Here is a 115,287-nt window from a genome sequence, read left to right as displayed (position 1 = left end):
GTTCCATAAATATCGAAATGGGGGATAATACCACGTGCCTCATAGTATGGCTGTGAAAACAGGTTCCTACGGAACTTTGGACAGTGTCTAGCACGTAAAAAATGCCAATACACTTCAGCTATTGAGTACCTACTACGTGCCAGGCACGTGCTGGTCACTGAAATGCCACAAAGAGGAAGGGGAGCCTCTTGGGAAGCACACGGGGGCAGGTGGCAGGGGGGAGACAGGCAAGAGCACCCTGTGGGAGGTAACGCAACACGGGAAGAAATAGCAGTTATGGCGGTGTAGACAGAGAGGTACTGATCCCCACTGGGGCAGGAGAGAAGAATGGAGGTCTGGTGGCATCCGTGGCTCCCGCACACCCAGCTGTATCCCTTCCACGTACTCAGGTAGGGCTGATCCCAGATGAGGGCAGGTGACCCAAGTCTGGCCAATCAGAATATCCACATCCTAGATGCCAATCGCCGGGTGGAGGGATGAGCATGTGTGCTCACGGGGACACTCAGAACGCTACTGAGGACTTTCATCAAACCTACTAGAAAAGCGTTCGCTCTCTCTTGGGCTAGGGTCATGAGTTTTACGGAAAATGCATGTCTGGTATCTTTAACTGTATGTGGAGAGATACTACCCCTACGTCAGAGGAAAAGTTGGGAGGGAGGGAGAGAGACAGAGAGAAGAATCATGGCATTCTAAACTCCTGGATCCACGGGGCACCTGGGGGGCTCAGTCGGTTGAGCGTCCAACTTCGGCTCGGGTCACGATCTCGCGGTCCGTGAGTTCGAGCCCCGCGTCGGGCTCCATGCTGACCGCTCGGAACCTGGAGCCTGCTTCGGATTCTGTGTCTCCCTCTCTCTCTGCCCCTCCCCTGCTCATGCTCTGTGTCTCTCTGTCTCAAAAATAAATTAAAAAAAAACATTTAAAAAAATTTTTTAAATAAATAAACTCCTGGATCCAGCTGTGCCTCAAGCCACAACCACGCCCAGCTACATCAGCCAGTAAAGCATTCCTTTGCCTAGACTAGATTATATTGGATTTAAGACATTTCCAGTAACCAGCCTTGGCTAATACAGACGTTTGGGGCTTATTTTAAACACAGGATATTTTAAAGAAGAGGGAACATGCAAGCTGAAATTTGAGGAACATGCAGATTTCATCCGGTAACAAAATAACATTAATCCTTGGGATCCAGGCACAAATCATACTTCCCAGGAATTCTTGGGATGTCCCCAAAATCATATTCTGTATTTGTATGACACTTTTTCTTTTTTTTTTTAATGTTTATTTATTTATTTATTTATTTATTTATTTAATTTTTGAGAGAGAGACTGAGAGACAGCATACGTGCGAGCACAGTGTAGGGGCAGAGAAAGAATCCCAAGCAGGGTCCATGGTGATGGTGCAGAGTCTGACTCGGGGCTCAAACCCATGAACCATGAGATCAAGACCTGAGCCTAAATCAAGGGTTGGACACTTAACCGACTGAACCATCCAAGCGCCTCTTACAATTCTTGTTCTTAAGTGCTAATGACATAAGAACGGACAACGAGTCGTGTTTCTGTGGTAGGGTTATATAGTAGATGTTTCAGAGGCTTCCTGATTTTAAAATAAGGTATAATAACAAATGTACAGTTTATTGTTGTTATGAGGAAATATGTAGTGCTCGTAGGTTATATATTTCTAAAAAAAATTTTTTTTTTTTTTAAATTTTTTTCAACGTTTATTTATTTTTGGGACAGAGAGAGACAGAGCATGAACGGGGGAGGGGCAGAGAGAGAGGGAGACACAGAATCGGAAACAGGCTCCAGGTTCTGAGCTGTCAGCACAGAGCCTGACGCGGGGCTCGAACTCCCGGACCGTGAGATCGTGACCTGGCTGAAGTCGGACGCTTAACCGACTGCGCCACCCAGGCGCCCCTAAAAAAATTTTTTTAACGTTTATTCATTTTTGAGAGACAGAGAGAGACAGAGCGTGAGCAGGGGAGGGGCAGAGAGGGAGGGAGACACAGAATCAGAAGCAGGCTCCAGGCTCCGAGCCGTCAGCACAGACCCCGACGCGGGGCTCGAACTCACGAACCGTGACATCACGACCTGAGCCGAAGTCGCACGCTCAACCGAGTGAACCACCCGGGCGCCCCTTAGATTGTAGATTTCAACAGTGGAAAACAGCTGTCCCTGATGTAGACATTTGAATAAAACACATCAAAAGGACGGAAAATTAATACGAAATACCAAACACGAGCCACTCAAACAGAGAAAAGCACTAATCGCCCTGAAGGATAGACCTCATCTCTCACGACACATATTCCAGAGGAGGAAAAAGACACGGCGTGGGCCACCCAGAGGGCATCCAAATCCACCCTCGAGCCGCATTTCCTCTCTAATGATGAAAGCGTTTTTGTCTCCTTGCCCTGATTTACGTCACGCCTTTGACATCGGTATTGCAGGACCTCAGCCCTGCGCTGCGGGCGGCCCGGTTCCCGGATATAGGTGTCTCCTCTGCCCACTTAAGTAGTGGTTTCACGGGAAACTACATCCAGTACCCGTCACTCCAACACGACCAGATGTGACAGCCCTTCCCTGGTGGCCGCGGAAGTCTTCTAGTATTCCTGCTGCGCACGGTCCAGGTTTATACGGCGTATGTTCTGGCTGGTGGCCATGATTTCATCCTCTACCCGCCCCCCCCTTTTTATTTCAGCAACAATTCTGTGTTTAAATGGATTCAATATCCTCCCCACGTCTTTTGTTTGGCAATGATATCTCCAGTCTTGCGTTCTTCATTCGATTCGTTCCCCTTCAGGTTTGATTTTATAACAAGCAGTGGGTGTTTTGTTTTGTTTTGTTTTGTTTTCAAGAAAGACTTTGGACGCTCAATTCCTTGACCTCTTTGTGAACATCTGCCTTTTGTCTTCCTCCTGAAGCGGCATCTGGTCTGGCTATTATATCCTCGGTCACGCAGGGCTCGAACCCACAGACCGTGAGATCGCGACCTGAGCCAAAGTCGGACACTCAGCCGACTGAGCCCCCCCCCCCAGGGGCCCCTCTTCTCATTTCTAGTTCATACTTTAATTCTATAATGACGTGGCCCTTAATTTATTCGTTCCCTTAAATCTGAAATCTCCCTTCTCTCGTTCCTGTTTTACCGTCTCATCTTTGAGTCCTTGTTCCGCTGGATTCATTGTCTCGTCAAGCTGCAGAACAGGAAGAGATTCCTGTCTTCTGGAACTTTCTTCTGTTGTCTGCGTTCTGACTTCTTCTCATGCGGGCCTGACTTTTGCCTGCTACATTTCCCCCCTCCCTCCGTCTCCTGCTCTCATAGCTGCAATGTTCTCCCCATCCTGCTCCTGCTCTTGGAAGTGCATCCGTTGGTTTTATTTGCTCTGATGGGCTGCGGGTGACTCCTTGACTCTTCCCTCTTGTCACTGTGATTGGTTTGCCTTTCTCTCTCTGCATGTCATTGTGGGGGTCGGGGGATCTGGGGGCGCAGGGAGCTCAGTGGAGGGAGTGTTGGCGGTCGAAAGCCGGGGTTCTGCTCCCTCTGTGAGATCGTGGAGTCAGAATCTCCTCCCCGCCAGGCAGAACACAGAAAGCTTTCATTGTCGCCAGGCTTAGCCGGTTGCCCTGGAACCTTCTCTTTGGTCAGAATCAGTCCTGCTGCCCACTCCCCACATTGTACCCCTTTCTCCCCAGCGGCCCTTTCTTCTACTTCTTAGTGGAGTAAATGCATACGGATACCTACATGCTCACCCTCTCTGGGCTTTGGGGGCATTAGAATCCTCAGGACCGTGTAGATTCTCTCTGCAGTTTCCAGGGGAGCAAGGACCAAGGCTAGGAGTCAACGACCAGCCCTCTCCAGCTTCCCTAATCCACCCGGCATCTTGTTTCTTGTCTCAGTTAACAGCTTTTGAAGTTTATTGTCCTAGCTATCCCTCATTCCTGATATGATTGTTGTTGATGAATTTTTTTGCTTATTCTTTTAAGAAATTTTTAAACTGTTATTATTTTTGAGAGAGAAAGGGAGACAGAGCACAAGTTAGGGAGTGGCAGAAAGAGAGACAGAGAGACAGAGAGACAGAATCCGAAGCAGACTCCAGGCTCTGAGCTGTCAGCACAGAGCCTGACGTGGGGCTCGAACTCACAAACAGCGAGATCATGACCTGAGCCGAAGTCAGATGCTTAACCAACTGAGCCACCCAAGCACCCAGGCACCCTGCATATCCTTTACTTTTTTGAGGCATCAGCAGTACAAGACTCTACAGGAAAGTTCCAATCTACTGTCCCATCCAGAAGTCCTTTATTTGTTGCACGTTATCTGGCTACACCACGAGAATGTAAGTTCCATAAAGGCAGGAATCTTATTTGGTTTATCTGTATCCCTGAGTCCTACAATAGTGCTTGATGTATAGTAGGGGCTCAATAAATATTTGTAGGATAGATGGATGGTTGGATGGATGGATGAATGGACAGATGGTTGGATGGATGGATGGTTGGATGGATGGATGGATGGATGGACGGTTGGATGGGCAGATGGATGGATGGTTGGATGGATGGATGGATGGATGGACGGTTGGATGGGCGGATGGATGGATGGTTGGATGGATGGATGGATGGATAGTTGGATGGATGGATGGATGGATGGACGGATGGATGGGCGGATGGATGGATGGTTGGATGGATGGATGGATGGATGGTTGGATGGACCGATGGTTGGATGGATGGACGGATGGTTGGATGGATGGACGGATGGTTGGATGGACGGATGGATGGACGGACGGATGGATGGAAGGATGGATGGATGGTTGGATGGATGGACGATTGGATGGATAGACGGATGGTTGGATGGATGGATGGATGGATGGATGGACGGTTGGATGGATGGATGGTTGGATGGATGGACGGATGGTTGGATGGACGGATGGTTGGATGGACGGATGGATGGACGGACGGATGGATGGAAGGATGGATGGATGGTTGGATGGATGGATGGTTGGATGGATGGACGGATGGTTGGATGGACGGATCATTGGATGGATGGATGGATGGATGGATGGATGGACGGTTAGATGGACAGATGGTTGGATGGATGGACGGATGGTTGGATGGACGGATGGATGGACAGATGGATGGATGGATGGAGAAACAAGGAAATCAATTAGAAGGCCATCACCATAGCTTCACACAAAGATGCTGTGAGCCTGAACGATGGCAGCAGAAATGGGGAGGAGGGGGTGGATTTGAGAGATACTGAAACTGTAGTAGATACAGGTGGGTGAGGGGCAGTGAATCAGAAGCCCAGGCTGCTCCTCAAGGGAAACTGAAGACCCTAGGGTTTCCAGTTTAGATGAATGCGTGGTGTCGTTAGGTTCTTAATGCAAAGAAGGAACACAAATATTGCAGAAGATGCTGGGTTGTTCACCTTGAACTTTCTGGGTCTGATATCACTGGACTGCCTTGGACATGGGGCTGATGTTCAGGAAAGAATGGGGCTGGACAGAATCTGGGGCATCATCAGCAAGGGTGAAGGTGAAGGCTCTGGGGTTAGACAAGACAGTGGGGCAGAGGAATGAACCACTTACCTGCATTTAAGGTGAGGGAGGGATCAGAGGCAAAGAAATCGGATTCCATCAAGCTCCAGATCCCAGAAAATGTTTCCAGAAATAGAAAAAGCGGCCATGCAGATGAACGTCACGTTTGTGTCCGGTTTGACTTCCTCCAGGTCCACCTCCTTCCTGATTCTGCCATCACCCCCCGCCCCCGTAAGGGTTTCCAAAGTACAAGAAGAAAATGCAGATTTATACAATCTCAAAAATGTGAAACCACCGCCTTTAACAACAGGGATGGTTCGATTCTTTTGCATACTCTCAAGTGCACAGTATGAGTCATCTGAAGTTCTGAAAATTCAGCAGGAACGAGGCATTTCAATACCCTACTTGGTGAAGTGAAGGGAGGTGTCGGTAGATGAGCACCAAGCAGGAAATGCTGAGTGTCAGACAGGGGAAGATCCCGGGAAGGCTTACAATTCAGGCTCTGGAAACAGTGACGTCAGCACAATTTGTGACTCTGAGACCGAGCCAGCTCTCTTGTTGCTGGGGACAGAGACCCAGCGTGGGGACACTTCCCAGAATCTCCCAGCCCCCCGCCCCCCACCCCACTCCCTTTGTCCTACAGCCTGGGACTTATTTCAGGGCTGGATTGACGATTTCATCCTAAATCTGAATCTAGTCTCTGTGAGCTGCCCTCCCCCACCCCGGGGGGGGGGGGGGGCGTGTGACCTTTGCATCCTAGGTGTCATCACGGGAAGGGGACACTGGGGATTCGGGTCCAAGTGGAGTTGGTTGGACCCAAAGGGCCTTTTGGTACCAAATTGCCACGTGCAGATCTGAACCAGAAAGCATTGGATGCGCGTTCCTGCTTTAGGAATCCTTAGCCTTCTCCAGTCAGCTAGCCAAGGCTTCAGAGGAAATTAATTGTCAAGGAAATTACAATTATCATCACCAGGAACAAGGATAGCTAGTTACTGCTAAACTAATACCAAGTTTTCTTTTTTTAAAAAAAGGTTTAATTTTTGAGAGAGAGACACACACACACAGAGCACAAGCAGGGGAGAGGCAGAGAGAGAGGGAGACACAGAATCCGAAGCAGGCTCCGGGCTCCGAGCTGTCAGCACAGAGCCCGACACGGGGCTCGAACCCACGAACCGCGAGATCATGACCTGAGACGAAGTCATTCGCTCAACGGACAGAGCCACCAGGCGTCCCTGTGATAGACTAACTTCTTTCTACATGTGATCTCACCCCCTCTTCATGACAACTCCTGGAGTACACGTTGTTATCATCGGCATTTAATTTCTGAGGAAACACGTCCGCTGTTTATTCCTTGGGTAAAATGTATCTCTTGCTGGCTGCCCATTAAAAATGGTTTGAAAGCCGCTTGTCTAAGGCAGCGGAAAGCGGTAGCGGAGGGGGCGTTTGATTTCAAAATTCGTTTGGTGTTCTAGTGATGTAAGACTTTAACGATGCGGGGTTTACACACAATTTTATGTGTGCACACATCTAAGGAACTTTATACTAAAAAAAAGGCTGTCAGCACTTAGAGGTATTTGAGAACTCTTTTCCCTTAAAAAATGGGATAATGAGCCGGTAAACTTCGGGTTCTAGTCGTAAAATTACTCTTACACCCTGGGGCACCTGGGTGGCTCCGTCGGTGAAGCGTCCGACTTCGGCTCAGGTCACGATCTCCCGGTTCGTGGGTTCGAGCCCTGCGTCGGGCTCTGTGCTGACCGCTTGCTCGGAGCCTGGAGCCTGCCTCGGATTCTGGGTCTCCCTCTCTCTCTGCCCCTCCCCCACTTGCACTCTGTCTTTCTCTCTCAAATTAAAAAAAAAAAAAAAAAGCACTGAAAAGAAAAACCACTTTATCGAGTTGTAATCGACATACAAAAAGCCGACTGGATACGTGCATGGTCGCGGACGCGCGGGCCACAGAGAACATCGGTGGTGATGGCAGGGGGGAGGGGAGGCGGCTGCAGCGGTGGCCACGACCAGCCTCCAGGTCCCAGGCGTGGATGGAACCAGACCGCTTGGGCTCAGGAGCGTCCCCGTGTCCTGCCCCACTTTCTGCTGCCTGCCACCGGGAGCCCCGACCAGTACTGGGCTCTGCGGCTCGGCACTCACCGCCAGGAGCCCCAGCACCCGCGGCACGTGGGGGTGTGCAGGGCCAGCTGGGCAGGGAGCCACGGGACAAGCGACGGGCTCGCCAAAACCTTAGCCTCTCAGCATCTCCCTTGATGGGAGCAGGCCGGTGTCCCCAGAACCCACAGTGGGAAATGTGTCACCTCTGGGTTTTTCGAAGCGTCCCTGCTCTTTGGAGAAGGTGTCTGTTCCTGATGTGATTGTGCATCTGGACATTCAGGCGCCTCCTTCCAACGGGTCTCCGCCCTCCACGTGATGTGAGCCATCCAGGCTGGTGGCGTTTTCACCACAGGGAGACGGACTCTGGACAGGAAGCTCTCGGCCCAAGGGACGACGGAATAAGTGAGAGACGTATGGACGGAGAGTCAAGTCAGGGGTCAGGGAATGACCTCGGGAGGAATTCCCACCTCTGAGTCCGCTGGGTTGGACTTGAGATGTCAACCATGGGGAACGAGGCTTCACGTCCTCCCGGTGCCCAGCACCGTGCGTGAACCGTCGCGTGAACACTGGATCTGGAGGGGACCAGCCTGTTTTTGGGGCCTGGCGGACCTTCTGGAGGAGAGTGTGGCCCCAGAGCCCGGTCCTGGAGTGTCCACACCATGGAGAGGCGGGGGCGTCCTGCTGGTACCACCGAGGCAGCCTTGATGTTGGGTGTGTCTGTGAGAGGCCACACTGAGACTCACGTCAAGTGTCAGATGACAAATCGGTGGGTTTTTTTTTTTTTAAGTTTATTGATTTTGAGAGAGTAAGAATGTGTGAGTCGGGGAGGGGCAGAGAGAGAGGGAGAGAGAGAGAATCCCAAGCAGGCTCCGAGCTGTCAGCCAGAGCCCGACGCAGGGCTCGATCTCATGATGCATAACCGACTGAACCAACAGGCGCCCCGACTCCCTAGCATTTAAAAAAAATTTTTTTTAATGTTTATTCATTTTTGAGAGACAGAGCACGAGCAGGGTAGGGCAGACAGAGGGAGACACAGAATCCAAAGCAGGCTCCAGGCTTCCAGCTGTCAGCCCAGAACCCGACGCGAGGCTCGAACTCACGAACCGCGAGATCATGACCTGAGCCGAAGTCGGACGCTTAACCCACTGAGCCACCCAGACGCCCCTGAACTGTAATCATTCCAAGGCTCGGCTCCCTCCTGAGTCTCAGTTCTCTCCGCTGAACTTGCTACCCCTCTATACTCCTTCATGTCCTCGTCTCCCCCTCCTCCTGCCTGGAAAATGCACAAGTGGCTCGCTGGGTATATGAATGGCATTCCCAGCAGCGGCCAAGGCTGAAACGAGCCAGGCGCGGGTCAGAGGAGGGCTAAGTTGGCTGCGGTGGCAGTGGCGAAGGACAAGCTCCAGAGACACGTGGAGCTTTGACCGAGGGATGTCCGCAAGCACTAGAGATAGAATCTCGTGTCGCTGGTACTGTCCCTTCACTGTGGGGATAAGCAGGGCCCAAGGACTTCCTCTTTCTGCTGGAGATGGCCGCCGATTTTGTGTTAGAACATTACAGGGTGACCTGTCCCGAGACATGGTTCTTCAAGCCCCAGTGTGTAAACTAAACTTCCTCCCTGTTTCTAAAGTATCAATGATGGGACAGGCTTCACTCGAAGACTCTCCAGGGCTCTCCTGGGCTTGCTGATTGTGGCCGCTGATATCCAAACCGCAAAGAAAAAAGAAAATTGTCTTATAAAATTTCATGGCAGGGAGGTGCCCCGCTGGCTCCTTTGGGGGAACGTGTGATTCTTGATCTCAGGGTCGTGAGTTTGAGCTCCACGTTGAGTGTAGAGATTACTTAAAACTAAAATCTATAAAAAATTTTTCTTAATGTATATTTATTTTTTGAGAGAGAGAGAAAGAGAAAGAGAGAGAGGTGAGTGGGGGAGGGACAGAGAGAGAGGGAGACACAGAATCCGCAGCAGGCTCCAGGCTCCGAGCTGTCGGCACAGAGCCCGACGTGGGGCTCGAACTCACCAACCGCGAGATCATGACCTGAGCTGAAGTTGGACGCTTAACCCCCCGGGCGCCCGAAAACTAAAATCTTAAAACAATTATGCAGAGAACTTTCATACCCTGGATGCCTTTTCTCAGCACTGATTTTTGTCACAGGAGCGGAGAGGCTGGGGCACAGACGGGCCCTGTGCGCTGGAGGGGCTCCCTGGAGAGGGGGCGTATGGCCTACAAAACCATAGAGCCAATATCTGAAACCAGCAGCAAATGACTCAGTTTAGATGTAAACGAAGCGCTGACACCACATTTCAACATGAGGGTTTACCTCGGCCAAGTTCACAGGCAGATATGAGAGTCAGGGGTACATCTTTTCAATCTGACTCTTATCAGGACATGGCTGATTCCAGACAGCAAAAAAAATATATATACACATATGTGCAAAAACCACTGGTTCAGATAACGGCCAATCCATGGCTTTTGGGTCTCTGTCCTTGGGTCAGGGCCAGCCCAACCGTGCGGAAATCAGTTACTCGAGTGGTTGAGGAGTCAGTTTGAAAGCAGAGGGTTGTCTCGGGGTCCGCGATGGAGTAGATACCTGGATGGATGTCATGCTCTGCTACGGGAACATTCCCAATCAGCCCGGCTGCCCCTTTCCAGGACCCGGTGTTATAATCCTTCCCATTTTCCGGAGCTCAAAACTGAGGCTCAGAGAGTTTCGGTTCCTTGCCTCGGGACCACACGATGTTCCTGATGGGCACACGGGCCTCGGCTCCTACCCTGGGAGCCCCCACCGGCCTGATGCCCAGTTCACACCCAACAGCCCAGGACATGAAGAAACAAATGAATGGTCTGCTGCATTACCCAGATCAAGGGGAAGGTGAGGGACAAGTGAAGAAGTTTCCAGAAGGCCAGGGCAGAGGTGAAAGGCAGTATGAAGATCCTTCCTTGTTTGCAGCCTTGGCCCGAGCCGGATGGGAGAAGGTGCGGTAACTTCCCTTAGGGACCCAACTCGGCCTCGGCCGTGCCTCGGGCTGTTGGTGTTTGGGGAACTTTGGAAGGAAGATTTATTTCACTCCAGGAGTAGAGGCAAAGGGAAGAATGATGGAGGCCTCATCCAATCCCTCCCCCGCCCGCCCTCCCCAGCCAAGCTCCGCCCTCCTGCTGTCTGGGACATGGGAGGGGGCAGCTTTCCTGGTGGTGCCCAGTCCTCTTTTCTTCCCCGCCAGTGATGAGGTTGTTTGACTCATCCATTGTTTTGATTTAATAAACATGTATAGATAGATATACTGTGTGGGGGGCTAACACCGAAGGCGGGAGAGATCTATAGATCGGGGGGCCCTCTCCTTGAAGAGCTCACTATCCGGTAGGGAACAAAGAAAGGCAGGGAGACTGAAGATTACCACATATGGCATCAAATAATTTTCTAGAGTTAGAGATGGCGGGAAAGCGGAACACAGAGTCATTCCATGAAATATACACGAGTGCCTCACCGAGGAAGGACTTAATATTCTACCCAAAGGGATGTTCGGTGTCGGTCACTGGGCTTTTCCATAGAACGGGGCCCATAACATCGTCATCCATCCACAGCTATTTTTTTATTTATTTAAAAAATTATTCCGGGCCGCCTGGGTGGCTCAGTTGGTTAAACCATCGACTTTGGCTCGGTTTGTGATCTCACGGCTCACGAGTTTGAGCCCCACATTGGGCTCTGTGCTGACAGCTCAGAGCCTGGAGCCTGCTTGGGATTCTGTCTGTCTGTCTCTCTCTCTCTCAAAAATAAATAAACACTTAAAAAAATTTTTTTTGAAGTTTATTTATTTTGAGAGAGAGAGAGAGAGAGAGAGAGAGAGAGACAAAGTGCAAGCAGGAAAGGGGCAGAGAGAGAGGGAGAGACACAGAATGCCAAGCAGGCTCTGTGCTGTCCGTGCAGAGCCCGATGTGGAGCTCAAACTCATGAACCGGGAGATCATGACCTGAGCTGAGATCATGGGTCAGACACTTAACCGACTGAGCCACCCAGGCGCCCTCGTTTTTTCAAACATTTTTTTAAAGTTTATTTACTTATTTAGAGTGAGAGAGCGGGGGAAAAGGAAGAGAGAGAAGGACAGAGAGAAAGAATCCCAAGCAGGATCCTCACTGTCAGCGCAGAGCGTGATATGGGGCTCGAACCCATGAACCAGGAGATCTTGACCTGAGCCGAAATCAAGAGTCGGACGCTTAACCGACTGAGCCACCCAGGCGCCCCAAGGCACCCGTGTTTTTTAAAAACCACATTTATGGACTTATAGTCCGTATGCAGTAAAGTGCACACACTTGACACTTTATACGTTGGTCTGTTTTCACTTGTGAAGTCAGCCCCTCAATCAAGGCGGTGAACAGATCCATCACGTCCCAAAGTGTCCCCGTGCCCTTTTGTCTTCCCTGTCTCCTGCCCCTCCCTACCGCCCTCCGTATTCCGGCAGCCAACAATCAGCTTTCTGTTACAGACTTGCCAGTGTTCTAGAATTTTCTACAAATGGAATTATACAGTGGGTACTCTGCCCTGTCTGGCTTCTTTCACTCGGTATAATCCCGTTGAGAGGCATCTGTGCTGTGTGTTTATCAATAGTTTATTTCTTTTCGTTGATGGGCGATATTCTACTGCCTAGATAGACTGCGATCTCTTTATCCATTCGCGTGTTGAAGGGTATTTGGACTGTCTCTCATTTTGTGGTCAATTCAGATAAAGCTGCTATGCACATTTGTGTACAAATCTTCATACGGACATCTGCTTTCGTTTGTCTTGGGCCAACACCTACGAGTGGAATGGTGTATGTTTAGCTTTTTAAGAAACTGTCAAACTGTTTTCCAAAGTGGTCAGCTCACTGACGTTCCCACTGGCGGTGCGCGAGAGCTGACTCCCGCCACGTCCTCGCCAAGTACGCTTTTAAAATTGTGTTTCACTGTGGTTCAACTCACGTTTCCCTGTGGACTGCTGATGTCGAGAATCTTTTCAATGCGACTTCGCCACTTGCGTGACTCCTTGGATGAGGTGTCAGCCCAGATTTTCGCGGGTTTTTATGGTCTCTGATTATCGAGTTGTGAGAGTTCTTTATGTACTCTAGATACAAGTCTTTTTTTTTTAATTTTTTTTTTTAACATTTATATATTTTTGGGACAGAGAGAGACAGAGCATGAACGGGGCAGGGGCAGAGAGAGAGGGAGACACAGAATCGGAAGCAGGCTCCAAGCTCCGAGCCATCAGCCCAGAGCCCGACGCAGGGCTCGAACTCACGAACCGCGAGATCATGACCTGAGCTGAAGTCGGACGCTTAACCGACTGAGCCACCCAGGCGCCCCTAGATACAAGTCTTTAATCAAATATACACTGTGTGGGGAGCCTGGGTGGCTCAGTCAGTTAAGCGTCCATGACTCTTGATTTCGGCTCAGGTTGTGATCTCACGGTTTGTGAGCTCAGGCCCTACACGGGACTCTGCACTGTCGTCCAGAACCTGCTTGGGATTCTCTCTCCCTCTCTCTTTGCCCCACCCCTGCTCCTGCACAGGCTCTCCCTCTCTCTCTCTCTCTCTCTCTCTCTCCCTCTCTCTCAAAATAAATAAATAAACATTTAAAAATATATACACACTTTACCTACATTGTATCTCAGTCTGTACCTTGTCTTTTCATTTGTTTAAGAAAAGCATTTAATTTTAATGTAGCCCAATTTGTGAATTTTATTTATTTTGCGGATCATGCTTTCGGTGTCATGTCTAACAAATGTTCGCTCAACTGAAGGTCCAAAAGATTTTTTTCTTATGTTTCCTTCTAAAAGTTTTGTGGTTAGGTTTTACACTTAGATGTATGAGTCTTTTCTTTTAAGGTGAGAGAGAGAGACAGAGAGAGAGAGATTGAGATTCTTAAGCAGGCCCCATGCCCAGCACAGAGCCAACACAGGACTTGGTCCCGTGACTCTGGTATCATGACCTGAGCCGAAATCGAGTCAGACGCTTAACCAACTGAGCCACGCAGGCACCCCGGTTCGTGAGTCATTTTGAGTTAATTTTTGTATACGGTACATGATGTGGATTGAAGTTCTTTTTTTTTTTTTTATGAATATCCAATTGTTCCTTTGTTATTTGTCAAAAGAAGTCTTTCCCCACTCTTCTGTGCCGTGTCAAAAATCAGTTGTCTCATACGTACTGGTCTATTTCTGGACTCTATTCCGTCATGATCGTCTATTTGTCTAACTTTATGCCAATACCGTTATGCCTTGGTAGTTATAGCTTTAAAATAAGTCCTGGGGTGCCTGGGGGGCTCAGTCCGTTGAGCATCCGACTTTGGCTCAGGTGACGGTCTCACGGCTCATGAGTTCAAGTCCCGCGTCGGGCTCTGTGCCGACAGCTCGGAGCCTGGAGCCTGCTTCCGATTCTGTGTCTCCCTCTCTCTCTGCCCCTGCCCCGCTCACACTCTGTCTCTCTCTAAAAAATAAAATAAAAAACTTAAACAAAATGTACAATAAGTCCGGAACTCAGAGACTGGTGGTCCTTTTCCTTTGTCCTTTTTTCGAAGCTCTTCCCATGATTCCAGATCCTTTGTATTTCCCTGTGAAGCTTACAATCAGCTTGTCAGTGTCTACAAAAGTAAAAACTTTCTGGGACATCGATCGGGATTGCGGAGACCGGACATCTGAACAATAGTGAGTTTTCCAGTTTGTGCACGCCAAGGATCTTCTGTCCTTGTACCTAGGCCTTCAAATTCCATCAGTAGTGCTCGGAAGTTTCCATGGTATCTATCGTCTTACACACTTTCTGTCACGTCCATTCCTATGTAGTTCATAGTTTGTGATGCTATTAGAAATGATTATTCTTTATTTTATTATTATTTTTTAACGTCTATTTTTGAGAGAGAGAGAGCGTGAGCAGAGGCGGGGCAGAGAGAGAGGGAGACACAGAACCCGAAGCAGGCTCCAGGCTCCGAGCTGTCGGCACAGAGCCTGACGCGGGACTCGAACTCACGAATCGTGGGATCATGACCCGAGCCGAAGTCAGACGCTCAACCGACTGAGCCACCCAGGCACCCCCACAGAGAAAATCATATTGACTGTAAATCTAGTTTTACGTCTTTCTTTCCAATCTGGACACCTTTTATGTATGTTTGTCATCTAACTCCTCTGCCCAGGACTCCCAGTACCGTATCGAGTGGGAGCGGTAAGAGACAGCCTTACCTGCTCCTGACCTAAGGGGGCGGATATTCAGCCCTTCACCAGTAAGTATGAAGTTAGCTGTAGTTTTTCTCATAAATGCCCTTTGTCGAGTTGAGGAAACTCCCTTTCTGTTCTTAGTTTCATAGCTATGATGTTCAAAAATTTTTTTAATGTTTATTTAATTTTGAGACAGAGCAGGAGTGGGGGAGGGGCAGAGAGAGCCGGAGACACAGAATCCGAATCCGGCTCCGGGCTCTGAGCTGTCAGCACAGAGCCCGATGCGGGGCTCGAACCCACCAACCGTGAGATCATGACCTGAGCCGAAGTCGGACGCTCAACCGACGGAGCCACCCAGGCGCCCCAGAAATTTTTTCTTAATGCCCACCCCTGACCAGCTGCTGGCTGCCTTCTGAGCAAAAATTCTTCAGCCTAATTGTCCACTGCAGAAGCCGGAATGCCTCCGTTCTGGGAAAGGCCGGTGATGTCTTTTCATGAGGTGACAGTGAGATTTCCCAGGGACTAGCGAGCGAAATTTCCACGTTCACCGTATGCATTGCTGCGCCTTCCAGTTGCTTTCGCCGTGACATCTGACATGGGTCTTTGCATCTCCTAGAAGAGCCAGAAAGTCCTCAGAATGGGTCGCCCGGGAACGGGCAATTCACCTTTTTCGCCACTAGGGAACCGAATTAGGGTCAAGGATAGGCCTTAGTGACTGCCCAGATCCAGACTCAACACCTCAATAAAGTCTGGGCCCTTTTTATTTAGCCCCATTGTGGGTGGGAGACTGACTAGGCTCAATCCTTTCATGGCATATTTGGAAGAAAAAAAAAAAAATTAGAAAGGACCCAGAGTGTCTGATTCCCAGAAATTCTTAGCTAAAGGATCTCTTGGTTTCAGATTTAACGTGAGCGTCTTCCTGGCGGAGCCAACAGACTGCTCTGTTCACTTGAACAGTATTGTTCCATAAACAAGCAAGAGATGTATTTGCGACAAACAGAGTCAAAATTTCCATCAAAATGGTAGCTAATAGGAATAGGACTGATTCAGGCTTTCAATTTTTAAATCTCCCCAGCCTGGCAGCTGTGTTTTCATTCTTTCTACTAAATGCTGTCGTTTAGGATTTAGGGAATTATGGAAAAAAAAAAAAACCCAACACCAAAACACCAAAAAAACAAAATCTCTTGCAGCACCAGAACTCAAATGGGGTAGGATTCTCCACCGGGGGGTGGGGGGTGGGGGGTGGTGGTGGTATTGACTGTTGCATCCACACTTTTTTTTTTTTTTTTTTTTTGCTGATGGTGGGGGGAAAGGGATCCTGAAAATGATCCAGCTAGGAGAGCCCGAGCAAGGGGGGGGGGTGGTGTCTCAGGTTTCTTCCTTTCAAGACTATCCTTTTTCTTAAAATAACTTTGAGAATGAAGTGCAAAACTATGCCCATGTCACATCTACTGTGACAGATAAGTGTGCAGCGTCCAGGCATGTTTATACAGCCAGCAAGTGCTCTGCAAAACCATGAACAGCTCACAGCCCAACAATCTTCCAAAACACGATGCGATGCATTTAAAAGATCTGCAGCTTTGCAAGGAGGCGCCCACAAAGTACCTTCTTTGAATTTGCATATTTGTGTAGAGAACACACACCGTTGATAGAGGATCTGAGCTAGTTTTAAATGCTCAAAAGGTCCCCCTGAGTTGCTTTGCTTAAATGCACACTCAAAACTTTATTAAAAACATTTTTCAAAAATAAGCAAGACATCAGTAAGGCTCGGTGGAGGGGTGGAAAATGGATCGTATATCTTTAACCCGCAGAAGTTAAAAGGCTTTTATTTTTTTTGTTGTCAGCTAACAATGGAAACTTTTTTTTTTTTTTAAGTGTTTCCCTCCCTCGGTCTTGCCAAGCAATAGAAAAAAAAAAAAAAAAAAAAAGAAGAAAAGAAAAACTTGTTCCGCTGAGTTCAACCCCAGACGGGCTCACAACTTCCTTCCTGCTTTCCTCCCCCAAGCCCCCGCCTTTCTCCCTCCTCCCCCTCCCTCCTCCTCCCTGCCTCCTCCCCACTCCCCCCCCACATTTTTTTTTTTTTTTTAAATCGCACATTGAACAAACACCGAAGTAGCCTAGCAAACACTGACAGGGCTAGTATCTGCACGGCCGAGAAGGGCGTGCGGGGCCGGCCCGGCGGATCCTCCGCGCCATCGCCGGCCCCTGCCCGGGAGCTCTCTCTCCCCGCGCTCGGGCTCCCCGTGTTTGTCTTCCGTAGCCAGCCGCGGACGTCGATCCTCAACTTTTTCACTTTTCGAGCCATCTTGTTCCTACGAGGTCTGCGTCCCTGGGCCATACCGTCCGCACGGGCCCGGGCAGCTGAGGAATCGCAGGTAAGTTTGGCGGCTTTTTCCCGGCTCTCGCCTCCGAGCCCTCTCTCCCCTCCCCTGCCCGGGAGCGAGCGAGCCCGGGCGTTCTGGAAGAAGAGCGCAGAGATGGGCTGCGGGGGGCGCGGACTGGGAGGGCGGCGGGGGCAGGGGCAGGGGCAGGGGCAGGGGCGCGGGCAGGGGAGGCGGGACGGGGTCGGGCCGTGTCTCGCGCTCGCCTTCCGGGCCGCTTGGCCCCTCGCCGCCCTCCCCGCGCGCTCGGGGCGTCCTCGGCACTGGGCGGCCGGGCCGCTGGGCCGGCGCCGGGCGCGGCTGCCCAGGATGCGGACGAGCCCGGCCCTCGGCCGCGCGGCGCGGCGTGGGGAGCGGAGCCGGGGCTCCCTCCGGGCTGCAGGCGCGCGGGCCCCGGGGTTCCTCCGAGTGGGCGCGGGTCCCGGAGCCGCAGAGGTAGCCGCGTCCTGCGGCACAGGGCGTGCGGAGGGCTGCACACACACACACACACACACACACACACACACCCCTCCGCAGGGGGCGACGACAGGGGGCGGCGAGTAGTGGTTCCGGTACAGGGGACCGGCAGCGCCTCGGCCCCGGGCGCGCGCAGGCGCGCCCACACTCACAAAACACACTTGTTTGGGGGACCGGCGACAAGGCCGGTGCTGGAAAATGCCTCGGCTGCGGCCCCGCCGCGCGCCCGGGCTTTCGTAGGCCGAGGGATCCGGCCCCCAGCCCGGGGTCCGGGAGGCGAGCGGCCGGCGCGCGGGAGTTCCCCCCACCCCCACCCCGAGCCCCGAGCAGGTAGCGGCTGGGGAGGCAGGTTCCCTCCCGAGCGGGTCCCCGAGGCCAGAGAGGGTGGAGCGGCGGAGGCTGCAGCCCAGGGGCGGGCTTCCCTTCCACCCGACCTGAGCCGCGTTTGCTGGAGGCGAGGAGCCCCGCGGACGCGGACGGAGCGTCCGCACCCTCGGGGAGATCCGAGCCAGCCGCGCCCCGCTCGCAGCTCACTTGGGGACCCAGTGGCCGCCCGTCCGCGTGGCTCCGGGGAGGAATCCTAGAAGGTGGAATTTGTAGCGACCCCCGAGCGCGTCGCAGCCTGGGGGGGGGGGGGGAGGGGTGGAAGCGCCCTCGGGAGACCCACGCCCGTGGCCGGGCTCTAGTCCGCGCCGCGCCGCGCCGCGCCGCGCCGCGCACTCCCGGGAGCTGACACGTCCGGTGGCACCCCATCCCCGACAGACTGGGCTTCCGCGGTGGCGATCGCGACCCCCCTCCCCATCCCCCGGCCCCTGCCCTCCGGGGTCCTGACTCTCTTCCTTGTGTCTCCACAGCGGCGCGGTCGTGTATGGAGCTCTGGGCGGGGGCTGAGCCCTCGGTGTTGCCCCCCGCCCGCAGCCCGGGCCATGCCCCCGCCTGCGCGCGCCGAGCCGCGGCCGCCGGGCCTGCGGGGCTGAGCCGGGGGCCGCGCGAGGAGGAGGCGCCGGCGGCGGAGCCCGGGCCGGAGCCGCGGCGGCCCCAGTACTATGGCTGTGTACTGCTATGCACTCAACAGCCTGGTGATCATGAATAGCGCCGACCAGGTGAAGAGCGGCGGCCCCGGGCCCAGCAGCAGCGAGACGCCCCCGCCGCCGGGCAGGGCGGCGCTGAGCCCCGGCAGCGTCTTCAGCCCCGGGAGAGGCGCCTCCTTCCTCTTCCCCCCAGCCGAGCCGCTGTCGCCCGAGGAGCCCGGGAGCCCCGGGGGCTGGCGGTGCGGCCGGCGCAGGCTGAGCGGCGGCGGCGGCGGCGGCGGCGGCGGCGTGGGCAGCCCGAGTTGGGCGGGCCGCCCCAGAGGGGACGGGCGGCAGGTGGTGAGCGCCGGCTCCCTCTCCCCTCCCGGGCCGGAGGAGGCCAAGAGGAAGCCGCGAATCCTGCAGCGCGAGTTGCAGAACGTGCAGGTGAACCAGAAAGTGGGCCTGTTCGAGGCGCACATCCAGGCGCAGAGCTCCGCCGGTCAAGCGCCCCGCAGCCCGCGTTTGGGCAGGGCTCGCTCGCCCTCGCCGTGCCCCTTCCGCAGCAGCAGCCAGCCCCCGGGAAGGGTGCCGGCTCAGAGCGAGGAACGGAGGACAAAGTCGTTGGGGGAGCAATGTCCAGAGACGGCGGAGGCCGGCTCCGGCCGGAGAGGAAGGGCGCCGGGCCAGTGCCTCTCCGAGGGCGAGGAGGGGGTGGCGCCCTTCCCCGGCCCGGCCGTCCCCCCAGGATCAGGGGCTCAGGGCCCAGCGGCTTCTGCGGTGGAGAAGGGGATCCCTGCCAGACCCCACTGTGGCTCACCCAGAGCTATGCAAACTGACCAGAGGGTCTCTCCGCCTTTGGGAGCGCGCAGCGGCCAAGTTCCCCCGGCGGGGCTGATCCGCGTGAACGTGGTGACGTCCACAGAAGTGGCAGCGAGAACCACATCCAGTGGGCCCCACCAGCCACACGACCCTGGCCTCACTGAGCCGGCTGAGAGGCCCCGCGAGATTGGGGGTGTGCGCCCCCGGGGGTCTCTGGCCCAATGTCTCGGGCAGCCTCTGAGCGGAGAGAAGAGCCCAGCCCCAGAGAGGGGTGGGCCCTGCAGCCCAGAGCCCCCTGGGAAGGTGGAGGACGGAGATCCGCCCGGTGGCGGCGTGCGGGGCTCCGGGGCGCCTGAACCCCGAAGGCCGGAGGACAGGACTGTGAACGCGCAAAGCTCGGAGCTTTCTGAATCCCCGAGCCGGGTCAAGCCATCTCCAGACCTGGGTTCAGTAGGCCCTGCGGCGACCCAGGGTGGGGCCCCGGTGGTCGGGGAGCCTCGGCGGCGCTCCAGCGGAGTGGATGAAGGGTCTCTGACGCCCGGCCTGCTTGGGTGCAGCCGCTCAGCCCAGCCAGCGACCCGGGAGGAGGAGGCAGGAATTCCCTGTGGCGCGATGCTGGAGCCTTTGCCCTGCTGGACATCCGCGAAAGATCTGAAGAAACCTCAGTGCCTTCCTGGAGACAGGGTGGGTGTGCAGCCTGGGAGCTCCAGGGCTTGGCTGGGCCCCATGGAGGAAGCCCGGGCCTGGACGTGTGGCACAGGAATACAGCCACAGGGGACTTGGGGAAGCCAGCCGCCTGATGGAGATGCCCATCCCAGCCCAGAGCTGCTGTCCCCGGATCCGAAGGACAAGCCCTCCCCGAGAGAGGCCCGCAGCCCCAGCAATATACCTGCCGTCATCATTACCGACATGGGTGCCCAGGAGGACCAGACCGTGGAGGAGGTGCAGGGAAGTCCCCGGGGCACCTTGCCCCTGAGGAAACTGTCCTCTTCGTCTGCCTCCTCCACTGGCTTCTCCTCTTCCTATGAGGACTCGGAGGAGGACATCTCCAGTGACCCTGAGCGCTGCCTGGACCCCAACTCCGCCTTCCTGCATACCCTGGACCAGCAGAAGCCCAGAGTGGTAAGTCTTGTTCAGAGATTTTCCTTTAACTAGTTTTTACCCCCCTGTTTTTCTTCCTTTCTACTGAGTCTCTCTTGGAGACTCTTGATCCATGCCCTGGGGCAGTCACAACTTACAATCCTCTGCAGGTGCATTTGCTGGGGGGGGGGGGGGTGGCGGGGAGTGCTAGGTACTGACTGTGCACTTTGCAGCTTGGACAGTGAATCGAGTCACTTTGATCGCTATTTCCACGTACATGTTAAAAAACAATTTTTTAACGTGCCTCTCTGGTAGGTCGCCATTCACTTCTTGGGGAGATAATATTCATGAGTATTACCAAAAACTTCCTGATTAATCCCCAAAGATCATAAACAGAGCTGCTGACTAGCTTTTTCGTCTGATGAGGTGAAACACTTAATTCTGCGATACCTTTAGGCGGAGGGAGACTGAGCAGGTCATGGAATTAACCCAGCTTCTAGGGACAGACCAAGACAAATGAGCGATGGGATTCTCTGCTGGGGCCCCGAAAGCTGTGGGTGTGCTTGTGACCGGTCTGTTGGGTGCGGAACGACCTAGCCTCAGGTAGTAAAGTCAGGACACTCCAGTGTTTGTGGGACCAGTGTAACTGAGATACAGGTTTGGTGTGTGAATTAAAAACAAAACCATGCTTTGCGCTAAGCAGACAGTTTTTAAAATACCAGAATGCTATGTTCGGTTGAACTGCCCGAGACAGGCACTGGGTGTTACCTCTGGGGTTGATAACTCCTAATAGATGTGCCTGGTGGCTGGTGTAGGTGCATTTCAGATCCGTTTTCAACTGCGTTTCATCATACTGACATCCTGTTCTGGCTGTGGCGGTGGACAGACAGGAGTTTTATTTCTATAACATAGTCAATCTCAGGCCTAGGCTGTTTTCACTCTTAGGATCAGAGCATCTCACGGAAGACGTTAAGAGTCGACGCTAGCACTTCTGAAAAGGTCTGGACTTTCTCTTAGCTTTTCCAGAGTATGGGGAATTTCCTAGGTCTTGTGCAACCCCGGGGTGGGCGGGGGGAAGGAAGTCTGCATTTTCTTGTAGCAGGTAGCTTTCTGATTTCATTTTAAATAGCACGGACCGTTCATTGTACCGCAGTTCACTTCGGCCACAGCCACCGAGAACCGTGGATTTGCACCTCGCGTCTTTCTCTAAGGCATTTTGGACCTTAACGCAGGTTCCTCTGTGACTCCCCCCCTGGAGAAATCACGGTTGTGGGCATTTCTTTTCTTGAAGCTCCGCTTTCTGCTGATGAGGCGGGGGCAAACGTCTGTGCAAAGTCTGGCCCCGATCAGCCTGGCGTTTTGTGGCGGGACGGGGCTGCGGGCACGGGACACGCGCATACCATCTTGGAGGAGGCATGGTGTGCCTGGAAGGAGCAAGACGGGCGGGTGAAGGGACTGCCTCTCACTGTGGGCGCAGTTCACATTTCTCTGCCTTCCTGCCCACAGTCGCAGGCCTGGTGGAGGAGAGACGGTCCTCGGCTCTTTTGCCATTTGCTTTTCAACCCCCCCCCCCACCAACCCCGCGCGGCCAGAGCTGCTTCGACTTCTTCTCCAGCCTTGCATTCGGCCTCTCTCGTGATGGATTAGCGGCTCCTGTTGGCTAGTTCTCAAAACAGCCTCCGTGTCCCAGTGTCTGCGGAGGACTCTCGTCCGGGAAGCGAGTTAAAGGCGAGATGAGGCACGACAGGTGCTGACTCTTTCTGTTCGTTTGCCAACCGAGGGAGCGGACGTTTGAGTGGCGTTGCGGGAGCTCACAGGTCCAGAGGCGGGAGTGAGGCCTGCGGGTGGGTTAGGGTTGGGTGGGCCAGCCTGCCTCCCACCTCTGCAAGGTTTTCGGACACCCACGGAGCGGAGCCAGGGAAAAATCCCCTGCCGGCTTCACTCTGAGTCACGTGAGGCCGACGGGGCGTGCGTGGGGGAGGGGGCAGGGCGGGTAACCAACTGGAAATTATGGGATCCTAGGGACTTTTCAGCTTCTGGTTGAGTGCTTGCGCGCTAAGCCAAGTTTTCTTTCTCTTGTACAGACTTTTGGTGGAGCCTCATCTGGGGCCCCAAAACACCTTCTTGGGTCAAACATCACTTGATTATCCGAGATTGATATTTTGTCCATGGGAGGCCAGACGGCTTGATGGGCTGGGCCTTCAGGCGGGGCCCTCAGGGCTTTGCGGGGAAACCTGGGTGTCGCCGTCTTCTGAGGGGCCAAGGACCGGGGTCCTCTCTCCCCTCCCGGCTCCGCCGCTCCTGTCTGTAGGGCTGCCCTGCCCCACCGGTGCACACACCCTCGCACGTTCACACTCACCCCTGCTCACACCCACGCACGCTCACCCTTGCCCTCTCATGTTCACCCTCACACACACCCTCACACCTGCTCGCTCACACCCACCCGTACACACAGGCTTGAAATTGCACGTTCAGCCTGGCCCTCGGACCCACGCTGAGAATGTTTTATGCTGCTCTGCCTTCTCCCCGGAGTGAAGCCTTTTCTGCCTCGTGCAGCAGGTGCCTTACTCGTGCGGAGGAGTGGGTTTGTGACGCTGTGCGGGCGGTGGCGGGGCGGGGGGGGGGGGGATGCTGAAGCTGGTGACTTTGTTAGCTCCCGCCGGGTCTCCCGCCACCCTGGGGCCAGTGCACGAAATCCACGAGCCCTCCCTGTGGTTCAAAACAAAGCGAAGAGCAGGTTGTTTGGAAACGCGCTCTGAAAGTTGCGTGGCCATTCAGATGACGCACGATGGCAGGGGCCTTTTTACTGGAAGGGAATGTGGGCAGCAGGCCGGTCTCTCCTTTGCTTCCGGGGGTGGGAGCTGCACAGACATCCTCAGAAACGTGCAGAGTGCCTCAGGCCTTTCCTGCAGCGTGGGCTTTGCTTCTGATGAGCCTGACAGGTGCCTGCCCCTGCCCTGGAAGGTTCCAAGGTTTTGCACCTGCCTGTCTGTTCGTGAAAGATCAGAGGCTTGAAATGTGCTCAGAAGTGACAGCATCGCCTGCCTCGTGTTCCGAGGGCTTGCATTCAGGCCCATCCCCACTACTGTTCTCTGCCATCTGAAGGGAAGCGAATTGCACCGGCGAGGATGGTGTCCTTGCGTTTGTCCTGTGAGACGACTACAAATTAATCAGCAGTTCCTTACTTTCCTCTGTCTTTCCATTAAAAGTATCTGGGCCATTGAAACGCCAGGCTTAAAGGGTATGTTAAAATATGCATGCAGCTTGGGGCGCCTGGGTGGCTCAGGCGGTTGAGCATCCAACTTCGGCTCAGGTCATGATCTCGCGGATTGTGGGTTCGAGCCCCGCGTCAGGCTCTGTGCTGACAGCTCGGGCCTGGAGCTTGCTTCTGATTCTGTGTCTCCCTCTCTCTCTGCTCCTCCCCGGCTCACACTCTGTCTCTCTCTCAAAAATCAACAAAGATTTTTTAAAAATTAAAAAAAAAAACATGCACGCGGCTGACTTTAAAAAGTGGATTTCATTGATTTATTCCAAAATTGTATTATCAGTGACGTGTGCCTGAAACAAAACAAAACACTGGCTACGGACCCGGGGAATACATAAAGAAGTATCTTCTAAAATCCTTCCAAAATCCTCGCCTTCTTTGTGCTTACCGTTTTTTAAGGGCCACTGGAAATTTGTTTCTTTTTCTTTTTTAATATTGAGTAGTTCTGTGTTTTTGTTTTTGTTTTAGCGAAAAACTAACTCTGACATGCGGTAAAAATTCAAACGGTTTAAAATGGTTTTATGTGGTTTCGAAAGATGTAAAACCTTTATTTTGGGTAAGTCAAGTTAAAATTTAGAAACGTTTCCAGGGGTACTTAGAAAAAAGTCAATATAATGGTGAGTACTCTTAGAGAGAAAATTCTTTTCTGGATGAGAATACTGAAGGCTCAGATCTGTGGGGCTCGGGGTCCAGCCTGCACGCGCTATTTTCTGGAGATGGGGCCCCCCCTTTTTTCTCTCGGGGAAGATCTTTCTGGTGAGGCCTCAGCACCCCGAGTCATTTATGTAAGGCTCAGGTGTTAGCCTGATCTGTTGAGGGATGAGGAAACTGAGACTCAGAGAGAGAAGGAGGCCCAAGGTCCACCTCCCTGACTCAGTTTCCTCCTTTTGAAATGTACGTATTGTGTGAAGATGCTCTCGTGGAGATACTCGATCTCCGTCTAGGGCTGTCTCTGTGACGATACAATTCTAGACTTTTGCATCAAACCTGGCGTAGGTGAAGAATGCGGATGCCGAGGCCCAAACCTGGCACGTTTAATTTCGTGCTTTTGCTGAAGACCCATCAGTTGATCCGCCCCTCTTCCTCTCTTTACCGGAAGACTGGTTCTTTGTAATATCGCATTGAAAAAGCGTCACACGACGTCAGTACCATACCCAAGATTCTCATTAATAATCAGACTGCTATTTAGAGGCGGTTCTGATCGGAGGCCAGAACGTGAACCTGGAAGTCAAAGAGACATTCTGTTATCTGAGGGCTTTGACTCCCGCAGATATTTAAGTTTGGAAACAGACTTGGACTGCACAGAGCCAGAACATCCCTTCCGACGATCGTGTCACCAGAGGCGACGAGGTATCCAGAAAAAGCGAGCCGAACGGTGAGGCGTTGCAGAAACGCAGCTCAAGCCGTACTTGGCCTTCAGGTTTGACAAGAAAAACGTATTGCACTAGTCAGTTGCTGCTTTTAGAGAAAGGCCTTTCAGGTGTCCCGTGAGTCATTTCCAGAACTTTTGTTCTTTACGCGCTGCCGTCACTTTTCTGATTTTTGTTGGCACACGCCTGCCAAGTGTAGTTACAGATTCGATGTAGTTCTGTGCGAGCTCCTCGGAGGATTGGTAACATTGCCGAGGCTTATTCTATTCTGCCGGGTTGCGACTCACTTACCCGAAGGCAGAATGTGAAAGTACTTAATGGGAAGAATTTTCTATCTTGGTAGAAAAGACTTTCAGGTCCTCCGCCGGTGACTTCGGGATTAATTCGGGACGTCCTGCGTGGTGTCGTCGTCGCATCTCCGGCGTGGAAAGTGCTACGGGTTTTGAGGGGCAACGAAGTTCTGCACTCCAGGCCCTCACATCCATGATTTGCAGTGATATTTTTTTTCTCCTGACCAGGTAGAATTGACAATGGAAAAGATGGCTTTTTCACAAATCCGGGAGCACGCTTTAGGAAATCGAACCAAATGCAAATGTGGACTCTTTCATAATATGAAAAGCCATTTAGAGGGCCAACTGTCATTTTTGTAAAGCATATTTATTTTGAGAGTGAGAGAGAGAGAGAGAGAGTGTGCGTGCGATGGGGGGAGAGGCAGACAGGGGGAGAGAGAGAATCCCAAGCAGGCTCCTCACTGTCGGCGCAGAGCCCCATGCGGGGCCCGAACTCACGAACCGTGAGATCATGACCTGAGCCGAAATCAAGAGTCGGACGCTTCACTGACTGAGCCGCCCAGGCACCTGCCCGACTGCCATTTTAACATGTGGATGTTTGCGATTTTGTATGTCCGATTCTCCCGAGACCGCGCGCCCTTCCTGTGACGGCCGGCATGCTGTGAGCTTCGTGACTCGAGGTCATCGGCGCTATAGGCGGTCTCAACACCTGGAGCAGGAACACCCAGCATTGTGGCGTTCCCTCCGACCGGTGTGTCCAGAGCACCTGGCCGTGGAGGCCACCGTGGAGGTCTGGAGGAACCTGCAGTCCTGGTCCTGTGACCCTGCAGTCACAGTCAGCTTGCGGGGGTTCTGCCACCAGCCTGAGTCTCACTGCGGTCCTGCCAGACATCTGGTGGTTCATTTTTCCAGGAGGGAGCTATTATTGTAAGATGGTGTGGGTCTCCGTGGCTGGAAGGCACCCTAAATGTGTTTGATCTCACGAGGACGTTGAGCCTCTGTTCTTGATATTAAAAAACTAGCAACCACACTGGGGCGCCTGGGTGGCTCCATCGGTTAAGCGTCCGACTCTTGATTGTGGCTCAGGTCATGCTCTCACAGCTCATGAGTTCGAGCCCCGCATCGGGCTCTGTGCTGACAGCTCAGAGCCTGGAGCCTGCTTCGGATTCTGTGTCTCCGGCTCTCTCTGCCCCTCCCCTGCTCGCACTCTGTCTCTCTCTCAAAAATAAACATTAAAAAAAAAATAAGAAGAAGAAGAACTTTACTATAGCGTATGTAGTTAGCATAATATAAATCCTAGAGCTCGATTCCTCCAATACCCACATTTTACCGGTGAGAACAGCAAAGCCGAAGAATATTCAGTACAGTGGCCAGACCCACCTTTACATTCTTCTTTTTGCTTTAAAAACGTGGCTAGTGGATAAGCTCCTTACTCCCCCTGGGAGATCCTCCTTGGCTTTAAATATAGTGCATGTTTTCAAAACCTTTGTGAAGCGGTTGGGGGAATGAATGAATGCATGAGAGACAGTATCTCTGCTGCGTTATCTGCACATGAAGGAAATATAGAATCTTCTAGAAGATGGAGAACGACGAAAGGGGAAAAAGAGCAATGAAGACCAGCTCACTCCTTCTTCTGTGACCTTACGGCCACACGGTTCAGGGTGCCCGACTGGGGTGTAGGCGACTTGGTGAGATCCCAGTGTGCCCCTGGCCCTGCGGAACATGGCGAGAGCAGGGGTGACCCCCCCGGGCTGCTGCGAGCTGAGTGAAGGTGGGTTTGTGAGAGTGCCTAGCGCCGTGCCTGGCTCGCCGGAGAGGCTCCAGCGGGTGTCAGTCGAGGTGGGGTCGAGGTGGGGTCGGGAGACATTCTGAGTATCGGGGCCGCGTCTGGAAAATTCCTTGGGCCCCTGGCAAGAAATGCCCTGTGGCAATCCTGGGATGGCGTTTCCATGCGGTGAATCTCCCTCCGCCACAAGGGCTGGGATGAAATGAATTTCTCAGAGACCACAGTTCGCAGGCCGTGGTGGAAACACAGGCATTTCGTGCAGCGGTGGTCGCGGGACGTCGAGGGCCAGGCCGGCCGGCCCTTCTGTCGCCGTTTTCCTAGAGTGGTTTCCTTTTGTGTGGTCTCGGGGATGGGATTCCGTTGGGACGGGGCGTCCAGGAGACCCTCGGGGCAGAGTGCGTACGGGGCGACCACGCTGGTGTGCTGGCGGGACCTTGCAGGCCTTCTCTGGTGAGGAGTGGCTTGGGCTAAGTCAACACGCCGGCTTTGACTAACTGGTCCGGCGTGTTTCTCAGCAACTGCGTTAAGAATTCCCTGTTAGAAATCAGATCTTTCCCCTCCGTTGAGCTTTACTTGGGCATTTTATTGACTTGTTATCACTTAATGGAAACCCATTCAATGGAAGGTAACTTTGCAGTCAATACTCCCTCCCCACCCCCCCCCCCCCCCAGGAATTTTTACTTCTCTTTTGCACCAAACTGGCTCAGTTTTACAAGTTAACCAAAAAGCAGGAGCTTCATACAGCCGGTAAGCGAGCAGACTGTCTCTGCCGTTCATATTCACGTATAATGTCATTGGGGGGATACGTTTTTACTCCCCACCTTGGAATAAGCAGGAAAAATTCTCACAACACCTTGGGGCGGGGCAGGGGGGTGGTGGTGACTTTTCATCTAAAGAAGATCCTCCCTCATGAAGTTCACGGTTCATCCTGTGAATCCAGCATTTTGCACTTCTGTGGTAACGATTCGATTCGGGTTTGCCTAACTCAGAAGGTGCTGATGCCGGCCGAGGTTCCCCCCCACCAGCCGGCTCTCCCCAAAGGAACCCTTTCTTGGCCCCGGTCACAAAGCGACCCTGCGGGCATCCGAGGGCAGGAATGAGGGACTTTGGCCTTGGGCTTTTGGGGCACTGAGAGCACAGACACCCGGCTCAAGGGGCCTCTGCGTCCCATGCCCCCCCCCCCCCCCCCCCATGTAATCAGAACGAGTAAACTGGACTGTTTTGCAAGAAGAAGCTGTAATAGGTTGTATATTACCAGGCTTGACTCCGCGGGACGGAGGGATTTGGGGACGGGCCATCCACCAGCTCAGTCTGCAATCTCTCTTGGTATGCTGCAAGCTGGCGGGGCCTGGGTGGTTACAGGGGAGGTCACTGCGCCCCCAGGCCGTTTCCAGCACGTGTTTTTCCAATTTCCCTGACATTCTTTCCAGGCTCAGCTCAATTTGTTTTCCTCTTCTCTATGGCAATTGATGACTGGGTCATAAAGTGTATGATTCTGCATAATCTCCTGCGAGGGCTGCTTCCAGAGTTAATATAGGAGCCGGTGTGTGTCTAGTCCCCCACGGTGCAGGGGTGCATACTGCTTTTTACAAGTGAGGGACCTGAAGGGTAGATGCGATACATAATACGGTTCGCCTCTCCACTCCGGGGAGCTCGTACCGGCTGGGGTGTCGAGGCGAACTTGGGAGTGTATCACTTCTGTCATCCTTATCTAACCTGAATCTGGCAGCAGGAAACTGAAAAGGCCTGTGTATGACAATGACATAAACAGTTGAATCTCTTAACAATGTCAAGTGGAAAATCCAGCCGCAGCCAGTAGCGTAAGAAACGGCTGGGACGTTTTGTAGGGGCGGCAAATTCCAGGTTGCTGAGTGTTCAAGCCGGGAGGTTGGGAGACACTGTCTGGGTCTGAGAAAGTGCTGAAAAATCCTTACAGATGCAGAATCGGCTAATGGGGGGGGGGAGCGGGGGGCATTTCACACGCCTTGTAGTGGATACTTGAGTCTAAATGAGGTTCTTGGAAACCTCTTCGCCCTGCCCTGTCGCCTGGCCATCATCACTGTGGCTCCAGCATTAAGGACTCATTAGCACGGAGCATCTTGCTATTTTCAAGTCATTTAGGAGTCCTCTGGGGACTCTGCAGGGCGGACTCCCAGAGTGCAGTGTGCTGGAAAGGCCAGTTCCTCTCGGATCCGCACCTGGCATCTTTGGGCCGTGGGATCCTCATCTGTGAAATGGGTATATTGATAAAGCCTTTCTACTTCGTGTGGTCTTTGTGAGTCTCTAGTGAGATCGCGTCTGTAGAGTCCTTTTGAGAGAGTGTGAGTCTTTCCTGCCTAAACTAGTTTTTTTTTTATTTTTTTAAAACATTTATTTATTATTGAGAGACAGAGAGACACAGAGCGTGAGCAGGGGAGGGGTAGAGAGAGGTAGAATCCGAAGCGGGCTCCAGGCTGTGAGCAATCAGCACAGAGCCCGACGCGGGGCTCGAACTCACAAACTGCGAGATCATGCCGAGTCGAAGTCGGTCACCCAACCAACTGAGCCACCCAGGCGCCCCGCTAGTTTTTTTTTTTTTTTACTGTTTATTTATTTTTGAGGGAGAGAGAGAGCACCAGCACAAAAGCAGGGGAGGGACAGAGAGAGAGAGAGGGAGACAGAGAATCCCAAGGTCTGCTGACAGCAGAGAGCCCGATGTGGGGCTCGAACCCACAAATCGCGAAATCATAACCTGAGCCGGAGTCAGACGCTTAACCCACTGAGCCACCCGGGCACCTGCCTAAACTAGTCTTATTTACGAGCACCGTGACACTGCTTTGAAAGCTTTCCCAAAAGAGGACGGACAAAGACAGTCGCTGTGCTCGTGCAAGGTGGTCCCACGCCTGTGTTGCTGGAAGAGAATGGGCCGAGGACGGTGTCCAAAGCAGCCGTCACACGCACAGCAGAGCAGCTCCTGCTGGGGACATGGCCGCGCGGGCAGGGAGCGGCGGTGAGTAGGCGATTCTGGGGTCCGCATCCTGCTGTCAGTACAGCCGCCCCCTGCCTGAGCCACCCCCTCGGCCTGTGTGGACCGTGGGCGAAGCTTCCTGCCCTGTGCTTTGCTGCCTCTGTGCATAGGTCGGGAAGCAGATGTGATGGACATTCGGGCAGCTGCGAAGGGCGAGGAGGGGGCCACGAGGCAGGGGTCCGGTGTTCCTGGAACAGGCCTGTGGGCTCGGGAATAATTGAGAAGGAGACCGTGCTCCGTCTAGTGTTTGAGGATATCTAATGGGAGCATTGAATTTTCCAATACCACGTCGTGATTTTCTCTCCTGGGTCCCGCACAGTGCAAGAGGAGAATCCAGCAAGGTCTGGAATGTTTAGAGCGGACGTTACATGCAGCAGCTATCAACTGGGCACTTCCTAAGCGTGTCTGGGCCCGGGGCTGGACCCGGAAACCTCGGCACAGAGCTGGACCTCCCGTCTGGTGGCCGCCCACGGTGACGGGCGGACGTCGCGGCCCAGTGGCTGCCCAGACAGCTGGCGTGTACCTGCCGGCCGTGTCTGCAGATACCTGTGCGGAAGACAACGTCTTAACTGATGCCCGTCCTTGGACATCTGCCCTCTGAAGGCAGAGCTGATGCCAACAGACATACTTGAGGTTTGCGAAACTCAAGAACAGGTTGTGTGGCTGTGAGGACAAGCATGCTCCCTAGACGGGAGCTAATAAGTAACGAGTTGGTGGGCGAAACACAGGCAGCCCCAGTGCGTGTTGTGGAACAACAAACAGGGTGACGCGGGGCTGAATTTGGGCACTGGCCCCTGGGAAGGGAGTCTGGGTGAGGCCTTGAGGTTGCTACTTCTGCTAGAGGTGGCCAAGCCAGAGGGACTGTTCTGGATCCGAAGGCTCCAGGAGGCTGGAAAGAAAGGGGACAGCACAGCTCGTCCCCTGGGCCCCCTCCCCTCGCCTTAATGCCACGCACCGGAGATCCCCGGTTGACCAGAGGAACGTGGTCAGGAAAGCTGGGATGGACTTCTGTTCAGTAAGTGTTTGCTGAGTAAGGGCCCGGGGGCAGCGGGGTGGGGGCGGGGGGCGTGGAGAGAGGGAGACGCGGAATACGAAGCAGCCTCTGGGCTCCCAGCTGTCAGCACAGAGCCCGACGCGGGGCTCGAACTCACAGACCGCGAGATCATGAGTCGAAGTCGAAGTCGCGAGATCATGAAGCTCAACCGGCTGAGCCACCCAGGCGCCCTTCCTTCTCCTTTCTGCTCCTCCGTTTCAACATCTGTCAAATGGGACTGATAACTCCGCCTTCAGGTCGTGGGCCTTAGGTGAGGCCTCGTACCGGGTCTGGAGCGGCTCGTGCTCTCGAAATGCACAGCAGACAGTAACCACGTGCCTGGGACGTGGCCGTGGGGTCCCTGGTCATCGTTGTCTGCTTGGGTGAGAAGCGGGTTCCCGAGGGACCCTTCTTCCCCTGGAAGGAGGCACAGGGGCTTTGGAGGAGGGGCTGTGCTGCTCCCGGGGAGCACGGAAGTCAGACGGGCGCTGGAGAGTGGGGGCTCAGGCCTTCGGGCCCGAATTTGCACCCACATTCTGTCCCGGAGTCTGTCCCTTGCAGGGACTTCACTCCTCTGTGCCTCGGTTTCCTCGTCTCGCCCTCCTGGGCCGTTGGGGAGACGAAGTGGGCCGTGCAGCCCAGGACGGGCGTGGGGAGAGGTCCCCATGCCAAGTGCAGCTCGTGGCCCAGGATGACAAACCAGGGGAGGACTGACTTTCTCAAAGAGGTTTCTCTGTTGCAGGAGAGGGCCTCACTCTGGTACCAGGGCACAGCCCTGAAGTGTCAAAAACAATGCGCTGTATTCAGCTGCCGGCCAGGGGGTGTCTGGTTACTCACCTGAGACCAGTCCCTCCTCATAATGTTTTGGAGGTGGAAACCGGCCCGGGTCATCCAGGCAGAGGGGTGGAAGGCCCCATCCCTTCTCGCCCCTCCCCCCCGCTGCCCTGCTTGCTCAGCGTGGCTCACGGGAGACAGGAGGGGTACATACGTGTATCTAAGAAACCCCACCACTTTGTCTAGCTGGGGATCATCTGGGACCAGGGACGTCTCAGATGCGTGACTTCATTGGCCTTCCCTGGGCCCTAGCTGCTGGCGGGCTGGGCGCATGCATACTAAAGCAGGCTCTTTCTCCTCTTCAAGAGATGCTTGCTTTCACTGCAGGCCCCACGGAAGCCTTGGGGACCAGGCTGGGGGGTCTCCGCGGGCCGCTTCGCACGCCCTCCCCTCCCCCCAGCTCCTCCTCCGACCCAAGCAGAGGGGAGCCTTCCCAGCACCTTCTGGTCGCATGGCTGCTCTTTGCCATTGTCCAGACCTGGCTGCTGGACTGTTCCTCAGGGCCGGGGTGGTCGCCGGGGGTGTGAAGGGAAGACCCAGTCAGGTGGCTGGTGAGCGTCAGAGCCCCAGCAAGGCCCGTGGGACCCTGTGCAGACGCCAGCAGGAGCTGGAGCTGTGGGGTGACCGGTCCCCACCAGGGCTGACGTCGACATAGCCCCGGGCCCCCGCCTGCCGAATCCCGGCGTCTGCATCACCACCCCTTTAACACGGGTGCAGAAACCCTTCTTTCCTCCTGGCTGTAAAGTGGGGCGGGCGGCCTGCTGCCTTAACCCTCGGCCTCCCCACCTTTCCTGCCTGTGGCTGGTCCACATGAGCCCACGTGTGTCCCAGGACAGCGGCGAGACCTCTGGGCAGAGTGTCCAGGCCCTGAACGGTCGGCTCCTTCGCCTGACGTTTGTGGGCCGTGCCCCTTTCCGGAGAGATGTGTCCCCGGCCCGGCCTGGGGGTACGTCTTCCCCAAGCCCCAGACTCTTGCCCTTTGCAGGGACCCAGAGGCTGGCGTCTGGGAGGAACGAAACCACTAAAGGAGCTCGTTAGTCTGTGGCAGCCTTGACCTCAGGGGCGGTGTGAGAGGCCGAGCTGGACAGAGACTGCCTTATTTTGTCCCAGTCTGGAAATACACACAGCGCCGTAATTAATTTCGAGCCCAGGCCAAAGCCATAGGAGCAGCGTCTGGGACCCTGTTTGCCTTGTGGTATCACACTATACATTCAAAAATCATCCTGCTCCCTGGGGAGAGCCCCTCCCGCCTCACTGAAGGCTGCCGGTCCGCACAGAGAAGCCGAACACCATCCTGCAGGTCCCGAGGCTCTCCGTGGCGTCCCTTCTGGCCTGGCCTGGGTTTCCCATTTTCAGCCACGGGCCTCAGATACCACATCCCCAGGAGAGTGTCACCCAGGAGCTGCAGCGGCCGGGAGCCCTGGGGTCGATGGGAAGGGACCTGAGCGTCCCAGATGGCGCGTCACTGGGGACTGTCAGCCTGGCCCCCCACTGTACTTTGGGGACATGTGACACCGACTTTGGAAAGAAGATTTCAAGAACTTCAGAAAACCGTTCACCGTGCGGGGCCCCGGGTGGCTCAGTCGGCCTGCGCGTCTCGAGTCTTGGTTTCAGCTCGGGTCAGGATCTCACGGTTCGTGAGTTCGAGCCCCGCGTCGGGTTCTGCGCTGACAGCACGGAGCCTGCTTGGGATTCTCTCTCTCCCTCTCTCTGCTTCTCCCCCGATCGCGTGCACGCCTTCTCTCTCAAAATAAGTTAAAAAAAAAAAATGATAAACTTAAAAAAAAAAAAAGGAAACAGTTCACTGTGACCGCACGACCCGGTATTCTAGAAGAGAACGTGAGTCCTGAATAGAGGTTTCGAACACGCAGGGGCACGGAGGATAGGATGGAGAGGACCTGGCTCATCAGTGTTTCTTCTGACATTCCCCGGGGGTTACGTTACTAAAAATTCAGCACGAGTTCACCGCGGGGTGCAGCAATAGCGATAAACAATAATGAAACGAAAGCAGCTACGATTTCTGGCGTGTCTGTTGTGTGCCAGGCGCGTTCTCTGAACGACTTCGTTTTAACTTTTGCGAGGTGTGTATGTTTCTTCTTCCACAGCAAACGGACTGAGGATCTGATGGACGAGGTTGTCGTCCAGCCGCACAGCCCGTAAACGGCCGTCCGTAGTATGTCACCTGGGAGGAAGGTGGTTCTCTGTGCGCAGGGAGCGCTTGCTTCAGTTCTGGGCCCTGGGCTTCAGGGGGCTGGGGGCTGGCTGTACTGAGGGCGGTGAGAAAGGGGTTTGCTGGCCAAGGGGTCTGAGCAGAAGCCGTGGAGACAGATGGTCGAGGGCACCCGGGTCGCCGTGCCTTGGACGTACTCTATCATCTGGGGGTCGGGGTGGGGGGCCGGAGAGTCGCCTATCATCTGCTTGCCCTGGAGTCACGCTTCAGTCTGGTTCGAGATCAATTTTCGACTCTCCGAGGTGCACCCGGGAGAGGATTCTTTCCCCTGGAAACGAATGGGCCTTTGTACGAACGCACAGACTCAGTCGGTACAGCCGCAGCAAAAAGGGAGCTGCCAGCGCGGCGTCGAAGCTCCCAGGGCCGGTGAGGAGGGAAGCAGAGAAGTCGGAGCCCCTCGCCGCCGCCCACGGGGCCGGGCAATGAGCCCCGGACTGTGAGGACGGGGAACGCATCCCCGACGGGCCTGCTCCCCAGGGACCCAGCCCGCCGCCTCCTGCAGGGACACTTCACCCGTTTGGAGCTCACGTCCACGCGTGTCCCGGGGCTCGCTGGCTGTCGGGCGCGGCACCCAGACGTTGCGGATCCTGTCCAGTGACACGGGTGGAAACCTGTCGTGCGTCTGTGTTTTCAGACGTACAGGGTGGGCCGAAGCCGGAATCGAATGCATCGTATCGCACTGCCTCCTGCAGACTTGGGTTGAGTTAGGGGACCGCGCACGGTCAAGGGAGAGGGTTCGTCCCACGCGAGGACGAGGGCCTCCTCGGCCTGGCCTCGCCTCCATCTGAGATGCGAAATTGCACTGTCCCTCGAGGAAGGGGACATCCGCGTGGGCAGCGTTAGGCCATGATGAAGGGAGCTGCCGTGAACACTCAAGTACAGGTTTTTTCTGTGTGCCCGGGAGCTTTCCCTTGTCTGTGAGAAGCGCCCTGGGCCCGTGCCGGGTCCTAGGGGAGTCCCACGCTCGTGTCGGTTTTTGAGAAGTTGCCACGCTGTCTTCCAGAGTGACCGCACCAGCGGTGTGTGAGTGATCCGGTTTTTCCGCATCCTTGCCAGCCTGTGGTGTGGATACTGTTTTTCACGTTAGCCACTCTCTAGCTGTGCGGGGCTGGCTCACTGCGGTTCGAATCTCTTTTTCCCGAAGGGCTCATGGCGTTCAACATCTTTTCACGTGCTTTTTGGCCATCGGTATATCCTTTTTGGTGAAGTGATCTGGCTTAAAATTTTTTTGTAATGTTTATTTATTTTTTGAGAGACACACACAGAGAGAGAGAGAGAGAGAGAGAGAGAGAGAGAGAGAGAGACGGAGCACGGGCAGGGAGAGGAAGAGAGAGAGGGGACACAGACTCTGAAGCAGGCTCCAGGCTCTGAGCCGTCAGCACAGAGCCCAACACGGGGCTTGAACTCACAGATGGTGAGATCATGACCTGAGCCGAAGTCGGACGCTTAACCCACTGGGCCACCCAGGCGCCCCCCATCTGGCTTTAAAAAAACATTCCCCAGGGGTGCTGGAAGATGCAGGCAGGGTGTCAAAAGCCTTGTGCATTGGTCCCCCCACCCGCCGTGTGTCCCATCGCGGGGCTGTGCCTCTCTGCGCTCCAGGGAGGGTACTTGGTCACCCCTGAGGTCCCGTCCTGCCCCTACCTTCTCTGACTCCCAAATAGAGTGGTGACCGTGACCCAGAGCAGCCTCCCCGCTGACGTGGCCCCCACCCACACCATCACCCACCCGTCTGTGGCCACGGGATCCCATCGAAGCTGACTCACGAGGTGGGGGGGGGGGGCTGTAGTTAAGGCAAGTTGTCTATTGATTGTTGGGCCCGGAAATAAGGAGAAAACCAAAGGCACGAGCCCGGATTGTCTCCTTGGCCCCTCAGTGGGCCTCCCTCCGGGCCTCCCTGAGGACCCCGGCTAAGGAGCAGGCCCCCCCAGCCAGCTTCCCTTTGCACCTCTTCAGCCTGGCCTGCGCTTTGGGGTTTAGTTTTGCAACAGGGTCGTGCTGAAGGTCCCAGAAACGCTTCCCTTTTTGTGTTGATTACACACGAAAGAAAAAGCGGGTGTAGAATTTAAAACTGCTCGAAGCAGTGGTGACCGGGGTCCTTTGTTTCTCTCGAAAACCAGCACCGAGGTCGCACCTCGCATGGCGGGTCGGTGGGCAGCGTTGTTGATGGTTTTTTGCCTCTTGCCTCCTGTCCCAGGAGGGGCAGCAGGAAGTGGCCTTGGGTGTTAATGGGGTGAGGTCCCGCGGATGTCCTCTGCTTAAGAATGTGTTTACTTTGTTTCTCCGCCTCGTGATGTACCTGGGACTTCACAGTGCGTGTGAAGTACGCATCCTTCGTCTGTTTCAGTGAGTCATAAGAAATGAAAAGGCGTGACTGTTTCTTCCTCGGTAGAATGAAGTCTAATATTTGCCAAACCTCCTTTGGTGAATTTGTACAAACAGTCTCCCACAAAGAAGGGATTGTTTTCTGTGTGGCTCAGGGGGGTTCTCGGAGAATGAACAGAGCATTTTGACAGGAGTCCCCTGAGCCCGGCTAGTGGAGATAGTGTCATGGGGGTAGATGATCGCAGGCTTTCCACACGGTCCCTGTGGCCCTACTAGAATATTCCGGCCCCTCTCAGCCGTCATTTGATGGGGCCCAAGATCAAAGAGGTCGCTGAATCACATGACGGTTTGGTTCAGAATATTTTTCTGGTTTGGTACTTTTTCAAAGCCTCCGTTTGAGGGGGGTGGGGATGGGCTCCCGGGTGGCTCAGTTGGTCGAGCGCCCGCCTCTAGATTTCGGCCCAGGTCACGATCTCACGGTTCGTGAGTTCGAGCCCCGCGGAGGGCTCTGCACTGACGGTGCGGAGCCTGCTTGGGCTTCTCTCTCCCCCTCTCTCTCTCTGCCCCTCCTCGCCTCTCTCTCTTTCAAAATTAAATAAACTAACTTAAAATAAATCAATAGGTTTGATTCCCGTTTGAACTTGTTCAACAGAGGCGAGGAAAGAGGGGGGGGGACCCTCTTGTTACATTCCTGGTTCCAGTTAAAACTTGCTATCTGTGCTCGGGTTGAGGTTGAATAAATAAAATGTGTTATGGCCATCGGTGACTGGTTCATTCGGCTTCAAGTCGCTTCTCCAGATAGCGTCGCGGTCGTAACATTTATTTCCCGTGAACCCGCATTCTTCCAGGGTGCCGCGCGTTGGTCTCGTTGCTGAAATAGTCTGGTTAACTGAGAGTTACCGTAATGGCGCTTGTACTTTGAGGTCAACTGGAAGTGACAGGATACCCGACGCGCAAACCCGCGAAGGTCGGCTACACGCACAGACCCTGGTCCTTGGGGGACCAGGCGGAGGGCTGTGTCCACTACTTACAAACTGGTGGTTTCCGGAAAGGGTCCGCTCTTTCCTGACACAGCCCACAGACATTTACTGGGTGCTGAGCGCATCCACGTTGTGCTGACCGGTAGGGATCTGTGTGTTCGTCAAGCGTAGATCCTACCTTCTGGGAACCTTAGTTAAGTGGCAGCGGCTGGGGCCTGTATTTGCTACGGCTACGCATTGAACGAGGGGTCACGTGACGTGCCCCAGATCACAGTCACGGAAGCCTCAGGACGTGAAGCCAGGCCTTCGAGCTGTGGAAAAGGGTGTCTCAGATGCGGCACCCCTGCTGTCTGGGGCCCGATAAGTTTTGGTTTGGGGGGAGCTGTTCTGCGCATCTGACGGATGTGCTCCGTCGGGAGGGAAAGTCGGTGCTCTGGAGGTTGTCCTCCGAGCCGCCTTCCCGACGCTACGTGCCGCCTTACTGTGTCCTTGTGCGCGGAGGGCGAGTCCATCCACAGTCCTGCTGGAAGCAGAGGTTGTCGGGAGGAGAACCCCCAGAGACGGTGCTCTGGGATTTGGTGGCAGTTTGAGGGAGTTCACCCAGGCAGAGAAAGGGAACCATCTCCGGAGCAGAAGGACACAGGCCTACAAGCAGGAGAGCGTGAGAAGACAACGCAGATTTAAGGAATGACAGACAGTTAGTTAGTTTGCTGTGGACCCTCCGCTTCCATCCCTCTTGCTGTTTTCTCGTTCCTTCCTTTCAAGCAGCAAGCAGGTTCACAGCAGCTATGGAACGTTTTCAAGCACCGGTTTGCATCGGTCAGGACGGGTGAGGCTCTGCGGGCGTAACAAACAGCCCCACAAGCTGCGGTGTGAAACCGCCAAGGTTTCTTTCTTGTGCCTCCTGCACACCCGGTCTGGGTCAGCCGTGGGCTCTGCTGCGTGGTGTCCTCACTCTGAGCCCCAGGCTGATGGCGCAGCCACTCTCCGGAGCGTGGCCGGTCACCGCGGCAGAGAGAACGAGACTATGGCGAGTGACGTTCTGGCTCAGAGCGGTAGCACACGTCACTTCTGCTCATACTTCGTTGGCCAAGCAAGTGTGGTGTCCTCCCCTAATGTGAAGGGGGCAGGGCATCGAGTCCTACCACGTGTCCAGGACAAGAACTGGAAAGACCTGGGGGACGGCGCTGATGTCCAAGGCGGGTACCTGGGCCGTGTGAGCGTGGGCACCTTGCCGTGTCTCTGACGGCCTCCTAGCTTGGCTTCAGGGAATGGCCTATTGCCAAGCTCAGTGAGAGACTGTTGAACGAAAAGAGAGAATTAGACCATCGGGATTCCACAAATGTTAGTTCCCCGAAAAAGTCAAAGAGGCCCTCATCGGGTTAGGATCGGGTCACGGGCCCTCATTTTTAGAGTTACAACGTTGGGCGTGGCAGAAAGCGTTCGTGTCGACACGACCTGGATCCAGGGGCTAGCGTCCGTGAGGGGGGAGTGGTTGATCAGGATATGGGTGTTTATCTGGACCCCGGGAGGCTTTCTCCCACCATTACTGGAGGAAACAGAACAGCTTTCGAGCCCAAGTCAAGTGTCGAGCAAGATGGCAGCCTTTGCGAACCATAGATTTTTGAGATGGAAGAGTGTGATCACGCTGGGTGTGTGCAGTCCTGACCGAGGGTATCCCGGATGCTCTCCAAAAGCCTGAACAAATTCTCTATAAAACCAGGAGTGTTTTCCTTGTTAGGAACTCATTCAGACCGCGACTGTGTCCCAGGCCCTGGAGAGGGGAGATAGAGACAGAGCCTGGCTGCGGTGACTCTAAACTGGGAGAAAACCGGAAACCTGTGGGGAGGATTCAGCCCTTGTCACCCCTCGACAGGGGGCACAGAGGTCTTGGAAAAATAGAAATAAAAATAGCAGCCGGTGGCCACGTCCCTCCCCGGTGATGTGCTCTCTCCAAACCTGGTTTCCACTCTATTTCTGAATTGTTTTTCACCCTGGTGTGTAGGGAGCCGGGGCAAGTGAGGTGGAGAGAAGTGTGTGTCGGGGGGAGGGTACGGGTGGACTCAAAGGGAGACGAGATTAGTCACCGTCTGGGAACGGGGAGGTAGGGGGCATTCAAGAGACGGGAAGAGCCCAGGACAGCCGGCTAAGTCCAGAGTCCCATCACCCCTGGGGTCTTGCTGGAGCACACACGCGTGTGGAGGGGTGTGGGTGTAGGCGTATGCCTGCCTGTACGTAGGTGTGTGTGTGCACATGTGTATGAGTGTGTGCACACGTGGGTGTGGGTGTGTATGGGTGTGTGTGGGTCTGTGTATGGGTGTGGATGTAGGTGTGAGCGTGCACATGTCCGCGCTCATGCGTGTGTGCACACGTGTGTATGAGTGTGCATGCATGTGTGGGTGTGTATGTGTGTGTACATGTACATGTGTATGAATGTGTGCACATGGGATGGGTGGGTGTAGGTGTGTGTATCTGCATGTGTATGAGGGTGTGCAGGTGTGTGCGTTCATGTGTGTGTGCATGCACGTGTGTATGAACGTATGCATGTGTGTGGGTGTAGGTGTGTGCGTGTGCATGGGTGTGTGTGAGTGTGTGCATGGTGTGCATTTGTGTGTGTGCATGTATGAGTGGGTGTAGGTGTGTGCGCCCATGTGTGTGAGTGCATGCGCGTGTGTGGGTGTGTGTACGTGCACACATGTGTGTGCATGCACAGATGTATGAATATGTGCACATGGGTGGGTGGGTATAGGTGTGTGCATCCGCATGTGTATGGGGTGTGCACACATGTGTATGAGTGTGCATGTGTGTATGGGTGTGGGCGTGTGCATTCATGTGTGAGTGTGTGCACACGCGTGTATGAGTGTGTGCACAGGTGTGGGTATAGGTGTGCATGGGTGTGTGCGCGGTCATGTGCATGAGTGTGCACGCACGTGTGTGAGTGTGTGCATACGTGTGGTGGGTGGAGTGTGCACGCACATGCCCCCCCCGGGGGGGGCTGCCGCCGAAGGGTGTGCAGACAGGGGAGTGTCACCAGCAACCCGCGGTTTGCTGCCAGGTGCCTGAGCCGGTTGTGTGTATGCCCCCCTCCTCCGTCGGGTTCTCGGGGGCACCTGTGATGCACCGGTGGCTCTCTAACATTTTTCACCGCCACCCCCCCCAGCCCGTACCATTGTTCTCTTCTCACTCTGAGGGCAGCAAAGCGATGTAGTTCTTCTAGAAGCTTCGGCAGGCCGTGCAGGACCAGCGCACGTAAGACCGGAAGGGGAGCCTGAACGGAGGGCTGGACCTGAAGGTCAGGCTGCTGGACGCAGGGCCAGGGCAGGGCCAGCTGCCCTTCCCCCCAGCCCAGCACTCCCTCGACCGTGACCCCGGTGCCTGCAACACCTTTACTTTCTCAGCTGCAGAATGGGCATGCTGCATTCAGCCGAGCGGGAAGCCTCGCACATGTGTCCGCTCTGGGAATTTGTTTCGGTAAAGGAAGCCCCAGCGGTGGCACTGTGGCTGGGCCCTCTCCACTGCCTTTCCCCACCGCCCCCCGAGCGTGGGGCTGCCCTAAACACCTGCTTCCCCCTCGCTCGCCCCGGCTTCGGGTCCGTGCCCACGGTGGCCGGGAGGGCGGGACTCCAGACTGGTGTGGACCTCACCGCGACCGGACAGTTCCCCGCAAGAGGCCCCGGGCTCCGAGAAGGGCAGCCTACCCCTCGGGGCGGTAGAAGGTTCACCCTGCTCTTACCCTGTGCTCTGAGGTCTCCGGAAGACACAGGTGCTATATATAAAACCAAGGCCATTATCTCACTCTTGCTAAGTTTCCACCCTGGTGGCTTCGCTGCATGCCACCGTGAGATTTCCTGGAGCCCTCCTCCCAGACCCCTGGGGCCAGGCCGACGGCGGGGGGGGGGGGGGGGGGGGGGGGAGACGACACCTCTCTGTGGGAGACTGAACATTCCCCCCCCCCCAGGAAGGTCTGTTGTGGGCCTGCTTGGGCAGAGGGAGGAGAAATAAGGATGTCTCGACAGACATCCCCCTCCCACAAGTGGGGTCCCCCTCACCGACGGTGGGGGGAACAGCGGGGTCCCAGACTGCAGGGAAAGCCCCTCCTTCCCCTTCTCGCCTCTGGGTGAGGGGGAAATGGTGGTGGGGCAGACACCCTAGTAGGTTCGGCTCAGACCTCGAAGGGACCACGGACAGGAGTCACGAGGGATTTCTGTTGTTCAGGGACGTGACAAGTGAGAGTGGGTCTAGATGATAGGTTTCCATTTAATCTCGTTACTGGTAACTTCGCTGTGCAGTTTTTCCAAGTGGGGCATGATTGGCTTCCATTTGGGGCTTTACCTTCTTTATTTGGGGCTGCCCAGTGCCCTCAGGTCATTCAGCCTCTCTGGCCCCGGGGTGCCCTTTGCCAGTGGGAACCCCTCCCCCTCCCCCCCCCCCCCCCCCGCCGCCACTGCGCCCCCTCCCCCCACTTCCAGACACACTCCAGGGTCCGAGCAGGTGACTGTTTCCGGTTGGGGAACCCCTGCGAGAAATGTTTTACTTTGGCAGAATCTCGAGAGGATATCAAGCCAAGTTCAGGGATTCTGGGGGGTACTGGGGGGGGCAGACGGATGTCCAACTGGGAACTGTCTTGTCAACTCGGGGAGAGTGTGGGCCTAATTTTTTTTTTTAATTTTTTTTTTTAACGTTTTATTTATTTTTGAGACAGAGAGAGACAGAGCATGAACGGGGCAGGGGCAGAGAGAGAGGGAGACACAGAATCGGAAGCAGGCTCCAGGCTCCGAGCCATCAGCCCAGAGCCCGACGCGGGGCTCGAACTCACGGACCGCGAGATCGTGACCTGAGCTGAAGTCGGACGCTTTGACCTGAGCTGAAGCTTTGACCTGAGCTGAAGTTGGACGCTTTAACCGACTGGGCCACCCAGGCGCCCCTGGGCCTAATTTTTTTAAGTGACAAAAGTTAAATATTTCATCCTATGTTAATGAGCCCCCAGGCACCCTCACTTAACAGGAGGAACTTTTGTGCTTTTTTTTTTTTTTTCTTTTCATTCCTCCTTCTCTCTTAATGAGCACCGTTAGTTACCTCAGGACTGTGTCCTAGGCGTGTGACCAGCACAGCCCGGGGCCCTTCGCTCCCACAGTCGTGCCCTTAATGCTCTGAAACCATGGTCTTGAAATTCTTTTTTTTAATGTTTATTTTTGAGAGAGAGAGAGAGAGAGAGAGAGAGAATGAGCAGAGGAGGGGCAGTGAGAGAGGGGGACAGCGGATCGGAGGCAGGCTCCAGGCTCTGAGCTGTCAGCACTGAGACCCGTGCGGGGCTCGAACTCATGAGCCAGGAGATCATGACCTGAGCCCAAGTCAGATGCTTAACCTACTGAGCCACCCAGGCTCCCCCCACCCTCCCCTCTTGAAATTCTTAATCATTCTCTCTTTGAGTGTATGTTTTGTAGATGAAGCCCAGTGACACAATGGAGCCTGAGTCCCCCGGGGGCTCAGGCCCCAGCCGGCCTCCCTCTCCCTGCCCCCCAGCAACTGCTCACGTGGGCCCAGAGTCCCTGCTGCTGGTGTGCTGGTGTCCCCAGCCGGGATGTGACTTCCGTCCACACCCCAGGCTGGCGGAGCCACACAATGAGCCGGTTCTGAGGGAAAGGGGAGACGCCCCGCCCCTGGCCAGAGTTTCAGGGAGGAGGCCCCTGGGTCCCCGGAGGGTCTGATTCCCCCGGAGACATCAGAGAGTAAAGAAGCGAGTAGATCAGGTTGGGAGAGCGTCTGCAGAAGAGAGATTTATATTTCATGACCTTTCGTGGGCCTCTCGCCTTGTTTTCCCCCTCCTTTTTGGGGTGCCGCACTGTGTCGCTTTCACACAAAGCCCTGTGGATCGTGTCGTGGGCTCTGCTCGCTTCCTTCTTTCCTGCCGCTTCTGGTTAGTTTTCTCCGAGTCTCTGCAAAGAACAAAGGCAACTGACCAAAAGGGATCACAGCCGCCATCGGAGGTTCTGCGTGTCCCCTCCCTGCGGTCCTCCCAGGGGTCGAGGTCGCCAGCCCACCCCCCTCCCCCCACCCAACCCAAGCTGCTTTTCTAGCATCACCTGTTAGCACAGCACCTTTGACAGGAGGCAGCAGACGGGGGTGAGAGGGGGCCAGGGGAGGGAAGTCTGTCTTTCGCTGGGACTTGGCTGAAGGGTGTGGCCGGTCGGTCATGAAATCTTCCGCGGTCGGTGAGCTGTTTCTTCACAGGGACCAGTTCTGGGCAGGACACTGGAGGGACAGCAGATGGGACATTTCCAGGAAATGAGACCCGTATCATGGGCCAAGCTCACTAAGGGGTCGTTTGTGAGCAGGTGGATGGTGCCACACCAAGCATCTTCAACAGACCTTGGCCTTGGCCTTGGTCTTGGTCTCGGTCTGGGGGACCACGCGTGGCCTGCTGGAGGAAGACTGAGCCCAGCGTGGCCTCAGATAAGGTGGCTGTAGACCGTGGACAGACGAGGGCTAGGGCCCCTCCCTCACTGCTGCTTTCTGTGGCTTGTTGAAGGTCTTGGGGGTTTCATTCCGAGACAGGGTAGACATCATATCCTCTGCTTCATCTGAGACATTCCTTGGGGGACGTTGGATGTCAGGGGCCACCGTGAATCGTTCCCAACCCTCCCAGGGCCCCAGGGATGCCCACTCCCCCTCTGCCTTTCCAGTATCGGCCACGTCCAGTTTATGGCTGTAAAACTCCTGCTAGACCTTTCTAGAATCCTCGGAGACCTCGTGGGGCCAGACACACCCAGGGCAGCCCGGATGCCGAGGGGGCAGAGAGGCCCTTGTCCCTGGTCTGGTACCTGGCAGAGAGGAGAGACAGCTGGACCAGAAGCACAGAAAGCCTCCCATATGGGACATGTTTATATCAAAACGTGACCCGTTGTTTATCTGCAACTCAAACTGAGCCTGCTGTCCTGTACCTCTTCTGGAAGCCTGCTCCAGAGGGCAGTTCTGTCACAGCCTTTGTGAGACGTGGCACTCCGGAAATGGGAGTGCTGGTGGCCAGGGGGTCCCCTATTAAGGGGCCAGACGTCTGGCGCCCTGCTGCCCAGTGCTGTCACCGGCTCGCCGTGTCACCTGGAGCCGTCCTTAGGCCTGTGCCCCCGCCCCTGGGCTCTCTCCACGGCTGGGACACGGTGACACGTCCTGGCACAACCCATAAGGCTCAGAGACCCGAGGGGCCTGCCTGGGACCCTTGCCTCGTTAGTTAAGGAGCCCTCAGCTGCACAAAATGGAAAACTGAGGGAGAATCCCAAGCAGGCTCGCGCCGTCGACCCACAGCCCCACGCGGGGCTCGAACTCACGAACCGTGAGATCACGACCTGAGCCGGAGTCGGACGCTTAACCGACTTAGCCTCCCAGGCGCCCCTGTTCTTTGTGATTTTTTTTTTTTTTAACGTAAACTTAAATATTACTGAGAAAGAATCTAACGATACCCACGGCCAAGGGGACGATTTAACTCATTCCAAGTGTACTCGGGTCTTTGATAGGCTGCGTCATTTTGTTTTGCATTAACTGCAATCCGATCGTGCTTGTTTTTATCTTTTGATTTTATCGTGGTAATGACCTCTCACATATTCTGTTTCGTGCGTTGACCTAGGTCCTCTGCTTGTGATTTTCAGTGGGTACAGTATTACGTAATAGTAATAGCCGCTCACTGAACCGGGCACAGCTCTGGGTGTTTTCTGTGAATGATTTCTCTTCGGGCTGAGCAACCCCTCTTCAGATGAGGCGGACGGGGGTCCAGGAGCGTGCGCAGAACCCATTACAGAGCCACCCGCAAAGTCTGAGTGCTTTGGTGTCTCCGCCGCCACTGGGTTTGCTTTGTTTTTGGTACGGCTCGTGCCTTAAAGTTTGAAATTTGTGATCCTTTAGTTTTCAAGTGGGGCTCTCCGTGTTTCCTTGTGATGATGGCCTTTAATTACTCCTCTGTAAACTCCTGCTTTATCCCCACGGAGCAAGTGTATAAATGCCCTGCAGAAGTGATGGCCTGTGTTGATAGCGTTTTTATATGGTGAGCTCTCAGTGGCTATTTACAAATATTTTTCTCTTCTGTGGTTTGCTCTTCAAATCCGACTTTATTTGCAGCCATGCTGCCCTTCTGACGTATCCTGGTAGAATTTTCCTTTTCCCCTTTTCGAGATTGTTCGTCATCATCCTGGCCTGAACACGGGGACAATCCGGTCCTCGCGGGAGATGGTTTTTCACTAATTTTTCTTATGCGGCCGACCTTTGTGATGGGTTCTTAGAGGACTGAACTGTGCCTCGCCCTAAGAAGGGGTGTTTTTTTTTTTTCAACGTTTATTTATTTTTGGGACAGAGAGAGACAGAGCATGAACGGGGGAGGGGCAGAGAGAGAGGGAGACACAGAATCGGAAGCAGGCTCCAGGCTCCGAGCCATCAGCCCAGAGCCCGAGGTGGGGCTCGAACTCACGGACCGCGAGATCGTGACCTGAGCTGAAGTCGGACGCTCAACCGACTGAGCCACCCAGGCGCCCCAGAAGGGGTTTTTTTTTAAACCCGTTTTTGAATTCCCAGATAGCATTCGGCTGAGAGCAGGTGCCTGGGTGTTAGCTAGCTGGCCCCTGGCCAGACCCAGCCACCCCCAGTCTCCTGGCCATCTGCTCACCTTGGCAACAGAGTGGCGACCGACACACCCAGGCCCAGAAAGCCAGACAGAGTGGCGGCTGGAAACTTCACGGAATCCTTGTAATTAGTAAGGGAAAAGGCCTGTTAGCTCATGTGGTGCCTTCCTCCTCCCACGGACCCCAACCAGCTTTAGAAGGTGACATATAATTTGCTCTGTCACCTGGAGCACTCAGTTGAGCTTTCTGGGGCTCCTCTGTGAGCTTGGCCAGATCGGTGGATTTTCACCCCTTTGGGGTCTCGCGTCATTTTGGAAAGCGGTCGAAAGTGGTGTTCCTTCCCTGCTGGGGAAGTGCATACTTCCCAAACCCTCGTGCACGCCCCTTTAGGACATCCATGGCTGGAAGCCAGCCTCAGCTGCAGTCTGGAGGTTTAGAACCCAAAGACTTGTTGATCTCCTGAGCTCCCTTTCAGCAAGTTCTAGAAAGTTCCCCGTCAAGGAAGCTGGGGATGGAAGTAGGCAAAAGGGAGCTGCGAAAGGAAGCTGCGTGTGTAGTTACTCGGAGGAAACAGCTGTCCAGCCCCAAATGGTTCGCTGTCAGGTATTTGTTACTTGTTTTCTATTATTTGTTATTTTGCGGGGTTGAGTTCAACTTCCGGACACCCTGTTCGTCCCCTTCACTTGACTCTGTAGAAATTTTATACTGCCTTGGGGCACCTGGGGGGCTCAGCTGGTTGACGATCCAGCTTCGGGGCTCAGGTCACGATTTCATGCTTCATGAGTTCGAGCCCCGCATTGGGCTCTGGGCTGATGGCACAGAGCCTGCTTGGGATTCTCTCTCTCTCTCTCTCTCTCTCTCTCTCTCTCTCTCTCTTTGGAAATAAAGCTAAAAAATATTTGTACTTGCCTCTGCCTGAAACTCTTGAAATCTTTCTGGTTGGTGGGGTGGGGGGCTTCTGAATGCATTTGACCTTCACAGCCCAGGAAGGTCAAGGGGGACCATCTGCCCAGATGTTCCTGGCAACTCTCTGCGGGTGGCACCCTTAGCCCTCAGCAGCTTGGAAGGAGAGAGAGCAGGCTGGTGGGGTGATGTTTTGAGAGTCGGTGGGTTCCTGGAGTTGGGAGACAGGGCGGAAGATCTCTTCTGCTTGATCACAGTGCCTTCCCAGCACCTCTGCACTTGCTTAAGACAATTTGCTTCAGTCCCAGGGACTTTTCAAATTCCTCAAATGACCTGTGTTTTTTTTTTTTTTTTAATGTTTATTTATTCTGAGAGACAGAGAGAGATAGAGAGCATGCGTGCACAAGCTGGGGAGGGGCAGAGAGTGAAGAGAGAGCACGAATCCCAAGCAGTCTCTGTGCCATCAGTGCAGAGCCCGACGCGGGACTCGATCCCATGAACTGCGAGATCACGTCCTGACCCGAAATCAAGAGTCAGACGCTCGACTGACTGAGCCCCCCAGGTGTGCCTCAAAGCCTCAAGTGACCTGTTTGAGAGGGAGCTGCTCTAAGATCTGTTCCCAGGGGCAGGAGAACGCTCCCGGCGTGGTTTCACAGTAGCTGGCGGGGAGATGCCCGCAGCCCAGCCTCGTGGGATGGGGTGGACGCCGTCACAGACCCAAGTCCTTCTAGTTGGCGGCTGAAGGAATGGGTGCCCATGTGCACTCAGGTGCTTCTGAATAGCGACGTGACCCAGGAAGTTGGCAGGACACGGGAGGCGGGAGGGACAGAACCAGCGTTGTGGACCCCAGTTTTACGTCTCCCCAATCTCTTCCCTCCTTCTCGCCGCCAGAGTGTTTCTGTAAAATGTGAGGTGAGTGAGCGATCAATGAATTCGCTCCTCAATCTTCTATGAGATTCTGGGATGATTCTGCTGTGTGGACAGTGACCTGAGCGCAGGGAACCTCTGGGTCTGATTTTACCGGAGTCACTGGAGCTGTTCTGCTTCTCAGAACATTAGACGCTTTTTTAAAATGTTTATTTTCAGAGAGAGAGAGTGCGCACGTGTGCACGCGCGCACGTGAGCAGGGGAAGGGCACCGAGAGAGAGAGAGAGGAAGAGAGAATCCCAAGCGGGCTCCATGCTGTGAGCCCAGAACCCAACTTGGGGTTCAGTCCCACAAACTGAGATCGTAACCTGAGCCGAAATCAAGAGTCAGACACTCAGCCAACTGAGCCACCCAGGTGCCCCTGTTCATGTTTATTCTATTCATTCATTGAGCACGCCCTTTTTATTATACTGCAAACAATGCTGACTTCAGGCTAAGCCTGATTATCAGACATTCGCGTTCCCAGGGGTCTGGACAGACAGCACTGGAGTCTGGCCGTCCCACAGTCTGCAGCCAGGAGTCTGGACAGACAGCATGTGGCCTAGCCCTCCCTGGGTCTGCAGCCTGGGGTCTGGACAGCCTGCGGGCCTGGGCCTCCCGTGGTCTGCAGTCTGGGATCTAGACGGACAGAGTGCAGCACTGAGTCTGGACAGACAGCGTGGGGCTTGGCCCTCCCGCAGTTTGCAGCCTGGGGTCTGGACAGACAGTATGGGGCCTGGCCCTTCCATGGTCTGCAGTCTGGGGTCTGGACAGACCGTCTGCAGCCTGGGATCTGGACAGACAGCATGGGGCCTGGGCCCCTCCGGGTCTGCAGCCTGACACTGGGGCGCAGACCCGGCTCCCTCTGCAGGGCAGTGCCAGCCGAAGGGACCAGGCACCGGGGTTCGCGCGCGCATCGGGCCGTAGCGAGGGTGCAGCAGCGCCTGCAGCCGCGGGGTCCGAGAAAGACCCCAAAGCTGACGGGTTGAGAAGTCAGCCCTGGGCCCCAGGCGGGCAGCCCACGTGGCGGGGTGACACGCGGGGCCGCTCGCCGCCGGCCACCACCCCCGTCGCGCGCCCTCGGTGAGCCCCCGGCGGGGAGCCGCGCCGCCGGGCGCGCAGGCCGGTGCTGAGACGCGGGGACCCCTCCGGGCGGGCGGTGGCGGCCCGCCCCGTCACGTGACTGCCCCGCCCCCGCCGCTCGTCACGTGACCGCGCGGGCGCGCGCTCCGCCGCCGAGCATGCCGGGAGGCGGCCCCCCGCGCGCGGGTCTAAGACGCGTGGGCGCGGGCGGTGGCCCCGCGGGGAAGAGGCCCTTCCGGGCGCCGGCGGTCCCGGACCTGCAGTTCCCGGCCACCGGGAGGGCTGAGGGCCGCCGCTGTGGGGCTGGGGACCCGGCGCACAGTTCAGGCTCCGCGCGCAGCGTGTCCTCGCGCAGTGCGCGCACCTGCCTCCCTCCCTTGCCCGGACCTCTCTCTGTCTCTTCTCGCAGAAACACAGGGCATGTTTGGCTGCGGTATCTTAACTGCTGTAAAAATAAGTCACCTCCCGCAGGGGCACCAGCTGAGGTGTTTCCCTCGACAGCGTCCGTGTGGATCGTGCACCGGAGGGGGAGGTGTGAGATTCGGAAGGAGGCTGGGGTCAGGGACAGTCCCAGCAAAGTGCCGCAGCGGCCGCTGGGACCGACCTTCCCCGTCCGGGCCCGTCTCGTCCAGGCTCAGAGAGCGGGGCCCGGCTCCGGGGTCTTTGCAACCACCTGCCGGGCGCGCGCGTGGGTTCATGAGTGTCTTGTGTTCTCGGTGCGAGTGTAGCCAGCGCCGCTGGGCTCCGGGACCCGGACAGGCGGATCCAGCGAGGCCCCGGGAAGCACACAGGCGGCCAGCAGAAGGTGGTCCTTGGAGGGGCCTCGCCAGGGTGAAACAGAGGGGCGGTGCGTGGATCTTTCTGTGGGGGAAGGAGTTGCGCTGTCCCACGTACCTGATGCACCGTTCTTGCCTGTCCGTGTCCTCTGGGTTTGGGGAAGCATTTGCTGCCTTTTCTGACTCCCTGTGTGCAGGGAGTGGTAGAGGAGGGTTTCTGATAAAGGAGCAGTCGGTGAGCCGAATGGCTCTTGGTACTGACCGGTCTGCAGAACTGGGGAGTGTTTCGGTGCCGAAGCTGTTCAGTGCGTGGTGGTGACACTGAGCCCTGTCATCCCGACGGGGTGGGTTAGCGAGGACCCCCCTGAGGTGTGTTCATTCCGGGCGCAATCAGCAGCAGGCTTGGGGAAGGCTAGCCATACCTCCTATTTAAAATTTTTCTTTACTTTTCTTGAGAAAGAGGGTGCAGGTGGGGGAGGGGAAGAGAGAGAGAGAGAGAGAGACAGAATCTGAAGCAGGCTCCAGGCTCCGAGCTGTCAGCACAGAGCCCGACGCGGGGCTCGAACTCACAGACCGCGAGATCATGACCTGAGCCGAAGTCGGCCGCTTAACCGACTGAGCCACCCAGGCGCCCCGAAAATCAACTTCTTGAAGCACAGCCGTTGTCAGTAAGACGTGCGAGCCTGCACAGTTCCTCTAGGAATTCTCCTCTTGGGTCTGTGCATTCTGTTCTGTTCCTCCAAAAGCAGGAGCTCGGGCTTATCTAACAGGGCGCCTCGCCTGCAGCTCCCAGACCCCGCGTGACTGGCTTCGGAGCAAGAGGGTCATTAGGAGCACGTGAAATTCGTGCAGGATCCGCATTTCCACGGAGAATCCGTGTGATTGAGCAGCTGGGTCTTGTCGAGAGCTCTTGTCCCCATCTGGCGTCCACACAGCCTGTTTCCACACTGCCCGCCTCGGTTTCTTACCCCAAGGCGCTATGTGCTCCCGTGCAATGAATGCCCCGTGTAATCTAAACACCCACAGGCCAAGGAAAAGCCGTTAGGTGATGGCCAACCGAGATCCAGGAGACGACTTCCGGCTGAGACCTTCCCGCCCTCCCGGCCTGATGGGCCCTTATCATCTGCTTGTTAAAAAGCCAAGGCCGGTCTTCACGGGGGGATGGAAGGAGGGAGGGAAGCTCGAGGAGGATTGAGGGCACTCTTCCTTCCCCGGCGGTTGTCACAGGGTGCAGCTGACTCCGGATTGGCGCCAAGGTCGGACTTCTTAATTTTAAGCACATCCGTGCCGCAGCCTGAGATCTGAGCAGGGTGACAGAGCCGGCGCCTCTCAGGGCTCTCGCTGGAGACCCGTCGGCATCTGAGTGAGTCCTGAGTCAGCAGGAGGAGAAGCCAGGGCCCGAGCTGAGCGGGGAGAGGTTGCCTCGTCGGGGGGGGTGGGGGGGTGCTGCCTTCCAGAACCTCTTGCGGATGATGCCTTCCCTCTTCCTGCTCTGACCTCAGTCGTCAGCGCCTTCGCTTCGGGATTGGCCGCCCAGGAGAAGAGTTTCCTTTCCATCCTCCAGCTGCTGGTGGGTTGGGTCGTGACCCGTTCACTTGTGCGTGAACACTGCCTGTCCCCTGGGCCTCTCTCTTTTCCAGGTGTGGTTGAGCTAGGCCCCACGCTGCGTCCAGGAGAGGCAAAAAGGAAGGGGAAGGGTACACGCTTTCCAGCCTGGCGGTCATGGGCACCTGTACCCTCCTTGGGGAGAGGCTCCCGTCCCCTGTGCCTCAGCATCAAGGCCCGCCCTGGAGCCCCGTGCCCTGCACCTGCCCCTTGAGGGCCCCGGAGGAAATCTTCACGCGACATTTATTTCCCAGGCATCCGCCCTGTGCCAGGCACCTCGCTGCGTGCTGTGGAAACAGAAATCCAGCCAAGCTTCTGCCCTTAAAGGAACTGTCCAATGTGGGCGAGCCCTCTGGCTCCTTGACAGTTACACCTGTGACATTTAGGGGACAGAAAACAAGGTTTAAACCGGTCGGCAGACAGGCAAACCCGGAGCCGCCTTCCAGCCCACAGTGCTGGCCTGCCCGGGGGTGGCATCGTGCTCCCCGTGTCTGCACGAGACCCTGCCTTCGGGTCTGGTGGCTGTGACCGGGGCTGCCCCAAGAGGGTGTGAGCTCCTCTCTGAGACCCCTTCCCGCGCAGGGGTGAAGGCACCCGTTTCGCCTGCCGTTCTTGTTCGCCCTCCCGGAGTGATCTCTGAAGAGACGATTCGGCTCTCATGGGCGTGCAAGAAACCCTTTGCGGGGGTACTGTGTAGCAGGGGGCTGGCCGCATTGCCAAATTCCGCCTTCCCTTTAGGACTGGGCTTTGGCCTTTACTCTCCCTGTTGTGTGCTCAGCGTGGGGAGGGAAGGCTCCGGAGCCTGTCGCCCCACAGACCTGCACCCATGTGTGTGAGGTCTCCCAGGAGACACCCACCACTCCCCTGACTCCCGCCACCTCCACTCCCTGACTCCCACCGCCTCCCCTCTCTGACTCCCGCCGCCTCCCCTGACTCCCGCCGCCTCCCCTCTCTGACTCCCGCCGCCTCCTCTCTCTGACTGTGTCTCTGTGACGCACCGATCCGCGCACTGGCCACTGCAGAAAGCCCAGCTCTCCCCCCCCCCCCCCCCCGCCAACCCAGTGTTCGATCTCAGCTTCTCCCTCAGAGTGCTCCAGCCACAGTTTGCTGAGTGGGAGACTCGGATGCAGAGAGATTCCCCCACGTGACTTCAGACGACAGGGGTGACGAGAGGCGGAAACAAGCCCCCCACCCCCCACCCCATTGCTTGTGCCCAGGCTCGACTTGGCGACGCTTGCTTGTCTGAAAGGGGGAAATTCTGTTTCTTGTACTTTTCTGCACTGCGTGTTTGTGATAGTCTCAGATCCGCCTGTTGGCGCAGGAAGGGGAAAGACACTTAACGTTTGTTGACTGTTAGCCAAACGCTGTACCGTGCCCTTGAACGCATCACGCCTCACGTCCATTTCCGTCACCTTTCAGACGAGGAAACGGATTCCAGAAGGTTAACCGAGTTGTGACAGGCACGTAGCCTGAATCCGTGGATTTCTTCCTGGACCTACCGGCTTTTCGTTGATGCTTGCGCACGTGTTCTGGTTCAGTGAACTGTATTTTGTTACTCTCAGGTGATAACACCTCCAAATTCGATTGAGCCAGTTTGCTCAGTGGGTGCTGGTATGGTTTGTTCCCGGAAGGCCTGGACGAGTGAACATCAGGATATGCCCTCTTGTTAATGCGGGATATTGTGCCTGTCCTCCCTGTAGGAAGCTGGCATCCCTGAGGGTGATCTGGGCCCAGATATTTTCCTGGGAGTGGGGGATGGGTGGTGACCGGCCCCCCTGAAGCTGGTAGGGGGCTGCAGGCGGCACTCCGGCCTTGCTGGGGGGGCCCGGACCACACCACCTCTGCGGTGTCTCAGCTCTGAGAGCCTGTGACCTTAGTAAGTGTGATGAAACACTTAGAAACTATCCAGAGCCCTCACCGCATGTTAACCTTTGCATTGTTGGCCTTTCTCGTTGCCGAAGCCAGCAGCGAATTCTCTGGAGAATTCTCTGGACTCTCTGGAGAGAGTCCGTCCTCTTCATGGTCACTTTGTCACCTGAGGGACCCTGAGAAACGGTAGCCGTTGACGCTCCGAGGACAAGACGGTGTTCTCAGGAAATGGGAGAGAAAGTCCAGGCCCAGGCCTGCCGTCGATTCTTCTCTGACCTTCACCTTGTCCGAGGTGGGGGCTGACGTTCGGGGTATAAGACATGCTCGCTGTTTGCCTGTTGACCGGCCATCACTGACGCTGGCTCCCAGCGAACTTGCCGTGTGCCGAGTGGATTCTCTCTGAATCCCAGAAGCAAAACCAGGAGGCTGATATTAGGAATCCTTTCCTAGCGACGGAAACCGGGGGGCTCCGAGACATTGAGTAATTGGCCCCCGATCACACTAATGGGTAGAGCCAGGATTTTAACCAAATGTACCGGATCCCCAAGACTCCCAGATGGGGGCGTTCGTGGGTGGGTATTGGGGGTCGGCAGGTGCCCTGGGTGAGGAGCGGGAGGAGCAGAGGAGGAACAAAGACGGGCCCCTTTAAAGCCAGATTACGGACCTTTGGGCTCCTCTAGTATTGATTTCGGCCTAGCACTTCAGTCAGGATAGTTCTGGTTCTTGGTCTCCACCATCCATCATCTCCGCTCTCCCTCCCAGCTTTCGGAGAGCGTAGGAGGAATTGAATTGAGGAGACTTGAAGGCAAATGCTGACCCAGCACCCTCTTAATTCTGGACCGTGATCGAGCCACTTAAGCCAGTGGGCGTCAACCAGGGTGATTTCGGTCCCCGGGAGACGTGTGACAAGGTCTGGAGACCACTGTAGGGGGAGTGCTCCTGGCATCCTTGCAGGGAGCCTATCTGCCCAAAGTGTCCGCACGGCCGGGCTTGAGAAACCCCAATGGCCGAGCCTGATGATGCCTGGCCTTCTGCCTTGAGAGGCCGGAATGAGGTAAGGCATGTGAACGTACTTGGTAAAACTGTGAAGTTCTAGGTGTGGGGCCGGTTCATGCATTTATCAGTTACGATCAAAGGCACGCCACGCCATTACCGTTGGTTCGCAGATTAGAGAAGTCGTTGACGGCCAGCTCGACCAGTCTGAGTCCCCAGACTCTGGAGACTTGGGTCTTCCTGAAAGCATTCCTCAGCGTTCCTAGGGTCTGTTATCGGTAGCCTCCAAAACTGTCCACCCCCTCCCCGAAGCAGATTTATTTGTTTGTTCTTTGTGTTTTTTTTTTCATGCCACTCAAGGAGATCCAAACGTATTCTCCGTGGCACTCTTTTGGGTTTTATAGCCCACGCCAGAAGAAGAAATGAGGTTGGTTTGTTGAGATTTTTTTTCTTACTGAACCCATTTAGGCGGTTAGTGATTTCTGCTTTTCCCTGTAAATGTTCACAAATCACTTGTTCTGTCCCCCGGCCAGTCAGAAGCCTCCAGAGTCCAATTTGGCAAAAACGTTAGACAAATATTTACCCGTCTTTAGTCTTCTGACCCTTCTCCCATTCTCCGTGCTGTCTTAAAGGTGGAGTGGAGGTCTTAACAGGATTCTCCTTGGAAAGGCCCAGGAAAGCAAGCAAGGTGTGCCTTGAGAACCCGCGGGGGCGGGGCCGTGGGCTTATCTGAATTCTGTTCAGAGCACCAGCGCGGGGCTCTACGGGGAAATTTCCAGAAAAGGGCAATGAGACAGAAACCAAGCCCCTGGTGTAGAATTTCTGCCTGACCTATGACGTCAGCCCACGATGTTCGCCATGGAAGGTAGGATGCTGGCTCCGGGAGCCACGGCGGTTTTACAGCCACCTCCAGTGGGGGTCGAGGTCACAGCCAGTCAGTTTTAATGAGTTAGAGGAGAAAACACCTCTCCGAGTGCATCGCTCAAAGCAGTGTAAGTTCTGTTCCCAGCGGTGTGTGAGAGAGAGAGGAATGTACGGGGCACGCTGCAAATGTGATTGCTTCCGAGGGGTCACAGGACAAGGCTGGGTGGGAGCCGGCGGTGGTCTCTGGACCCACGTAGGAAGTGGGTCTAGGGTCTAGAATAAGCTCTCCTGCCACCCTGTCGGCCTGTGTGATCTCTGCGTGTGACGGGCTGTCGGCCTTGCCTGGCAGGTGGTCAGCTTAGACCAGCCAGGGAAGGGTCGTTGCAGGGGCCTGCGCACCTCCAGAGGCTCAGGGGCTCCCCAGCTCTGCTGGGGGGAGGGGGGAGGCTCCTGCCCTCCCCCCTCCCCTCCCAGCAGCCGCCTCCATCCTTCTGAGAAGCCGGCCCGGTGCCGTCTGCTCGCAGGAGTTCACCAGAAGAGTCTGTCCCAGTGCTGCTGCCTCGGGGGGCTCCTGGGTCCCTGGACGAGAGCGGCGCCCACACGGGGACCAGACGTCTGCTTGTCAGGGATTTCAGCCAAGGCCCGCGCCCTCAGGTCCAGGACTGGGCCACGGCCAAGGACTCAGGAGCCACATGTTGAGATTGTGTTGTCTGCTCGTTGTTGGTGCTTATCAGGAAAAGAGGAAAAGGAGGAAGGAACGACAGTGTTCGCCTTGGTAAAAATACTTACATGGAACAGTGTTGTGTGGGGACTGTCTCCCTCCCACCCCCCTTCCCTCCTCCCTCCCTCCTCCCTTCCTCCCTCCTTCCTCGTCCGTTTCTCCCTCCTTTCTTCCTCCCTCCCTCTCTGTTTCTCTTTTTCTTTCTTTCTTTCTTTCTTCTTTCTTTCTTTCTTTCTTTCTTCTTTCTTTCTTTCTTTCTTTCTTTCTTTCTTTTCTTTCTTCTTCCTCCCTTCCTCCCTCCTCCCTTCCTTCCTTCCTCCCTCCTCCCTTCCTTCCTTCCTCCCTCCTCCCTTCCTTCCTTCCTCCCTCGTCCCTTCCTCCTCCCTCCCTCCTTCCCTCCCTCCCTCCTCCCTCCCTCCTCCCTTCCTTCCTTCCTCCCTCGTCCCTTCCTCCTCCCTCCCTCCTTCCCTCCCTCCCTCCTCCCTCCCTCCTCCCCTCCTTCCCTCCCTCCCTCCTCCCTCCCTCCTCCCCTCCTCCCTCCTCCCTACCTCCCTTCTTCCTCCTTCCCTCCTTCCTCCCTTCCTTCCTCCCTCCTTCCCCTCCTCCCTTCCTCCTTCCCTCCCTCCCCTTTCATGTTAAAGAAGTTGGCATCCTCCTCAAGCTCGATGATCAATATTTCTACTTTGGGCATTAATAATTCTGCATTCGAAGGGTAAATCCCTCAAAGGACACGCACCCTCAGGCTCTCTTCCCGACAGCAGGGCCCATGGTGGTTTGATGTGGCTCTGCCTGACCGGGGCCTGCTCAGAGACGGCCTGCCCAGGTACTGCCCGGACCCCCAGGCTCTCTGAAGGAGGAAGGAGGCCTAGGAGGCCAAGTTCAGCCTCAACTGCTCTGTGCAGGGCGGGGGAGGAGCGGCCCTGGTTTATGTGAAGGATTCCAGGGCTGCAGAACAGGAGCGCTTTCTGGGGAAGCTCACCCTGTAAAAGTGATTTCCACTTTCTTATTTATTTAAAGAGGCTTTGGGGCTTGTGTTTATCAAGTCTCTTCCCGCCACTTCACGTGACTTGGGACGAGCACTGGGACGAGGCTCTTTTTACCCAAGTGGAAAATTGGGCTGGGCCAGGGCCTACGGAAAACGCGGAGAACTTTGGAAGCCAGGCAGGCGGGATTCCCCTCCCCCCACCAGAAAACCCAAACAAACAAAACAACAAAACAAAAACACAACACACCTCATTCTGAGAGGCAGTCCAGTGTGATAGAAAGAATGTAAACTTTGGGTCAGGTGACTCATGATGGGATTATAGCTCTCTCCTTGGTCATATTGCTGAATTTCTTCTTAAAACCGTGACAGGGCTGCCTGGGTGCCTCAGTTAGGTATCCGACATCGGCTCAGGGCATGATCTCACAGTTTGTGGGTTCGAGCCCCATGTCGTGCTCTGTGCTGACAGCTCAGAGCCTGGAGCCTGCTTCGGATCGTGTCTCCCTCTCTCTCTGCCCCTCCCCTGCTTATGCTCCGTCTCTCTCTCTCTCTCTCAGAAATAAAATAAACATTAAAAAATTCTTTAAAAAACACGATAATTATAGGATTGCGAAAGCTCAGTGAAAAATGAAGGCATGGCCCCTTGCGCATAGTAGGCCCTTAGCCCCTTGTGCACAGTAGGCCCTTGACAAATGCTCCCAGGCCTTGTATCTTTGTCTTCCTGAGACTCGTTTTCCATCACTGGCTCTTGGTAGATCACCCATCGGGATTCCGACAGGTACCCGGGAGCCCAGAACAAAGGGTGCTGTGCACGCCAGGTGGGCCCGGAGGGGGCGGGGAGGCCTCCAGGGACCTGGGCACGCCGGCCTTCAGGATGAGGGTCCGTTAAATCTAGTGCTATTCCAGCACTCTCCAGGGCTTGGGTTTTGGTTTGGGGGCCTTTAAACTTGAACCTGTCCAGTACAATGACGTGAGGGGAGAGAGGGAGGCAACGTCCACGGATGCTTGGCCTCACAGCATTATTACGTGTCGGGAAGGCTGAAACGGGTCAGAGAGCCAAGTTTTCCTTTCTTTTCTGTTTTTTAATGTTTATTTTTGACAGAGACCGAGCACGAGCGGGGGAGGGGCAGAGAGAGAGGGAGACACAGAATCGGAAACAGGCTCCGGGCTCCGAGCCGTCAGCACAGAGCCCTCCCCGGGCCTGCTCGGCACCACGGCCTGGCCCCCCACTGGCGTGCGAGGCCTTACAGCCGGAGATTGGGAAGAGATGAGAACGCGCTGATCTTAGCCAAGCGTCTACAGCTAGTGTGGGGGAAAGAATGTGCGTCCTGGCCCCGAAAGAGAACAAGCTCGTGTTGAGTTTGTGGTAAAATACACATAATCTAAAGTTGACCACTGTAACCATTAGAAACCGCATTTCTGTGCACCGCTGTCGGGTGACCCTCGTTTCATCTTCCCCAACCGAAACCCTGTCCCCGTGAGCCCCCGCCGTCCCCCAGCCCTGGTAGCCACCGTTCTGCTTCCTGTCCCTACGACCCTGACTGCTCGACGCGCTTCCTGTGGGTGGAATCGTACAGCCCCCGCCTCTTCACGGAGTCTTCTAGTGCAGCGCCCGCAAGGTTCGTCCGTGACGTAGCAGGCGTCCCTGTGTCCCTCCTTTTTAAGGCTGAGTAATATTCCGCTCTGTGTATACACTATCTTTGTTCACCTGTTCATCCATCCACGGGCACTTGGGTTGTTTCTACCTTGTAGCTCTTATAAGAAGCTCATTTTTTTTTTTAAGTTTGTTTATTTTGCGAGAGAAAGAGAGAGAGCGAGAGAGTCCCAAGCAGGCTCCTTCCTATTAGTGCAGAGCCCGTCGCGGGGCTCGAACTCATGAACCGGAAGACCTCGCCCTGAGCTGGAATCGAGAGCTGGACGCTCAGCGACTGAGCCACCCAGGCGCCCCTGAGAAGCTCGTTTTGACGTGCTGAGATGAAGTCCCGCTTCCCCCGCCTCCCCGTGAGGTCGACAGGTTGAATTGCCCGTCCTCCGTATGACTAAGTGTGGTATGTGCGGGCGCGTTTGAGTGCCTGTCTGTGTTTGCGTAAACGGGGCAGAACAAGTCCTGTTTTCTATCTGGACGAGCTCTCCCCGCCACCTGGCTTGTGACGGACTCTAGATGAAAGGGTAAGCAAGAGGTGCTCGGAGGCCGGACTCGGTGTCTCAGAGACGCGTTCCTGCCCCGGGTCCCGGATGACGCAGGTGGAGTTCCCCCACTGGGGGCAGCTGCTCCCCCCAGCCTCAGCCAGTGCCTTCTGCACGGCGATGAGCCGTTCCCCGCAGGCAGCCGGGGGTTGGCTGACATTGGCTTAGGACCTGGCTTCCCTCAATCTCACCCTTTGCGTTTAAGAGAATTTCTCCGAGCCCCTGGGTGGCTCAGTCGGTTAAGCGTCGGGCTTCAGCTCGGGTCGTGATCTCGCGGTCCGTGAGTTCGAGCCCCACGTCGGGCTCTGTGCTGACAGCTCGGAGCCTGGAGCCTGCTTCAGATTCTGTGTCTCCCTCTCTCCCTTCCCCCACTCGTGCTCACTTGCTCGCTCTCTCTCAAAAAAACATGTTAAAAAAAATTAAAAAAAAGAATTTCTCTGTGCGTGTTAAGGGCAACAACCCAGGGGAGCCTAGGTGGTTCAGTCGGTTGAGCGTCGACTTCGGCTCATGGCATGATCTCACGGTTCGTGAGTTCGAGCCCTGCATCGGGCTCTGTGCTGACAGCTCGGGACCTGGAACCAGGTTTGGATTCTGTGTCTCCCTCTCTCCCTGCGCCTCCCCGGTTCGCACGCTGTCTCTGCCTCTCAAAAATAAATAAACATTAAAAAATAAAAAAAGACAATCTCTCCGATGCTGTGGGCCCAGTACTGCCTTGTGGTGCATGTTCAGAAAATCTTTGGTTTCGGGGCGCCTGGGTGGCGCAGTCGGTTAAGCGTCCGACTTCAGCCAGGTCACGATCTCGCGGTCCGTGAGTTCGAGCCCCGCGTCGGGCTCTGGGCTGATGGCTCAGAGCCTGGAGCCTGTTTCCGATTCTGTGTCTCCCTCTCTCTGTGACCCTCCCCCGTTCATGTTCTGTCTCTCTCTGTCCCAAAAATAAATAAACGTTGGAAAAAAAAAAAAAAAAAAAAAAAAGAAAATCTTTGGTTTCCATTCTTCCCCCTTCTCTACCCTGAGCCCCTTGCCGGGAAGGATCTTGCTTGACTTACCTCGAGGGCCCCCGGGGCCTCAACAGAACCCCACACACAGTAAGGCCTCCACCTGAATGCTTATGAACGTTGTCCTCAACGCTCTGAAACGAAGGCTGTCCCGCAGCAGGACTTTCCAGAAACGTTCTGAGCAAACACAGCACCGTGGACTGAGAGCAGGACCTTCTAAAGGGACCATTATTTATTTGGAGGGGTAGATCCTGGCTTGTTTGAGAAACACAAACCTAATTTTCGGCCCCATTACTTTTTTGGTCATCGCTTCCTTGGCCGCGCGTAGAGTGCTTTTAAAAAGATTATTGGTCGGGACTTCAGAAATAGGCCAGTTGTCAGCTGTCTTGGCAGGAAGGCATATCCCGATGTCTTGAGGAATTTTCATAAAGCTGAACATCTCAGAGAGGGCTGTTTTGGTCGAGTCACCAAACAATACCCCGAGGAGGTCAGAGCGCGAACTCACCCGGTCCCAAGCCGGTGGCCTGGCATGTGGTTGTCAGTGGAGTGGGGAGCACTTGTGTATCGGGTTGGGGGGGGGGACCAAAGGGCTGCTCACGGGAGCAGAGAGCGTTCGAGCCATTCCTTCTGGACCCCATGCCCACCCCACCCGAGGGCGTGCATCTTTGGTTTGGTCGGTGAATCCTACCAGCCAGCCTCCGTGGGTAGTTTGTGGCTCGGGCAGGGAGAAGGACCGATACGGGGGTCGTGGGTGGGTTTCCGCACGTCCGGTGGAGAAACACAGGTTCCTGCGTAAAAGCTCTGCCCTGGGTTGGACGGGCTGAGTGAGACGCTCTCGGGCTTGCTTCTGTCATGGAGACCGTCCTCTCTTCCCCTCGTGGCTTCCAAAGGGGTGTTTGTCTTTCCCGGGACCCTGGAGGCCTGCAGGGATCTCTTTTATAGGAACGTCCCCAGCCCGATGTGTCATTCTCAGACGGACTCCGAATCCTAGCTCGGCCCTGTCAGGAGGGTTAAGACTGTCAGAAGCATTGAGACTTGGACTTGGGCCAGACTTGGTATCGGCTTCCACTTACGGAAGGCTGAGGGAGCTTGGGGGCTCTGTCCTGTTTCTTGTTGTGGGAGGAAAAGTTGCTGCAGGAACTCGCCTGCTGGCCCCGCAGACTCCTGGCCCGCGGGACCAGCTCTGCCCTCTCCCCAAAGGCCTGTGGCAGTTGGTGAGGTCCTCGAGGATGGTGTCTTGTGAGCTCGGCCTGCGTTGCCTTGAGCAGAGGGCCGCACGCAGGGGGCCCTTGAAGCAGAGCGGCCACTGTGGCCCCATCTCTGCACCAGGCCGGGCCCCTGCTGAGCAGATCTGAGCTCGCCTCGTGCACCTGTCTCCATGCAGAACACCGTTCCCGGAACGCAACGCGGTCTGCACCCCGGGCCGGCCCCTGAGCTGGAGAACAGACACCCGGCGTCTGGGGGCGACGTGGCCGTGGCATCCCGCAGAGGAGGCATCGGGCCCCGCCGGCCCCCCTCTTTTAGACCCGTCGTGGACAGCCCAGCGTGGGCGGTGGGTGAGATTTTTCGTTTTCATCCAAGGATGGGAGCCGTAGCCTCGTGCCTCTGAAAGAGCAGCGTTCACAGACGGCCTGTGGTTCGGCAGCATTCCGCCCTGTTTCTGCCCTGTCGTCTTGACCAGAGGGCAGTTTGCTCTGCGCTGAACTCCCTTCAGCCCCAGTGTAAGTGACGCCGTGGAGAGATCCCTTCTTTAGCTAACTCTGTTTGCTCACTGGCTGCAGTGCTAGGAACCCAAGGCGATAAATGTCCCGCGCCTCACACTGGCGAGGCAGGTGTGGTCCAGGCCGTCACGGCTCCCCGGAGGCTCGGACTCGGGCCCCCCCGGCCGAGGCAGGCTGGCCGCCCCAGGGGGCTGGGTTGTTGCACACAGCCAGGCCTCGGGGAGTAGCCAAGCGTCGCCCTATGTGCCCCTCCGGTCACCATCCCCGCCCGGAGCCCCCAGGACACCCTGGCAGGTGCACACTTCTCACCCAGGACAAGCCTTAGGAGGGCCGGACACACACCCAAGCTCTTGTCCAACACCGCGTACAGCTACATAGTACCTTCCGGAAAGGAATCCCAGTTAGGAGGTACGCGCCTAGAGATCCCCCGTCAGCCCTGACTGGGTTTGGAGAGCACACTGGCCCGTGGCTTTAATGAGGTTTCCTGCTGGTGTCGGTCAGTGCTGGGGTGGAGGGCGCATCGCACGGCAAGCTGGACGGGCTTCGGGCCTCTCAGGGTAAGGAGGGGCAGGGCGGGAGCTCGGGAGGCTTCAACGGCCCGATCCTTGAGAATGTGTCATTTCCCCCAAGCCCGAAGCGGATCCCCGGCTCCGGCCTAGGAGATGCTCTCTCTGGGAGACCCGAGGCCGGACGTGGGGTCTCCGTGAACCGAAAGGAATTTTTCCGCGTCCTGTGGTAACTAACCATCACCTCCTTTCCGTCCGGGCCAGAAATGAAATTAGGCTCCCTAGGAGGTTGGGGCACCGTCAGAGCCTTGCTGCTGATCCGGCCCCTGCCCGCCCACCTCCGCCGCCTCCTGTCGTGGCAGACAGACCGGTTAGGAGGCCTGCTCGCTTGGCTTCCCCATGGGTCCTCCCAAGGTTCTCTGCTGGGCCCTGTGCGTGGGCCTCCCCGGCAGGCCGGACAGGCTGTTCTCTCGCCCACGGCAGCCGCCTGGTTAATCTTTCTCCTCCCCCCCCTGCGCCCGCTGCCCACACGGTCCTCGGCTCCCTGGCGCCCCAGGGGAGAACCTCTCCCCCCACTCTTCACGCTCCGAAGCGAGCCCCTGGCTTCCCCGGATCCGCAGTCTCATGACCAGAAGGGGATTTTTTTTTTTTTTTCCGTCTGCTACATAGTTCGTGTTGGAGACGCTGAACCAGATGCTTGGTACGGTCCAGGACCTGCCCCGCAGGAGGGGTAGCTGGTCACAGGGACGTGCCGTCCGATGGCGGGGCCCAGGAGCGCCAGGGGCAGGGCGGTGGGGCACAGCCAGGGAGGGGTGTCCTCTGCCCTGGGCGTGTGGGGAGGCTCCCCAGCACGAGCTGGGAAGGCTTCCCAGAAGCGGGGACGGTCAGGCCAGATCGTCAGTGCCCAGTTGGGCTCCCGTGGCGGGACGGGGAGGGAGGAAAGATTCCGGGTTGAAAGATCCCGCAGCCCAAACCCGAGACGATGTGGCGGGACCGGGAGATGGTGAGTGGGATCCCCCGGGGAGCAGGGGGTGAGGCGCCGGGGCCCGTGTCCCGAGCGTCCTGGATATGGAGCACGGCGCAGGCTGGGTTTGGGGGTGTGCGCCCTTGGGAAACAAAAAGACCCCGGGGGTGACCGGAGGACACGTCCGGTTCCGAAAGGGGCATCAACGAAGCCAGGTGGAGAGCGGTAGGACCTCTGAGCACGGGGACCTGGAGATGCCTCGAGCTGCGTTGTGCCATCCAGGGACTGCTTCCCCCCTGCCGCGTGGAAGGCAGCCCCCTTCATCCTCCGCCTCGGTGTCGGTGTCCGCTCAGGCTTCAAGAGGGAAACAGAAATCAGTTTTTCCTGACCCTGTTGTACCGGCCCGATCCTGAGCTCCGTCTTCCGCCCCCACCAATGCCGGCCTTTGCCTGTGGAGGGTTGGGGGAGGGGGGCAGGGTGCCCTGCTGGGCAGCGCGATGGCCCTGGTGCCTCTGGACTCTGAGCCCACCTGTGCGTCCCCACGCAAGTCCTTTAGACCCCCTGTGGCTGGGTCTTCTTATCTCTGGTTACACGTGCGCGACCGCCTGCCGTGGGGAGTCCCCACGAAGGGCCCGTGGATGTCACTTGAAGAGCAGGAGGCCTGATAGCCTCACATGTTCCCAGGGGCTTGCTGGCCAGCCTCCTCCATGGTGGGAGGGACTTTCTGCCCAAGGACGTGGGCTCTTTGATCTTTGAGATCCCGGAATGATTTCGGATTCGTATGAGCCGAATCTGGGTGCCCCGCTCAGGAAAAAAAACAAAAAACAAAACACCAACCCCAAACCAGCTCTCTCTTGTTCTCCCCTCCCCTGCGCGCGGACAGAAAGACTGTTTTGTGAGTCTAAATGTAGGCAGAGGCCACGCAGGCTTCGGAGAGAGGACAGTAGGGTCCCCAGGCTGGCGGGGCAATCTCCCAAGTCGCCCGGGCCGTGCCCCAGGGCGTTAGCAGGGTAGACCTGCCTTCTTTGGCTGGAATCGGACATTTTCCACTTTGGACCAGCAACTTAGAGATGCCTCGGCACGAATGTAAGTGGAGCGCTCTCCTCTGGGATAGAGACTTTGCAGGGTGTGTGACGGTGGGATTTTCTTTACTGTGGCCCCGGGCAGGTGGCTCTGCCGCTTCTCAGATGAGGATAAGAGAGGCATAGAAAAACGGGGGTGATGTGTGGCCCAAGTGCACGGTCTTAGAACTGAGAAGCCAGCCCCACGCCCCCATTTCCCGCTTGGATACCACCCAGAGAGCAAGATGCCCAGACCTGGATTCAAGTCCCGGGCTTGCTTCTGAGGACTTCTGGGACTCTGAACGAGTCCTAGGATCTGCTGAGCCTCTGTCTTCTCGTTGGCGAGTCAGGGCCATCTCAGCCCCTGCTGTCCCCTGCCTCACCGGGCTGTTTTGAGCATCGTGAGAATACTGTATGTGAAAGGAGAAAGGAAAAAGGAGAAATTGGGCTCCAGGGGCTCCTTGGAGCACAACTGGGGGACTGTCGCTCCAGAGCTGGGCTCCCCCGTGCTCTGTGCCCGGGGACACCTGTCACACAGGTTCCCACGGTGTAGCCCTCCCACCAGGCTTGCCCAAGTTTGTAAAGAACAGGTGACAGGCGCAGAGGAGGGAGCGCACGGGCGTGGGTCCTGGAGCGGACCGACCTGTCTCGGGCAGAGCTGCTTGGGGTGACACGATCCGGGGTGACACAATCCAGTCTCACTGCCACCCACTGTGGGAGGCGGACCTGCGGCCCACGCTCTCCCCAGGAAAATAGACCTGCCCCCTGAGGCTGAACTGGGAAGCGGAGAAGGTGGAGGAAGCGGGCTGGAGGTGGGGAGTGCTGGGCAGACTGTCGCTGTCCTGCCTGTCTCCCACACCACCGCGTTCAGCGTCTTGCTGGTGCCGGGCCTCCCCGAGGAGGCGTGAATGTCACTCTCGCCAGGAGTGCCCTCCGAAGGGTGCTGTCGGCCACGGCATCTCTTCTCTTCATACCAAACAGGCTAAGCCCCGGTGCGGTTTGGTGGCTCACGGTCGTTGACGTCATCCGCTGAGGAGCTACTGTGGGCCAGGCCGTGTCCCAGTACGGCTAGTTCTTAAGACGTTCCGGTGAGGGAAGTCTGATTGCCCCATTTTGCAGATCAGCAGACTACATCTCGGAACCCCTGAGTGGCTCGGCCTCAGTCACAGTCACACCCTGGCCAGAGTGCCGGAGCCAGGATCCCAGCCTGTGCTCTACCTTGTCACCGCGCCTTCACTCTCACCGCCAGTACACAGAAGTCCCTCGGGGCTTTCTCTGTCCTCACGAGCCCCGCGTGGCTTGCTCAGGGTGGCTACTCACTTCTTCCTGGTTCTTTCGGGCCACCGTGACCCAGCACCGGCCCCGTGGTGCTCGCCCAGGAAACGTGTGGGAACTTTGGGAGGGTGGAAATGTGGGGGTCGTAGCCAGGCCTGTGCTAGAGTGCACTCCAAGCCGATTAAGTCAGCATCCCTGGGGGGGAGGGGGGGACCCAGGCAAAGCTCACAGTGAGGTCAAGGACCGCTACGTGCACCTGCCGGGATCCTTCAGGAGGCCGAGAAATTCTTCAGCCAGCCTTCTGGGTGGCCCCCGATACATCGGTTACCAACTGTTTATGTAATGGTGTCGTCCTTCCTAAAATTCTTCTTCGAGGCTCACGAGCGGCACCTGGACTCCCAGCCCGGGCCTCTCGGGGACAGACGCTAGACTACAGACGCTTGTTTTGAAGGGGGAAGTGAGGTGTGGTCAGGAGAGCGGTGTTCTGCGCCAGGAGGATGGTCTGCCCCTTTCGGGGGCCCGGGTTGAGGCACTTAACTATTGCTGCAGGTGGCAAGGGATAAAAACCCGGATCCACATCTGCACGATGCAAAACTATGCAAATTGGCCTTTAAAAGAAAAGACTGTAATTTTGAAATCAACTCTTTGACCTCGAGGTAGGCGGTCCTCTGTGCGCCCGCAGGCAGTCGGGGGACGGCCGCCTGATGTCTCTGATGTCTCTGGGCCTCGCTGGGATCAGTTTCTACGCTTCCACTCCGCGTTCTTGCCAGCATGGCTGGTGAGGACCCAGGACGGATACGGGCCCCGGCAGCGTGCCGGCACCCCGTGTGCACCTGGCACTCGTGAATTCTTTCCCCTTCCTTCTCCGCCCCATTTCACAGATGGGCATGTCTGCTCTGTGACAGTCCCCTTGCCAGCCAGCCCCGGGGGGGACTACACTGACACTGCCGAAGAGCATAAGGGCAGGTCTGGGCCAGAGTGTGATCCTCGGGCTGGGAAGAAAGCCACGTGGCTTCTCCCCGGGGGAAGTGACAACGGCCCACTGGGCTGGGCAGTGCCCGGTATTAGACCTTCTCGCTGGACCACTGCGTGTGACATGGTGACGGGAGGCCCATGGTCAGTTGTCTGACCAAGGTGCTCAGCTGAAAGGCTGCCGGGGGTCGGGTGGGCGTGGCGTGAGTCGTTCGGGCCACCCTGGGTGAATTTGGGTTTCGGAGGGCAGTGCCTCTCAGGTGCCGTGACTTCAGTCGCAGGTAGACACTTTCTATTTGGGGACTTTTTCGAAGCACTGGCACTTAGCTTACTCCCAAGGGGTGTCGGGCTCTCTGTCTGCTGGGGGTGAGGTGAGGCCTTGCATTCACCCAACACTGTTTCTCCCAGGGACAGGCTAGCTCTCGTGCCCAGTGGGTTTCAAGGTGAGAGGGCAGCATGAATCCTCAGGCGAGGGAAGGCATGGAAGATGCCTCTTGGACGGTCCTTCCCTCCATCTGCCTTTTCTTGGGCCTGACCTGTGTCTCAACAAAGCCGAGCCTGCTGGGGCCCCCGAGCGGCTCAGTCGGTGAAGCGTCCGACTTCGGCTCAGGTCCTGATCTCACGCTTTGTGGGCTCGAGCCCCGCGTCGGCCTCTGTGCTGACAGCTCGGGGACCGGAGCCTGCTTCGGATTCTGTGTCTCCCTCTCTCTCTGCCCCTCCCCTGCTTACGCTGTCTCTCTATCTCTGTGTCTCAAAAGTAAACATCCAAAAAAATTTTTTTTCATTAAAAAAATAAGAAATGCCAATTAGATCTCAAGAAGCGGAGCGGCCTCTCAGGGGGGTCTCAGCCGATCTGGGCCCAAACGGGGGAGCGAGGGTGCGAAGGTCCCGGGGTCCCCCGCCCTTCGCCTTTAGTCCAGTCTTCCGCCCCGCCCCCTGCGCTCCGCCCCGCCCCTGCCCCGCCCCCTTGCCCTGAGCCACGCCCATTTCCCCGCCCCCTTGAGTTCCGCCTCCGCCCTCCTGCCCTAGGCTCGGTCCTGCGTCTGTGAAAGGCGCTCCCCGCCCCGCGCTGGCTGTTGGGGACCCGGCCTGGGGCTCGGTCCCTGCGGCCCCGGCCACCTGTGTGAGGCCCGGAGGGGGTTGGTTCCCGCCAGCACGTCCCAGGCGCAGACCCGGGGCCCAGGTGTCAATCTGAGTGGGAAGCATCCATCTGGGTGGGGGGGTCGGGTGGGGCTGGCTGGGGTGCTTCCCGCATCCTCCCTCCTCCCTCCTCCCCTCCCGCGTCGCGTCACACTGGGGAAGACCCGGACTTCAGAAGTGAGACCCTTCGACGTCTGCCCCGCGACACAGAACTGCGGACAGTAACCCTTGATGATTTAACGCCCGTTGTGCGTCCGTTGGATACGCCCAGAAAACCGCAAAGGCAAGAAAGTCACCTGTTCGCACCCTGTGACACTCCTTCCTGAACACCGACGACAATTGTTTCGTGTTGTCAAAATGCAATCTTCAGTATGCCCTTCTGTGTTGTTCTGAGAAGGAAGAAAACTTCCATTCTCTTAGGTGCTTTCTCCCTTAAAAACCACTTCAAAAGGGAAGCAGAATGTTCAGGCCGGTCAGTCTTCGCAATTCTGCCTTTTCTGAGACTGTCCCCAAACCACGGGATGTCGGGGCCAGCCATTATTTTTGCCCTTATGTGGTTAATCCTTCCGTTTTGTGGACTGACACTCAGAAGTGGCCTGACCCGCCAGGGGTGGTGGAATTAGCCGTGGACCTGGGACCCAGCAGGCCCCGCGGCGGCGTTCTGTGTCCAGAGTCGGGCTCCTCCCCAAACTCCGGGAGTGCTGACTAGGACAGGCCTTTCTGGGTGGAGGCTTCTGATAAGAAAGGCCGAGGAGGGCAGAGGATACAGGCAGTTACATTAGAAAGGGAGCATTTCCTTCTGTTTTCTTCTTACAAATGGAAACAAAGCGTCATCTCGTAAAATTCTAAATAGACGCTGCCCTGGTTGGGAGAAAGCAGCAAGGAGCTGCGTGGAGAGGCGGGGGCTCTGTCTTGGAGAGGCGCCCACTTCTCTGGGACGCATGGAGCAGCCCTTGCAGAGGTGGGCCCAGACACTCTGGGAGCCCCGGGTCCTGACAGCTGCGTGCCCCGTCCGTCTGGCCAGCCACCTTTCGCTTTTGGTCTGTCAATGGCACCTGCCTGGGACCTGCCCCCGAGGAGGCGCCTCCTTCCAGCACCCACTCTGAACCTGCCCTCTCTCTCTTGCTGGTAGCATTGACTCCTTTGTCGTCACTTCCCGGGAGGCCTCCCTCGTCACACAGGGACGTCTCCTTCTGGAATAAGTCTATGGTGTCCAGACCTTGTAAAAACCTGACCGAAGCCTCGGCCCAGCCTTGCTCCTTTTGGAATAGGTAACTCCTCTTTTTCTCCCTGCCCGGGACAGATAATTGATTTAAAAAAAAAAAAAAGGCACATCTAGAAAGCACGTGTCCCCAGCTCGTTTTATAGATGGGGAGACATACGGGGCACAGACCAGCTCGCCTGAAGTCGCCGTGTTTCTAACCAGGCGGCGAGGCTAGCTGGTTCCCCGCGGGGACCCGGCCCTTGCCCTGTGGCAGCGGGCTGTGACATCCCCAGCCATCCGCATCGGCCTTGTCCTTTCTCCCCTTCTGAGTGAGAGTTCTGAGGTCTTGCAACAATACCGGGTTGGTTTCTCTGCGCTGCCCTAAGTCTGCATGGCATTTATTTTTTTTTATTATTATTTTTTTAATGTTTATTTATTTTTGAGACAGGGAGAGACAGAGCATGAACGGGGGAGGGTCAGAGAGAGAAAGGGAGACACGGAATCCGAAACAGGCTCCGGGCTCTGCGCGGTCAGCACAGAGCCCGACGCGGGGCTCGAACTCACGGACCGCGAGATCATGCCCTGAGCCGAAGTCGGCTGCTCAACCGACAGAGCCACTCCGGCGCCCCTGCCTGGCGTTTCGTTTTGTTTTCCGTTGGCCATTGTTGTCATTCTTAATAACTGGCATTTAGCGGTCGGTGCTCTTGCAAGGATTTTTCGTGTGAGTCATGTGAGGAAAGTCATCTTTGTCAGCTTCCATGCCCCGCTTTGGGTTGGGACAAGTGTAGAGGTGTGGCCAGAGAGCCTCTTCTGGAATTGGAGCACTCTGATCAAACACAGACACCACCAGCGACTGGCAGCGCGTCTTATTATTATTATTATTATTTTATGTTCTTCAAAGTATTTAAGAAGTAATGCCTGCACAGGCTTGGTCTAGCATTTCAAGTAAATGCCTGCACGCGTGGAATGATGCATTCGTGGATGTGTGAGGGTGATGCTAGCCATCGCCTCAACCCTGTCCCCTCAGTCTGCGTTAGCTCCATTCCTCTCCTGGGCAGCTGAGCGTCCCCAAGGCCGTTGTCTCGTCTGTAATGCAAGGATGGTGCCCCCCTGTATGAAGGACCAAGGGCGGTGTACCTGTAAGCTGCTCTTTAAATTTTTTTTTTAACGTGTATTTATTTTTGAGACAGAGACAGAGCACGAATGGGGGAGGGACAGAGAGAGAGGGAGACACAGAATCGGAAGCAGGCTCCAGGCTCCGAGCCATCAGCCCAGAGCCCGACGCGGGGCTCGAACTCACGGACCGCGAGATCGTGACCCGGGCTGAAGTCGGACGCTTAACCGACTGAGCCACCCAGGCGCCCCTGTAAGCTGCTCTTCAAACGGCAGTGGCTCCGTGGAGGCCACCTGTGCGTCGGGGCCGCAGTACGTTGGGTTTTGCTCTGGACGGAGGGGTTCTCGAACTTTCCCGCTCCGTTTCTCTGAGCGCCTCCATTTTGCAGACTCGGGGACAGCCCAGAGCCCAGCAGGGTGAGCAGGCCCGCTGCTGGGTGACGGGCCAGGCCCCGAAGGCACAGGGGGAACACGCCTCGGCCACCTGGGGCCCCAGCCAAGGTGGGTCTGAGGTCCAGGGCTTCTGATCCTGGGGCTGGGCTTGCCTGAGGGTCAAATGAGGTTAGAGAAGGAAGGAGGAAGGAGAGACTGTTTGAAGCCCCACCTCCCCCCCCCCCTCCCCTCTGGCTCTCTCCCCCCTCCCTCCTCCTCCTCCTCCTCCCTCTGGAGGAAACCTCAAACAGCTAGCTACTCCTGCTTGCCTCCTGCACGCGCACCTCTTCCTGCCTTCTCTACCTTGACACAAAGGTCTCCCCAGCCCCATGGCATCTTGCCTGGGGTGCTAATAATAGACTAGGGTGGCTCTGCTAGGCAGTGAATCAGAAGGCCGACCCAGTTCTGCTCTTTCGCCGGGATCCTGGCAAACTCGAGTGGGGCTGACTTGGTAAATATCCTTTGTGAGCAGAATAAGCTTTTGTGCGTCCTGGAAACTTCTGTTCTCCGCCCCCCCCCCCCCCCAGGGTTAACACCCTCCTGGAAGGCTGATGGGGTTGCCTTTGGCCTGGAGACCTTAGGAAAACTTAGCTCTGGGCTTCCAACCCAGCCTGGGGGGTGGGGGGGGGGAGGCGGGCTGGGAGGGCTTGTCGGTTTGGCTCAGGAGCGGCCAAGGTGTTCCAGGCAAAGAGGTTGGAACAGAGAGGGCGGAGGGTGGAGTCCAAGGGGACCTCGTTCCAGCTGTAGCCACAAGGCAACACAATACACTAAGATTGTCCTTTTCACGGCTCTCCAGCTGAAGTCAGAGCCAGGGGACAAAAGGGGGAGAGTTGTAGTTCTCCCGTGTAAAACAACCACCACCACACCAAACCTAAAGCCGGCTTACCACTCCAGCGAGTTGTTTTCGCGACTCGCTTGGATAAACTTAGAAATTGTTTGCGAATGCCTCGGGGCGGCTAGCTTAAATTCTTTCCAAATCTAGGGAGGACCTACGTCCCTTCATGGATTCGAATAAAACATCTCCGGGTTCAAGGGTTATTCTCAAGGCACTCTGGCGGGTCCCCTGCACTCAGGCCACGCCGGTGGTTTCCAGAGCACTTTCCCAGCCGTCTCCACTTGCGCTTGTCACAGTAACCTTGGGAGCTGGGCAGGGCCTGTGCCTCTCTCACCCCTGTTTTACAGATGAGGAAGCCAGGGTTCCGGAAGGGTGGGTGGGCGGTTCAAGGTCACACGGGGACGGGAGCTGGGACGGAGAGGGTGCTGTGCGGCCCTGAGCTGACGCAGCACGTGACTCGTGAGACCCGAGCCCCCGTGGGACGCTCGGGTGAGAGCGGTTCTCCGGTTCTCCACGCGTGTGCGTGCTCCTGCAGGCCGTGGCTCCTCTTCGTTAGGATGGGGCCGTGGGATTGCAACCCAGGTGGCTGCCTGGAGGTTCCTGCGCCGGGCCACGCGGCACGGATCGGCACGCACGGGGTGGCCGAGACGATTCTGTCCGCCTTGCCGTAGGCCTCAGATTGCCTCTGCAAGTGAGCAGTGAGCGAGCGTTGAGACCGTGCACGGGAGGCGTCAGGCGGCGGCCAGATGTTCATTTTAATACATGGAAAATATGACTCAGAACTGGAGCCAGCCTGGCCCTCCAAGCAGGCAAATTAGTCAGCGAGGGCGAAGGCTGGGTCTTTGGATGGTCGGGCGCTGTGGGAGCGGGAAGCCCGTGGCGTGGACTCCTCCCCGCTTCTAGCCGGTCCGACCGCACACCCCGTGGGATATTGGACGATTCTGCAGAACTGGGGGCGGCGTTATAACTGAGGCTCAGAAGGGTGGCGCGGGGACGTACGTCCTCAGGTGCTCAGGTGGAGCGCCTGGGGGTCGACGCTGCAGAAAGCTTGCTGAACTTCAACCTTTGAGGGTGACCCCCTGCATTTGCACGCGCTTTAGGGCTCCCCGGGAGCCTCCGGCCTGAGGCCTTCTGGCGCCCGAGTCTCTCAACAAGCAAGGATGTGAGCAGAGCAGTTAATAATATCGCCGGTTCGCAGAGAGGAAGTAGAAACCAAGAAGCAGGAAGGTTGAGTAATTTGCCCAAATTTCCACAGCTAGTAAATGGCGGGGCTGGGACCCCAGCCGAGGTCTGCGGACCCTTCCTTCCCCCTCCCCCGAGCTCCCAGGGGCTCCCAGCCGGTCCACCTGCTCAGGGTAAGGGAAGCAACCACAGGAATTTTTCCAGGGCTGAGACGCCTCTGGGCACGAGCGGACCCGTATCTAGGTCCCCATCTGTGTTTTTATAGGGTTTGGGGCAATAGCACCGGGTCTGAGCCACTCAGCCCTGGAGAGTGCTTGTGCAAGGGTTTCCAAGCGTGGCGGCTCGGTGCGCGTCGCTAGTGGGAAATTGTAAGAGTTCCATTTTCCTGTTTCAAGCGAGCATTTCCCCCCTGGGGTTAGAGTAACCACTTCCTCCTCAGCACCCAGTGGCGCATGGTAAACACCGGTGACAGCAGAGTATTCCCTTCTGAGAGCCGCGCTGGGTTCCTTTTTCTTTTTTTTTTTCTTTTTTTGTCTTGTCTTCTGCGCGCGTCTACATACACACACACACACACACACACACACGCCTGGTTCTGAAGGACCCGTCTCCTGTCCCTCCGGTTTACTTTTCCCCTGGGAACAGAAAACCCCCACCTAGGTCAGGTGCAGTTTAAACTGAGATGCTGTCTCCTCCTGCTTCGTTCTGGGGACAACTGGATTGGGGTCCACACGGTAGGACTGTCGAGGCCTTTCAATGTGGGGGGGACCACGGGGTCAGCCAGAGGCGTGTGGGTGAGCAGCAGAGTTCATGGACTGGGTGGGTCACCCGGAGCGATAAGCAGCAGACCCTGCTGTTGTTCTGGAAGCGGCGGGGGGAGCAGAGCACGGCTTGGTGGGCAGGACTGGAGGGAACGGGAGCGAACGGGGATCCTAAAGAAATCGAAAGGTAAAACTCTGGCACAGTTGTCTAGCCCAGAGACGGGAACGAAAATTGCGCACGGGCCCGTCATGGCTCCTGCTTTGTGCCAAGAGAGATAACGCAGCCGAAAGAACGAGAAATAGAAATACACACCGTGCCTAATGTATGTGATGTGTATGAGGTGTCACCCTGTGTCTCTGTGTGGAGCTTCTGGAAGGCCCTGTCAGAGATGTCCACACACGCAGAGAGTTCAGGAAGGTTCCTTGCGAGGCAAGAGCAGAGGCTTCTTCGAAGCACTTGCTGCCTCCGGATGGACCGTATGTTTGTTCATCGTCTGCGTCTCTCCGCGTAGAACCGTCGGGGGCTTTGCTGTGTCCGCTGCTCCGTCCTCTGAGCCCAGGACAGTGGCGCACGGTGGGTGCCCCGGAAGCATCGGTCCAGCAGTGAAGGGATACGGGAATCCGTTAGCACAGGGGGCTTCTAGACCTTGTGCTTGGGCGTCGTGTTTGCAGCAAGGGTACAAAGAGGAATCCCACAGTCCCCGTCCCCGGGGTGCTCGGTTTCGTCTTCTCGGCGGAAGGGTTCTGCCCATCTCGTTCACCACTCCTGTTCTGCGGGTGCTTTTCAAATAGCGGGAGGCCCAGCACCGGAAGATTCTAGCCGATTGTTACTCGGGCTCCTGGACATCTACGGGGCCCCCTTCAGGGACCAGTGTCCAGTCCTGACCTCACGGAACGTGCACAAAGGGGAAGGAAGCCCTGTTCCTCCCTCGGATGAAGGGACATCTTGGAGGGAGGGGGCTGTGTTCTCAGATCAAAAGCAGGGAGAAGGTGCTGGGTGAAAGACGGCCGAGGTGGATTCACATTCCCTGGCGTGGTGGGGAGCTGGACACTTTTTAAATTGTAACGGCAAACTGACCACACGAGAGACCTTTTGAAAATAAAGGACAAGGATGCATGTCATCGTAACCCTGTCATCGTCACTAAACCTAACGATTCTGTTGGTTGTTAACTGGCTAATGACATTCCATCTGATTTCAGAAAGGACTCGAGAGTGCTTAGAAAGTGACACGCAGGGGCGCCTGGGTGGCGCAGTCGGTTAAGCGTCCGACTTCAGCCAGGTCACGATCTCGCGGTCCGTGAGTTCGAGCCCCTCGTCGGGCTCTGGGCTGATGGCTCAGAGCCTGGAGCCTGTTTCAGATTCTGTGTCTCCCTCTCTCTCTGCCCCTCCCCCGTTCATGCTCTGTCTCTCTCTGTCCCAAAAATAAATAAACGTTGAAAAAAAGAAACTGACACGCAGTACGGGGCAGTGTAAGAACTAGCTAAGAGGAGGGCAGGGCGCCTGGGTGGTTCAGTCGGTTGAGCGTCCGACTTCGGCTCAGGTCATGATCTCAGGTTTGTGAGTTTGAGCCCCGCGTCGGGCTCTGTGCTGACAGCCCAGAGCCCACTTTGGATCTGTCCTCCTCTCTCTCTTTCTCTGCCCCTACCCCCCTCTCAAAAGTAAACATTAAAAAAAATAATAAAGTATGTACGTGTTTTACAGCCTATCCTGCTTCCTCCCCGCCCCCGCCCCCCACTTCACAGTATCCAGAAAGTTCCATGTGTCTTTCTGCCGCTGAGGACTTAATGATCAGTCCTAAGGATGTGCCTCTGATTTACTTGATCATTCCTCTATTGTTGGATGTTAGGCTATTTTCAATGCTATTGTTAAGTAAACAATGGCATCATTAGCATCTTTGGGCTGGTAACTTTTTCCATATTTCCTTAAGTAGATTTCCAGAGGTAAAGTAACTAAGGAAAGTTTCAGACGTTTTTTACGGCCCTTGACACATATCCCTGGGCTGCTCACCCCACGGGTTGGGTGCTTTTGGGGCACCGCCAGGCCCACGTCGCTGGGTGTTCCTCTGGGTCCTCCCCGCCATGAGCCCTTGTGCTCATATTTTTCTGGTTTTCTGGTTTTTCGCTAATTTCACAGGGAAATAGCACATTGTTGTTTTCACTACGTGTACGTTGAATTATATGCCCGGTGCCAAGTTTATCCCTTGGCGTCTGAGAGGTTTGTTTTTTTTTTAATGTTAATTTATTTATTTTGAGAGAGAGGAGAGAAAGCGCGTGTGAGGGAGTCGGAGAGGGGCAGAGAGAGAGAGAGAGAGAGAGAGAGAGAGAGAATCCTAAGCAGAGCCCTCTGTGGGGCTCGATCTTAGGAGATCATGAGCTGAGCCAAAATTAAGAGTCAGACGCTTAGAGTTTTCTTTTGTTTTGTTTTTTTTACCTGTTTGTTGAGTTCTTTATGCACTAAATTCATTAACCCTTCCACAATAATGTATTTTATAAAATACTTTCTCCAGTTTATTTGACTTGGCCTTGGGTTTGGGGATTTCTTTGCCTTTGATCCTTATAGTGTTGCATTTTAGAGGGTCCAAGAAAGTTCTGGTGCTGTCCTCCCTGTCTGCCCACCTGCCTAGAGATCTGGCCCCAGGGCATTAGCCCTGCTGTCAGCCTGGGACATTGCCTGGTTCTCCTTTCCAGAAACCTCACCTTCTGTTCCCCGCTTGAACCCTCGTCAGGAAGCCGAACTAGGCACTGGGTGTGGATGATTTTTCTAGCACTCCTCTCTCCTGTATGAAAAAATTATTTTCAGTAATGATCAAGAAATAAAACAAATAATGAAAATGGCCAGCAAAGCATCGCAGATGGTGAAACTTAGTTTCTCCTGTTGAACTTCGTGTATGTGATCATGCCAATAAAAAAACGGGGTGTGTGTGTGTGTGTGTGTGTGTGTGCAGGGGGGGGGGCGGGGGCGGTTAGTAAAGGATTTAATACTTTGTATTTTTTTAACTCAATTTTAATTTCAGTATACTTAACACACCGCGTTATATTATTTTCTGGCATGAAATACAATGATTCAACACTTCTGTACGTCACCCAGTGTCATGCTTGTGGATACATTAATGCATGCTTGGGAAAGGGGAGAGATGACACTTCTCTATCTGCCGGTGGTGGTAATGAATTATAACATCATAGTTTCTATTTTGAGTCTTGTATGAATTTGTCAGACTTCATAAAAACTGGTCCCTGCCTATTCACATTCGTGGGCTGAGCCAGATTTGGCTGGCTCTCTTCCTTTTTGGTCGGCCTGCAGAGTGTTTCTTATTTTAATTTTGAGAAGTCTCTTTTTTAAAATCTTTTTCGTGTTTATTCATTTTGGATAGAGCCAGAGCGCACCTGGGGGTGGGGGTGCGCGCAGAGAGAGAGGGAGACGCAGAATCCGAAGCAGGCTCCAGGCTCCCAGCTGTCAGCACAGAGCCCGACGCGGGGCTTGACCCCACGAACGGTGAGATCGTGACCTGAGCCGAAGTCGAACGCTTACCCGACTGAGCCACCCAGGCGCCCCGAAAAGTCTCTTTCAACCGAAGCAACAGAAATGCAAACAGGAAAAAAAAAAATCTTAAAGATAAATTTGGCAGAAATTCACAAATTTCCCCTTTCACAGGAAATCCAAAAATTGTAACTCTTGTCTTTCCCTGTATTTCTTCGGGATTGAGTAAACAGAAATAAAACTGCAAGGAGTCTCCTAGAACCGGATGGAGGTTAGCAGCCCCAGCCCGGCTTCTGTCTTTTTTCTGCGTCCCCACCGTTTGTTTCTGGCCCGCTCTTGAAGTTCAAGGACAGGACTTGGGGACACGGGCCCCCCTGGGTCTGAACCTTGGAGGGCTGACTTTATACCCGAGAGTTCGGAAGCACCTTCTGTGTGGGGTGCGCTACGTATCAAAGAGAGCTAACACATCCGGGAATTGGAAGCTTCCACGTATTGATAAGATGAAGCTGTAGGGCAGCAGGTGTAGAGAGAAAGGCAGGCAGGAGGCTCGGCGGCCTGGACAGAAGCTGGTGGGCGTGTGTGCGATCAGAATTGCCGACCCACCACGAGAAAGCTGATCCCTTTTCTACTGCGTTAAACTCCCCTCAGTTTGCCGTCTGAATCGCTTGCCTCTGAGACAAACTGTCCAGCACCGGGTGCCGCGCTGAGCTATCTGTGCCCTTTTTTCTCTGCGTTTGCTCATGCTTTTGCCCCAGGCCCGAAATCCTACCCAGTTCACACACACACACACGCACACACACGCACGCACACACACGCACGCACACACAGCTCATCTTCCTTATTTTTCACAGGGTAGCTTAACCGCACCTTTGCCATGAGGCTCCCTGAATTTATTTCCCGCCTCCCATAGAAACTGACTCGCCGTGGCCCGGTATCTGTGCCTCCGTAAACTCGCTGACGTTTCCGGCCGCCTTTTATGTTATTTCGCCCCATGCTCGTCCTCCTTAATGGACTGTGGGCTCCCCAGGACGCAGCACGGAGCCCCGTACGTGTTGCTGGATTTGATTGGGTACCGATCGTCCCAGCCGGGGAAGGCCAGGAGGACGGGGAAATAGCCAGCATTGCCACTAGATTTCGGGTTTCGTAGACAGGAAGAGGGAGCAGTGGGGGCTGTTTCTTCCAGGAAAACCCAGGGGGATTGGGGGGCAGCACTGTCACGAAGGCTGACCCTTCTGGAAGGGGAGGGCTCATGACAGGAGGTGGCCTCTTGGTGGGACCAGCGTGGGGCTGGGTGTGCGGAGCCCTGGTCTTCGTGCTGAGTGCGGAGCCCGCTTGGGATTCTCTCTCTGCCTGTACCCCGCTCACACTCACTCTCTCTAAAATTAAAAACAAACAAACAAAGCACACAAAGCCTTTCAGGAAGTCTGCGAAACTTGAAAGCAAGGAGGTGCCTGGAGTTGGCGTGCTGAGATTTACGTTCTAGAAAGTTCTCGGGCTGAGGTGTAGAGGGGCTGCCGAGGACATGCCTGGAGGCGGGGAAGGTTGTCATCATCCGGGAGAGGGAAGAGCAAAGGCTGATGGGTAGTGAGCCCACCGCCCTCCCCCCCACCCCCCCGGGGAGATCTCAGTGACCCGCATTAGCTCCGCAGGGCGTCAGACCGTAGGTGTGGGTGCCCTCAGGCCACCGGGAGAATGCGACTGGGGGCGGTGACCAGTGCTGGGGCCCCCACCACCCGAGATGCTGGGCCGAGGGACTGGTGGGGGGGGGAGGCGGCTGGTAACTCACAGCCCCCCACCCTGAGTCATCCTGCCCGCCAGCCCCCGGGTCATGGGTGCCAGGCCGTCACCAGCGCCCCCTCCCCACAGCCTGCCCCGCACAGAGCCCGTGCCTCCCGCGTTTCCCCCGGAGGACCTGCTGGCCTGTGCGGCTCCCTGTCCGTGAGGAACCCTCTGTGCCCGTTCCTGCCATCCCTTTCTCATTCCCAGTAGGCTGTGGGGGGAGGGGACGGCCCGGGGCCTCTGGGTCTGGTGTGGGTCAGCACCCAGGGTGCACTTGGCCGCTGTGCTCTGAAGTCCCCTGGCTTTCCCCTAGCACCCGTGTCGGGCCTCCTCCGGGCCCACCTCGGATGCCGTCGTGTCCCCTCCCCCAGGCTGGGCTGCCGCTGGCAGTGGCCCCATAGCAGGTGCCCCGGTTCTAGAATCTGCTGAGCTCTGTCTGCTCGGCCGTGACCGAGCCTTGTCCCACGTCTCTGGTGCGCAGACAACGGAGCGCCAGCCGCGGCCGCACGGTTGGGCGGTTCAGAAGTCCCAGGTTCTATTTCAGGTTCTATGCCCGGCTGTGCCCCGCCGCCGCGCCCCCCTGCCCGGCTGCGAATCTAACCAGAGAGGCCAGCTTTCTTGGGGCATTTGATTTTTTTCCTTTAGACCTGAAGGGCCGGTGTCGCGCGCGGCATGTGATCCAGTCAGGTGTTCAGAGCACCCCTCGTCTCCCCGTGTAATCTTTCCTCCGGTCTTCGAGGCGGGGCCGGGGCCGTCCACGCGCAGATGGAGAAGCTGCGAGAAAAGGGTGACAAGTCTGTCCACGCTCACGTGGCCAGTTGAGTAGACTACTTAAGACCAGTAGAGGTCCTGAGGCCATCCTCGAGTTCGGCCCTCTTTAAGTCCAGGGGTGGGACCCACATGCTGTCAGCGGCTGGGCCGGTGACAGTGTAGGAACAGGGCCTGGTGACCGGAAGGGAAGCCCCATCTCCAGGGAAGTTGCTCAGCTCCAGCCCGTGGATGGACGCCACGCGGGAGCGTGGGCCAGGTTATTTCAAAGACAGCTGGAGATCTGGAGTTTTGTGTGAAATGCCCTGATTTGTAAATGTCGGCCGCTGGTTTAGAAAAAGAAAACATTCGGGGCCCCTGGGTGGTGCAGTCGGTTAAGCGTCCGACTTCAGCCAGGTCACGATCTCGCGGTCTGTGAGTTCGAGCCCCGCGTCGGGCTCTGGGCTGATGACTCAGAGCCTGGAGCCTGTTTCCGATTCTGTGTCTCCCTCTCTCTCTGCCCCTCCCCCGTTCATGCTCTGTCTCTCGCTGTTTCAAAAATAAATAAACGTTGAAAAAAAAAATTTTTTTAATAAAAAAAAATAATAAAAAAAAAAGAAAAGAAAAAAAGAAAACATTCTGACAAAGAAAATCAAGTCAGCTGGCCACTGGCTGGAGTGTGTGTGCGTTGAATTATCTGGTCGCTTGTCACGAAGTGGCCCTCCTCTGGGCCTGATTTAGCGTCGAGGGGGACCTTTACCAGACTTTGCTGGGAGGGGGAAGGAGAGAGCCTACTTCGGGGCAGAGAAGACGAAACTCTGAGAAGCTGCCGGTCGGGTCACGACCTGGGGGCCAAGCGCTGTGTGAGTCGGTCAGCCGCCTGCGTTCCGGGGCAAATACGCTCCCATCTTCCTCCATCAGCCTGGAATCTGGGGGTCCCTGGAGGTTTATCGCCTTGCTTCCTTTTCGAAAAATTGAAATGACAGCGGCTTGAAAATGTTTCCTTCGGGGGCGCCTGGGTGGCTCAGTCGGTTAAGCGTCTGACTTCGGCTCAGGTCATGATCTCGCGGTTCGTGGGTTCGAGCCCCGCGTCGGGCTCTGGGCTGACAGCTCGGAGCCTGGAGCCCGCTCCCGATTCTGTGTCTCCTTCTCTGTCTGCCCCTCCCCCGCTTATGCTCTGTCTTTCTCTATCAAAAATAAAGAAACGTAAAAAAAAAAAAGAAAATGTTTTCTTCAGCTGGGTTTTTCTTTGGTGACTTCACTCGGAGACAGATGTGCCCTAATAATAGCATTGAAAGTTAAGAGGAATAAATCAGCCAGCTGTTTCTGTTCCCGAGAAGTGATGTCAGAAAGTTCCTACATGTGGGCCGTCCCCAGAGGCCTCAGAGGGGCCGAGCCCGCGAGGGGGCTGCGGCCGCTGTGAGATCCCGCATCCCTCTCTGCGGGACCGCGTCCTCGGGGCTCTCGCTCGGTGACTTCCTCCAGGACACGTGTACTGCCCGGCTCGAGGCATGTGGACGGTCATCGCCTCTTCCCTGTGCCCCGAGGCAGGCGGGAGCGTGGGGAGACCCCGCCGGCCTGGAGCAGCCCCGACCTCCCAGTGTCTCTCTAGTTCCTTCCGTCCAGGGTCCAAGCCCTTGGCGGGGAGGACTTCCCGAGGTCATTAAGCCCGGTCCTCAGCCTCTGCCATGTTTCAGATAACCCGCTCATGTCTCTTACTAGTGTTTTATTTCCCTTCACTCAGTGGGAAGGAGGCGAACTGAGTCGGAGAGAACAAGTGGGCAGGCCGTGCAGGCGACAGGGGACTTTTGTGGGGCTCAGGCTTCGGGGCAGAGGGCGGTGTGTCTCAGGTGGACAGAAAGCCTGGCTGCCGTACGGAGATGCGTGTCCGTTGGCCGGCTTCTCGGTGATTCTGAGGGAGCAGACGGGCGGGGCTGGGTGGAGCCCCTGTGCGCCCCGTCTAAGGAAGGACGGCCGGTCCTGCTTTGTCGAAGCCTACCCCGCCTGGAGCCATCCCGGGAGCCTCTGGAAGGGGTCTCCGGATGAACGCAGTGTGAACTCATTGTAGCCTAAAGCGAAAAGTGAAGCCAACAGGTGTGGTGTTTCTGCTTGCGGTGGGTGGGGACGCCCCCTCCCTCCCCCCCCCCCACAGATGCCAGGGGTACGTGGACGTGCGGCCCCCACGCCTGTCCTCTGTTGGGGAGTCCCTTCACCCCTGTTCGCTCCCCTGGGAGGCGAGGCAAGCCTGCCTCCTGGCCGAGAGGCTCGTGAGCTGTGGGAAAGTGCCAAGTAAGCACTCAGGGCCCAGTTGACAGAGATGCTTGGGGGAAGCTCGATGAGTCAATCTGTTTATGAAAATCACACGTTACGAGGAGGCAGACGTCAGGATGACCCGGGGACAGCTGCCGAGTCTGGCTCCTACTTGGGGGACCACGGGTGTGTCTTCTTAGCGGTCCGTTTCCTGTGCCCCCGGCCGTCTGCACGTGAGCAGAGACGGGCTCTGTCCCGGGCGGCTCTGGTCGGGACAGGGAGGCCGGGTGACTCACGGGCAAAACCCAGAGCCGGGCATCGGCAGCCTCTCGGGGGCAGGGCTGTGGCGCTTCTTTGGAAACGAGCTCGGGGTTTCTGACCGTCTCTGCCCTCTGCTCGGTGCCAGCTAGCCAGGGGCGAGCCCGAGGAATCTGTCAGAAGTCCGAATTGCACCAACGTATCTTGCTGGGAAATAATTTTCTAAATATAGCTCCGTGGTCGATACTGCTTGTAAGTTCTCATGCGGGTATGCAAGGCTCTTCCTGAAAAGTTTCCTTGTTGGAAATTCCTTACGTGGGAGTTCCCAAAAATCTGGCTGTGGAGTTCGCCCAGAGCAACCCCCTTGGCCAATGTCTTAAGAGCACTTTCTGGGTTCTCAGAAGCCACTTAGGAGGCGGGGCTGTGTCCGTGGACGTTCTTGGCCTGGAGAAATAAACTTTCAGCAAGCTAGAGGTCGAGGAAGCCTTTGCCGTGTGCAGTCGTGTCCTTAAGCTTCCTGATTTATAACCAACCCCAAGACTCTCCATCCCGGGTTATCTTGGGAGAAATACATGGGGCGGGTGTGTGTGTGTGTGTGTGTGTGTGTGTGAAAACTCTAACACGGAAGTTTGTTTGGGTAGCAGGGCTGTGCTCTGCCGTGACGTTTTAGATCCTTCAGCCGTTTTGCAGAAAACTGCCTTCCGTTTTCCTGGCAGTGTCAATGTCACGGCCCTGCGTGGGACCAAGGTGCGCGGCCCGGCCCGGCCCCGTCACCTGGTCGAGCCTCCGGGAACGGCTTCTTTCAGACCGTAGGTCCCCAGGGGAGGACGGGACGGGGGTGGGAGGGAGGTCGTGCGGGCAGCTGGTGACACAGGCCGGTGGCTCGAGTGCCAGGCTGCCTCTGCCTCTCACCTGCTGTCTCTCGCGCTTGAACGCGGCTCCGGGGCCTTCTGGATTTCCAGAAAGACTCTATAAGGTGAGCCCAGGCTCCACCGGGGTTCATTTCATGGCGAGGAATGGGACCCTTGTGGGGACACGCTTCCTGACGGCTGTGGGCTTCACCCCTTGCACTTGCCTCAGTGGGAGGAGGGATCCCAAGGCCAGCGCCCCGGGGATACAGGAGGGGGCCCCCAGACCCTGCGGCTCACATCTGCTGAGCCCACACAGGCCGAACCTCTGCCATTGTTTCACCCCCCAAAGAGGCACCCCCTTCAGGGCTCAGAGCAACACAGGACCCCTAGGAGGTATGCAGTGTTCACCGCACTGGATGCTTCTGTCCGCCAGCAGGCGCTGCGGGAAGGGATGCCGGGTAGGCGGTGGGGTGGCATTCACCTTGTGCAAGTAAGGTGGGGCTCGGACAGGCTGCTAACTTGACTACACCGCCAGCCAGGAGTAACAGGATCGAAACCCGCTTTTATCTGGCCGTGAGCTTATTTGCCACAGATGACAACGGGGCAGCCCAGCAGAGCGACGAAGCGTCTGCACCCCTGGAGCCAAACGGCCCCGGGTTCGAATCCTGCCTTTGCCACTCACCAGCTATCAAACCTGGGGCCGGCGATCCAGTCTTCTGTGCCTCTGTGTCCCCATCTGCCACGCGCGACAGTGAGAGCCCCCGCGGGGTAGGCTGAGACACTCGTGCGGCACCTACATGACACGTAGTACTTAGCCAAGCACCGTGTCTGGCTCTAGTCGTCCATACGGGTTAGGTGCTTCTGTGACTGGCACGACCCACGGGCTGCCGGCGTCACCACACTGCCTGCGCAGCCTCGCCCTTAGTGTCCGGGAGCTGGGAAGGAGGGGTCCAGCGCCTCCGGCCCCCTCCCCCAAGCTAGGGGAGCAGGTGTGTGGGGCGGGGCTGGCCCCCTGAGGAACTGGCCAGGGTGGGGGGCGCTGGGGGCACCGAGTGGCCCCAGCCCTTTGGCACCCGTGCCGCTGACCAGTGAGGACCTTCAGTAAATTTCCACCCTCTGTAACTCGGCTTTGGTGTTTTTTTTTTGGTTTCTTTTGCATCTTACCAAAGTGAAAATAAGATCTCTGGGGAAGGGTGGGAAGGGACCCGGTGTGCGTTGCAGGGGTGGACCCCCCTCCCACCACCCCCTCCAGCTGGGCAGAGCCCCGGGTGCCCTTTCCCAGAGGAAGAGCCGCTGGGCCCTTCTGTCCCGTGAGCTTTGTCCACTGGGAAGTCAGCTGCTGGAGACTGCCCTCCCCCAGCCCCAGCTCTTCCCGCCTCCGGCCTCTCCCCGGTTTCCTCCTATTGTTGATTCCAGCCTGCAGGGCACAGCCTGGAGGCCCCCTGGCTCCTGGAAGGAGAGGCACTGGGCCTCTGCCTGTACCAGCTTTTGCCTCCCTCCCTCCCTCCCTCCCTCCCTCCCTCCCTCTCTGTGCCCCTCTTTCTGGCTTTCCTTGCCCTCCCCCTCCCTCCCTCCTCCCCCCACCCCTCTGTGTTTCCTCCAGCCTTCCATTATTTTTAGTTCTTAAGAGGATGGAACCCAGGAGGGAGGAGGAAGGAGGAGCCAAGTTGGGGACCTTCTAGACCAGAGACGGAGCTTTGTGGGGCCCCGCCTGGTAGGGAGGGTTGGGAACATCTCCATGAGTGAAGGCTCCCTCCGTTCCTGGGGAGCCAAACAAAGGCTGATTTGGCAAGACTGTGGGTCCACGGATGCCAGCTCCTGTGAAGCTAGGAATTGGGGCAGGGGGAGGTCTGGAGTATGCAGGACTAGGAGAGCTTTCTTTGCTCGGTTGACCAATCTGAGGGGGGGCGGCCGCCAAGCCCTCGCGCGTGTGTGTCAAAAGACCCCTGGGGCCAGCCAGGCTGTCCACTGTCCAGGAACCACAGTGGGTGGTTAGTGGGTGTAGAGAACCAGGCAGACTGAGCAGGAAGTTCCTGCGAATATGCCACCCCCCACTCCCCCCCGCCTCCCTGGAGAGGTCTCTGGAAAAGTCCGGGCCCCGGCAGGTGAGTCCACGGAGGCGTGAGCCAGCTTGGGTGGATTTCGTCGTGCAGGAGGAGGGATGTGGCAGGGCCCGAGCCCTTGCTGTGTGCGGGGCCTGGGACGGTCGGCGGGCGGTCCTCCGCTGCGTGTGCAGCTGGGGGGCCCACGGCGGTGCCGGGAGGAGCTCAGCCTTCGTGGGCAGACACCGCACGGTACACACAGTCAGGAAGCACTCGCACCTTCCCCTGCCTCGCGGAGGGCCCCGGAACCGGGCGCGTGGCTGGATTGGTGTCGAGACCCCTCGGAGCAGAAGGGCCGGCTCGCGGGTCCCAGCTTCGGAGGCAGATAGGACGCAGATCAGCGGGAGGGAGGAGGGGGGCACTGCAGGCAGGGCGCCTGCACCTGTGTGAGCAGGGACCTGGGGCGCAGCAGCCCTCTTCGGAGAGAGAGGACAGAGCGCCAAGCCCAGGACCCCGGGCAGTGCCCGCCTCTCGCACCCTCAGTGGCCAAGAGGCTGGAGAGGAAGGCCCATCCTTGCCACCCTGGCCTAGCCCAGCCGTTGATCCAGAGCGGGGCTCCCTCCGTCGCTGGGCTCTCCGAAGGACAGGTGCGGGGCGATGCAGGGGACCCGCGCCCAGCCCTACACTCTGTGGGAAGTGTTCTGAACCCCCCACCCCCTCCAGCTTTGGGGCCGTCACGCGGGGGAGGCGGGAATGACAGAAAAACCTTCCTCAGGTCTTTCTTGAAAAAAAGTGTTTCTGCATTTGGTTTTCAGGGGACTGTTCTTGTTTGTTAAAGCGGGGGGAGGACAGTTAGTCTCCAAAGCCAGGCTCTTGTTCTTAGCCGCCGCCACCTGCCCTGCCAAGTCCTCGGGCTTAATTTTTCCGATCCTCGGGGTCTCGGTTTTGAAAGGCCTTCCCTCCCCTCCCCACCCGCGCCCCCCCTGCCCCCTCCACCTCCAAGCTCACAGCTCACTGTTGGCAGGGGCGGGTTTCGATTTTGACCCCAGCCAGGTTTCTAACCGGGGTTGCAGGAGGGAACCGCTGGGCCTGGGGGGGGTGGAGGAGGGGAGCCCTACCTGCCTGGGCTCGCCTAGCTGGCCCCACGGGAGCGCTCTGCCAGGGGGAACACAATGAACAAAGTTGGCCGGGCCGGGCCTCGGAGAAGCGCAGGCTTTCCCCCAGCGCCGGAGACAGAACCGTCACCGGGGAAACCCTTGCTGCTGTTTTAGACCGAAAGAAGAAGGAAGAAAAAAAGCATTTTTTCCAAACATGGACAAGTCAAGGAGTCGCGTTCAGACTTCTGCGAGATCGGAACAAAGGCGCTGACGCGGCGCGGGCCATCCGCGGGCCGGGACCTTTTCCATCGACTTGCAGGGCTTTGTTAAGGGTGTGTTGGGGAGGCAGTGCTGGGAACAGACTTGGAAGGAGGCAGGGCAGGCCTCTCTACTGAGGCCTCCCCCATCTGAAAGGTCACTCTTTGGACAAAGCCCTTGCTGTTGGCCTGAGGCTGTTTTTTAACTGGGGGCGAGGCCGGTCGCCCCAGCACGGGGAGAGAGGATGGGGTGGGGGTGGGGGGCCTAGTTACCCTGTTGGCTGAAATACAACAACATCCTCGGAGTTAAATGGTGTGAACCAGGAAGCTGTGTGACCTCGGGCAAGTGACTTAACCTCTCCGAACGCGTGTCATCATTCGCAGAAGCAGCGTCGTGACGTGAGGTGTTACTGATATGCCCGGCAACACGCCAGACATGTGACGGGCGATGTCTTCGCCCGTCTCCCCCGCTAGCCAGTCACCGCCCCTCACCAGCGCGCGCGCACACGCTCGCGCGTACGCGCACGGGAGCAGCGGGGCCCAGGCTCCCAGGGTGCTTCCGAGAGTCGCGGGGTCCAGAGAAAATTCCCCTTTTCTGATGTCTTCGAGATTTGCCCTCGTCTCTTTCAGACTTAAAAGAAAAAAAAGGAGACTTGTGATTCTCTGCAAAGACCAGGTCGCCAAGGGTCAGACTATTTCGATAAAAAGGGACGTGCTGGAGGGAAAAGTGGAAAATTGGGGGAAAAGTTAGGTGGGGAGAAGTTAAGGAAAGGATGTAAAATCCCCTTTATAAAATGAAACCTCCGTAATCTCTTTGCCCCCCAAAATAGCCGTGTTCCGCGGTGCCTGGCAGATGGGGTTATTTGGGAAACTTCTCTCTCTTGGGCAGCTTTACGGATTCTCTGAACCCGAAAATGGTGCCAGTGCCTGGCCTGGCCCGGCCGGCTCGGACTCTCCCCGCATCTGGGGCCTCGGGAGGTGCTGCGCGGGCTCCCGCCGCATGAGCACCCACGGGGAGGCTTTGCAAGCGGCTGACCACACAATGAGCTCATCTGCTTGCCACTTAGCCACGATCCGATCCTCTGGAAGTGCCCAGATGGATCCTTGCCAGGCTCCCGTGCGTTGGAGGTGAAAACTGTTTCAACTAAAAAGGGGGGGGGGGGGAAAAAGACACAGAAGTCAGAGCAAACTGAACACCTAAGGTTCGCCTGCCCCGTGACCGTGTACGGAGCCCCTGTATATATGTATTCTTTCCTCCGCAGTCCTCCCCACGACCCTATGGGCTGGGCCGGGCATGTGCCATGTTCTCGAGCCCAGTTTACAGATGCGAACGCTGACCGACAGGCGCGAAGGCTTGCTCGCAGCTGCAGCCGAGAGGAGGTAGACCAAGGGGTCCCTCTGCCTCCCAAACATGATCGCGCTCTGTTTCATCGTGCTGCCTTCCGGAAGCGACATGCAGCATGAAGGCCAGCCTTTCCAGCCCGGGCCTGGCGACGTCGAGGGAAGGGAGGCTGGAGGAAGGGGCTGGCCGCGCTGGGGTAAACACGGGGCCGTGAGTAGCTGTCTTCAGGAGGCCTGCTTCTCCAGACGGTCCAGGCAGTGCCGTGGCCGATGGGACTGGGGGGGTGGGGGGTGCAGGGCCCCGAAGAGCCCGCACCTGTCCGGAAAACTCAGCTTGTGCCAGGAGGCTCCCAGTGGGTCCCAGTGGGCAGATGCAGCCTTCCTCGCATGCCTCTTGGCTTTGGTCTCCCTCTTCCTGAACCGCTGGGGCTGTGCTCAGCCTGCAGGCCTGGAGGGCCGTGGTGGCCTCTCGGGGACCCCCTGCAAGGGAGTGCGCGGTGGGGCCAGGTCCTGGGGGGGCTCTCAGGGGGCTCACGCTTGCCCGGGTAGGAGCTGGCATGCAGGTGTATTGTGCCCAGAGCATTCTAGAAACACCCGGGGGGGAAGGGGGCAGCTGAAGCAGAGGAAGGGCTTCCAGGGAAAGGGGCACCGGGCTGCGCAGGGTTAGCAAAGTCCTCTGCAGCCGTTCTGGGGAGAGATCCCTGACGGCAGAGACAGGCACCTGGCAGGTGTCTCAGGGTGGGTGTGGGGAGGTGTGTGGGGCCAGGCTCACGGGCCTGGGACACCGTGTTTGGTGAACGGCCGCGCGGCCGCCTGTGGATGGGGGTAGGGGGCACCAGGCGGCTAAACGTCCCATAGTGCGCGAGGCAGCCCTGGAACCAGAGGGGTCTCTGTCCCCGGCATCACTACCCTTTTTATTGGCTGCGAGGGGCAGGTGATGGCTGGAAAGAAGGCAGGAGGCAGACCCCAGAGGGCCCTGAGGGCTGAGCTGAGGAGAGAGAGTGCCGGCCCTGGGCAGCTCCTGCAGGGGCGGGGACTGGGCACTAGGCTCTGACCCCCCCCTGGGGGTCTAGTGTCCTCTCCATGTGCAAGAAGGGGGCCACCAGGGAAGAGAGAGCAAGTCCGACCCAAGGAACAGGCAGAAGGTGAACGAGGGGAGGGCTGACTCGTGACCATCCTCCCCTCTTCCCTGCGCCATTCCCTCCTCCCCCTCCTCCTCCTCCCCCTCCTTCCCGCGCCACTCTCCTTGTCTGTTTATGGAAGACTGAGGTGATCCTAGTCATTAGCCCTTTCATTCGTTGGAGGCGGGGTTTCCCTGCAACAGACGTGGGGTGTCTGGGGGACCCGGCCGGAGGATGGCGTTTTCCCCGGAGCCACAAGCATCACGGGGAGGCTTGGGGTCTGGTTTAGAAAAACACACAGATGGGGGCCTGGGGGGCTCAGTCAGTTGAGCGTCAGACTTCAGCTCAGGTCACGGTCTCACGGTTCGCGAGTTCGAGCCCCGCGTCGGGCTCTGTGCTGACAGTTTGGAGCCTGGAGCCTGCTTGGGATTCTGTCTCCTCTCTCTGCGCCTGCCCTGCTTATTCTCTCTCTCTCTCAAAAATAAATAGAACCTTAACACATACACACACACACACACACACACACACACACACACAGAATCGGACACCCCCCCGGGCCCCCTCCCTGGGGCTCAGCCTGGGCCCTGCAGCCCGCTGGCCAGTGAATACTTTCCGCCCAGGCTCTCAGGGGCTCTGGCATCTCTGAGCCCAAGATGAGAGATGCGGCCGAGAACCACAGGCCGGAGCCGTGCGCTCCGAGGTTCCGGGCGTTGAGTGAAGGCGTCCGCCCCACACGGGTCCTGGCCCCCAGCGTCGCTTCTGCTGGGAGGCCGGGCATCTCTAGACCGAAGAGGCAAAGGGGAGCCGGAAGGTGCTGTGTCCTGAGCCTCCGGTCCCTGCTGGCAGGTTCGGGAGCGTCACTGGCTGGCCGAGGCCGGAGAAGCCCAGTCTGGGGTTTGCCCGTCCCACCGAGATTCTTCTGTCCCCTCGAGGAGGGTCGGGGCTTGTGGCCAGGTGGTGTTCTCCCCCTGCAGCCCTGCCCACATTCTCTCCGCTCCTGTCAGGTCAGGGGCGGGGGCTGCCTGCAGCGGTTTCCAAACATCCGGCATCTCCAGGCCGCTCACCTGTCCCGTCCTGCTGGCCTCTGGCCCTTCCCTTCCCCTTGACGTGCTCCCGAGAACATCCCAAGTGCACGACTCCAGCCACGGGCAGATCTGCCTGCTGGGAGAGGCCTGTATGATCCCATAGTTGCCCCTGCCCAGTCCCAAGGTGGGACCTTTCGGGGTTTTGGTGGCCGGCCTCGGAGCGTCTCCCAAGGGCTCAGGACCCTGCTGCTAAAGGGGCATTCAGGAGACTCCCCAGAGCAGGCTGCCAGCCCCACTGCCCAAGGGACCCGCCTCGAAGAAACCTCCTTGTTGGCCTTCCCAGCCCGTCTGCCGTTACCTGGCGCGGCGTCCTCAGGGCTGGTGGAGACCGTGGGTCAGGGCCCTCGCCCGGCGCCAGGCGCAGTCGCTGTAGGATTGGGCCCCGGTCCCCGGGGGTGAGCCGGGACCTGCCAGCGCCTGTGGGCGGGAGCGGAGAACGGGATAACTGGGGGCAGCGACCACCCCGGGTGTCCTGGGAGGCGAGGAAGGAACGCGTCTTCAGGAGCTTCGACCACACCGAGTGGGTCTGACCAGCCCCGGGCTCGGTGGTCTTTACTCCTCAGTAACCACGGCGACGCCTGCGCTTAGCTCCAGATGGGCTGCTCCCTGGGGTAACTTCAGAGACCCCCATTCCTTGAACGCAGAGCTGAGACCTTCCCCCACATACCCCGTGATCGCTGAATGGCTTTACCTCCTGGGATCGGGGCGGGGGGGACCAAGGGTTGCTGTCCTCCTATAGGCAAGATAATAAGGCCACCGGGAGGGTCAGGAGCCTGTCCAGGATCAGTCAGGGAGGAGGGGCCGGAGCCAGGACTCCGGCCCAGGCCGACCCGCCTCTTCCCCACTGCGTATGCTGCCCTGCCCCGGGCCTCCTGGCCTCACCTGCTCACCCTCGTCCCCCACCGCCTCCAGCTGCCCTTCCCAGCAGGCCTGGACCCAGCCGTTCCAGACGCAGGCCGGGGCTCTGTCACACAGGCCCCTGGCTGTGACAGTCTTCCCTCTGCCCCCACCCTGCCTCTGCCGGGCGCAGCCAACACGAAGGCCTTCCTTCCCAGCATTCCCCTGTCTTTGCACGCCCCTCCCTGGCCGAGGGACCACCGTGTCTGCAGACACAGTGTGAGGTCACACACCACAGCCAGGTGACAGCTCTAGTCTTCCTCCGAGGGGCTTTGCAGTTGGGATGCGTGTCCCCGGGCCCCTGAGGGTCCAGCAGTCAGTCCAAGGAGCCCGGTGGCCCAGCTGTCCCTCCCTCACGAGGCAGAGGAGGAAACTGAGGCCCGAGAGGGGCGTATAGAAGGGGAGCGTGGGTTTATTGTTCCCTGATGGGGCAGTGGCCCGGGATGGGGTCACGTGCACCTGCCAGACCCTCGTCCCCACCCCCCCCCCGAGCTCTGCTGGCGGGACGTGGCTGGCAAGTGGTGGCCAGCTGTGCACGTTTCCTCTGGACCCACCTTGACGTCTCCCCACTCCCCCCTCCCGGCTCATCTCGTGCAGTGAGGTTTTCCCGTTGTGCCTCCCCCTGCATTGTTTGTGCGCCCTTCTGGGGGCTTAGATAAGAAACTCCTCGGCCTTCCTTAGCCTTCTTTGGTGATCTCCATCGGAAGGACCTAGAAAAACAACCTTGCCAGCAGAGGCCCGGCCCTCCCGTCACGTGGGCTGGCGAGGGCTGGCCTCGTGCGAGAATAGACCAGGTCTCGGTGGCGGGGTGAGGGTTTCTGGCACCGGAGGAGGATTGCCAGGTTCCAGCAGATGCTTCTCCTTAAACAGATTTTCACTTGAGAGCCGGGTGACAGCGGCGGCTGATGTGACCTTGGTTTCACCTTGGGCACCCGCAGCCTCCGCAGCGACGCGGCCGTGGGGCAGGGAGCGAGCCCCCCAGGTCTTCAGGGTCCCCGGTCGAAGCGGGCCCCTCCTCACGCCCCCCCTCCCACACAGCTTCTAGCCCCTTCTCCCGGCGCCGAGCCTCGTGGCTTTGCTCTGCGTTTTGCCAGCCAGGGACCCGCCTTCTCAGGAACCGGTGGTGGTCCCCTGGCTCTGACTTGCAGCTCGGGTTCTCGGGCCTGTGTGCTTCTGCAGAAACGTTGACTGCGGGGGGAGGTGGGGATTTTTGTAAAGCAGTGGTGTGGGTGAAGGTTCCAGAACCGTCTCTGTCGCTCGTGTCCCTGAGGCTCGGGCTCTCCCTGCCGACGGGACGGGGACTGTCCTGTGTGCCTGTTGGGACGATAAAGTCGGGTGCGAAATAAGTGTCCGTTCTCCTTTCTGCCAGGGCGCCCTCCTGCACACACACACACACACACACACACACACACACACTCTCTCCTTACTTGAGAAACACCCTCAGAAGGAGAAGTACCTTGAAGAGGAGGGAACTGCGGGCCCACTCACCCCTGTGTGCACCCGAGCCGCGGGGTGGAGGGTGCTGTCCCCGGGGAACTCCCTGCAAGGTCTCTCTTCAAACCACCCGCAGGCAAGAAGGGCCTCTGTGCAGCAACGTCTGCAGACACAGTGTGAAGTGACACACCACAGCCGGGTGACAGCTCTAGTCTTCCTCCGAGGGGCTTTGCAGTTGGGATGCGTGTCCCCGGGCCCCTGAGGGTCCAGCAGTCAGTCCAAGGAGCCCGGTGGCCCAGCTGTCCCTCCCTCACGAGGCAGAGGAGGAAACTGAGGCCCGAGAGGGGCGTGTAGAAGGGGAGGGTGCGTTTATTGTTCCCTGACGGGGCAGTGGCCCGGGGTGGGGTCACATGCACCTGCCAGACCCTCGTCTCCCCGAAGGTCCCCTTGCATCTGGGCGCTTTGTCGAGCTCTCGCTGGCCGTCTGCTGCGTAGATGACGGAGGTGACGTCCTTGGAGCCCTGGGGGCTTGACACTTGTCATCCTGGGGCCACAGGCAGCGAGTCCGTTGGCTTTGGATTTGTCCTAACCAGAAAGCAGTAGTTCCCTTTCTTAAAATGTGTATTTATTTATGTGGGGGGTGGGGAGAAAATTGGGCATGTGAGTGGGGGAGGGGTGGAGAGACAGGAAGAGAGAGAATCTCAAGCAGGCTCCGCCCTGTCAGCGCGGAGCCCCACCCGGGGGGCTCGATCCCACGAACCGCGAGATCGTGATCTGAGCCGAAACCAAGAGTCGGACGCTCAACTGACTGAGCCGCCCGGGCGCCCCTGTGGTTTCCTTGCTAATGGAGAGTTTTCTCATTCGCTTGTTTCTAGAGCAAATCATGGCGGAAAATAAAAAACATGGTGCACTGGTCTCCCTTCGTCATGTCCTTCAAGAAGAAATACCCCTGGATCCAGCTGGCAGGACACGCAGGTAGCTGCAGGCCCTGGCGGAAGTTCCCCCGGGACCCTCTGCTCTCCGGGGAGGGCCTGGCCCCCGATGCTCCCGGAGGTGGAAGCATCTGGAACGGGATCTCTCGGAGACAGTGGCGTGCTCCCCGGATGCGGCCCGAGCACTGCCCTGAGAACACAGGAGGACAGCACCCCCTCCGGAGCCTGTCCCGTCCCCAGACGCACACGCAGCCCCCCTTCCTCGTCTCTGTCTCTTTCGGTGTCTCCGTCTCCCCCTTCTGTCTCTCTCCCGGTTCACCTCAGCAAAATACGCGAAATCATCATCTTCCAGCTCGCCCACCATCTGCCATCTTGGACAAAGAGGCAAGGCTCAGCGTGCCATTGGGCGCCCACTGTATCCCCCCATTGCCATGGTCTTAGGGGTCACGGCATTCGTGGAGATGTGGGGGTCTGCCCCGACGGAGCTTGTAGGAGGTGGAAGGTGCAGGCAGATCACCCCACAAGCGAAGGACAGTGTAGAGTCCTGGGTGCAGGCGGCCAGGGCGCCCATCGCCCGCGGGGGATGAGGGGACATCTGTAGCCAGAGCCTGAGCGCTGGCTGGTCCACGTGCGGGGGCCCCTTGGTGTGCCTCATCCCCTGGGAGGTTTCCGTGGCTGCCCCGGACTTGACCTTCACGACCACAGACCAGCCCAGGGTCCGACACCTCTTTTATATCCCCCGCACGTGGGCCCAAGGCACTTGGGTGGACACTCTTCCTAAATAAATATGTCCCCGACGGCGTGACTGAGGGTCACGTCGCGGGTGGCCTGTGCCGGGCCTCGGACCCCCGCTTCTCAGCCAGCATCCCTGCCCTGGGACTGAACCTGTCCCATCAGAGCTTCTGCCCTGAGACCGGAGGCACCGTCACTGCCCGGGGACTGGACCGATGAGGGGGTGGGGGTGGTGACAGTGACACAGGAAGAGGAGTGGCTGGGTCTCGCGTGTGTGAACCCTGCAGTGAGCGCTGGTGCCCCTCCATCTGCAGAGCCTGGGGTCTGGGAAGCTGGGGACCCAGCCCGGTTTGCAGCCAGGACTTGCCTCCACTCCCCTTACAGGGCTCGGTCCACGAGTGGGCACCTGGGGGCACCTTCAGCCCCAATGCTTACTGGGCGGGCGGCCCCGGGAGACCTACCGCGGGGGCTGGCGGGCAGGTGGGGGGAGGTGAGAGCGGGGAGGGTCTCGGACTCGGACCCAGGGTCTCCCCCGACCTTGCTCTGCAGGGAGTTTCAAGGCGGCTGCCAACGGCAGGATCTTGAAGAAGCACTGTGAGTCGGAGCAGCGCTGCCTCGACCGGCTGATGGCCGATGTGCTGAAGCCCTTTGTCCCCGCCTACCACGGCGACGTGGTGAGAGACGGCGAGCGCTACAACCAGATGGACGACCTACTGGCCGCCTTCGACTCGCCCTGCGTGATGGACTGCAAAATGGGCGTCAGGTGAGCTGGGCCCGGGGTGCGGCAGGGCAGGCTCGGGGCGCGGGGGACGCCATCCCGCAGAGGAGCCGGGACCCCGGCGTTGCCCCTCACGGCCTCCCCGCTTTTCCAGAGCCAGTAGCCGTGGGGCCGGAAGAGGGGCTCCGTGCTGAGCCTCCCTGGGAGGGGTGGGGCAGAGAGAACGGCCTTTCTGGGCGGGTGGGATTGCCGGGCAGCAAGGTGGTGGCCGCGTGGGGAGACTGGGGTAGAGGGTCTTAGCACCCCCCCGCGCCCCCCCCCCGTGGGAAGGGGGAGCTGGTCAGTGGAATATGTTGGGGTGCCCACGAAGGTTCGCCCCTGCCCTACGAGTGCGGTGGAGGGGGAGCCCGGGAGCTGCTTTCACGGGGGACGGGTCGGGGTGCTCCAGAGGCCGGAAGGGGGTGCTCGGGCCTGGGCACGGACTCGGATCCGACCCCTGGCGCCTGCCCCGGGAGATAAGCCCGAGCTTGGAGAGGACTCGGAGGGAAGGAGACCGGCAGCGTGGCCAGGAGGAGACCGGGTGATGCGCAGAGCCGAGGGGACCCGAGACCCCTCCGCCCGCAGCTCTGGGCCCTGCTTTGGTGGCGTGGTTTTCTCCTCCCTCTCGGCCTTGGGCCGCTCCGTCCCAAGGAGTCACCGAGTGGCTCCCTCTCTCCTGCTGCGGGCAGCGCTCGTGAAGTCCTCCCGGGCTGTTGGCCACGTGGTATTGGGGTGTCGTGCTCCCCTCGGGGGGAAGCCCCCCAGGCTGCACAGCCAGACGCCCGGCTCGTCCATCCGCCCGCGGCTCGCCGGGGAGACCGGGCTCCAGGGTGCGGCTCAGAGCTGGGGCCTGGGTTTGCTTTGGATGGTTTTTATTCTTACGAGAATGAGAAAGAAGCATGTGTGTGTGTGTGTGTGTGTGTGTGCATGCGCACACGTGTGCAAGACAGGCAGGGGCCAGGAGAGAAGAGGGCCCGACAGCCCCCTTCCTTCCCTCCTCACTCCTGGGACTGTGTCCTCAAGTCAGACCCTGCAGGCCGTGTTCGTCGCGAGGCCCCCAGGCAGGGACCGGAGATGGGGAAGTACAGGCCCTTCTATTTGCTCTCTGGCTGTCCTTGACCTCCCTCCCCCGCACCCTTCCTCCCTCCCTCCGCTCCAGCCCACAGGGAGGAAACAGAATGTCCCTCCAGCCACCGCTTGGCCGCTGCCCTTCCCCAGAGTCTTATTTCTGTCCCCGGAAGGCCCTCCCCGGTGCACCAGGATGGGCCCTCTCAAGGGAAGACACAGAAATATTCCGATTAGCGTTCACTCAGACCGTGGCCCAAAAAAGCACGCGCTGCGGGAGGGATGTGTGGAAAGTCCGTCCCACGAGGCTGCCCCGTGTAGCTGTCTGTTCCCTGGGAGGCTTGTGGGGACTGGCGCCCCCTGGGCCCTGCCTGTGTCTTCAGCTTCTGTCCCACTGCGCCCCGGAGTGACCGGCGAGGCTGGGACAGCGTTAGCTCACTTGGGAGCGGGGCCTCGAGGCGGAGGCTGTGGGGTGAGAGCGAGGTCTGTGTGGAGGGGAGGGGAGGTCTCCCCAGAACTGGTCCTGCCCAGCTTCTCCTCTGCTTCACAATGCAAGGGATGGGCCCTCCTCCGCTCCTCACTGCCACCTGGAGACATGGGTCCTGCGTGGTCCAGTCCGAGCAGGGGGACATCAAACACAGAGGTGTGGGGACTCGGACTCAGCAGGGCCCCAGGTCCGTGCCAGGCGTCCAGCTGCAGACCATGCCCCGAGGGGGCTCCGTGGGGCCCCGGGTCCATGCTGCGTCGATCCAGAATCCTTAACTCCAGACAGAACCCGTCCTAAGACCAGCAGTCCATGGCCACGCCCAGTGCTTGCCAGAGGGAGGAGGCCGGAGCCCGGGGCCACCACCATCACTGAGTCCCAGGCATGAGGGGTTGAGACCTGTCACGGGGAAGCAGTAGACGGGCTGACCAGCCAAGCCAGCTTCGGCCACAAGCTGAGGGGAGGGGTGGGGGGCGCTCAGGAAAAGGTGACGTGGGCACCTGTAGTGTCCTAAATCGGGGGCATCGGTTCCACGTGGATGTATGCTCATGTTCCAGGGACTTTTCTTAGATTCTCCCCCGTAAGCCTGTGTGCTGTGTGTCACACGAGTCTTCCTGATGTCGGGGCTGGGGGTGGAGACAAGGACCATCCCCGGCTTTGGCGCGCGAGCTGTGGGCGCCCACAGGCTTGCCGCCTACCCACCCTTCGCCCCGAGTGGCCGTCCCCCCACCCCCGTCCCCCGCACAGGCCTCTGCTCCCCCATCCCGCGGTCGGACGGAGGCGGGGAGCCCGGCCAGGCCAGCACTGGGGAGCTCAGGCCCCGCCGTGTCGCCGCTGACCGGTGCCCCGGGCGGAGGGTGAGCGACCCCACCCAGACTGGCTGCGGGGGCCCTTCCTGGAAAAAGCCCCAGGCCTGCTTCCTGTTTAAGGAGCAACTGAAAGCTCTCTGCGGAAGTGCGGCCGCCCACCCGCCCTGCAGGCCCCCACAGTGGGCCCCGGAGCATGTGGGGTGGCCAGCCCACCCCCGGCCACGTGGCACGCACACACAGCCGCACCCGGGCCGGCCCGACACGACTCCACGCAAAAGCATTCTGCCCCTCGGCCTCTGCCTTGAAGCTCCTGCCATCCCTGACCTGGCTCGGCGGGCACCGTGATGTGTGTGCGTGTGCGTGGGAGGTTGTGTGCATGGCTGTGTGCATGCATGAGTGTGCGCGCACGTGTGCGTGGGGTGTGTGCATGTGGGGGGTGTGCGTGGGGGTGTGGGTGCACGTGTGCGCTAATGACTATGTGCGCACGTGCGTGTGTGCATGAGTGTGTATGCACGTGTGCGTGGGGTATGCATGGCTGTGCGCGTGCACATGCGTGGGTGTGTGCATGGCTGCACGTGTGCATGGAGGGTGTGTGTGGCTGTGTGCGCATGCACGTGCGTGGGTGTGCATGGCTGTGTGTGCATGTGTGTGTGGGGTGCATGGGTGTGCGTGTGTGGGGGGGGTGTGCATGAGTGTGTGCATGGGGTGTGCATGGGTGTGGGTGTACGTGTGCACGGGGTGTGCACGTGTGCGTGCATGGCTCGCACACACTGCGTACGTGCATGAGTGTGCACGCGTGTGCATGAGTGCACAGTGTGGGTGTGAATGTGTGTGCGTAGCAGTGTGCATAGCTGTGTGTGCATGCACGTGCGTGAGGGTGTGCACGTGTGGGGGTGTACATGGCTGTGTGTGCATGTTGTGTGTGGGGGTGCATGGATGTGCGTGCGTGTGGGGTGTATGTGCATGAGTGTGTGCATGGGGTGTGCATGGGTGTGTGGGTGTATGTGTGCATGGGGTATGAACGTGTGCGTGCATGGTTTGCGTGCACTGCGCATGTGCATAAGCGCGCGTGTGCATGAGTGCACGTTGTGGGTGTGAATAATTGTGCTTAGGGGTGTGCATGGCTCTGTGCACACACGTGCGTGGGTGTGTGCACGTGTGGGTATGTGGATGTACATGGCTGTGTGTGCACGCACTTGTGTGGGGGTGTGCACGTGGGGGGTGTGGGTGTACATGGCTGTGTGCACACGTGCGTCTGTGTGTGCACGTGTGCGTGGGGGTGTGCGTGCGTGCACACGTGCATGGGGGTGTACCTGCACGTGCGTGTGTGTGGGTGTGTGCATGGCTGTGTGCATGCACGTGTGCGTGGGAGGTGCGCACGCCCATGGAGGAGGTGTGCACTGGTACAGGCGAGGGCTGCGGGAGGTTCTAAATGACCAGGCCCACGTTCACAACCCAGGACTTGTCGTTTCCTTATATTTGACACGGTGGTTTGTGAAAACTCGGCCTCTGAAGGCGTCATGAGTTGACGCGCAGTCTGACCTGGGTCCCCAAGCGGCAGGTGTGAGGGGAGGGTGGGGCCGGGCCGCCGTCACGGCCGCCGCCCACGATGGGCCAGCACAGAAATCTTCCCTCCGCTACAGCTCTGTCCTGTGATTTGTTTCAGGAAGGGTCCGGGGCAGCGGTGGAGCCCGGGGTCAGGGGAGAAGAGGGGGGTTCACTGGGGAGCAGGGGTGCGTCTGCAACGTGCAGGATGCCCGTGTGTGTGGCAGGGGTGACGCCCCATCTCTGTTTGGCGATGGGGTGGGGGAGGCATCGCTGGCCGGGGATTCAGCCCTGGGCTGCTGAAGTCCTGTCCTGCCCCTGCTCCGGTTTCCGGGGGACCCCTGCCGGTTCGATGGCGGGACAGTGAGCGACTTCCACCGGCTGTGCCTTCTCGGGCCTTCGGGCTGGGGGGCAGGTGTGAGGAGGCACAGGCTGGGCGGGGCAGGCCGTGTGGCCCCCCTCGGGCTTCCCCCCCCCCCACCCCAGGCACAGGCTTCCCCTTCCAGGGCCACCTTCTGGCTCAGCCTTAGTGCTTGGTATTGGCACGAGGTCGCCCCACGCGCAGGGCCGCCCCCCGTTCTCCCGGTCGGGAGCCGGCCCCGGCCTGAGCAGAGCGTGTGCGCATCCCGTGTAAGCGGCCTGCGGCCCTCATCACCGCCCCCCTTCCCACGCAGGACCTACCTGGAGGAGGAGCTCACCAAGGCCCGGAAGAAGCCCAGCCTCCGGAAGGACATGTACCAGAAGATGATCGAGGTGGACCCCGAGGCCCCGACCGAGGAGGAGAAAGCCCAGCGGGCTGTGACCAAGCCTCGGTACATGCAGTGGAGGGAGACCATCAGTTCCACCGCCACCCTCGGCTTCAGGATCGAGGGCATCAAGGTGAGGCCCGCCAGGTGCCTCGGGAAGGAAGGGACAGAGGCTCCCATATCCGCCCCGGGGGTGGCGGCGGCCCGCAGGGCCTTCCGAGGCCGCGAGCCTCCTTCCTCACAGGCCCAGCGTGTTTGGGGAAATCCGCCTGCTCCTCATTCAGGGCCGGGGCCCCGGAGCAGGGTGGCTTCTAGCCGGCCCCAGGGTCAGCCCTCTGCCGAGGACCCTACGCTTAATCCTGACCGTGCCCAGCCCTGACCGGGAGCCCACCTAGGAGCCCGCGTGCCAGTGCAGGGGCCGCTCACTCTGCCCGTGGCCTGAGAGCTGGGGATGGGCCACGAGATGCAGGGGTGGGGACGTGCCGGCTGCGGTGACCCTCCCTCTGCCCCGGCAGCCGGACCAAACGCCCCTCCTCCGCGTCCCCGAGTGTCCCCGGCCTGGATCTGATGAGCAGGTGCGGGCTCGCACTTCACCCCGGGGAGCGGCCTGCGAGGTGCCGGCCGGCCGGGCAGACAGCGGTCCCTGCGGCCTTCCTGGGTTTCTGTCCTCTGCCTGCTCCGGGCCGTCACCGAACAGCCCTAGCGTCTGGGTTTGGGCAGAGGGTGGCCCTCCGGGCATCCGCCCCTCCCCAGCACTGCTTTGTGAGCTCTGGGCTGAGAAAGCCATGTGTCCCTCCCCTGTCATCTGAAACGAGTTTTTCTTCCTTTTTTGCATCCAGCCCTCATCCGGGTTGCAAGTTTCATGCTTCCCTCTCATAATGCTCTTTTTCCTTCATGTCTCCGAAAGAGTCCGCTTTCCCCTTACCTCTCCCTCTCAGGCTGGGTGCCCCAGCCTCCGTTCGTTGTCCGGCTGCAGGAACAGCCAGCAGGCCGTCTCCCCTCCCCTGCTCTGGGCAAACGCCCCGCGACGAGCCCCTGTGGGCAAGTTCCCCCTCCGCCCCAGGGTCCGTCCTCAAGAGGCAGCCACACTGCGTTACCTCGTCTCCGGCCTGGTGACGCACAGACCCAAGTCTGGGGGCTCCTCGTGGAGCCCTGCTTCCTCACCCTTTGTCCTTAACTAAGAACAGATCTCGGGGCGCCTGGGTGGCTCGGTCGGTTAAGCATCTGACTTCAGCTCAGGTCATGATCTCACGGTCCGTGAGTTCGAGCCCCGCATCGGGCTCTGGGCTGACAGCTCAGAGCCTGGAGCCTGCTTCGGATTCTTTGCCTCCCTCTCTCTCTCTCTGCCTCTCCCCAACTCATGCTCTCTCTCTTGAAAATAAATAAAACTTGAAAAAAAAAATCAAAAAAAAAGAACAGATGTCCTCCTGGGGGAGCTAAGCTCCATGTGCTTTCCGGGAACAGCCTGGAACAGACACAGCGCCAGGCTAAGAAGATGAGTAGTCTCTTGCACCAGGCGGGCCAGGGAGCAGAGATCGGCAGGCAGTGACATCTTGGCTATGTTCAGGGAACATACGGCAAATGAACCTCACTGAACTTGCGGTGGGAGCACCTCTCTTCTGTCTGGCGAGGGAGGTCGCCCCCAGATGGCAGGGACCCGTGGGGCACTCACGGGGGTTCCCAGGGCCAGGCCCCGAGGGAAGCCGAGACATATGTGTCTCCTCCAGTCCTGCTGCCCGCAGCCCCCTCCTCCAGTCCTGGCCCGCACCCCCCAGGCCTTCCCTGACCGCCTTCCTCTGCCTGGCACACTGAGGCCACCCTCCTTGTTCTCAGTCGGGGCTCAGGACAGGCTCCACGGTGCCGCCCGACCACGCCCTGTGCCTGGCGGTGCAGACGCGGGTCTCCTCGGACTGCCCGCGGGCACCGTGGTGCCTCCACTGCCCCCGAGAGCTGCTGGCGGGCGGGGTCCGTGCCTGACCCCTCCGGGGCGCGTATCGTTCTCAGAAAGAAGACGGCTCCGTGAACCGAGACTTCAAGAAGACCAAAACGAGGGAGCAGGTCACCGAGGCCTTCAGAGAGTTCACTAAAGGAAACCACAACATCCTGGTGAGTCAGGGCGCCCCCCGGAAGGGGCCGGCCGCGCAGGGACACCTGTGCCCTGCAGACATTCTTGTCCAGCCCGGGACCACGCTGGGCCACGCTGCCCGCGTGGAAAACGCCGGCCCCAAAAGATGAAGCGGGAGTTGGTGGCCAGCCTCCAACTGGATATGTGGGGACACTCGGTGGGCTTGCCTTGCCTCTCCCTGGCCGCCTGCTTCTCCGCACTGAGGACGGTTCCCTCGGTGGATTTCTGTAGCCTCGCTGCCCGTCGAGAATGGTGTGCTCATCAGATCCGCAGGCAGCCCTCTGGGGTGGGTAGGCTCTTGGTGCCACTTTCCAGGTGAGACACTGAGGGGTCAAGGACACAGCAGGGACAGAGCCGGACCTCACACGCAGGCCTCCCGGGCCTCTCCCAGGCGCTGAGGCCTCCTGAGGGAAGTGCCTGGGGCGGGGGTCAGAGCCTCTCCGAGCCCGGGGCTGTGAGTGTCACAAGTTGGTGACAAAGTGACTTCACGTTTGCCACTGCAACGGTAGACAGGCTGGACAGACGCCTGACCTGTGGGGTCAGGACCTTGAGGGCCCCCCCACCCCCAGGCGGAGGTAGGGTGTGCTGAGCCTCTAGGTCCCTAGGGAAAGGCACCCTGGGACGGACCCAGGGACCCTGGGGACACGGGTCCTGGAGCCCCCGGGAAAGGCGCCTTGCGAACAGCCTCCCGGCGTGTGGAGCAGGGAAGGGTGGACCCGGACTGCCTTTTCTCTGGGCAGACTCCTCGCTGGCCCTGAGTCTCCCTCCCTCCTTTTCAGGCTGGGCTGGGCTTCCCTTAGCCCCCAGCAAGGAGGCTTTGGTCGTGGGGCGCGCACCCGAGTTCTCCATAGCCCAAGCCCTCTGCTTTCCGGTCACCTGCTTCTTAGCCGGGCCCGCCACGGAGTTCGCACACCCGTGCCTGCACGGGCCTGTTCGAGGTGCTGAGCCCCAGGCCACCGTGCTGCCGCGGGATGGTGTCGAGCGACCCCGGGGCCCCTGGGGACGGCAGGCACCCCCAGAGCCGGCACAGCTCACCCCTGGTCCGCGGAGAGGCCTCTGGAGAGATGCTGGCGGCTCCCTCGCTTACTCTGCCCGTCGCAAGGTCAGGGGCACGGAGGTTTGTGTTCCGGAGGCCACCGTGGCAACGGGCCCGCTCCGCTGCTATCCCCGCACTTGCGCCGGCGTCCCAGAACCCCCGCCCCCTCGGGGGGAGCCCCGAGGGGCTGCCCTCCGGCGCCTCCCGCTCTCGAAGGAGGGCAGGTGCGCACAGCCCCGTCTGGGCCTCTCCGCTCCTTCGTGTCGAGAGGAGGCGGTTGGAATACATGCCCAGGGTGTAGCCTCCCTTCCGCTCTGACACCTGAAGAGTCTGGGCCACACGGGGCTTAAAGACTACCTCGCCCCCCACGCGTTTACAGCTCTGGTCTTTTTCTGTTCCCAGATCGCCTACCGGGACCGGCTGAAGGACATTCGGGCCACCCTGGAAGTTTCTCCCTTCTTCAAATGCCACGAGGTACATACTGGGCTTTTGTCCTCTTGGGGCAGAGAGCCACGCTCTGTGTGGTCAGCCGTGACCCTCGGGCCTGCTGGCCTCCCACGCCGGTAGACCTGCCTGTTCTGGAAGCCGGAGCGGCGTTTTTAGCATGGTGCAGCCGGGGGGCAGACCCCTCCGATCAGGTCCCCGCCCCCTGCAAGCCTGAAGCTCTGTCCCGAAGGCAGCCCCTCTCGAGGTCTTGTGTGGAGGGAGCCTCAGCCCGAGCCCTGCCCACAGAGAGGACTGGGGGTCCAGCGTGAGGAACGGGAGACAGGTGGTCCCGGGGCTCCGGGCAGAGGGAGTGCCCCGAAAGGGAGGTGGGCCAGGCCCTGCTGAACCTCACAGCATCTTTGTGCGGGTGACCTGGCTGGCCCTTCCTCCAGGCAGGCAGCCCAGCTTGCCCTTGGATTTTCTCCCCGACTTGCCCCTCGGCCCAGGGGCACCTGTCCCACCACACGTGGTGGCTCTGACCCCAGGACCGCCCGTGAGGAGGGACTGGGGTGCCCAGAGGGCAGACTGGGTGGTCTCTGCCCTGAGCAGTGGCGCCCAGGTTTCTCAGGACGTTCTTTCCTCGGTCACCTCCGTGGGGCCCAGGGTGTGCAGGCCCAGGGTGTGTTCTCAGCTTGATAAAAGGTCTTGGTGCAGCCTGCTGGAGCCTCCCTTCCCCCCCAGCCTCCTTGCTCCAGAGGACGGGGCTATGATCCTGCAGGCCGAGCCCGGAAGGGCTGGGGGCCTCGAGCCCCGGGACCTGCCGCACCGGGCGGAAGGACCCCATCACCCCCGTCAGCACCCAGGCTTTGCTGTTATTTCTGGAAAGTTGGTTTTGCCCTACTCTTTCTGGAGTCTCTCGCTCAAGAAGCTTCAGGCCTAGAAAGAGGCCAGATTAGCTGGGGCTTCTGGTATTTTCCGCCCGGGCGGAGGGAGCCCCTGTGTGGGCTCCGTGTTTCCCAGGGGTAATTTCCAGGGTCTTTCCTGTCCTGCCCGGGATGTCTGCCCAGGGTCCTGCTGCTGGAACGAGGCCGGTCTGGGCCTCGCTGCCACCCCCCTGGGGTGCCGTGTGCGCATTTGGGGAGGTCCTTTCCTCTGCCCACGGGTACAGTGTGGGCTCCTGGACAGGAGAAGTCAGGGTGGAGTGTGGTGGGGGGAAGGGGGGGGAGGGGAGGAGGGTGGAGGGAGAGGCCCTGAGGTTCAGCCATGGCCTGAACTAGAGGACAGCGTGCAGCCGCAGCTGGCGGCCAGGGGTCTGCCAGGGAGGTCAAGCCTCCCTCCCCGAAGGCAGCTGCTGCCCTGGTGGCCGGTGTCCTCTGTCCCCTGGGTGGCCACCCTGGGACGGGCCTCCCCCACCCCCCACCCCCCGGCAGTCCCCCTCCTCAGCTGCCCCCTCCCCTCCAGGTCATCGGCAGCTCTCTTCTCTTCATCCACGACCAGAAGGAGCAGGCCAAGGTGTGGATGATCGACTTTGGGAAAACCACGCCCCTGCCCGAGGGCCAGACCCTGCAGCACAACGTCCCCTGGCAGGAGGGCAACCGGGAGGACGGCTACCTCTCGGGCCTGAACAACCTCATCGACATCCTGACGGAGATGTGCCAGGGCGCCCCGCTGGCCTGAGAGACGGCCCGCCTCGCCGCCCCCCCTCCTCCCTGCCGCCCCCTTCCTTTCTCCTTCTGAATTTCCCCTTGGTGCCGCCCCAGAGCCGACCCTCCCGAACTGCACTATGAGACACTTTGTAAGAGACCAGGTGGAGATCGGAGAGGAGAGGAGAGGAGAGCTTGCCGGGCTCCCACTTCTCTTTATAAACAGGATCTGCTGGCAGAAGGGGTGGGGGGGGCGGGGAGCCAGGCTCAGGTGGCAGGGAGGTCCCCAACGCAGGAGCCGGCCCCAGCCTTCCAGTGGGGGCCTGCTGCCCCCTGGTGGCCGCCACCGAGCTCAGCCTGTCTTGGCCCCATCCTTCCGGCCTGGAGCATCTCCGGGTTGGGGCACAAAGCCACTGGCAAGTTCACGTTGGCCACGAGTAAAGCATTCTCCGCCTAGCGGCCCAGGGGCTCCCACAGACGTGTGGTGGCCTGCTAAAGCAGGGACCCCACCCAGCTGGCAGTGAGACCCTCCAGCTGGGGGCCGGACCCAGGAGCCAGGAGAATGCTGGAGTCCACTGGCTGTGCTCTCTGACCTCGACCTTCCCGGGAGGGGGCAGGCGGGAGCCCCCCTCTTCCATCTGATTATCACCCAGGAATTCAGAGGGACGCTCTGCAAACCTGACCTTGGGGGAGGCCCCGCCCCCACCCCCACCCCCAGAACCACCTGTGCCTCCGGCTGCCAACCTGGTTGGGACCAGGTCCGCGGCCCTGGGTGGGGCAGCCCGGGGCACAGCCAGCCCCCGGAGGAAGATCGGTTGTCTCACGTCCCTTCACCCCCACCCCCCACATCCCTGGGCTTGTTTCACGAGGTCAAGTCCCCAGCACGTTCGGGGGGCAGCGCTGGGCAGGGATGAAGCAGATTTCTGGCCTTCCTGGCTTCATTTTTCTCCCCGGAAGTAACTCTTCCCGCCCAAAGGGCTTGGACCCACATTCCCCGGATGCGGTGTGGGCAGCTCCCAGGGCGGGTGGTGGGTGCCGGGTGTGTGTGAGGAGGGGTGCTCCCGGCAGGGGGAAGAGTCCTGGGGCCTCTAAGTTGCTCGAAGATGACGGGGGAACCAAGTAGGCCGTGTTCTCATTTTAAAGCAAGGCAAGTCTATATTATGGGGAAGAATGTGAAACCAGCATGACTTTTTAAGAACAAACCTCTCAGCTCCGTGGCCCTTTGGGGCTGTTAGAGGCGCACGGGTGCCCAGAGCCGAGCTCTGACGGGGTAGCGATCCGCAGACAGCCGCGTCGGGGACATGGTGGAGGTCCGTGTACCCCGGAGCGTGAGCCCAGAGGGGCCGATCCAAGAGGCAGGGTTTCCGGGGCTCCCCCCTCCCTTCCCCCCCATCGCCCCGGGGACTCTGGGAGACCTCCGACCCCAGCACATGACCCCATCATTTCCCCTTTCGTGCTGGGTGAGTGACAGTCGGTGGGGGCGGAGGGTGGGACGCATGAGGCTATCTGAGTACAGATTTTAGAAAAGGAAATCAGTCTGAAACTTCCTGGCTCTGGTTCAAAACAGTGGGGAGCTTGTGTGGGGGGCTCTCGCCAAAGGTCACACCCCGTCCCGGCCGAGCGCGAGAGACCTCGTGACAGCATGTGACCCTGTAAAGGCGGGAGCACCAAAGCCAGCGCTGGGTGGCTCAGGAGGGACCGGGGCATCGGCAGTCCGCGGGGAGGGGACGTTGCTCAGTCGGATGTCCCGATTCCACGGCCGTGGGTGGACCACAGGTCACCCTCACTCCATCGACGAAGGAAATTTGCTAAAGCAAATGAACGCTCTGAACAAAAAAGTGCAGGGGACCAGCTTGATCTCCTAAGAGAACACATTTTCCAAGCACTTTAAACAGGCACCCGTTGTCTGCAGACAGCGTGCTAAAAAAAAAGGCAAAGCGACATGTTTATTAGAGGAGGTCCGTGGGGCCTCTTCCTGGCGACCGGTTGCTTGGGGTGACATTCTGTCCGCGAAGGTGGTATAAAGTGTCATGTTTTTCTTAGGGGTTGGGGGGGGTTGTATTTACTCGCTAGCTCTCCTCTCCCGCACCTGCTCTCGCAACCTTCCCTCCCCTCTTCCCTGTCCCCTCCCCCCCCATCCTGGAGGGCTAGGTGGATCCCGAACCAGAACCCTTCCGAGCGAGGGACTCCTCGGGCTGCAGGTGCCGGGACGGCGGGACAAGCCACGTCCTTTCCCGCCCCGTCCTTGCCGGGCCCCCCCGGTGGGGGGGGGGGGGGGGTTCCTCGGTGGTCAGCGTGCTTAGCGTTCAAGGAAAGTTTCTCAACTGCTTGCCCGAAGACTTGCCTTTAGCGCCATGTAAGAAGTTTTTAAGTTATATTTATTTTTTTTCTGGTTTTTTAATTGCACAAAACACTAAGACTGGGAGGCTGGGGATTCTGTGTGTCCTTAAAAGCTGTGCCTTCTTTCTGAATTCCCTTTCCCACTTGGCAGAAAGAGCCTGGACACAGCCCTGCCCCCCCTCCCCGCCCCCCTGCCCCCCCCCCCCCCCCCACGGACTCTTGCCTCTGTGAGCTGTATCTAGCTTTGAGTTTCTCCTGCATCCCGTCCACCCCCGTGTGTATACAACCCAAGCCCCTGGCTCGGGAAGAGGCCCTCTGCTGTTGCCTTTCCTCCGGAGGACAGGACCCCCCCCCCAGAGGGCTCCCCCTCTCTCTTGCACCCCTTTTGCCGCGACACCTTGGAGGAAACTGAACTGTTACAGACCCCCCCCCCCCGCCCCCTGCACAGTGCCTGTCGAACAGACTGCAATGCTCTGTACCTTCCCGAATAAAGGCCCTGGAGACCACCGTGCCGTCTGCAGTGTGGTCCTTCCGCCTCGGGGTGGGTGGTCCTGGCGCTCTTTGGGAACCGGGGGGTTGCGCTGGGACTGCGGGGGTCCCCGGGGTGGGGGTCAGGTTGGATAATGTTTCGATCTGCAAAGGACTGAAGACACCCTTCAAAACTAGGCACTTCAGAGCCGCCTGGGGGGCTCTCAGTCGGTGAAGCGTCCGACTTCGGCTCAGGTCATGATCTCACCGTTTGTGGGTTCGAGCCCCGCATCGGGGCTCTGTGCTGACAGCTCGGAGCCTGGAGCCTGCTTCTGATTCTGTCTCTCTCTCTCAAAAATAAACAAACATTTAAAAATTAAAAAAAAACACCAAGCCTTTCAACCTTCTCCACAAAATGTTTACGTAGCAGTCCAGGAGTGTAGACCAGCCACAAAGTGCTTGTCCCTCACCCCTGGGTCTGGGGCAGCTCCGTGAGGTCCCCACGTATGGAGCGCAGCTCTGTGCAAGGTCGGGTGCGGGCTGCTCGCCTCTGTGCCCCCCATTTGCCCCCAGACGCCTCCACAAACAGGGCTCTGTGGTCTCCGTTTTAGAGACGGGGAAGTTGAGGCTTGGATCCATTGTGATCTGGGAAATAAATGGGGAGCAGAGATTTGGAGAGCAGGCTTTGCCCGGTTTCAGATCCAGTGTGGTCCTCCTCCTCCCCAGGGAGCACCTGTGGGCGGAGGGCCTTGTCCTGTCTTCCCGGGGTCCCCGGCCGGAAGCAGGGGGCCTGGCGCTTCCTGGCCTCGGCACCCCCGCTTCCGCAGGCTGGGGCTGCGCCGTCTCCCAGAACGTCAGGCTGCTTCCCGGAGAGTCTGAACAGAACCGCCAGCCAAGTTGGCTCCAGGGTCGGCCCCTCGGAAAGGTGTGTGGACGCTGGGTGAAGGCGAGGCTCCCCCAGGCCCTGTCTCGCAGCCACCGTCCTACCCACACCGCCTCCGTGTTCGCGGCCACCGACCGGGTTTAGGGTTAGGACTTAGGCTCTGTCCGCTCCATTGGGATGTCACCTCGAAGGCGGGGGCTTGACCCTGTTCATTGCTGTTTCCTCACCCCCTAGCGGTGCCAGGCACGTGACAGGTGCCTAGCGGACGTGTGCCGACGGTCCCCGAGCGCCCTCGGTGACCACGGCCGTCGGGTGCACGAACGCTCGTCCTCAGGCAGGAGAATGACTCACGGGTGGCGTGGGCTCCCTGGCCCCGGGGTCCTGCGCCCTCTGCGGCCGTCCCTCCTCCAATCACAGCCCTTTGTGCTGCAGTGGCTGCAAAGCCTAAAATACTATCTGTCCCTTTACAGAAAAGTCCGCCAGTCCCTGCCTCAAAGGAACAGGGGCCACTGAGGAAGAGTTACCACCTGCCAGGCACCATGCAGGGTGGTTGACGACTAAGTAGGACAATCCTTACGAAAACCCTGCGGGATGAGCTCCGTTCACCCCCATTTTGTACCTGAGAACGCAGGGGCGCAGAGGGGGTGAGCGACTTATTCAAGATCGCGCAGCTGGTAAGCAACTCGGACCCCGGCTTTGAACCACAGCTCAAGCTATTTCCGTGACGCTGCGCGACTCAGTCTACCTTCCGAGCCGGGGGGGGGGGGGGGGGGGGGGGGTTCGCTGGGCATGCGGCTATGTCACAGAATTTGGGGGGCGGCCTGGGGCCAAGCCAGGGTTTTTTGGTGGCTATGACGCTGATTAGGCGCTGCAGGTGTCGGTCCCAAGCGTGGCCCTCTCCTGGGGGTGCCGGCCGGGCCGCAGAATCCTGTGAGCCCAGGGAGAGCTGGGCAGCCTGGATCAGCCTGGATCAGCCTGGATCAGTCGGGGAGGCACCCTGTGCTGGGCGCCACGCGCCCCTGCAGCCTCCTTCCCCCAGAGACCCAGACGTCAGACAGACGTCATCGTCCCCATTGACCTGGCAGGTCACCGGCTGGCTCACACGCGCCTCCGCAAAGACAGAAAACCCATCTTCGTTTTCACAGGCACCAAGACACGGTGTGTGCGTCATCCTTCTCCCTTTAGGGCGACAGCTGTGCCCCCCCCCCCCCCCCGGCCGTGAGTGCACGGGGCACAGACAGGCTTGAGCAGCGAGGTGGGAGCTGTCGTACCTCGGCTGGTGTGAGCGCTGGCGGTTGTCTGGGGGCTTTTCTTTTTTTCTTTTTTTTTTTAAGCAAGACATACTAACAACAAAATACAAGCACCGGAAGCGCTTCCCCAGCAGACGTTTATTTTCTCGTGGTTCCGGAGGCTGGACGGCCAAGATCAAGGTGCCCGCGGGTTGGTCTCCGGGGAGAGCCCCGGGCCGACCTCGCCGACCTCACTGGCCTCACGTGGCGCTCACGCAGGGCCACCACCTGCCCGGACGGGGCCCGCCGCCGTGCCCCCCCCCCCGCCCCCCTTAGCCTGCGAGGGGTTCTTGCCCGCGCTGCTCCAAATACAGTCGCCAGGAGGGTTGGGGCTCCCACGTGTGAATTTGGGGGACACACACGTCGGTCCCCAGCCCCCGTTGCTAACATCACAGGCTGTTTCCCGCTCCACCTTTCGTCTTGCACCTCCCAAACTCGTGAATGAGTTAGAGCGGTTTTGGGGTGCGGCGCGGGGCGGGGGGGGGCGGAGGGGGGAGGGCCACGCTAAGTTCTGTGGGTTTCCATGAGGCAACACGCATTTGGGTTCTTTTAAAAATAGTTTCTGCAAGTCCTGGGCAATCAGTGTCTCACCGGGGCAACCTGCTGGCGACACAGCAGCCCTGTTTACCTGCGGTGGAAAAGAGGCGCCCAATTTTAGTCCTGCTACCGCCGCCCACGGCCTGCTGCCCGCCCGCAGGGGAGGCCGCCCCCCTCTGGCCGGTGCTGGGCAGGACAGGCGCCCCCAAATGCCCGGTGCCTAAGATCCCTTCCCCTCCTGGCTTCTCCCAGCCTAGCTGCTTTAAGTTTACTTTATTTAGAGAGAGAGAGCACGGTGAAGGAGGGGGGGGGGGGCAGAGAAGGGGAGAGAGAGAATCCCAAGCAGGCTCCACACTGTCAGTGCAGAGCTGGACCCGGGGCTCGATCTTACAAACTGAGATCACGACCTGAGCCCAAATCAGGAGTCGGATGCTCACGGAGCCACCCAGGCGTCCCATGAGCCACGCAGGCACCCCAGCTCGCTGCATCTCCGTCCTGAGGGGACGCAGGGGCCGTGGCGGCCGTCCATTCGGGTTGGTGGCCCGCACCACCTTACCCCTGCAACAACCAGCAGGGGGCGGGGTGGGGGGGCAGGCATGTCCGTGCATCACCTGTGCTGTGTAGGTTAGGAAAAGTGAGGGCAGGACCCAAGCCAGGACCGGAACCCAGGGGCAAGGCGGGCGTGGGGGCACACAGGTAAGCGGGCAAGGGCAGTGCGCCGTGCAAATGTCCTGTGGGGGTCGGAGGGGGCACAGAGCAGGGCGCCTGACCCGGGAGGGTGACGAGGTCGCTTGAGGGGGGCTCTGCAGAGGCGGTGCCCCCCGAGGTCAGGGGTCAGGTCATCCAGAATTCTCCAGAGGGTCTGGGGGGGGGGGGGGGCGGGGAGGGAAGCACGTGCAAAGACACTGAGGCCCGGGATCAGGCTGGGGATACGGTGGCTCCAGGCGGCGGGGGGAGCTCCGTGTGGGGCCCAGGTGGGGGTGGGACTGGCGAGCTGGGCGCCCCTTCGTGGTGGCTGTGGCTGTGTGGGGGTGGGGGGGACACACGGGGTGCCCCGCTGAACAGCTGTGGGCTGGTGGGGGATGGGGTGCAGAGCAGCTCCGTTCCCCCCCTCCCCACCCCCCCGGCCCCGAGTTAGAGGTGTCGGGGGAGGGGAGGACACCCCCATGGGAACACGGCCTGGAGTCCCCCAGCGAGTCCCCCAGAGCCCGGAGTAGGGCGATGCTCGCGGGATCCCACTCGCTGACAAAAGCCGAGTTCACGCGAGCCGTTTGTTTTCCTTCCTGACAGTTTCCTGTTTACCCAGCAAGGTCTGAACACGTTCCGCACATGCGCGTTGCCCGGATCCGAGATGCGCTCCTCCCCTCCTGCCCCCTCCAAAGCCCGCTCGGGGAGCCCTCTCAGACCCCCTGCTCATCCTGAGCATCTTCTGGCTTCCAGAACCTTCCTGCTGAAACAGGCTGGCCTGTGGCCACACCCCTCCACACATGTTCCCCCACACAGGCCCCTCCACACACACCCCTCCACACGCCTCCATATCCCACCCCTCCACCCGGCACCCCTCCACACACGCCCCTCCACATCCCACCCCTCCACACATGCCCCTCCACACACACCCCTCTACATCCCACCCCTCCACGCTGCAACCTTCCACACACGACCTTCCACATCCCACCCCACCACACATACCCTTCCACGCACACCCCTCCACCCCGCACCCCTCCACACACCCCCTTCCACATCCCACCCCTACACAGCCCCCCTCCACATCCCACCCCTCCACAAATGCCCCTCCACACATACCCCTCCATACATACCCCTCCACGCACACCCCTCCACACACACCTTTCCACCCCACACCCCTCCACACGTGCCCCTCCACATCCCACCCCTCTACATAGCACCCCTCTACACCCCACCCCTCCACACACACCTCTCCACATCCCACCCCTCCACCCCACACCCCTCCACACGTGCCCCTCCACATCCCACCCCTCCACACGTGCCCCTCCACATCCCACCCCTCCACACATGCCCCTTCACACTGCACCCCTCCAAACAGGCCCCTCCAGACACACCGCCCCTCCACATCCCACCCCTCTACATCGCACCCCTCCACACCTCACCCCTCCACACGCGCCAGCCAACCCGTCTCTAGCAGGTCTTCGCGTCCCGCAGAGGAAGGAGGCGGCGAGTCCTGGTCGCTGGAGGAGTTACACGGAAGCTTCCTGACCACTTACCTGCGAGACGGTGGAGGTGGTCACAGAGAAGGGCGTCATGCCCTTGAGATTTCGTGGTTCCTCTGGAGAGCCGTTTAGGAAGAGATTTTCAGTCCACACACACACACACTTGTTTTTCAAAAATTTTAAATGATTTTTATTTTTGAGGGGGGGGGACAGGGGCAGAGAAGAGAGGGAGACCCAGAATCCGGAGCAGGCCCCGGGCTCCGAGCTGTCAGCGCAGAGCCCGACGCGGGGCTCGAACCCATGAACCGTGAGATCGTGACCTGAGCCCAAGTCGGACGCTTAACCGACTGAGCCCCCCGGGCGCCCCAGAATCTTCCAGAATGTTTTAATGGACACATGTGGCTCCCGCGGTGAAAAGGAGCCCAAGTTTACTGTATCAGATTCTACAAAACCAGACGGGCCGCCGGGGTCTTGAGGAGGGGAGACCGGCCGCAGAACTGGCGGGAAGTGCGCCTGGAAAGCGAGCTGGGGGGCTAGAGGGCATCGACCCTCCCCACCACGTCAGACCAGACTACTGTGGGCTGGAGAGAGAACCTGAGATTGACTCTGACCGCACGCTCGGGGCAGGGGTCCCCGCCGGGGCAGGCCAGCCAGAGTCCCTCACCACGGTTGAGGGAGGAACCTTTGCAGGCCCGACCTGGAGCCCGAGGAGGCAGGGAGGCCCGCCTCGCGGTCCTGGCATCTCTGCGAGGTGCGGCTCGGGCACAGCCCTGCCCCCCCCCAATCACGTGGGGCCCCGGGACTCGGGGGCCACCGCGTGGCCACACCAAACAACGCCTCTTGAAGTCAGAGCTGAGCGGGAAGTGAAAAGCCTTCACGGAACTTGCGAGGCGCTCTGGAACCCCGTCGAGCCTCCGAAGTCCCGCCACCCCTGCCGAGGTTTGATGCTCATCTTTCCAAGCGTTGCTCTCTTTCTGCCCGGCTGGCTTCTCTCCGATCTGAAATCCTTCGAGCCCGCAGGCCTGTCGGCTCAGGCTTCTTTGCGCGGCTAAGCAACCAACCCTCCAGACGGGCCGGAAGCCAACGGAAAACAAATCCTGCCTCTGCACTGGGTGCGGAGGACTCACTGCATAAAACAGTTTCCATTTTAGGTAGGAGGGGGCAGGTGCACCCCGTTAGCCGCTTACCATGTCGAAGTCCACCCTTCCTGCGCGAAGAGGTTTGCCTGGAACGGGACCCGGGGGGCACAACAGAAAGGAAAGCGTTATAGGACCCGCACGACGTGGGGGAGGCGTCTCGTGTCTGAGAAACCTGGTTCCCTCTGTCAAGGGACTTGGGCCTTGCTGTGCGGCCGGTCCGGCAGGTCTGGGCGGCCGGACGCCCCGAGGATCCCGGATCGCGGAGAATTCATGCAAGGACTTCAGACCGCCAACCTCTGGGTGCGGTTTTTCACGTGGGCTCAGAAAGGAGACACTGATCTTGGTCCTGGGCCCCCAGCCCTGGTTTCGTACGCCGTAACTGACCCTCATTAACCAGGCGGCGCCCCCAGCCCGCTGAGATGTCCTGCCTGGCCCTCACCCGCCTGGGCATCCACACGTGCCGTCAGCTCGATGGGAAAAGAAAGGGTTTGTACATGTGGCTTAACATTTTCTGGAGCTTTTGTTTATTTACTTGGAGAGAGAGAAAGCTTGAGTCAGGGAGGGGCAGAGAGAGAGAGAGACAGAGACCCAGAATCCCAAGCAGGCTCCAGGCTCCGAGCTGTCAGCACAGAGCCCGACGCGGGGCTCGAACGCACGAGCTGTGAGATCATGACCTGAGCCGAAGTCGCTCAACGGACTGAGCCACCCAGGTGCCCCAACTTTTTCTTTATGTACTGTGCCCTTTACAGGAGGGGACGGTGGAGCGGGAGGTGGGTGGTGCCGGCGGGGACGGAAGCCTGTGTTACGTCAACGCGAAAGGCTTCGCCGATCACCTGCCCGGGCCTGGAGCGTGTGCATGCGAACGTGCGTGCGCGGTCGGTGAAGGCCAAGGCTCCTTTTGTTATTAGTGAGAGAAGCTCAACTTGAGCCGGTTCACAGACAGGAAGGAAGGAGCACCGAGGGAGGCAGGAAGGGCCGGGAGCACCGTGGCCGTGGTGGGAGGGGCGAGGCTAGCACCGGCCTTGGGGACCCCCTCCTCCGTCTCGCTGCGTGCCGGCGTCTTGTCCAGCCTCGGGCCCGATGTGGCTTCAGGCTTGCAAACACAGCCTCAGGACCAAGGAGGAAAGATCCCAAGGATCTCAGGAAAGACCCTCGATCGTTGCAGGTTAGCTGAGTTGGAGGGCTGGGTGGGCTGAGTGGTGGGACAGGCGGTCTCCCCCTGCATCACGTGGGTGGTGTGGGGAGGGGGGGAACAGCTGGCCCGGGAGCAGAGGGGTGGAGGGCAGGGCCACAGGACCAGTCTGGTCTCGCCCGGTGGTTACAGTTCTGGAGCTGGGCCTGGGGCGCCAGGGAGGATTTGGATGGGGGTGGGGGGAAGCTTCTGAGTGTTTGCAAAGTGCTTGCCTCCTCCGCCAACGACATCCCCAGTTTTAAAAGTTTCTTCGCTTTCTAGAGGGGTGTGTGTGCGCGTGTGTGTGTGTTAAGCGTGGCTATTTTTGGTGAAAAGAGAAACGTGCGCCCCTCTGACCGCTCGTCTCAGAGCCTGATCCCTTCTGGCCCAAACCTAGTCAGTGGGAAGAGGAATGGCCCACCCAGGGGCCATTCAGGCCGCCCGTCTCCGCAAGGACACGAGCCCCGGAGCCGCGGCGTCTTGACGGGATCGGGACACCCAAGCTCCCCCAGGCCCCGGAGGTCCCGCTGCCCGTGAGGCTCTCAAAGTGTGCCCCATTCACACGAGCAGCCACTGCCCCGTCCCCGCTTCTCCTCGGCAATTCCTGGTTTCTGTCACTGTGTGAGGTCTCAGCGACCCGGCTGGCCAGGCCCGGTCCACAAACCCCGGCACGGCCCCTCTCGTGCCCGGGCCCTGTGTGTCCCTCCCTGTGACGGGCCTCTCCCAGAGCCTGGGGGCTGGGGATGTGGGGCATTCTGGGGCACAGACGCCTTCACGCGGCCCAACGTGCCCCCCACGCCCGGAAGGGGGTCCCTCCGACGCTGCACTGCTCCGCGGGGCCTTCCCGGCGTGACCTGAGCCCAGTGAGTATTTGGAAGATGCACCTGATCAGGAAAGGCTCCCTGGGGTGTATCTCGGGTCATTGCCAGCCTTAGGCCCGGGTTTAGCAGAGACCGAGCCAACCCGAGGCCCGTTTCTGGGGCCTTGGAGGGTCGCCCCGCTTGAGCCCGGAGTC

At 58.3% G+C, this 115,287-nt stretch overlaps 1 protein-coding gene across 1 annotated transcript; it reads left to right on the top strand.

Moving 5' to 3' along the window:
• Positions 1–16,879: 16,879 nt before the first annotated feature.
• On the top strand, positions 16,880–107,106 carry ITPKB (inositol-trisphosphate 3-kinase B). The gene is made up of 8 exons (XM_043568650.1): positions 16,880–17,175; positions 18,492–20,591; positions 92,835–92,934; positions 94,173–94,386; positions 98,958–99,162; positions 101,034–101,135; positions 102,593–102,664; positions 104,078–107,106. The coding sequence occupies exons 2-8, from the start codon at positions 18,684–18,686 to the stop codon at positions 104,291–104,293; spliced, it is 2,817 nt and encodes a 938-aa protein (XP_043424585.1). The 5' UTR covers positions 16,880–17,175; positions 18,492–18,683; the 3' UTR covers positions 104,294–107,106.
• Positions 107,107–115,287: the final 8,181 nt, after the last annotated feature.

This window comes from Prionailurus bengalensis, chromosome E4, assembly GCF_016509475.1.
Source record: "Prionailurus bengalensis isolate Pbe53 chromosome E4, Fcat_Pben_1.1_paternal_pri, whole genome shotgun sequence".
NCBI lineage: Eukaryota > Metazoa > Chordata > Mammalia > Carnivora > Felidae > Prionailurus > Prionailurus bengalensis.
This window is presented reverse-complemented; position numbering and strand designations above follow the sequence as displayed.

What these genes read in the sequence shown, in the direction of transcription:
- ITPKB (XM_043568650.1), top strand. Translation starts at nt 18,684, where the DNA reads ATGGCTGTGTACTGCTATGCACTCAACAGCCTGGTGATCATGAATAGC. An exon ending in CCAGCTGGCAGGACACGCAG is followed by an intron (nt 92,935 to 94,172) that starts GTAGCTGCAGGC and finishes CTTGCTCTGCAG; the next exon opens with GGAGTTTCAAGGCGGCTGCC. An exon ending in TCAGGATCGAGGGCATCAAG is followed by an intron (nt 99,163 to 101,033) that starts GTGAGGCCCGCC and finishes TATCGTTCTCAG; the next exon opens with AAAGAAGACGGCTCCGTGAA.